Source organism: Embiotoca jacksoni, unplaced genomic scaffold (genome assembly GCF_022577435.1).
Source record: "Embiotoca jacksoni isolate LCO1_2020_lvr unplaced genomic scaffold, fEmbJac1.0.p SCAF_8, whole genome shotgun sequence".
NCBI lineage: Eukaryota > Metazoa > Chordata > Actinopteri > Embiotocidae > Embiotoca > Embiotoca jacksoni.
In genome coordinates this window covers 9,148,778-9,255,699 of record NW_027185436.1, presented here as the reverse complement: position 1 = coordinate 9,255,699, position 106,922 = coordinate 9,148,778, and the positions used below count along the sequence as shown (strand labels likewise).

General features: G+C 44.3%; 5 protein-coding genes across 10 annotated transcripts; 2 read left to right on the top strand and 3 right to left on the bottom strand.

The window, feature by feature from the left end:
* Positions 1-15,947: 15,947 nt before the first annotated feature.
* elovl7a (ELOVL fatty acid elongase 7a) lies at positions 15,948-21,718 on the bottom strand. The gene is made up of 8 exons (XM_069138486.1): positions 21,539-21,718; positions 19,392-19,473; positions 18,990-19,180; positions 18,389-18,469; positions 18,224-18,280; positions 18,001-18,106; positions 17,760-17,896; positions 15,948-17,612 (listed from the first exon to the last, which is right to left on the bottom strand). Exons 1-8 carry the CDS (start codon positions 21,551-21,553, stop codon positions 17,364-17,366), a joined length of 918 nt encoding a protein of 305 aa, XP_068994587.1. The 5' UTR covers positions 21,554-21,718; the 3' UTR covers positions 15,948-17,363.
* Positions 21,719-22,015: 297 nt separating this feature from the next.
* ercc8 (excision repair cross-complementation group 8) lies at positions 22,016-34,634 on the bottom strand. The gene is made up of 12 exons (XM_069138485.1): positions 34,221-34,634; positions 33,570-33,665; positions 33,010-33,111; positions 32,569-32,692; positions 31,384-31,465; positions 29,366-29,434; positions 29,194-29,260; positions 28,412-28,515; positions 27,010-27,134; positions 24,853-25,050; positions 23,664-23,759; positions 22,016-23,142 (listed from the first exon to the last, which is right to left on the bottom strand). Exons 1-12 carry the CDS (start codon positions 34,295-34,297, stop codon positions 23,077-23,079), a joined length of 1,206 nt encoding a protein of 401 aa, XP_068994586.1. The 5' UTR covers positions 34,298-34,634; the 3' UTR covers positions 22,016-23,076.
* Positions 34,635-34,673: 39 nt separating this feature from the next.
* Positions 34,674-50,723, top strand: ndufaf2 (NADH:ubiquinone oxidoreductase complex assembly factor 2). Of its 4 annotated transcripts, none has more exons than XM_069138488.1 (5): positions 34,781-34,865; positions 41,564-41,664; positions 44,592-44,681; positions 45,702-45,742; positions 47,678-50,723. In XM_069138488.1, exons 2-5 carry the CDS (start codon positions 41,631-41,633, stop codon positions 47,918-47,920), a joined length of 408 nt encoding a protein of 135 aa, XP_068994589.1. In that variant the 5' UTR covers positions 34,781-34,865; positions 41,564-41,630; the 3' UTR covers positions 47,921-50,723. The 4 variants fall into 4 exon arrangements, with proteins under 4 accessions (XP_068994588.1, XP_068994589.1, XP_068994591.1 ...); XM_069138490.1 differs by lacking the exon at positions 34,781-34,865 and adding an exon at positions 40,337-40,562; XM_069138487.1 differs by lacking the exon at positions 41,564-41,664 and having other exon boundaries at positions 34,674-34,865.
* On the bottom strand, positions 48,097-53,555 carry smim15 (small integral membrane protein 15). Of its 3 annotated transcripts, none has more exons than XM_069138493.1 (3): positions 53,459-53,555; positions 51,179-51,445; positions 48,097-51,102 (listed from the first exon to the last, which is right to left on the bottom strand). In XM_069138493.1, the coding sequence occupies exon 2, from the start codon at positions 51,412-51,414 to the stop codon at positions 51,190-51,192; it is 225 nt and encodes a 74-aa protein (XP_068994594.1). In that variant the 5' UTR covers positions 51,415-51,445; positions 53,459-53,555; the 3' UTR covers positions 48,097-51,102; positions 51,179-51,189. The 3 variants fall into 3 exon arrangements, with proteins under 3 accessions (XP_068994594.1, XP_068994593.1, XP_068994592.1); XM_069138492.1 differs by having other exon boundaries at positions 51,186-51,445; XM_069138491.1 differs by having other exon boundaries at positions 48,097-51,445.
* Positions 53,556-56,640: 3,085 nt separating this feature from the next.
* Positions 56,641-106,661, top strand: LOC138215781 (zinc finger SWIM domain-containing protein 6). The gene is made up of 14 exons (XM_069178162.1): positions 56,641-57,185; positions 82,085-82,441; positions 83,949-84,097; positions 86,281-86,431; positions 88,185-88,364; positions 88,982-89,152; positions 89,274-89,420; positions 90,487-90,633; positions 91,251-91,511; positions 92,742-92,877; positions 101,060-101,217; positions 101,336-101,499; positions 102,604-102,685; positions 102,791-106,661. Exons 1-14 carry the CDS (start codon positions 56,753-56,755, stop codon positions 103,654-103,656), a joined length of 3,402 nt encoding a protein of 1,133 aa, XP_069034263.1. The 5' UTR covers positions 56,641-56,752; the 3' UTR covers positions 103,657-106,661.
* The last annotated feature ends 261 nt before the right edge of the window (positions 106,662-106,922 follow it).

Sequence of the window (106,922 nt, the reverse complement as noted above, 5' to 3'; positions counted from 1 at the left end):
AATTCCTGTTATTTTATTTCGTCAATTATTTAGTCATTTAGTCAATTTGTACATCAAAACCAGCAAAAAAGAAGGCCAACATTTTAGCATGATAATTACACCAAGCAATACCATTCGTCCATAGCCAAATGTTGTAAGAGAAAAGCTGCGAAAACATTTAACACCTGTAAGGTTTTAATTTTCTTTATCTTGCTTTCTTTTTTTCTGCCTTTACAATGTTAGCTCCCCTACTTGACGTATTCAGTGCAGTGACAGCTTGTTTGGAGCGGCGGGACATTTCCTGAACTCAGGCTAGTTTCAGCCTGCACTGCTCTGACTGCTCGTCCGTACTTTTGTGAGTCCAATTTTTTTGTTATGGTATTAACTCATTTTTATTTTTTGAGTTCCGGCATCCCAGCTTTCAATGATCACTATGATTGGTTTGTTGCGTGATGCTGTCTTCAACCTTTAAAGCAAGTGTGTTTTGTTTGTTGCTGTGTACCTATTTGTGTAGTGAGGACAAAAGAGGTTGTTTTTTTCTTTCTTGTTTTTATTTTGTTGTTGTTGTTGTTGTTTTTGTGGTCAAAGACCCTCACACAATATCAATGCTACATTCAGAACCTGCTCTCTGGCTTGAGTTTTAGCAACATCCACCTATTGAAAATTTGACTCCAGCTATAAAACAACCTGCATCCGATTGCAGATGATACTCCTGCAAACTTCATTCCATGTAAATGTATTCCATCTCACAGGGTGGGTCATACTGATGCAGTTGAGCTGTCCAGAAACATACAGTTCACAGAAATTGTGGCCGGTGTAGTGAAAGGGCTTTGCAGGAGCTCCCTTCTCTGGGCAGATAGTGTGAGGGTTATAACGGGTTAAGTAAACCAGACAAACCAATCAGCTGAGAAGAGGACTGCCAAAACTCTGCTGCTCCGAGGTGATTTGTCGTTTCCGATTTCTTGTCATGTTATGTAACGGAGACCTACCCAGTGAGGCTTAGTTTGGCCTTGGATTATATGAGGAGAGACAGAAAGCTGATTACATATCTGTAATCTTATTTTTATAAAAACATTTCCAGTGGCAGAAATACAGAGCAGTGCTGATTACTCCAGTGAAACCCTGATTTGAAAGTTTGAAGCGCCACAAAAAACACAGACTAATGTTGCAAGTTGTCGATGTAATACCATACAGCCACAAAACCAACTATTTTCCAGCAATTGTGCTTACGCAACGAGAAAACGCTTCCCATTGATAATTAGAGCTGAACATGATTGTGACTTTTTGATTATTTAAAGTCAAAGTGAAATAGAACAGATTTATCACAATCTCTTGATTCCCCTTGAAAGTTTAACCCTTCGAAATGTTCTATATTTCTGCATGAATATGACCTTAACATTTTTTGGACTTTCACACAAGTCCCAAAGGTAGATAAGGAGAACCCATTTAAACAAATGCGACAAAATATGAAACTTAGTCATTTATTTATTGAGGAAAACGATACAATATTACATATCAGTGAGGGGCAAAAGTATCTGAACCTTTGCTTTTATATATTTGGTGCGACTCCCTTGTGCATCAATAACTAAAACTAAACGTATCCAGTAACCGTTGATCATTCCTGAATATCGGTTTAGAGGAATTTCAACCTCTTCCCCTGTACAGCACAGCTTCAGCTCTGGGATAGTGGTGGGTTTCCTCACATGAACTCCTCGCTTCAGGTCCTTCCACAACTTTTCTATCGGATTGAGGTCAAGACTTTGACTTTGCAATTACAAAAACGTAACTTTATACTATTGTTCCATCAATGATGACAAACTGTCTTGGTCTAGATGTAGCAAAACAGGCCCCACCCATGATACTACTACCACCACCACGTTTCACAGATGGGATAGAGTTCTTTTACTGGAATGCAGTGGCTTTCTCCTGGAAAGCCTCCATTTCTCATCATTTTTGTTAAATTAATCTGTCTGACTGTGGATAGGTGAAGTCCAAACTCTTAAAAGATGGCTCTCTAAACAATTCCAGTTTGATGAGCATCAACAAGTGTTTTCCTGAGGTCCACAGACATTTCTTTTTTGTACAATGATACACTTCCACTGACCTTTGTTGTGAAGCTGAGACTTTTATATATCCCTGTTCTTTTAATAAAACAGGCCACTAACCCCTGATTATTTTCACATGAACTGAAAACACCCAACAACAATTTCTCCTTCAAAGTAACGGCTAATGCTTGAGGTTCACATACTGTTGCCACTCACAGATATGTAACATTGGATCATTTTTCTCAATAAATAAATGACCAAGTAAAATAATTTTGTATTATTAGTTTAACTTGGTTTTCTTTATCTACATTTAGGATTTGTGTGAAAATCCAGTGAGGTTTTAGGTCATATTTATGGAAAAATATCGAAAATTCTGAAGGGTTCATTAACGTTTAAGCACCACCGTATGTGCATTTAACATATAAAGACAACCAATATTTCACTTTGTGCTTTGTCAACAAGCTAATGGTGTGGTGCAGTAGGCTTCACAAAGCTCATTTTGCGTGGGTACATCACCAACTCTGTGACAGAGCTGACCTGACTTCTGTGTGCAGCAAACCACACAGTGCACATATGCATTCAGTATAATAATGCATCCATTAAATGATATTCGGTACAACTCATTGTTCAAACTGTATAACATTGCATGACTGGTTTATTCGACATAGCCAAGTGCAAAGCCATCTTTTATGTTACAGATCAACATCTTATCTGATATTAAATTAATTTAGGTCTGCCTGAGGCTTGTGAGCCGACGACGTTCTTTGATGGTCACATGAAATTAAACCGATAGACTTTACAGAATATTCTTGCACCCGCTGTGGTGAGGCAAATAAGAATGTGGGAGTGAGAACTCAAAATCGAGAGTGACATTTGTAGTTTGAACCAGAAGACAAATGAAATCAGGCCTCAAGGTTAAACGGCTGAAAAACAATTTACCCATTTACTTTACACAAGGGTCCATGTTGTTGTAAGTATTTGAGTTCAGAGAAACATTTTGTGTTATGATATGTGGTGAGAGTGGACCCAAATGCAGCACGGACAACAGTTGGATTACAGGTAAGAAGATTTATTTCCAAACAACAGGTTATCCGGTGGGTTGACTGAATGGTTCCCTGGGAATAATTCAGCACGTCAGGGAGGGTCGACTGTGTGGCGCCCGTGGCCCGACACCGGACAGCAGACAGGATCGACTGTGTGGCACCCGTGGTCCGACACAAACAGGGGAGAGAGACAGGAACATGAGGAAAAGGAGATAGGGGAGAACAAAGGGACAGACAGGGATCCTGACACATTTAGTGTATCTGTGTGCGGTCCCATCTCGTGTATATAACTGGCTATACAACAGATAAAGGAGATTGTGAGGCCGATAAGAATGTGATGACACATGTAGATATCTGTAAGTGACCGTGTGATGTTATTGGAACTGTACCAGCCAATCATGTGGAACAGATTTATAATATGAATACACAATGCAATTAAAGCTTGATTTTTGGCATTTAGGCTCTGACCCAATGACTCACACACCCTACTCAAGATAAGATGAGCGCAGGGAGTGATGGCACCCTCGTAGGATGAAAACATCCAGATAAGAGCAGCTTGCTGCATGTCGCCATATGTCGGCGCCATCTTTAGGGTTCTCAGAACTTGTACCATAAAAAATGTCTCCCTCAAAACGTATTAAATTAGATACAGATCTGAACATGGGTGGATTCGATTAAAGTGAACAAAGCACCCCCAAACCCTGCAGAGATGCGGTGGATTGAGATGGTTTCATCTATTTCCATTAATCCATTTGATACGTACTAATATGTACCGCTGGCTAAGACGTGACTATACAGCAGATAAATGTTAATCCATGTTTAGACTCACAAAAACACACGTTCAACCACCACTTGTGACATGCAATCCTAAAATGACTATTAATACATACGGCATAGATTTGTGGATGGCAATGAGTGTACCAGCAGCATATATGAAAAAGCTCATTTGACGTCCTGATGGCGTGAAACAGAACAGAAGCCACTACGTTTTGCTTTTGCGCTAAAACGTTTGTCACATGGTTCGAGGAACGTGATGTGCTTGAAAAAAAATACGACATTGTCTGATACAAGCTATGTTGTGTTCCCCATGAAGCTGATATAACAAGAAAATGATTATGTATGTATAATTTACAGTATTATAGTGTATTAAGCGTAGTGTGGACCCTAGTCTGCAGTGACTCAACAGGAACCTCCCCCCCCAACAACAACAACAAGGAAACAGCCTCAGGAGAAAAAGGCTCCTTATTTTTGTTTGTTTGTTTATTTATTTGTGTTTTAGTCATAAGCTCCATGAAAGGCACATTATTAAGGCAATAGTATTCTATAAGCATGAAAACATTGTATTGTAACCCGCAAAATGAAGACTTAATTATCTTAGTCTTTATAATACATAAATTATGAAATGTTACTCATAACCATGCCATTATTTGGTGGATGTCAACAGTTAAGCAGAAGCTATAGCAGCCAATAGATGCAAAAGTATCAAAATAAATAACAAAAATTAAAACAATGCATGCACATATCTGAAGGGTTCCTGTTGTCTGAAGATCTTTACACAACCATTTCTGTCACTTTTAATATGAACAGTACAGTAACACTATGAATGCCTTCCAGGTCTGAAAGTGTGTGATGTTACCCTCATAGTGACACGGGCAGGCAAATATTATATAAATTAGATTTATCCTAGCATGCAAGGATGTTAATTCAGGAGATTCAAAAGCAGCAACTGTCAAGATTCACATGATCAAGGACCCGAACGCACAACTTCAGACACAAGGATTTACTGCAAACAAAGAAAACTTAACTTGCCACGAGGGCTGAGGCAAAATCCAAGACCCAGGGAAGCACGGGGGAACAGAGGAGTCCAAACACGAGGGAACACGCACAGGTACAAAAGGACGAGGCAGAGACTTTAATTTACTGAAAACTGACAACTAACAAAACGATCCAACCACCAGTTGTACATAGTGTCCGGGATGACGGGCAAGTAAATGCAGCTGGGGCTGATTGGGGAACAAGGAGCAGGTAAGGTGGGTGTGGGAGGCAAGAGATCAATCACGGAGAGGGAGTGAGAAAGAGAGAGACCCACACAGAGCCACACAGGCAACCTCTGGTGGGTCGGAAGAGATGGACAAGGAACAAAAAGGAACAACAACAAAAAAAACCTGACAGCAACAGTAAAGAATCACAGTGAACAGTAAAACTGCCCTGATGAGACATGACTGAACTGTTTTCAGGACAGTTTGGCAGAGGTAGTTTCAATTGACCCCATTAGTGAAAAAAGTTGCATTATCTATGTGTTGAAGTGAGGAGTGTTGTAATTCAAAGAAAGTGTTCCTGAACTTAATGTTAGCTTACTGGCTTCCCTCCAGTCCCAGTGTCCTGGACCAGGCGGGGTTCTTCTCAGGGCCTTGGCCTAATAAATAATATAGGACACCTGACGAAATGCTGTTGCTTCAATATAACTCGCTAGCCAGCTGGCAAGAAAGCACAGCAGATGTAATTTAGGAGAGGGTGGAGGCTTTGTGCCATTATCTGCAGTAAGCAAAAACCTTTTGGTTCAGTGACAGGACCAAAATGTCAAATACTCGGTGTGCCACCCCTGATGTTTATTCATCCCCTCCTTGCACAAACACAAGTTGTCAGAGGCACTTAACCCTACTTACTCTGCGGTTTGCGCTCCCTCCAGGCAATGCAATCAGTCCTCAGCGTGAGACGAGTTGATATGTTGCAGCGCAACTCTAGCTAGTTGTTTGACTCTTTGTTTGAGAAATTGCGGCCGGAATGATCATTAAATGCTGAATGCACTTATTTTTATTGTTAATCTTGGACGGACACTCTCTGTTTGTGTGTGCAGATTGGTGGGACCGGCGTTCAGTTTCAAGGAAAACTTTGCCCCAGTTTGCAGAAGCACAAAGCTTTTCTGGTCCTCTGTGTACATGTCGTGTTTTCAAGAGCAACATTGCAATGCCCCGGTCCAAACATGGAAAATGTCAACGGGTGTATATGGAAAGTTTTCTGTGGCGTATGAAAACAAAGTATTTTTTTTGATTTGTTAAACAAAGCGCCAGGATGTGATGCGCATGGGAAGAACATAACCTACATACCAACACTCTCTCTCTCTCTCGAGACATTATGAAGCCATCCCTCCTCCTGTACCCCCCATTAGGAAGTGAAGCTTATTTTTTTTTTATTTTAATTTTTTTAAAAGCTACCAAACACAATGACAGGACTTCCAGCGTAACAAATGCAAGAGGAAGTGCAAGAGAGCTCCCGGCCCCAGCTGTTTCTCTACTCCTCTCCCGTGTCCCTTGGAGGTCATTCTTCCTGCCTAACGTAACAAAGTCATCACGCGCAGATGCTGCTGCGGAGGTAGAGAGCCTCTCAAGGATCTGTTTCGTCAGCTCCTGCTCGTGTTTTTGTGCAGTATATGAAAGGCTAAATCAGCTCCTCTCCCGGTCATAACATTGTGGCTTCGTATTTAGATGTAATGTTGTGGTTGTCTTGATACCATCCAGCTGTGCTGAAGGTCAGTGTTTATTGGGCGCCACTGCGGAGTAAGAGCGAGACGGAGAGGGACGCATTTATCTTCTTCTATCTGTTTTCTCTGTGCTGTTTTGAACATGTCTGTGTTACTCATTATGCGTCATGGGATACTCTCAAGGCATGCCCATGGTGCAGCCTTTTACGGGTGTACGGTGGGAAAAGACTCCATTAAAGGTTCAAAAATCGCATTTGTCCTCTGATTTTTTATCTCAGACAGCACATTCTGTACTGGATTCATGACAATATTGCAAAACAGCTGGAGACAGGGAACATCTTTTCGCTCAACAACACACCATTCATGACTCTAACAACCATTGAAGGGAATAACAGATGTAAGACTAATTGATGAAAATGCTTTTGGGTGATCTCTTTAAAAGGATCAGACGAAAGAACAGGACCTGACTTTTTACAGTTAATCCACCAGCCCAGTAAAAATGACTGAAGCTGGATAGTCCCAGAACGACCTCCAAAAGCACACCGAGATTTTCCTGCTCATTATGGGAACAAAGTTTCCAATAAAAAGATACTTAAATGCCTTTGGTGTTGCGTGCTTATATGTGTTTGTGTGTGCCTGTCATGTGTGTGTGTGTATGCATATTGCAGGGCCCCTGACTGCGAGCTTTAGAGGACTTTTGCATGCTCTCCTTTGCCAGGAAAACAGAGGAAAACAAACACTGCCTTTATTACAGTAATGAATATGCTTTGGGAAGCAAATGATATAATTTTCCATTCACTCCCACACATAAAATGCCAAGAGTGGCCCAGAGAAACCTGTGACATTTGACTTTGTTGGCACCAAACACTGCAGTCCCCCCACTGTTCTTTTACCCATGACCCCTCACCTCTGGAAATTCAAGAGCTGCATCACTCACTATATAAATCATAGCTTCTCCTGGTACAAAAAAAGTCTGATAAACACTTGAGTTGACATTGTCACTTGAAGTTAAGGTCTGACCGATCAGATCAGATTCGTGAACATGCAGACATACACAAACAGCTGCAGAAATCCCGCTTTAGAAGACTGACACAAAGACATCAGCAGCAGTGCAGAGGCTTTTCATCCCTGCACACGACACAGACAGTACAGTAAGCCAAGCTCATTACTCTGCGGTCCTATTCGCTCACACTGACACATAGCAACACTCAGGTCAACACAAGAAGAATAAAAATTCCATGTGTGCTCCATAAGCATTTTCCCTGATGCTGTGAGGTTTTACAGCAGTCTTTGTTGAGTCAGCACAACTATTCATCATTCAGCCTCATCTGACTGGGTCTGATCTCTGCACAGTGGGGGAGGTGAGCACCAGCACTCCTGTCACATAGGTCAGAGTCTCAGCCTGCAGCTACAGCCTCTATCTCAGCACTCAGGTGACGCACAGGTGAAACAATGGGCTTAGTGTGTCGCTCGCATCTGATTCAACCACGTGGAGCAGGAGAGCAGCACTGTCTGGTAGACTGCTGGCATATATTTGCATTGTAGAGGTCAGGTACATTACAAGGCTCCCTGTGTTCTACACTGCAATAATAGAGCTGTGGCTGACGGACAGGTAGATATTAAAGACTGCAGGCTAGAAGCGTACACATAAGTGTGTAATGTTGTGTGTGCATGATGTAACTTTTTAAACTCACTCCTCATGTGTTCTTGTAAGTGAGTACACATCATCCCAAGACAAAAGCCCTGCGCCTTGTGTGGGCTCCAACATTTGCAAAGACATCCACTTCACCTTAAAGCGAGCTGCTTTAACTTCACATCGATGGAAATCAAGCGAGCAGAGGTAATAACAATCTTAACGGGGGACTGTTGCTCTGTCACATGTGGCCACATGTGACAGTTTAACAAGACACACTGTTGACACTTGGAAACACTTTTCGCACCCACGTACATCTGCACGTACAGCACATCCTGACAAAAACACACACACTGACAGACACATGCTACAACTTCTGTCTCCATCTGTTGTTTCTGCCTTTCTCACTCCAACCCTTCTCTTGTTATGGCTGTTACTGTTACATATGATATGAAAGCCAAACGGAGTCTTAAGTTATTCTCTAATTTGTCTGAAAAATAGAAAGCGAAGAGGATCAAAGTGTTCCCAACTCTCATATAAACAATGACTGTGTCATTCCTTGTTCCCTGTGAATTTATGTGTGACTGCAGCACAATTTGGAGCTGGACTATTTATAGCCGACTACTGCCACCGCCGTCGCTGCCTCCGCTACCCTGCAGCCTGAAAGTCACACCAGGAGATTTTGGGAGGGGAGTCCTTGAGCTCCTCTGTCAATGCTAAGCATTGCAGTGACAGGTTTGCTGATGAGTTTGGTCACTGTGAAGTCGCACTGCACCGGTCCCTCCCTTGAAGCACAAGGCCGCTTTCTATGCATTTTTCAAACACGCACAATGCAAGTGGATCTACTACAGGGCGTGCACAGCGTTGCACATGCATGTGCACAACTTATAATTTCTAAAATACAAACTGTGATGAAGAGTTGATGATGGTGATGATGCACCTCTGTGTGTGCGCATCTGTTTTCACATTATATCAGTTTTTGTGCCGTAGTCATGTCACAAGTACACAGTGTCACTTTTGCTCCACCAGCATAGAAAGAAACGCTACTGTACTACTGCTATCAATATGGTGACACACAGCAAAACAGTGTCTGTACTTACTTTATGTCCTGGTCAGAAAGTTCCAGAAAGAGATTATTTATCCACTTTGGGCTATTGTACAGTGTCTTCTGTCTGCTCTGTGAAAGTCCCAATCAAAGAAAAGAAAAAAAAACAAAAGTATCTGGTGTGCATCTCAGACGCAGCAAGTCCCACTCCGCCGCTCACTGATGCTCTCTGAAATGAAGAGGGAACTCTGCTTGCAGCTCCCAGGCTCACAGCCAATCATGTTAGAGTGCTCTCTGCCTCTTGGCCAATTACTAATCTGTCATACTCCAGCCTCTCTCCCGCTCCTCCTCCTGCTTAAAGTTCTCATGGTTGTGGACAAACTCCTGCTTGTGGAGTATGACAGAGTGGGAGGAATCGCTGTTGTATTTACAGTCTGAGGGAACAAGAATAGAGCAGTTGTGGAAACATTTCCATGACAAAAGAACAGCGGACGGAGGAAGAGTAGGAAGCTGTTGTTTAATCTGCCAAAGATTAATTGTACTGGTAAGGATTTACTGTGTCAAGATGCTTTTTAAAAAGATCATTTATCAGATCGGCTTAACTTAAAGTACTAAAATGCTGCTCTGCTTACGCAGAGGTGCTGACATATCCCTGTTGACCGTGCTTTACCACTGTCTGGATCAGTCAAATTAATATCGGATTATATACTCAAGGAAGCATGATGGAGGTTTACTTCGGGAGACACTGGAGATGAATAACAGTTCATTGAATCCTCCAACATTTTAGGGTCTTTTAATGAGGAAATAACTTATATATAACTATATAAATAAAGACTGTGACATATTTTACTACGTAGCTCGCCTATTGATGCACTAGCATTTCCCAGAGGTGATGTGACTCTCTTGCTTCAGCGACCACAGGAAACCCAGCATGCCCTGAAAGACATTAGCTGCAAATGCTCGTAATGACACGTTGACAGATATAGCTTGTGTTTCAGAATAGATGAGCAGCTGCTCTGCTTGTATACATCTGAAACAAGCTCTGTCATATTTACTTAACCTCCAGAGCTGTCAATTTGCACCAATAACAGCACAGATGCTTGCATGCGCACTCAAGACATTTTTTTCTTTTTCCCCTTGAGAAACTGGAGTGTTTGATCAAGAGAGATTCTCACCTCAGTCAAGAGGTGAATTTGGTGAGACGGGACATTAAGTTGCCTTTTTTATGACAAGTCTTTGCGCAAGTTGCAGTATATTATTGTTGGCTGATCCCTTTAAACTGATCAGTAAGCGCAGCATGTGGATCTCTGCAGGTAATAAGGACATAACGGTTATAGTACCTCTGCACTTAAAAATGTGAGCATATGTGCCACAATAAGATACATGAAAAATGTAAGTGTGCACCTTACGTGAGGCCGCCCTGGACGACTGTTGCCATTTCTGCCTGCCTGCCGTCCTTACTTTTATGTCTGGAACACGTTCGGCTTAGGGCTGACCGCTCGCATACTTTTTGTACTCAACACTGCGTCCGTGTCCAAATTGTTGATCTGAAAATGATTGTCAACAACAACTATGACAACAAAATTGAACAAGGCACAGAGAGTCCATAAACCTCACGGGAACATACGCCCAGGTCAGATTAGATTGCATGGTAACTAAGTTATTGATACTCTGAGAAAGCATTTTAAGGTAATGTTCCCTCCACTCCCCGGGGGGAAGAGAGCCTTTCACATAAATACGCATTGAAGTTATTTGCTGCGAAAACAGACTGGGAGCTTGGACAGCTGTAAGAGCCAGCCGTTTTTCACACAGCAGATAATAGTGATGATATCTCAATCAGATTACCTTTTCAGCGGGTCTCATATAACTCCGGCTCAAGTTAGAAGTGCAGTTTTATATATAAAACTTAAATCGACCTACTAGCACCATTAAAGCTTGACGATAAACACATTTGTTTATGTGATTTCGTTGAAGACGTTTTAACCAGGAACAGTGACTTCCTGGAGTTCTGTGAAATAGAAATAGTCCCACGAAAAAACGACATCGCATCGAAACAAACACATCGAAACAAACTGCATCGCAACTTGTCAGTTTTACTCTTTAGTTTTTGTATTGCTTAAAAAAAAACAAGAATATTTTGGTTTGTCAAGTTTAAAGATGCAGGTAGAAGGATTTTCCTTTACCTGAGGATGGAGACTTGCTCTTTCTCCCATTTGTCATTAGACAGATATCCACGTTTTCATCTAACACTCAGAAAGAGAGGAAATAATAATAAGCTATTCCTTTGAGGTGCAACTTAACAATGAATATCGAACTTCAGTTTCATGACAGGAAAACATGCAAGGAAGGAGCAAAACAGGCAGACAGGGATACAGGCCTCAGAGTTGGCAGGCCCTCAGGGAACAGCCAGGCACAGGCATGCAGGCTGGGCTCAAGCAAAGCAAGCAAGCAGACTGCTACGATACAAAGCTGCCTGGCCCCAAGGTTCGTCAAACTCACGAGAGTGGAAGGGTTATGCTAATACTATGCAAAGGGTGCACACTTTGTTTCTCTCCCGTTATGTTGCTTCAAAACATCGTACACATGGATAAACACCAGGATACGAAGTCAAATTTACATCTGTGATTTGTCAGAGCAAAGTCTTTCATCTGAAGGACCCTAAAGGATCTAATGGTCAAAATTCCTGAAAGAAAGGAAAACTGGCTACACAAATAGCTTCTCTGCTGCCTTTCCCTAAGCAGATTTGACAGGTTAGAGCCACAGAGGCAGCAGCTGACACACACACACACACGCACACACACACGCACACACACACACGCACACACATACACACACACACATGCGAAGGCTGTTGGCTGCAAAGAGGTGTTCTTCACGGTGTGAGGTGTAGGGACTCGGTACTCTGTTTGCCCAAAGGGCAGCAGAAGTTATGCAATAAGAGCTGTAAAAGTGCAGCTGATCAGAAAATGCACTTAGCCTGTAGTGTTGAGTCCAACCTAAATGCAACTGCCCATTAATGACAAACAACTATGTTTAACGTGTTAAGGAAAAGCCCCCCCCCCCCCCCCCCCCCCCCCCAGATTTGTTTTCCTAAATCGGCCTTAATTGATTGACAAAGTTGATATTCTTTTAAAAAAATTCCCAAAATAAGCTGAACATTGACAGAATGTGAAGAACACCTTGCACCGTGGCCTTATACTTTGACCGTTTTGACAAATATGGATTTGCGCTTTAAGTATTGTAAAGAGAATTATAAAATTCCGCTGTGGATATTAATTTGATGAGAGGATTTGCTGCTTTAAGCTGACGTATCTTTTAGGTTTGTACCGTAGGCCACACACAACAACAAAAAAAGAGCGTCTCAAATAACACGTCACAGCACATTATCTGTGTGGTGACTGACATTAAAAACAGAAACATGATCACAAGTTGCACATTCAGAAAATCATGTCTCCCTGTAGAGCAGTACCTCTGCCAGCTGTATTATTAACAAACAAAAAAAAATAGACAGAAAGCTTTGCTTTTAATGAGCATATCAAAGTCGATTTCACAAAGCGACAAATCTTCTATTTGAAGGCATTACAAATGAAAGCAGACTCTGTTTGGGACGAACAATGACAGCAGCACGCTGGCAGAACATTACTATCTGTTACTTAAATTTTAATGAGTCAAATCATCATTATCTTTACTTTCTACATAGAGGAGACGTCAAGAGGAAGTAAGAAACAGACATAGACAGGGACAGAGGGAGATTAGGTTATTATTAGGGCAACCAAATACAGCAATTATCTAAAACACCTATAATTACAGAGAACCATCTGCTCTCTGCTGACAGCAGTAGACACACAAATGTCTCTTGGTGACATTTTAGTTTAATTTGCCCTCATTAAATGAGTCACTACACATAAACTGATATCACAGAAGTATACGTCAAAGATATAGAGTTTTTGTCTCCTCTTTTGTTTACTTTTTTGTGGACTCCTTGTCCCCACCAGCAGCCTCCTTTTCTCTCAGTACCTGTCATTGCTGTCCTTGACTGGAAAGTTTCCAGGGTCCTGTCACCTCTCCTCAAGATAGAGGATCAGGAGAAAACACTGCTAACCTTGCTAAACTTTCTCTCCTCCTCTCTACACTGACTCTGCTTTTTTTTTTTTTTTTTTTTAAAGTCCCTCGAGTTTGCCCGACACGGTAGTGGACAAAGACCACCCTTTGTGATCTAGATTACGTCATATATGATTATGTCAAAGTGCTATATCTTCCCATCTCAGCCCTGTGGAGTTTTCCATCATTTTTTAAAGCTCTTTGTTTTAATTTTACAATGTGCAGCTTCACTGTTTTAATTCAATCTCACAGCCCTCGTAGTGTCTTGCAGGCTGTCAAGCTCTAAAGGTCAACTGCACACTCCCGGCTCAGCACCAAACCGCAGGCAAGCAAACCTCGAAGGAAAAAGAATATCAGACTTTCATCCACCAGGTGGACAGAAGCACAACTCCAGTACTGATATTGCTCTGAGATGAAAGGCCACAGTACGTTTGCCATATTGGCTTTACAGGTGGTTTCTGCTGCCCCCAAGTGGTCAAAGGCCAGTTGTTGCGGCTTTAAATAGTCATGACTGACCTTAAGAATGAATTATTAATGTTAAGAATCAGCACTTTATGGGTGTGGTTTTACATTAACAGGAGCACATCGCTTGTGGTTTTCTGTTGCCCTTAAGATAGAGTTGATGCAAGAATTTATAGTGTGTTTTATAGTATTTCTTCATTTAAATCATTTCATTTTTATCCATCAGGACTACATAGTTAGTTGATAATTATGTATTTCTTCTCGGTGCCTAACATGGAAATGAATTGCAACACAGTGACTGCATCGCCACATCCAATGATCCGTTTAAAATCTAAAACAATTACAAAGAAATGTCACTGAGCAAATACAATTAGAGCTTGTAAAACTTATTTATGGCATCAGTCTGACAGACACAGAAAATAATGTCGGGATAATGTGTGTATTTCCGCTATGAGACCTAATTAAGACTCAGTTAATGATTCACATGTTATTGGACAATTTCTTTCAAACACAAGGCTCTAAAATATGGGGAATGCGTAAGTTGACACTTAGTCTGCTTCTCATTTTGAAATTTGAGTAATATGTTCTTTGTAACACAAAAGCGATTAAATGATCAAATTGAAATGTTTCTCACAACTATATTGTCGCGTTTCTTGTGGTGAAAGGCAGGAACAAATCGGGCCCACTGACTCACTTCATTTGTGTTACACATATTTGAAATGATGAGTCGTCTCACACATTCAGCCTGATAGTGACCTAGTTACCGCAGCCTCTCCCACCCCGAGACCAGGGGAGGACCTGCGAGGGTGGCTCGGAGACAGACAGGGGTCGTTGGAACTCATCATGGCGTAGAGCGATCGTCCGTGCCCTCCGAGAGCCGGGCGGTCCTGCTGCAAGTCCTCATCTCTCCGTTCAACACAGTCAGCTTCAGCACTCATATGTTACACGTTGATGCATATTTATATGGGGAACAAAACTTTGAATAATCTTCTAAATGATTTCTGTAGAGCGTTGCTGTATCGTGATGTCAATTTCCTTGGTGCTAGAAAAGCTCTTGTGTTTGTCATTTGGTGGTCGGCAGCAGTCACTTGCATCATTATGTACCCCTCAAGTTAAGATGGAGACTGATATCTAATAGACAAGTTCGTGTGCTGTGTGTGTGTGTGTGTGTGTGCGCGCATATGCAGTAGGTACAGGCAGAAAGAAGGGTTGAATTATTTCTCCAGTGGATATACAGTTAGAAATATTCACTCAAACCAAAATGTTTTCATGTTTGACATGGACACTGACCAAAAAAAAAGAAGATTAAATAAATTAAATTAAATTAAATAAAACTGCAACACCGATCAAAACTTTTGAAAATACCGATTTATGTTCTTTGTCCTTCCCAAGTCAGCGTAGAAGTACAGCCTGTGGGAATTGTTCTTATCTTTGCACATCTGGATTTTCTCCATTCTTCTCTGAAAACAATACTCAACCTCTGTCAGGTTGGAAGCAGACACAGTGAACGGTCTCTTTCAAGTGCCGCGCCATCTCAGCTGAAACCTTTTGATCATGAATGTGTCCGTTTTCAAGGCATTCCTGTGTGGATTTGGCTCCATGCCAAATTACATTTGACTCCTTTAAATAAACTAAACAATGCATGTTGGATAAAATTTTTTTTTTTTTTATTCCTTTCACCCTACAACGCAATGCAATTCTTCATTATCCTGCAGATGACGAACTACACGGAGGTACAGTCAACAGGAGATTAAAACGGATTTTGGCTCAACATCGAACCATTCTTCTTCGTGAATGTGAAAATGATTTTATCTACATTGTGGTGATCTATTTTTACCATAATGCACTGAGAACAGTCTCTAGTCGCGGGTCAACAGCACTTCCTCCTGGTAAAAACAGATCATTACAGTCAGATGTAACCAAAACCTAAAGCAAATGGAACGTCACTAAGCCAGCATGGAGTCTAGATGGGACCGTGTCCTTACAACCACATTTCCTAGAGAGCTCCACGTTATTGCGAACATAATGAACAACTACAAGCAACACCCGCCTTAGTTTCAGTCTACCGATTAGCGATGTGAAGCCCTGCTATGAAGTCGTATTTTACATCTTGCGTCAGTCATTTTCTGTCAAGTAGACAAAAGCCAAGGCCTTTTTGGAGTACGGCGATCATTTATTTTTTTTATATAAATACATATAAAATACAGTATAAACATTTTCACAGATATTTTACAGATTTATCCATTAGTACGAGAAGGGATTGGACAAAAAGAAAAAGTTCACTCACATTTGTATACGTTAAAAAAAAACCAACATGTAAATCTTTAGCGTAGGTTTGCACCTGGATAAAAAAAAAAAAGGTGGAACTCTTTCCACGCAAAGCTCGATCCTGTGTCCTCACTCACCAGAGGAGCAGCGTTACGTTCACTTCTCATTTTAAAAAGATCATCATAACGAGATACAAAACTACTCGATAGAGCCGAGTCCAAAGGCACTGCCTCCCCACCACGTGAAGACCCTCGTTAGCCGCAGTGCTTCAACACATTAAGCAAAATACTTCAAAAGCAGGCAAGCAATCTGCTCATGTTCCGCCTGACTGGCTAAATTGTTAAATACATGCAAGTGTGGGTACAGTTTCCTGAAAATGTTATTTTTGCAATATGCCTCAGTAAGGAAGTAGTAAGACTGTAGCTAAAACTCTGCATCCTACAAGAACGACAGCGGCTTCCTCCGTCACAACAATCGCTTCATAGGACAACTTTCAAAAGTCAGGAGAGGAAATAATGCTTTTCCCCTAAAATGTCTGTACCATCAGCAGCAGTTGTGACTCGAACCATATAGAAGTGGGCGTGAATGTGTGCTCAAAACTAAACTCAAAGCCCTGTTTAGCGTGCATGGTGGAACCATTTAACGAGGACTTGAACAACAGGACATGTGTGGCCTAAACGCAGTCTTAAAAACTGTCAACTCAGAACAGTAAACACTATGTCCGGCCAAGTGAAATAAACAACCCTTAACTTTTCAGTGCACAACTTTAAAAAAACAAACAAAAAAAAAAACTAAACTCAGCTTCCTAAAAATCTTGTAATTAAGATCAAGCTGCAAAAAAGGTAAAAAAAAAAAAAAAAAAAAAAAAAAAAGATCTCGGCATTAGAAGATTTTTGAGGAGGCCCGGTGTGACTGTGCAGCTGAGGGCCCTGCAGTCGTTCCGTCGGTGAAGCCCTGCAGTCAGTGTGAACGCTGGAGTCAATTTCTGAGGCTTAAAATTGCATCAGAAAAAGGATGAATATTTAGAAATCCACTTGGCAAAACCTGGGTTTTACCTTCAGTATAAAAAAAAACAAAACAAACAACAAAAAAAACTCATCAGTTTGGTTCAATAATAAAGATTTGGTCAATATGTTTAGATTGTCTTTGCAGTTGCAAGTGGAAAAGACAAGAAATTGAAAATAAATACAGTCAAAAAAACAAGTTGGGGTGGAATCTCAAGACTACCACAGTGGTTTGCTTGCGTAAAAAAAGGTGGTCAACCCTGAATTCCCCCTCCCCTCCCTCGATAAGCCAGAGTCCGTCGTCACTCGTCTTTTTCATGATTGGCGTTCCCGTTCATAACGCCGTTGGTGTGGTGCGCCCACGTCCGAGCCTGCAGCACTTTCGGCAGCCTCTTGCCCTTGGTGTAGGCGTGGTACCAGAAGTTGAGGAAGAGAAACAGGAAAATCAGGCCGTACAGGCCAATGATGTAGACGAAGATAGGGAACTGGTAGGCGCAGTCCTTGATGAAGAAATACTGGGAGATGTGGCTGGTCACCATAACAAACTGGATCTAGGGAGCAACAGACAAACAAAAAAGGAAGGGTTGACTTCTGCTGCTAAAAGTGTCAACGCGGGTCTTTCCGAGGAACACTTTGAACAACACAAGATGCAAAAACAAAAAGGCAAGCAGGGTCGCAACGGACTACTTCAAATATACCAGCTGAATGGTTGTGAGGTATTTCTTCCACCACAGGTACTTCTGGTAGTTGGGGCCCAAGGCAGTCAGCCCGTAGTACGAGTACATGATGACGTGAACGACACAGTTCAGCAGGGCGTGGAATGTCCCCAGTCCGCCTGAAATGGAGAGTGCAGCAGCGACAGCGTCGGAAAATGAAAAAACACCCCGAAATTAAGGCAAACGCTGCTTGCACGTTGCGGAGGAGCGGGGGGAGTTTTACCTGCAGCAAAACGAACACCGAACCACCAGGTGAAGGGCATGATGGAGTGGTGGTAGACATGAAGGAAGGTCACCTGGCTGTTTTTTTTCCTCAGCACAAAGAAAATCTGGAAAGGGACAGGTTTTTTTTTTTTTTTTTTTTTTTGGGGGGGGGGGGGGGGGTATAACTCAGTAACACATAAATGTAATTAAATCTGCACCACAAGACAGATTCTGTCACTTACCGTGTCCAACATCTCAATGAATTTTGAAAAGTAGTAAAGCCAGCATGTTGCCGCCATCTAGAGAAAGGGGGGAAAAAAAAAATACAAAACTTCTATCACGTGTTCAGTGCAAAAATTCAGATGATACAACAGAGCCCCATCTGCAAAAAAAAAAGAGCAGCTTACCCTCAAAGCCTGCGGTGAATCAGAGTAGTCAATCGGGTCACAGCGAAAAGAGTATCCCGTTCCCCATCCCGACATCACAAACTGAGAGAGACAGTGAAAATGAAAGTTACACGAGAAAACGAGGTTGTGAAGTAAAAAAAAAAAAAATGAAACCCAAAAACTAAAATCTGGCATAACAGGTTTAACAGCGTAATTTACAAAGAAGAAAAAAAAAAAAAAAAAATGCTGTGATTTTGATTTACGACATGGGAACGCAATGCTTAGACGAAAGGAAGTGCGTCCCAACAACGCAGAGGTGAGATACAAGTCTGGAGGCAGCAGTCGAAGGTTCCAGTGAACAGGAAGCAGAAATCACACCTGCTGATCTGGTTTTAACCTTAGATCAATAGTCCACGGAGGGGGAAACAACAAAAAACAACAACAAAAAGTGGGTATTTCACAAGCATATCTAAAAGGTATGAGTCACAGCTCTGAAACAATGCAAGTAATACAGATGTTCGCTCCCTCGGGGCCTCGCGGTGGGAAATCGTGCGTTAAAAAGAACGAGTGTCGGCTCCGCTCTCGCTGAAGCGGAAGGGGGGGGGGAGAGAGGACAGCTCACCTCGTAGCACATGTAGAGCGAGAGCGCCACCACGCTGAAGTTGTAGACGATGAGAACCCCTCTGAGGTCGAAGGCCTTGCGGTTCTCCATTAGTCGAGGCCCCAGCGACGTGACGAAGTAAATGTACGCTACGATCATGATCGTTTGGGGGAGAGGGGACGACATGAGCAGCCAATTCTCCGTCCGCAAGTCTGCAGCAGAAGGACGGGGGGGGAGGAGGGGGGGGGGGAGGGGGTTTGCGAGACCAACAAATGTTCAGGTGCAAAGGAAAGCGTAGAATCGTGCACGGAAACCGAAGCGGAAGTGACATCGTGGAGGGTTTTTAAATTACAAGCGTGACCATTGAAGCGTTTAAAAAAAAAAAAAAAAAAAAGATGATGACCCCGATGGCAAAAGACTCACCTGCTCTTTGGATGAACTCGTCATAAATGAGAGCAGCGGAGGACTTGATTTGATCAAACTCCATTTTGTGACCTTGTAATTCCTGAGAAGCGAAAGGCAGCGGTTAGGATGTCGGTTAGATACGAGTTCACTGGCGTTTGGATAAAAAAAAAAAAAAAAAAAAAAAAAAAAAGTCCAACACAGAATTAAGAGTCATTGATATTTGTGTTCACGAATGGAAAGCCTCTGTATTTTAGGAGCTAAACACTTTCGTCGACTCAAACTCAGAAATCTAAACATAAAGCCTCTATTAAAAGGCGAGGTATTGTAGCAGATCCTCAAAGTTCATTACAAATGCCAAACAGGAAGTAAATCACACCAAAGAACTGGTGCACAGGTTAGGGGGAGGGAGGGGGGGGGGGGGGACAAAAAAAAAAACAAGTTGGACCCGAGCTGTTCACTGAAACAGGTCAGTACACACTGTAATTTCCTCTATATACAAATAGCGTTTCATCTCAGGATGTAATAAGATCTGAACCGTGTTACAGCAACCGGCTGAATATGGCCCCCCCCCCCAAAACACTGGGACGGTCTAAAAGACTCGACTATACGAGGGGGGGGCGGGGGGGGGGGGCACCGAGCCATTCTGAGGAGGACAAAGCCAAGAGTGTGACGAGAGTACAAAGAGTAGCAGCCTGTGTCTCCCTCTTATCAGACAAGGAACACCAGTGTGATCAGAATATATTCAGGAAGAATTGAAAACCAGTTAGAGTTGTCAATGTTTTAAAAAAAAAAAAAAAAAGGACCAATGTGCCTCGAGAAAACCAGGATTCTTGTCAGGCATCTTTCACGATCATAGAAACATTAGTACAAAAAAAAAAAGTGGCCTTGATGGCTCGTGAACGAGAAACGCTTTTCAGAACTAACAGTGTGGACGAGGACGGACGGGACGCTGGAGAATGTGGCAACTGTGGGAGGGGGAATTGAAGTAAGCCTTCACAATGACTGGCCCGACTGGTTTACAAAAACATGTCAAGGGACACCTCTCAAAACACACTTCGCCAATCCAGAAAGTCAAACAAAAATCACAACGATGTGTCATGTTATTTTTTTTTTTTTTTTTTTTTTCACCCCACCAAGAAAACCTTTGTGCAATTTGGGTAAATAACTGGAAAGACTAAAACACCTCCCGTGTAGTAGGTGTACATGGGACTTAATCCGACATGACAGGTTTTCAAGGTGTGTCTACCCGCAAAAAAAAAAAAAAAAAAAAAAGGAACTTGACCGGTGAACAGACTAAAAAAAAAAAAAAAAAGAAATAAAAAAAAAAAAAGGCAAGGCTGTCCTGGAGTCTCTTCCCTAATGAAGACAAACAAGCCTCGACACGCCAATTAACGCGATAAAACGAGGGATCGTGACGTAAAAGGCTGCTCACTCCCGCGGCGCACCTCCTCGCAGCGCGTCAAAAACGTCTGAAATGTCTCCTTTCCACAGTTTATAGAAACAAAAACAAACAAAAAAACCCCCCCGCACGTTCGTGTGTAAATGTGGCTCTAAAATAGCAAAACGGGGTCACGGTTCAAATCCAAACACGGACGTGTCACCAGGAAAAATACCGACGGACCTTTTTAAACACCGGTAAGTTATTCACGTTACCAGACACGAAGAGAAATGACCATTTATCGTCCAGACGAACTGATTCATTTTGTCAGCAACCAATAATTTAGAAAAAAAATAATAATAATAATAAAAAAAAAATGTATAGACTACTTAATTAACCACACCTAATATACAACCTTTTTTTTTTTTAAATTTAATTGTGAATGGAGGGCTTTTTAAAAAAAAAAAAAAAAAAAGTTTAGGGTCGCGTTACCCTCGAAAAAGTAGCCTACATTCTTACATAATATTCAAGTACGCCACTCAGCCTGACATTCAAAGTTATCAAGTCATAATTATTTCCAGACCACCGCGCTGTAATTCTCAAATGAGGAACAGGTGATGAAAACAAGACCACCCATCTTACGCCAGGAAACGCTCGCGATAAATGACAAGGCACAGGTGCTTTTCAAGTTTTTTTTTTTTTTTTTAACTGTCCTGGTTTTTTTTTGTTTTGTTTCCCCCCCTTGACTAAAACACATGAAAAAAAAAACCAAAGTTAATTGACTAACCTTTAGTGCTGTCATTCAACGGAAAATCCCTTCGGTCCGTCCAGACTGTATCCTCACTTCTGAGCCACCTGCTACTTTCACACAGGTGCGCCTCTGGCTCTGCTGCTCACGGGCTGAAGGAAGGCACGCTCTCCTCGGATCTTATGACAGCTGGCGGGGGGGGGGGGGGGGGGGGGCTGGGCTGGGCCTGAGCTCCGGAGCCACGCCAGTTCGCCCGCTGATTGGCCACTTCCCGGTTAAACGCGACGGGACTCGATCCCAGGTCTTTTTTTTTTTTTTTTTTTTTTTGAGGGACGCCTCGTCAAAAACTATGCACATATTTGTAACAATAGAGTACATCCTGTTCAGGTGTGATTCATAAATACTTCCAGTACACAAATATTTTTACAATTAGTATTGGGTTTTTTTTTTTTGTTGTTTTTTTCCATTGCTTCCCTGTAAATCCCAGTGGGTGTTTTAAAGTAAATTAAGGTTGCATTTCCAGTGTTGTTTTTTTTTTTTTAATTATAAAACACAGTTAAACACATAAAAAAAAAAAAAAACTACAATAATGAAAGACACTTCAGGTAATTTGGGGGGGGGGGGGGGGTAGATCTCTCACATTTTAAATCAGTACATGAGGACAGAGAAACATAATCCAGAATATACAGTAAATATTCTTCATTTGAAATATTGATATGAAAGACTATATGTGCAATAACGGCCACTGTAAAACAGGACAATCGACAAGTGTTGATCAGAGTAATGTTTCACATGTTTATGTGGCAGCAGGGCCAATGTGTAAAACGGCGAGGGGGGTTGCGTCGAAGAGAAAGAGGTTCACGCCTCATTGGTAAGTTTCAACGAGGGCTGACGGCAGAACCGGGAATGACAACACGACAATCTGTGTTTTTGAATGCCCGGCTACTCCCATGTGAGGATTATAAACAAGCTTTTCCCCAACTCGGCTGCAGAAACACCCAAACCGAAAGACTTTGTGACACCACGCCTCTTCAAAAAGCTTACAAATCCCGCTGCAAGATCAGCTCGAGCCCGAAGCCTGCCATCAATATTACAAAGATGTCGTGTCGGCGTCACAACGTGTGCGCGAGCTCTGTGTGAAACGACGGCAAAGGTGCATGAAGTTTATTTCATGTTTGGAATCTGCACCAACTTTGGCAAAATATCCCTCGCGACCACCACGGATGATTTGAAATGGCAAAACTGGTTTGGAACAAGAATTAACATGAATCTCATTATGCCGACCGAGGCTTTACTTTCCAATTTAAAAAAACAAAACAAAACAAAAATTAAAATAACAATACTGTATCAAATGTACAAAAACAAACGTTATTCATAACAGTGCGCGCATTTCCAGTCAGACAAATATTTAACACTTAAGGCGCTCGTCTGTCGGTTTCCCCTGAACCCACAATTATCTTCACCGGCGTCCATCGGACCGGGTTTCCTTTTGCGACGCGGCAATTGCGAAGGAAGGAAGGCGAGCTCATTTGCACGCTCAGACACCTTCATCGGCACGCGCGTGGGAAACGCCTGCGTCAGTCTTCATCACTGCTCCACGCGTCTTGAAAGGCAGGTCGCGCCGAGGACTGGCCACCGGCAGCCTGCGAGGATGAGAGACAAAATCGGCTCAGCTTCAAGCCCGAGGAGGATGTGCAGATGTGCGCGGATGTGCCGACGCTCGCTTGTTTCCTCGAGTGTAACACCTCGTCGGCGGTTACGATTGGTGCTCGTGTGTTTTTCATTAAAAAAAAAAAAAAAAAAAATTTGGCGAGACGACAATTTGTACGCGATTGATGACGATGACGCGCCAACTGGTTTGACTGGAAAAAAAAACACCTGTAATAAAATAAAAACTGCCTTGAACCAGAAGCGGCGTCGCACGGCCGAGTAAAGGTAACTCTGGTCTCGTGAACCAGTTGACTCCTCTCGTCATAATCTACATTTCCTGGAAGTATGCGCGCTCATCTGTGATTTTATTTCTGCCACAAAGAAATTAAATCCTATTAAATCATTATTTATACATATATATTCATATAAATAAATGATGATTTAATTTCCAGGAAAACTTAAGATATGAGATATTTCCCTCTCCGGTATTGTTTCCTGTCATTACGGCCTTTACTTCGTTTGGACGGCCGGACTCTTCTTCCACATCCGAGGCACGGACGACGGGGACCCACGCCAGGATGTTGCAGTCTTTACCTCCGCTGTACAGCTCCTACGTGCAAACAACAAGGAAACCCTCACACGGTGTCACGGGATACAACTTCCTCGGCAAAGCATCCCCCCGCCCCCCCCCCAAAAAAAAAAACATCCCGCGCCCCATCCCGAAGCTCGCCAAAGAGCGACGAGCCGCCCGACCGCATTCCCGCGCGTTGTCGCACACCATAAATCGACCTGTACGTGCGAAACCGGACGCCGAAAATGGGCAAAGCGAGGAGGGCCGCGGGTCGGACGTCCCCTCTGCCTTCGGGACGCTCGCGTGCAGTTCAGGAGCCGCTCGGCTCAAAAGATGAAAAACGCTTAGAAAGATGAAGACGCTTGAAAAGCGAAGACGGAGAACTACCGCGTCGGGTTGTTATTATTAAAGGACACGCGAGTAGAAATGCACATACGAGCGTGCTTATATCTGCTTCAAAGAAAAAAAAAAAAAGCATTTAGTAGTAATCGTATACAAATCTATAAAAAGCAGTTCAATAGAGCACGTTGAAGCTCACAGCGCTCATTATTTCAAAGTAATCTCCTTAAACTTCGAGAGCTTCAGTGCCATTTTTACTTATTTACTTCAGCACGTTGCTTTTATTCATTTCTAATTTACATTTTTTTTTTTTTTTTTTTTAATCCACTATCAATGTTTATTTCATCTCAATTTGCACCTGCCCGGCCTGTGAAGCTGCCAACGGTGAACCTCGCCCGCGTGTTTGTTCTGTCGCCGTATTGCAGTAAAGCCCGTTGAAACATTAACCGCGCAGCCTCGATCAAGTCGTTTACTGTAAAGCAAGTTAAGGTTACTGAAATAGTTTCCTTTTACAACACGTCTGAAAAACAAAAACAAAACAAAACAAACAGCATTTTCAGCGATTTAACTCGTCACCAAATGAAACGGTTATCAGAAGCGCTTCTGAAAGTAACGCAGCCGGCCGTTGAGGCCCGGGGGGGGGGGGGGGCGGTAGGAGGGGGGGGGACACCCGCATTTGCATTTACGGCAGCAAATGTTGAAAAAAACCCCCAAACAAACAAACAAAAACAAAAACGAGGGCGGCGCCTGCGGAGCGACGGGGGGGGGGGGGTTCAGGGACCGTGTCTCTCACCTGGCGGTCTGGGTGGAACTCGCAGCAGTCCACGTTGTTGTAGTGACCCCTGAGCGTCGCGACCAGCTCCCCCGAGTGGAGGGCGTACACCGCCACCGAGCTGCCGCACGGCACGAACACGAACTCGGGGCTGCAGCCGCGCGACACGCTGAACTGCAGCCTTTTACGGCTCTCGTTGCAGACCTTCCCGTAGTTTACCTGAGGGGGGAAAAGGCCGCGGGACACGGGGTGGGGAGGGGGGGGGGTTTCAGAGGACGTGCGTATACGTCCCAGTGTAAACTGCATAATTGTACTGCACTGGTGGGCCTGATTTTACTAAAAGGTTAAACTCCACATCACACGCTAAAAAAAAAAAAAAAAAAAAAAAACATGTCCAGCAGATCTGAACTGAATGATGATTGACAGCCAACAACAAGGAGGAGGAGCCACGAAATACCAGCAATTTAAAAAAAAAAGCTTCTTACGACTCGGCATTTGTCCCGCCTCCGGGTCGTTCCGGCGTTATCTCTGCTCGGATGTCCCGCCCAGTCTCGATATTCAGGTGAGCCGTCACGGGTACCGAATGCGTCCCGCAGGATTCGCGGGACGAAAAGTCACCTGCTCATCAAAGATGCCGATCGGTGTTCGTTAAAGGGATCTCATCCACCGTCCCTCCTTGTTTTATTTGCCGACCTTTTACTTTTTTTTTTTTTCCTCGCCTTTTTGTTTTTACCACAGTATTGACTTTATTGCTAATAATACCCTATACAGCGTTTTGTTCTTGTTACATTTACATTTATTCATTTCAATGGGATCAGATTTCCTTTTGCGGTCGCATTCAACATGGGAGCAATATAGCAAAAGACTAATATTTTAAGGTTTTATAACGATGCATTTTAAAGGCATTCCAAACCATTAAAGGCTCTTTAATTGATATAGTATCATTTGAGACATCGTAATTGATTTTTTTTTTTTTCCTGGACTTGCAGAGCCCCTGAAATCAAGACTGGCAAATAGCACTCAGGATATTACCTCACCTCGGAGGTACATCATCACCAGGCGTGACTCCTGCGCGTGAAACAAGTTGTAATTGTGTCATGCGGTCCTTTCACATCTCCCTAATGTTCACCAGAAATACCCACCACATCATCATAATCCCAGTCTGATTTTTTTTTTTTTTTTTTTTTTTTGCTCATCAGAGTAAGTGATCTACCCTTGAAGTAACTGGTAGTCTCGGCTGGACTACAGCCTGAACATGGAAAATGCCTCCCGTGGCAATTTGTCAATTGGGATCCAAAAACACCCATTTATGCTATTTTGTTGATCCTCAAACACTGAAACATTCGGTCCCAGAGGGCCTTAAAGAGCTGTGTTGTAAACGTGGTTTTCAAATTAGGTTATCGGTGGCTGATTGTTGGCTGTCAATGACGTCCAATCCTGTTTCAGCTGTTTGCATAGTGACGCTGCAATTTTATCATTTCAGGCTAAATCATTTGGTTACACACACACACACACATTCTTGACTGATTAAAATTAATTAGGACTCGGGTAAAAGCTTCTAGGATTCCAACTCCAATGGTCTGTTTACCTTCGATGTTCCTGGCTTTTGGGACAAAGACGACACAAGACTGCCCGCTAGTGCCAAGAATAATTTTCCACTAATAAGTAGATAGAAGTTCATACATTAATGTCCTCGATTCAATATACACCCATATTTGTCAATATTTTCAAAAACCTAAACGGATAATCCACAAAACAACTCGTCAAATTACAAATTCAGACACAACTGGATGGCAGCTGTATTTCAGGGATATCTGCTGAACCCACCAGAAACAGCTTCTGCGGGTTCTAACGCTGCAGTGGAAGATATCTACTGGGCTGTTTTTGGATGTATATTCACTTATTGTTCATACTTTTCTTAAGAGTCTGTTTATTAAATGACTCGGCCCAGTGTCTTTTTTTTTTTTTTTTGGCTCAGTTAAAGTTGATTTTATTTAAGTTTTGAATGCATCTTCATGGGTATTTTTTTTTGGGGGGGGGGTTTCAAGACTTGTGCAGTTGTATACGAGTGGGATGTTCAGCGGGTTGTACAATTACTTTTTGCGTAGTGCGACTACACTACTCAAAGTGTTCGTTTCGGTTGGCTACGAGGACAGAGCCTTCAATCAAACAACTGACCAGTGTGTTTTCCCCTGTGGCGCTGTTCCATAGCCTCATACGGTCATCAGTTCCAGTCGTGAGGAGGTAGAGGCCGTCACCGGTGAAGCACAGGCCGTTCACTCTGCCATTATGAGCTGTGTTTACTGGTTTAGAGACAGGTAAGACATGGCAACAGTGCATTTGGCATCTATTTCCTCCATCAGAGCACCGGTGTAACAAAACACATTTTTTTTCTGCCTAATGAGCTGTCATACTTAGCCATCAATCTCAGGCTCTAGGTGTGTTTGTTGTTAAAACTACTTATCTCAACCGTTTACAGAGTCTTGATGAGATTCAGTTACAAACTGGTTCCTTTTCAGTAACTAGACCCTTCAGTAGAACACCAAGAGAACGGCAGAAAAAAAAAAAAAACCAGATACTGTATGTGCAGAATGTTGGCTTTCCTCCAGAGAAACAAACTTTGAGAAAATATTTACCCTGAATAATCTGAACATCATTAGACATCCCAGCTGAGAGAAAACAATGTTGTTGGGGGTACACATAACGTTCAAATAGATAATCAGTAAGTATCAGTTAATCGGGAAGCTCAATTCTGTGGCTCTACAGTAATGGGTTGCCCCCACAATTTATCCCTTGTTACTTATTTGGGGGTTTGCATGCACCTCAGCTCCTATTATATCAACCGGATACAGTAGGTCTGCGCGGCACCATAGCAGTTTACAACTTGTCTCAGGACCCACATTTTCCTTATTCATTAAGTCTTGACCCCTTTTTTTTTTTTTTTTTTTTTTTTTTTTTTACATTTCAGAGGCAGATTCAAATTCATTTCACAGAAAAATAGGACAGTAATACAACATGCCTTTGTGCAATGTTAAAAACGTGAAAAAAAAACCCAACAAAAATGCAACTAGGGCTAAAAATCTGATGAAATCTAAATACTTTTTTTTGAATTAAATAAGAAGTCAGATGTGTGTGTTATCCTAAGCCTGTTTACAAATGCTCAAATGAGAGAAAACTTCTGATGTGACAACGCTGTTAGCAAACAGCTACTGCATGCGCTGCGTCATTGGAAACATATGTCCTTCACATTAAAAGTCCAACATCAAAAATTTTAACTTTGACTTTTTTCCCCTCGACACCCACACATCCCTCTAACTGGTCCTGTGACCCACCAGTTGAGAACCTGAATTGTAACTTTTATCGTGGTGGTTAAAGGTACAATTTGGTCACTAAACGGAAGTTGAAGTTGATTTTTTTTTTTTACCCAGCGAACCACACGGCATGACAAAAAAAAAAAAAAAAAAAAAAAATCCTGTCCCAATGTCCTTCAATGTCTGTGCTCCCATTTTTAACGTCAAACTAAGTAAGTAAAAGAAGATGCAGGAAAAGAAAGAAAGAAGTAGTAGATAGGTAACGGTACCTGCCTCAGCGGAGGCTTTCGACTTGTCTCCATTGTGCTGGTCCAGAGTGAAGAGACTGCCTGAAGCACGACGAACATCCCATACCTTCACCTTGCTGTCTGCACTAGAGGGGGCGAATATGGAGGTATTATTTGTTTGTTTTATTTTCTCCTGGTTAACGAATAAAAGGCAGAGTCCTATAAACTATCCAAAAAAAAAGCTTCGTGTTTAATTCTTCCACCGGCAAGTGCAATACATAGTATACGTTCAGCCCGATGTGTTTCATATACAGCTGTGTGTGTGTGTGTGTGTGTGTGTGTGTGTGTGTGTGTGTGTGTGTAACCTAGTGTTTGTTTCTAAAGCATGTTAATTCCCAATAGAAAATTGGGAATTAACATGCTGGTCCATAATAGAATATCATATACATTTCTCTGCTTGCCTCACTGTGCCAGTTGTTTTCAAAATCACTTACAGTCCAAAGGGACGGGAGTGCACCGATCCCAATGGGTTAATTAGCAGGTCTAATGTGGCATAAAACAGGTGGGGACTGTATCTACCATATGCCAGACTGACAGGGCTACTCAAGTGCCACAGCGCCTATCTAGTAGCGATGTGGCGCCATTATCCTTGACTCGGGGTTGCAATGTGGCCAGATGGCTGGGAAGTGAGATGACAAGAACAACTGGGACAACACATGGTGGGAATTGTCCTGTACCTGGATTTCACGTGGCTCTGAGGGCAAACCGGGTTACGGTTTCAGAGGCTGAATCTCCCCGGAAAAGAATGGCAGCTAACAGCTTACCTGGCAGAGGCTAGGATATGCTCATATTTGGGCGACCACCGCACAGACAGGACCTCAGCTATGTGACCTGGAATGGCAAATAAGTTCTTGATTATCACTTCGGTATGTGTGTGCAACCATAATTACGTGTATTTGGAGAAAAACAGCAGGAAAAGCACTGTAGACCATTAACCTTGTAGAACATGAATCCGTGAACCAGACTTCAAGTCACAAAGTTGGATTTTGGGGGTTTTGGTGCCAACTGGAAACAGAGATACAGAGAAAAGTCAGATAGTAAGACTTCCTTTCTTGGTTGAAAACACTGAAAACAAAGAACTATGAGGATCATTTAAAGCTGGAGTATACAGTTATCAAGGGGGCGGCAAAAACAATTGCCAGAATTTGAAAATTGGGAACTCCTCCTGCAGCTCTCCCCTCACCCCTCTGTGCCCTGAGCCTCTCCTACCAGACGACCACCGACATATGCACACGCTCCATGTGCACAACACAATGGTTGCCCGCCTTCTCGGGCCTAGTGAAGCAGCTGTGCGCTCCTCTGTCCGTCTCCAGATCGCCAAGGGTCTTTTGCTTGGCCGGCTTTTGGCCACATAACTGTTGGCCCCAACATCGGGGTCGGGGAGGGGGGCTTGGCCCTTCACCCTCCCTGTGGCACACAACATCCGCTGCTGCCAAGACCTCTTGTCGCCTGCAGAGGTACCCCTGGTAAAGGCTGCAAGCCCGCTGCTGGGGCTGATGGACTTGACGTCAGTATGTGTAAAGAGGCCGGTGTGGGGTCCCCCCTCTGGCGAGACCCGGTTCTGGCTAGCCACCAAAGAGTCGTTGGTGGTTCTATGTCTCCTAGTTGTTGACTAAGCTGGAATTATCTCTAGGATTTTCTCCCACTGATCCGGACTTAGTATCTGATGGGACGTGCACTAGATTCGTAAAAGAGCCAACAGGAACGCCGGGATTGGTCTGAAGTCTCCATCACGGGCTAGATTTTCTAAAGCCTGAATACACAGGAGTTGCGGAAGACTAATTTCCTCTCGGACTACTTGAATTACAATATGTTGAAAGGTTATTATGGAATTATCACCAAGGATGCCAAAAAAAAAACAAAAAAAAACTGCCTACCCTGGCTTTGAACACTGAATATTACCATCCCAGTCAACTATACAATTTCAATGTGGCATGCCTACTGATCAATATTGTCACATTTTACATTTATCTTAATAAATGTGTGAGTATAATCTGCTACAATAAAGGAATGGTAAAAAACTGGAAACCTGCGTTCCCACAGATAAGGTGTGTTAAATATGAAAACGCACTGATACAAACTTCTGATAAACATGAGCTAAGACACCTGACATGATTACAGGGGAGGAGGCCAAGGTAGTTGGTGAAAATGAAAAAAAACATAGAAGATGATTAGACAGCTGTTAAAATCTAAACAACCCAAATTATCCAGAATTAATAAGATAATTGTAAAGTCTTGCTGTAAGGACTTTAATGTGTTAAGTGCCATGAAATAACCTACGTTGCGATTTGGCGCTATATAAATAAAGTTGAATTGAATTGAATAATGGTGCATTTTAGGAACAGAGTCCTTAAAAGCGCCTTCCCAGATAAAAGAGAAGACACCGGGGACGTTTTCGACCTGTTTGTCCTTATCTTCACTCCTCTGAGAGGGAAGGACGTGTTAAGAGAAAACAAAATAGACAGAGACTGTGACTGTCTCCGGCTTGGGAAGAGGCGTGTCAAATGGGCTGGCTTGTGTGACAGAGAGCAGTAGTCAGCACAACACTCAGTCAGTAACCTGTTGGTCCTGCTTAGTGACATGAGGAGATTCCTTGGATGTTTCCCCACAGAAATCTGCCCATGTGTAAACAGCTTCTGGCCCACTTCTGTCCCCTCCAGGTGCACGTCACTTTACATCCCGGGGTACAACGCACTGACACTGTGGAGGAACAAACTACTAACTAATTAACTAATCCGATTTTTGTCTTAAGTTCAATGCTTTTCACCGGACAAAGAGAGAAACGCGAGCAGCTGGTTTGTTCTGCTTCTTCGACATCAGCATAAATTGTGACGACATTCTCACTCTCACCCACACACACACACACACACACACACACACACACACACACACACACACAGACAGACAGACAGACAGACAGACACACAGACAGACACACAGACACACACACATACCTGCAATGAGACTGTGCTTCCTGGCGATGGGGGACAGGTGGTGACTGTAGACATTGCCTTCGAACTCAAACACTTCAGCAGGCTGAGTGATCACCAAGTGAGATAAGGAGAGGGAGAGACATGGAGGGTCAGTTTGGGGAGGAATTCTGATAATATTTAGGTCATATTTTTGTACGTACGCTGAAGGAAAAATATAATCTTATAATAACATATAAAAACATGGCCAAAGATAAAGCCACGGCCTTACAGTTTAACGTTGGTTAAACAGAGTTCAGTGACACAGTTCACAGAATGAATTTAGATGAAAAACAAACAAAAAAAAGAGTAGAGAGGGAGGTCACAGCAGCTCAGAGCTCAGAAGGCAGCTCACCGGAGCAGCAGTGGCAGTTACAATGCAAATTCTTCAGCAAACATAAAAAGCCTCTCTGTGCTCCATCTGTCACTGTGTGCCAGCACCAGCATGGACTTAGCCAATGGGTGCATACACACCCACACACACCCACACACCCACACACACACACACACACACACACAGAGGAGGCTCTGTTTGCATAAAAATGTCCCACATAGCCATACACTAAGTGCAAAACAATGCAAAACACACACTGAGGCAAATACACAACCACAATAAATAATTTAGTAGGTAGGAGTGTGGGACAGAACGGCACAGAGTAAACCAATTGAAAGGTCCGTGGGTTCTTTTCTGTCCTTTCCCTGACCTTTTGAGGTAACCGTGGTGCAAGTGTAACTCTAGCACAGCTCTGGGCCGGCCATATGGGACCGTGTGGCATAGAAAGGTAGAAAGCATGAAGCAGAAAATAAGAAAGAGAGGGGAAGACAAAGTGAAAACAGCTCCACATTTTGCTTAAAAGTGTGGACCCATATACTAGAATTAGATAAAGTACTGCAATGCAATCCCTGCGCTCTATTTTAAATTCTATCTTTGTGAAATTTATATCACAACAGTGAATATTTGTTGACACTGTGTCAGAGGTGACGATTTAGCTCTGCATTAACTAAGCTTATACTAAACTGCATTAATATTAGTGTACTTTCAATGTTGCCCATACCACTTTACCTACAGCACAGTGGGAACTAATTGTACAGACGTCCCAAATAAAACTCAACGGATGCATATAATATGGAATAAACCTGGTAATTAAGTGTCCAGGTGACATGCCTTACCTTTAATGTCTCAGTGTCCCAGACTTTCATGGTCTTGTCAAAAGAACTGGAGACAAACATCCCTGTGTCATAAGGATACCACTGAACTGTCTCTACACTGAATTTGTGGACATACCGGCTAGACCTAAAAAAAAAAAAAAAAAAGAGAAAAAAGACAACGCTGCATAAAGCAAGAGCAAATATATGTATAGATATTACTTTTTAGACTAAAGCTATATTGCCACAAATCAAATACACTTCTGATTTATATTTTAATGTTGACAAAACCAGATTTAATAGGGTACTCTCTGTTTACACTGAAACAAATGAGAGAAGAAAAACAATCATTCAGATCACCTTATTTGTTCAAGCTTTATAGCACGTTGAGAGCGACATAATACTGAGATAATAATAGAATGCTGCCATCAAGTGGATGAAATGAGTAACTGGAGAAACACTTACCTGCCGACTGTGCAGACTGCCTTGCAGGTGTACTGTAATTTTCCACTGTAGTTCTCCAGGTCATAGATGACTATGACTCCATCTGCACCTGCAGACAACATGCTAAACAAGGAAAAATGTTAACTTCAAATGTTGCTTTACTTTGTCCTACACACTTTATGAATCCTACAGAGAATCACCGAGCCCACAATCGATTCCTACAATTATGTACTGTTTTTAGGGGGTCGAATAGTGCCCGATTTAAAATAAATTATTGTCTGCCTGTTTGTCAGAAGACAGCTCACATTTTAACACCAGTAAAGACTTTTGTAAAAAAAAAAAAAAAATCAAAAAAAAATCTCTGTGGAAGAACACAGCTAGGAAAAAAAACATTTTGATGTCCGCATTAAAACTCTGATATAACACTGTATTGGTATCAACATATTTTGAACAATTCCCAGCTGCAGGCCAAACTCGCTTATTTGACTATTTGCAATAACCCAATCACTGCAAAACTAAATTTAACAGTATTACAAATCCATAAGGTAAAGTAATGCAAAATCAAGCCTGAGTGGACTTACTATCTTCCATCGATAGATTCAATGTCAATGGAGTTAATGCCATTTCCATGGATTCGATCCACATCTCTGTCAGGATTTAACTTCAGACCGAGGACCCTGTGGAGATACAGAAAGGTGAACCTCTACGTCACTGGACTTCTGAAGTGACTCACACAGTTGTTAAAATATTGGATAATATTTTAGTTTTTTAATGCCTCTGAGGAGACGGGAGTGTCCTGACAGGAAGCAGAAAGTAGTTCACACGTTTTAATGCAAAATCTGGTCAGGTCAAGTTTCTAAGAGCTAAAGTTTGGCTTTGTGTTCTCTTTATTTGGAGAATAAAGAATAATTGCGGCGATTCCTCAAACAAAATAGGCAATCTTACTCGACAGACTCGATTAAAATAAGGAGGATAAAACGTGGGCTCCATTGAAAGGTCTCCAGAAAGCTTTATACGCAATGGAGTTCGTTTGCTTGTAACATAAAAATGTAACTTCCGATATTTAAGATAAAAAGCAGGTATGTTAACGTGAACTATACCGCATGCTGTTAACTTACATAACTTTCATATAATACAGGCTATGATTTAAGTGATATAGTTTACTAGGTCAACAAACCACACAACATGAATGAGATCACATTTGTTTTGACTCGTTATGAAACGCTTCTCACCTTCTCGTTGACTCCGCACGCCTCAACCGCAGAGGGTCATCCAGACCGGCCTGCCTTGCTGCCAGAAACCCCAACATCGCTTCAACCGGAAGATAAACTGCTTTTAATGTTGAAGCAGAGTTTTAGTATTTAACCTGCGCTGCCATTATCTAACCGAGCTGTAAACCTAACATGTTACAGTGAAGTGGGTTTTTTTTTTTAATCCAGATTGAATCTCCGGGTGTCCGACCAAGCATTATGTTGTACCCGCAGCTCCGCAACACTGAACTACGCTTTTTAAATCTCACCAGGGTGCCGTTTATCATGATGTATTGTTTATTTTTATTTTGCTTTATTTTCGCCTAGCTCTGTAGTATCTCCAGACGACGAGACGCCATGTTGGATTATAACGCTCGTTCTATTACAACCGCGCTGATTGGCTGGTCGCGTACCAGCCGTCCAATCACAAAAGGGTTTATTAATTCTTCTTCCGGTCCCACGAACACTTCCATAAACAACCAAGTGACGAGGAGCGGGGAGACACCGCGGAGATGAGCAGGATTTCTGGCGTTCTTCGGCGTACCTTCGGGATAGTACGCGAGCACGTTGGTACCGATCATCTGGGCAATAAATACTACTTAATCCCAGAGCAGAAGTCATGGACAGGTAAATAAAGACGGTGGACAGTCGTAAACATCCGTTTAGCGGCGAAGATGACGACAAAGAGCGGCTATTAAACATGACGTCATAGTGAGACACTTATTGGGTCTTTGACGACATTTCTTCGGGTTGTGGCTGTATTCACGACCACAAACTAATCTGTTGCAGCCTCTTTTTTTTTTTTTTTTTTTTTTTTTAGCATCTGATACCGAGTTCTGTAACACTTCACAATACGGCTTTTCTAGTAATTATTTTTGCATCGATGTGCCACCGCTTTTCTTCCTACAACATGCTGCTCTGTATACGACTTTACCTTTCAACCCTTTCACCCTTGTAGTGTTATAAAATTGCCAGTAGATGGAGCATCAGTCTCAATAACAACACTTTAAGGAGTTTAAAAAAAAAAAAAAGATTTCTTCGCATACATGCAAGTCACTGCTTTGAGGTTTCAGTGATTTTTAGGAGGCAGAAGGCGGTTATGACATCTCCACTGTCCCAGACTGTCAATGACAAGAGTCATTGACAGTCTCCTGTTGGAGATGAAATGATTTCTTGTCCGTGATGAGGATTAGTAAGGAGGTCATACCTACTGAGACGTGGCGGTGCTACAGTACGTAATGCTCAAGCCAAGCAGTCGAACTGTGTCAGGCTAATCCACGGTGGGATGCCAGTCACACCGTCTCTGGTTTAGAAGGCCAAGGACGTGCTTGTTGGCTTGGGAGACTCAAATGGACAGGCTTACCTACTGCGAGTCCTTCAGTTGTCCTGTCTTTCTAACAGTAAATTAGAGGTGCACCTTGAACAGGAGGAAGGCGGAGGCCGTGATAATGACTACTATCATGGAGGCTTTTCATACTTGATTTTTGTGAGAGGGGGAAATTCTGCAAAATTGACTTTCACTTTTACCAAATGACAACAAAAGTGCATTGTGGAAGTTTCTAGATATTGTGTGATACCTGCACATTAGATAGATGCATGCATAGATGGATGGATGGCTACTTTTATTAATCCAAAGGGAAATGTTTTCACTACAGCATTACATTGTTTTTTTTAGGTAAAATATGTTGATAAATTAAGTGTGCAGAAGGCCTGTTTTTCCCTCGCCTAACACATTCGCTGTTCCAGGCTACGAATCCCACGTTCCCCTCTCTTTACCGCCTTAAATCATCATCTGCAGACGATAGGTCACAGGTCAGGGATCACAGGTCAAAGAGCAAGACCTTTGTCTGCGTAAGACAGGATACTGCTGCTTAACAGCCTCGGCCGTTTGGGTTTTGCTAGAATTACTGTACCCCCCCCCCCCCTTTCCAGATATTGTGTGTCTGTAATCTACAGAAATCTGTCGACGGCAGTGCTTTGGGAATCCTTTTATCCCATGCTTGTGTTTGTCTCCCTCTCTTGGTCCCACATTATACAAGCTGGATCAAGTTTATCTTTCACTAGCATAGGGTGAATAGATATCATACAGTGAATACACCCAGTGCTACTTTTCTCAGCGAGTGCAACCAAGCTGTTGAGTTTTTTTTTTCTGTTTTGCTGAAGAGGGACCGACCTCTGGCAGGTTGCAAGCCGGCTTTCTTCCTGACTGAACTTGACTTTGTGCTTCACCTTTTCTCAGCAGTTTGTGTGGAAACTCGCACCCACCTCGTATTTATAATTCATTACAAGGCTGCTCCTCCACCCCCTGGCTGTCAGACTATTCAAATGAGACATCACAGAAGCCCATTTTCTCGCACGCTACAGGCTACCGTATTCACTTTCTCGTCACAATGACTGACAATGCAGAGAGGCTAGTTTGCTTGTGGAGGAACTGGTTCCAAACAAACACAGTTATGACCGCCAGAAAGGCACGTACATAGACTCACATATGCATACATAACAAACATGAAGAAATACATGGGGCACAAATTTGCGTCTACCGCTCACCTCGTCCAGCCTTGTGGAAATAAAGCAGATGCATTATTCAGTCCATATGTCTTGCTAAAGCGAGTTCTTTTTGATCTTAAACTGATAGGCCAAGCGTGGGCTCCGGGCCTTAAGGCATGGACCGCAGGGCTTTCCACTGCAGCAGGAGTAGTGGTTGAAGTGGATGAGGAGTCTCTCTCTCTCTGCCTACTTCATCTATTCATTTGTCCATCCCCAGCACTCAGTCCATCCCTCTCTACCTTTATCCATGCTTTGCTGCTCCCATTTTCTACCTCTCTCAATCTGTTAACTCTAGAAAACTGGGGCGTGAGCAATTCTGACAGCCCGTGGTAGGCTGCATACAATATAGGATGTTAATGGTGGCTCTGACAGAAAACTAAAAAGGAAATAACTTTTTTGCTTTATGTGGATCTGTCCTATCAGATTCCCACAACCGCTTCTTACCCTTTTTTATTTGCCTTCGCATACTCCTAGCCCTCCCTCGCCCCTCCCCTTTATTGCCGCCTCTGGATTTTCCTCCTTTTGATGTAACTCCAGTGAAGATTTCTATTCAAAACACTGGAGTATTTCAGCAGTGTGGAGGGCGAGACCCAGCAGAGAGCTTTCGAACCCCCCTCTCCTCCGATGCTGCTCCTCATCAAAATGAAAAGGCCTGGGTCTGAAGTACAAGCCTAGAGAGAGAGAGAGAGACACACACAGACAGACAGAGAGAGGGAGAGAATCTCTGTCTCTGTCTTTACAAAAGGTCCAGCAATAAAGGCCTACCGTGAGCTGCGGCCTCATAGAGAGAACTGTGCTATAGGCTGAGGAGGCCCAGCGATTGTTGTCTGTGGCAGGGCTACAAGAGAGCCACTGGCAATCTGGCCACTGGTCTTAGAAGGTCTTTGCCTTGGTGTTGTCTCCATAGAGCTGAATAGAGAATCTATATTCTCCTCTCCTTCTATGTCCCCGAGGCCCAGCTCTGCCTCACACTGCATGGGGCGCCGTGTCATGCTGCCCAGATGAAAGCAAAGCATTCTGTGGATGGGCCCATTCGTCTTCAGCAGCGGGCCCGCAGCTTTGACGCCTGCCTTCCCTCCCTTTATTTAGGAAGAGAGGCGCGCTGACATTATCGGCCGCTGCAGGCACATTTGAAAATAATTGCCTGTATGATTGCTATTTTTCTTACCTCTTTGAGGAGGTGTAGCCTTTGTCTTGGAATCAATGGCTGCTCAATACTGGACAGGGGAAAGGCAGTTTCCTTTCATGTCTCGGTGAAAAGGATGTATTTTTAGCGCTATTCATTTTAGCAGTGTGTGCCATGCAGTTTTAATCTATTGGTCCTCTCCACTGTGTGGAGAATGGAAGAGATTCAGAGGTTCTTCAGAGGTGTGCCACGCTGTTGCAGAGAAAAGACGCATTGACTTGTCGTCCTATCACTATCCCTCTCTCTTTGTCTATTATTTATTTGATTCCCCAGCTCTGTTCTATGAAGTGAAAAACTGAAAAGGCCTCAGTTCTGCTATTTCAGGATGGGCGACTCTGGGGACCGAGTGAGGGATGTGTGTGTGCTTTTGCATTAGTGTGTGCATCTGTGATTGCGTACATGTGTTTATGTGGCATGACAACGACACACTCTTGTGTGTTTGCGTGCACATTTGTATCTGCTTTCTTTTTTCTTTTTCTTTTTTAAGAAAAAAAAAAATCTGCAGTTGTGTGTTTTCTCTCCACTTCATGCCCTAACACACTTAACACAACAACAGATGGCTGTGTGTCATCAGAGCGTTGATTCAAGCCGCATATTTCCACAGAAAAGAGTCGCAGTGGAGAGCGACGAGGGTCCAAATGGCTGTTTATTCTGTCACAAGTCATCCCCAGGGTGTGATGAAGGAAGGTCTATCCTACAGTAGGACACCAAGTTGGTGTTTACCATGGAACGGCTATGTCCAGAGCCGCTACAGTAAATCATGCTAATAGATCAGCAGCTTTGCAATGCATGGGGGTTTAAATGAAGGATTCATTCTAGAATCATTATAGGATTTTGCTCATATTGCTGTTTGCTGGATGCCAAGTGCGTATTTGTATGTGTATCTGCCGGTACATCACGGAGTGCCTTAACTACTTCATTAAAAAGGCATTTGAAAAGATAGATGCTGAAAATGAGAGATGGGCACATTTATTTTCAATGGCAGAAAATTTCAAATGGGCCTGGATCCAATGTCAGTGGTTAGAGCAGTTTGCAGGTCCATTAAACACTGGCTATCCACAGTAGACCCGTGTATACGTTCAGTCTGAATATTAATTTTTGTTGTTTGTTGTTTGACTAGCAATGGTGCACAGTTGATGACGCTAACAGAAGGAAGGAAGACAACAAGTTAATCAAATCCATTTTCCAGTTGGCCTGAGATGTGATTCACGTCCAAGGCGTTTTCTGTTTGGTCAGATAGCAAGAGAGATGTTTTGACACCTCTGGGCTCTTTGTCGGTCAGAAACTGAACCCTGGAAGACTGACAGACAGGCCCAGCACAGGAGCAGACATCTCCTGGAGCCTGCCGCTGCTTATTCAATTCAGAATATTTTAATAAAGCAGACAGGCAGAGAGAAATAAGGCAAGGAATAAGGAAGGATGTGATAAGGCCGAGGGAGACTCACAGAGGGTGGAGAAGAAGGTGGGGTACAGAAAGTGAGTGACAAAGAACAAAGGGGATGCTGACATATGGGGTGAAATTATAGAGTGGGGTGTGTGTGGGGGGGGGGGGGGATAGTAAAAGTGAAAGGAGGGTTTCTGACAGAAAGAGGGTGAAATGAGTGGGTGGATCAGGCAGACAGATAGAGGGGGAGAGAGAGAGAAGGTGGAGATAGGTTAATGGAGAGAGGGGGGGGCTCAAGGTGCAATGGAGGGAAAAGGAAGGGGGTTGTATGGGAGTGATGGAGGTGAATAGAAAGGGGTGGACAGCAAGGTGTATGGTCATCAGATGCGTGGGCCTCAGAGGAGTCTGCTGCTCCACACTGTTCCACAGCCTTATAAAGGACAGTAACTTCCTGGATTACCATGGTCCTCTTCTGAGGGCAGGGTGGAGACTTCAAGATAATGGGTGGTCGTAGGCTCAGGGGGCTGAAGTATCTCCTCCACCCTTAAGTATGCCTGAGTTTTGTTAAAAGTAGCACACTGGAGAAATCAAAGTGTTCATTTCAGCGTGTTATTACTCCGATATGAATTATTCTCCTCTGTTCTGCCGTGAGTCGCTCAAGCCTCAGCGGGATCGACAGCAACAGGGACAAACAGAATGAGGGCTGAATAAAACCGAACAGCAGCAGAAGCAGCAGGCCTACTTTATGCCGAAGCCCCTCCTCTCACCAGAACTGATGCAAAACAACGACTGGCCTTTTCCCTCTAAACCTCATCCTGCATCACCAGGCTCTTGGCTAATGGGTAACCATGGTTACATAGGCCTCACACATCCCCTCCATTTTTTTTTATTTTTTTTTCTCATCTAGGAAAAGAGATTGGAGGGAGAGAGAGGGGGTGGCTGGAGGGAGTGTCCATATCGGTACCTGTTTGCCCTTGTATCACTGATGCTTATCGGATCACTCCATCTTCATAAAGCCGTCCATTACGATGTACGGCATTGGTCCCTCATCCCTCTCCAGCACACAGCTCAGCTGGAGAGGAATAAACCAGGCTCAGTCCAGGCTGATGGACTCGCTGCTTTTCGTTCCACCACCGTGTCGGGCCTAAATCTTGCTGCTTCACCTCGCACAAACATGAAGACGGAGAAGGCTGCTCTCTGCTGAGAGGTGAATGTCATGCTGTTGCAGTTTGGTCTACTTTGCAATCTGTTCAGAGACAAGTGAACATGGGGGGTTTTCTTTTCCTAGACGTCCGTGTTGATGGTCTGAAGCATGAGACCAACAGCTGAGGGTCAGATGCAGAGGGCTCATTCAGTTTGTGTCCTGTCTTGAGTTTTGAGGACTCTCCTTTTCTGGGATGTTGCTAATCAAAGTGTGTTTCCCTCTGACATCTGTGTCGACAAGAAAAAACAGAGTGCAGGAGGAAAATCACACGGAGAAAGAGACGGCACAAGATGCCCGGAATGACATTGTGGAGGTGAAAAACCTCTCAGGTCGCTCTCAGCAGTACTCACCTGGGAGCTGATGTGTGAAGTTGGGGGTTTTGTGAGAGTGTGTGTGTGTGTGCGCGTGTGTGTGTGCGTGTGTGTGTGTGTGTTGAAGCAGGTGATGGAGTTTAGCGGGGTGTGTTCAGGGTTCAAAGAGCAGCCCTTGGAGCGCATCATGTCTTATTTTAACGAATGGTAAGGATTGAAGCGCTGCTGCCACGGGAACCCCTCACCCATCCCTGCTTCTCTGTCTCCTCCCTTCCTTCCTTTCCTCTCCTCACCCCTCCTCTCCCCTCGCCTCCCCAGCCCCCCGCCCCTGGTTCCACAGCTAGGCTCACAGATGAGTCGCGCTCAGACAGGTGAGATGGCTCATGAATATTTATGCACTGGGATTTCATTCCTCCTGCCGCTGGCCCCTCCCCCTCCCCAACGCAGTGCTGCGTTTGTCCTTCACGGTAAGAGGCAGTGTCCTCGCTCCTGTCCCTCAGGTTAATCTGCCTGCTCTCTAGCCAGTTGTGTGTGTGTGTGTGTGTGTGTGTGTGTGTGTGTGTGTGTGTGTGTGTGTGTGTGGTAAGTAGGTTTCCCCTAGTGAGTGATGAGAAGGCCGACCTGTCACAAGGGGGCCCGCTGAGATCGAGAGCTCCCAACACCCTTCATACCTCTCTTTCTCTCTCTCTCAAGGTGGGGGAGAATGAGGGTGCACATCTGAACTGTGAAGTCGAAGGACAGCTTACACCCTGAAGTGTATATGAAGCTACCATTAAGGCCGTATGATTCAGTGAGTGAGTAACTGCAGTGATAATCAGCTTTGTGGCTGAACTTTTTCAAGAAAAATACAAAACATTTGCAGGTTAAATCTTCCCTAATGTGAAGATGTTATTGCATTCCTACATTTCAATTGGAAGCAAACAATTGGGAAGTGAATACTTGTGGCTTTTGACATTTTTAGGTATACAAAGAAACTAACTTTGTTGCACGTTGACTCAAATTTGTGTTTTTCAAGGTACATATAGTAAATAACAAATAAATGAAGTCTGACTTCACTGGACTTTTAAGATGTTGGGATGGACCCCAGTAATGTGCGATAGACCGTTTCATCAACTTTCTTGTTTTGACTTTTGAACATCTGTAATATTTACTTGCAACAGCTGTTACATTTGAAATGCTTATTAGTTTTCCACATTCTATACTGTTGTAGCAAATTACTTTGGATTTATAAATACATGTTAAGGCATCATTATAGGTCTGATAACTTCTGACAGACCTTTGTTATTATTTGTTGTCATTTTAAAGATTAATCAGTTCATTAAAAAATAATCTGTCGGTGCTCTAATGCCTGTCTTTGTGTGCATTTTCTGTGTTTGTGCTCCGTTAGGTTGCTTGTTGATGTGAAAAGTAAGGAACACTTAATTCATACAGTATATATCTATAGATTAACTGGTAATTATGGTAATTGTTAGTTGCAGGCAGCCCCTTGAGGTGAGAAATCACTATGCAAAAAAAATGTGCTTGGCCAGCCAATTCTGTTATGCTACATTAAGTGTAGAGTCGGCCTATGTGGAGTAATTTCATTCTTTAATAAACCCAATTCTTACACTGCCAAGTCTTCCATCAGCTCGTGTGAGGAGATAATTAGCTGCTTTTAGAGAACTTCTGTGTTTCCTTTGTGCTTTTGTTGTAAAAGTATAGCCTTGGCCTGTAGGTTTGTTTTATCCATAGTTGTCCCACATCAGAGATTACCCAGAGAGCCAGATTCACCCCAGTCAGACTGACAAGCCTCCTCCCAATGTGTATGTGGTGGGAGGATCAGTCGTGTTTCATAAATATATGTACATACTGTAGTCGTTATTCAAATCCAAGGATAAAAGCTGTTGTGGAAGGGGTTTAGTCATGCTGCAAAAGCAACAAGACAAGAGGAGAGCCACGTTGGAGTGTGACAGAGAGCAGAAATGCAACCCGAGCAGAGAGAGATGGAGAGAAAAAGTAGGTGCCTCTCTTTATGCTTATTAGCCAGCCATTAGCTGTAGCTAAGCACATTGCTTGTGGGGACTGTAATATAATTGTGCCATTTTAGTCTGCTGCCACCCACACCCAATGCAAATATGGATGTGATCTACTTATAATTAGCATACCTGTTAAATGTATTTGTTAGTATTGCCTAGAGAACGCAGCCTGTTGTTTGCTGGCAGCTGTTTTTGTTGTGCTATCACGAGGGGGGCGGGGGGGTTTCTAGGAAACAATTTCTCTGAAGACATTTTTAAGGCATGGACGCAAACAAATGCGAGGATCATGTCATGTGTTGTACACGTTGATAAGCTGAGAGAATGCGGTGTTTTGTCAGACCTGGATATCGCAAAACTAAAGCTGCAGAGCTGCAGCCTGTGAGGCCCTATAGTGACAATCTAGTGGGAACCAAAGCAGAACCAAAGCAATACTAGCCTAATTAGCTGACCTGATTACTATATAGGCTGGATAAAGTATGGAAAGGAGTCATCCTCACAAGACATAATTACAGAACAGCACATGTATGAAAAATGCTCTTCATTGAAATTAAAAACCCAAACAAATACATTTTCAGTTGGGGGAAACGCGAGCGGAGCAACTGCACAGCCCACACTGAAGCCATTTTTCCAAGTGCCATCACTCATCCATCCCAGTGCCATGCCTATCTGTTATGGCTGAAGTAAACATTAAGGCCATGAGTCTGCAGCGTGCATGGAGGTGGTTGCCTCCATTTGTCCATGTCCAGTCAGCTGCGGCGAAACTGTGATGGAATCCTGACAGATTGTCTGTGTTTTGGAGCGTGTTGTTTTCCTTGCCCATCTATTTCTCTCCTAGCCATGTTTGCCATGCATCATCACTCTCTCTCTCTCTCTCTCTCTCTCTCCCTCTCCCTCTCCCTCCTTGCCTCATCATTTCTCAGAGGGATGGAGGCGATGGATAGACATCCGGCTACCTGTGAGGAGAAACTATGGAAACACAGCACTCGTTATTACTGTATGCAGCTCTGTAGCACCACACAAAGACGCAATTCAACTGGGTCTTTTTTGTTGTTGTTGTTGCTCTCTCTTATTCTGTCTATATCGTCCTCAATCACCCCCCCCCCCTCCCTCTTCTGCCTTGGTCTCCATGTCATTGTGTGCCAGCCAAACTTGTCTAATCAGCAGATTTGACCAAAATAATTGGCGGTGGCCTTGCTGCTAGCGAGCGTCGTGCTGTATACAGATAGGGAAAGGAGCACTTAATATTCCACGCAGCTCGTGCCTCTCCTGTTCTCTGTGATATCTGACCTCTTTTGTCTCCTGCTCGGCTTGATGTTGATTTTGGTGGGCATTGTTAGCCGGAGCACTGTGATTGGAAGAGGTTGTCGGTGAGGGGGGGCTGTGGTTGGTTGGGTTAAAGGGAGCCTGATTTGCATAAAGGCTTAGCCCAGATTTGGAGCCACTCAGCGAGATCTGAGGAGAAGGGCCCGAGGGCCACGAGGTAATCATCCATGGCCTGTCACCGCACTGTCATCCCTCTGTGTATTTGTGTGTCTGTGCGTCTGTCTGTGTCTGTGCGAGCTGGAGACACAGAGCATTGTGTCTGCGCCTCTTTGTGTTTGTTTGTATTCCTTCGAATTTTATATGCATCATTGTTGAGCATCTCTATCTTACTCTCGCTTCCACTTGCTGTCTTTTTTTTTTTTTTTTTTTTTTCCTTTCCCCAGGAAGGCCTGTCCGTGCCAAGCGGATGGTAGTGGCAGCCAATCCGACCGAATACGAATACATGGAAGGCAGCATTCCGATGGAGTGGGATGGTAAGTCTGGGCTGCAGCATCACTGTTACATACTTTAACTATCACTAACATGGATAAATGTCTGTGTAAACAAAAGAGCTATCCAGCAGAGTACACAAAGTGCTGCACAAATAAAATGGAATGACAAATTCACGGCTGTATCTTTTGGGGCCTTGGCTAATCCATCCTTCTTTTTTTTTTTTTTTTTTTTTCATACTGCAAGATGGGATGGGGGCTGGGAAAAGCGTATTCATGAGTTTATCAAAGATGCCTTCTGCTGGTGTTATACAACCGTACCATAAAATAGTGTTTCAAAATTCTTACAACTGGATACAAACTGTTCCCTCTGTCTCAGACCGGCTTTATCCACCTTAAACCCCTCATCCTGCTTCGCCCCATCCCTCATGCATTTTCATCAGGATGCAAATAAGAAGGGGATAAAAGAGGCCCAGAATCCCTGTGCTAGCTGGAGGAAGAGTTAGAAAATCTCTCTCTCTCTCTCTTTCTCTGGCTCCCTTTAACCTGCTCTGCTGTGCAGCCAGCTGAGCCAAAATAGAGCTTCTTAAAAAGAGTTAAAAAAAAAGAAAAAAAGATGACAGACAGATACAGTTCTACTCAGGAGGAAAAAGAAGGACAGAGGTATTGATGAAGAATGATAGAGTGTGTACTTTCAAATTCAAAGATCAGAGCACATCCACACTCTTGTCTTCTGAGACGCAGCACTCGGTGGCACTGCTCTACCTCGACTAAAGCAGTATTAATGTTCCGAGTTTACCGTGTGTATTGCTCTGCATGTTTTCCCTATAGTTTGCTAAGTGAAATGAATCAAAACAACAACAACAACAAAAAAACCTGGATATGCTCCCCTAGCTATCTTGGTTACTCAGTAGTTACACTGAGCTACCGTAGTGCCCTAAAACTCAGTGATGCCATAGCTGCAGCCTTTAAATATGACTGCAGGTTTTGTTTGTGCTGCGTATGTTTGTGTGGGTGTTCTCACTCTTCTTCTTTTTTTTTTTTTTTCCCTCCTCTCTCCTCCAGCTTGGATCCGAGGCAGACGGAAGAAGCCCCCCTCCGTCGAGGTAGGCCCCACCCCCCCGCCCCCCCTCCTCAAACCTCCCTGCTGTGCTGATGGTTGGACTCTGGGGGGCTGGTTACAAGGGAGGGAAAGAAGCAAAGATGGAAAGGCTTTGATTTGTTTTATCTTACAGTTTCGAACTGAATCCAGGAACTTTGGGGGACAGGTGTTAAAATAAACAGCAGCTGAAGCGCATTGATGGCGAGACTGAGAGCAAAAACAGCCTCCGAACAAGGGGGCTCACTGACACCATGTCCTAGTTTACTTTCTTTTTTTTTTTTTTCCAGCAGAAGCCTGCATCTCGGCTTTTTGTGTTTTATTTCTGGCAGTCTCTAAGATGGGAAATGGTGAAGGAGTGCAGTCCCCCCCCCTCCCCGTGTACCTCTCACTGGGTTTATTGCTCTTTAAATGTGAGAATGCTGGAAATTATTTGGCCGGTGAAATTTGGGTCTATAGGAAATCCCTTGGAAGGCCGATACCCAGGCACTCTTTCTATCTCTCTGTCCTCGCTCCCTGCCAGTAGCCAATGCCATCCCCTACCTCCAGTGCCAGAACATTCTCTTCCAATTTTCTGCCTTGCGTCTGCCCAATAGCTGCCATCGACAGCTGGACAGTGTTGATGTGGCCAAGGCTTCACTCCCAGCACATTACCCTACCCCTTGTCACGCTCCCTCTCTTCCTGGTCCAAGCCGACATAAATTGATTGGATTAAATCCTGTCATTAACAGGCTGGAAAAGCAGCTCAGTATGTTTGTCTCCCTCCCCAAAGCAGGGCTTTTTGGCCACTGCTCTCCCCTCTCTTTTCCAGTCCTTCAGTTTTGCCAGCACACAACAGCATTATGCCCAGTCCTCCCTTCCTTTTTGGCTCCCAGTGCGAGGGAGAGGCTAACATCACTGGACACTTGCTGTGGCTCAAGTGGGTAACTGTTCCACCAGTGGACTGAGTTCAGTTTAGAATAGTTTTCACCAGTTGGAACGGTTGTTGATGTTGTGAATGCCTCCTGTCATGTTAGCTTACCAATCTCTTCCAAGTGCTACATTTTTAAACATTGGACCAATATAGGTGAATTGAACACGTTTGTTGTTTTTTCTGGTGAATGCCCTACTTCATACTCGCCAGGTCCACACATTTGTTCCTGGAAGCTCCCCAGCCTCACTTCTTTTCTCCTCTGCTTTTGACTAGTGAGCAGCTGATGCTCGAAGACAAAACAGAGGAGTGGAAATTATCACGGCTTCAGTTTTGCAGCACAGTTTGGAGGTTCAAGCAAGTAATCTTGTGGTCACACTCCATTTTCAAACATTTTCAGGAAACTGCCGCGTTGACCACGCGCCTCAGCAGATGAGCTGAAGTCCAGCAGGGGTGGACATGACTGTGCTGTACTGGCTATACTGTGGTAGTAGTGCCTTTAATATAACCAAGAAGCCATAATGGGAAGTGTTGGAAACTAACAAGCTCATTGAATATCATTGACCGTGAAGATCGTTGAATATTTTATAGGATTTTTACATCTATGTGAATTTGGATTTGTCTGGTATTTACTATAATTGAAAAAAAAAAGTTTTTTTTTTTTTTTTTAAATGCAGAAAAAAATTATCCTTGTTTAAACATCAGGAATGATTTAAAATTATATTTGAGCATGTACAGGACTTCTTTTTTTTTTCATATTACCCGCCCACAATGCTCAATGTTTATATAGATGGTATCACAGACTACAACGTAATATCAGAGTATCTGCAAAAATATTGTTATATATAGCTGAGAAGTAAGAATATGATATGAATGTCCAATACATTAATGTACTTGGAGGCCTTATGGGTTTTCCATCATTCAGTGACAGTAAAAGAAAAGAGTATTGAATTGCGTTCTGTGAGGTCTTGGAAAAACTGCCGAGTTCACTGCAGAAACCCTGAATTGCACGTTTGTCTGTGTATTTTACAGGAGCTGCTGAAGAATGAGGTCAACAGGGACCAGATCAAGGTGAAGGCCAAAGAGCTGGAGGAGAAAGATCTGTCTCTACAGGCTAAGGAGTACGCGGAAGGTCTGGTGGCAACTCCTGCAAAGACTGTGGCCAAAGGCCATGCAGCCACCACCAGCTTCGGCAAGCAGGAGGTCAGCGAAGAGCCGAGCAGCACGGCAAACACGTTCCAGCCTGGCTCCTGGATGCCCACTTCCAAGAAATAGACCGGCACATCCACATAGACTGAGACTGTGGTATAATGTAATACAATCCTCAAGAAAGGCCCTGCAATAGCAACAAAAAAAAAACGGTGTTTGTGAAATGATATCTACCTTTACCTGAAATTTAATATCAGAAACTCCATGTCAACAACTCTATAAACTATGACCTCAGAAATGACTAGTTTGATCCACTCATCTGCAGAGGATGTGTTTATTTCAAGGCTGTTTTATTGGACTTCATCACATTATAAAAAGGTTCCTACTTTCCCTGTCTGTGTATATGATATAAAAATTATATACACAAGACAACATCCATCAGTCATCTTGAAGCTGACTTCTAGCGACGACAATAATCTCATGAGGCTGAAAGGTCCGTTAATGAAGACAAACTGAAATTGTGAATGGTTGTCAGTCAGTACAACTCCACATTTAAAGGATACTGTTTGAAATTGTTTTTTTATTAAATGTAATAAAATGTAACTGTAGTTACATTAATTACTGCGTTAATGCTTTTGTTTATCAGGGAGATGGTGGCCACTATGATTGCTGTTACAGTGAATTGATCCCCAGTAAGAAATCCTTCTTTTGCCAGAGTGCATGATGGTCAGAGTTACTGAAATAAGTTATCAGGCCAGAAACTTGCTAAAAAAGCAGCGTGACCTGGAGTTGAATATACAGTGCATCCGGAAAGTATTCGCGGCACTTCAGTTTTTCCACATTTTGTTGTTACAGCATTATTCCAAAATGGATTAAATTCATTTTTTTTCCTCAAAATTCTACACACAATACCCCATAATGATAATGTGAAAAAAGCTTTTTAGAATTTTTTGCAAATCTATTAAAAATAAAAAATGAAAGAAATCACATGTATATAAGTATTCAGTCTTTGCCATGACACTCAAAATTGAGCTCACGTGCATCCTGTTTCCACTGATCATCCTTGAGATGTTTCTACAACTTGATTGGAGTCCACCTGTGGGAAATTCAGTTGATTGGACATGATTTGGAAAGACACACACCGTCTATATAAGGTCCCAATGAGCACAGTGGCCTCCATCATCTGTAAATGGAAGAAGTTTGGAACCACCAGGACTCTTCCTAGAGTTGGCCGCCCAGCCAGACTGAGCGATCGGGGTAGAAGGGCCTCAGTCAGGGAGGTGACCAAGAACCCGATGGTCACTCTGACAGAGCTCCAACGTTGCTCTGAGAAGAGAGGAGAACCTTCCAGAAGGACAACCATCTCTGCAGCACTCCGCCAAGCAGGCCTGTATGGTAGAGTGACCAGACGGAAGCCACTCCTCAGTAAAAGGCACATGACAGTCCGCCTGGAGTTTGACAAAAGGCACCTGAAGGACTCTCAGACCACGAGAAACAAAATTCTCTGGTCTGATGAAACAAAGATTGAACTCTTTGGCCTCAATGCCAAGCGTCATGTCTGGAGGAAACCAGGCACCGCTCATCACCTGGCCAATACCATCCCTACAGTGAAGCATGGTGGTGGCAGCATCATGCTGTGGGGATGTTTTTCAGCGGCAGGAACTGGAAGACTAGTCAGGATGGAGAGAAAGATGAATGCAGCAATGTACAGAGACATCCTTGATGAAAACCTGCTCCAGAGCGCTCTGGACCTCAGACTGGGGCGAAGGTTCATCTTCCAACAGGACAATGACCCGAAGCACACAGCCAAGATAACAAAGGAGTGGCTTCGGGACAACTCTGTGAATGTCCTTGAGTGGCCCAGCCAGAGCCCAGACTTGAACCTGATTAAACATCTCTGGAGAGATCTGAAAATGGCTGTGCACCGACGCTCCCCATCCGACCTGATGGAGCTTGAGAGGTCCTGCAAAGAAGAATGGGAGAAACTGTCCAAAAATAGGTGCCAAGCTTGTAGCATCATACTCAAAAAGACTTGAGGCTGTAATTGCTGCCAAAGGTGCTTCAACAAAGTATTGAGCAAAGGCTGTGAATACTTATGTACGTGTTATATTTTCGTTCTGTATTTTTAATAGATTTGAAATAAAATTTAACAATTTTTTTTCACTTTGTCATTATGGGGTATTGTGTGTAGAATTTTGAGGAAAAAAATGAATTTAATTAATTTTGGAATAAAGCTGTAACATAACAAAATGTGGAAAAAGTGAAGCGCTGTGAATATTTTCCGGATGCACTGTACATTTTAAAAAATGTTCTCAAGAAATGACAAATCTCAGACCATAGGGTTGAATAAAACTGCATGACAAAGAGAAGGAGAGACAGATATACTAAAGTATTTGTTCACTTTTCACTGTTTCTTTACGGGCTCATAATGTACCTTCACTACCTACCTCAAAGTATTTTTTTAATACTAATAAACAGATAAGACTATTAAACTGAACAAAAATCTTTGCAAATGTATCTAAATAAAGAAAAAATTATGTAAAACCCAATTTAAATATTTGCATAAAATTAAACTGCGACAAATAACCCTGCTTCACGCACTTCAAGTCAATATTTTTCTGTTTTTTATGATTGACCTTCCTCTACTGCAAAGATTACTCTATCATGTTCTTTCATCATTCTGACTTGTTTGGATGTTATTTTGTCTTCATCCTGCATTTTGTTTTCTTAGAAACTGACAGACAAGTGTTTAACCCCAAGTGTTAAATCCACTTGTTGCATCTGCAATTTTGATTTATATGTAGATATTTACGTTACATTAAAGTCTTTTCTGTTGATTAGTACGTAGGAGCCTAATTACAAAGACTGCGGTTCAGTGTTGGTGGGGTGAATACTCTGTGCGTAAATTCAATTAAAAGCACTTGTTATACTTTGTCTAACGGTCTGGTATCAAATGCATGAAGAGAAAGTTTTCTTATCAACCATGAAAACTTTATTGACCAGAAAATAATAATTTGGTTAGCTCGCAAGTGACTGAAAGTTCCATTACGCTCATTACATCGTCACTTCAGCAGAACAGGGATGCTACCAATGGAATGCAAGGTGTTGAAACAGCTGCACAATATAACAGCAGGTCTCTGTATAAAATCATCCTACAGAGGACCACTGTGCTCCTGCTGACCAACGTCCCACTGGGACAAGCCTCCTCCGGGCAGTACTGTCCATCTCAGCACTGTTAGGTCTGCGGGGCCAGCGTCCCTCCTCCTACCCCGGACACGAGGCGTGGTGGCCCTGTGCTGACGGTCGGGCTGGGACAAGGAAGGGCACCGTGTCATTATTTGGAATACGGAGGGCTGTGAGCGTGATGTTAAATCCTCATCCTACCCCTCACAGGCTCAGTCTTTCTTGGTCCTCTTGGCCTTGGCTATGTTCTCCTGACGTTTCTGCTTTTTCTTCTGTTCGCGGTCTCGTGCCTCGATCATCTTGGCCAGTTTCCAGGACAGCAGTGCACTGGCAATGAAGAGAGGAGTGAGAGCCAGGATGACAGTGGTGAGGAAACCGTAGGGGTCTTTGGCAGCCCACTCCACCACATACTCCGCCCATCCCCGAACGTCAATCATCCTGTTCAGCAACGATGGCGCTTAACTGAACCTAAAAGAGTACCACAGAGAAAGCTGTAAATAGCAAGAACTGTACATGTAAAGAAAAAGAAAAAAATCCTAGTACCTTCTACCTATAATTAGAAGAGAAGTAATCTTGATGGATCTACTTTACCAGTGTATGCCATTTCAGAAACGTGTTGTCAATGATGCACAATTGAAAAAGTACATTTACTGGAAAAATGAATGAGAAATAGTTAATAAAATAAACAACCAGACCAGTGATCGAAAAAGCCAAATGCCAGATAATGTATAATCAACAGTTTAAGGAAAAATACTTAAACAATAAAAACAATAACAAACACTGCTTCAAGCTTCTAAGATGTAAGGCTTGGTTGGTCTTTTATATCTTTCTATAGTCTTTGGTTGTTGTTTTTTTTATCTTAAAAAATAAATGGATAGATTATTAGTTGTGACCTCAAACAAGATGTACATAACATTTGTGGCTAATCAGCCATTTTAAATGCCTGACAAGATGAGGTACTTCCTCGCAACGATGCAAGAAGAAAAATCCAGTACTGCCATAAAGCTAACGTCCTCAATGATTTTCAACATTTATGACACTTTGTAAACAGCTTTAGAGTTTGGTCAAATGTTTGACATGATACATTTATGTCCTTTCTAGGTATATATATATAATTTTATGTCTAATTAAAAATCATACCCACAAGAAATTCCTTTTGAGTAAAACCCCTTTATTAAAACTCAGTGCCAGTGCAGGAAATCTAGCAGGGCAAAGGTCGTAAATGCCTCACGTAATCTCAGACTGCGATCGAGGGGCGAAAACTGCCCTCAAAATTATGAAAAATGAATTATATTTACAAGCTAAGGCCACTGTCTTAATCCTACATTAAACCATCATTCAATTTCTATTTCTGTCTCGGTCTCACACACACACACTCACAAACAGCACTGTTGTTTACACTACGTATGCATGTAACTCTGTAATAATACCGGGCAAGAGACCAGAGATTCCTGCACCTGCAGTGATGACGTTTTTAATGTATCTATTAATTTATGCATTACACTCATAAGAAGGTTTTTTTTTTTGAGAGCCTTAATAAAAATGCAAAGAGTTAGAAAAGTTAGAAAACACTTGTCGGTGCTTATTATTTACTCCATGGTGGTGGTCACTGTATGCATTTTAAATCCGGGCTCATTTCACATTAAAAAAACAGCAACAGTATACATTAATTAATTTTACTCTGATCTGCTTGAATAATAATAAAAAAAAAACATCGTCAAAGCCAAGACTAAGGAAAGTCCAACTGTGTGTTTGATACGACTGAAATATAACTGGAGCCATCCGAGGCGATGTTCAAGGTGTACCTCTCAATTATCTCCGACTGGGAAAATACAAATCTGACTCACCAGCTGGTTAATAAAGGTCACAACAACAACACAACAACAACAACAACAACACCGAAAACAAACAACAGTGACAGGATCCATTATACACGTTCAGTCTGGTTAGTTCACTCCAATTGAACTTGCTGAAGTGAACCAAGATATTACATTTCGAAAGGTTTTGACGCGCATTTTAACGTGAGTTATTGTTTGTTTGTTTGTTTGTTTGTTTGTTTGTCTGTCCGTCCATCTGTCCGACCAACGTAAACCGCCAGTGACCACTGGCTAACTAGCATCAGCTCGCTAGCGCACGCTAAACGTTTCCACGGATATATAAATCCTCCTTTATTCGCGCCGCCGCCATTCAACGTAAACCATTTCAGGGAACAACTTGAGCTCGTATTAACATTTGATTGCCGAGATGAAAAGATTTTAGTTATATTTCTGGTAACGCTATAAAAAAAAAAAAAAAAAACCCGCCCATCCATAACGGCCTAACTTTCAGGAGCGGGGAACAAGGACTCTTCGGCTAAACAGGCCGACAACAACCACAGCTGTGAACGCGATCACAACAAAAACAACGAATTTATGTTTTCAAATTAGTTAGTGGTGGTAAAAAAAACAAAAAAACCGCGCTATGAATCGTGATTAATCTTACCACAGTGCAGGTATTTGTGTTTGTATCCGCGATGATAACCAGCAGCTCCTCCCTGTTCCGGGAAGTGTAACTGGTGTGGTCCTAAACAATGACGCATTCAAGTGGAATCGACAAAATGGGAAAAAATAAAATAAAACGCTTTATTTTTTTAAATTTATTTATTTTTATTTTTTTTTAGATTTGGCAGGATTCGTGCGCTCTTCCGAAGCAATTCCCCCCTTAGCACTAATATTTTAGCCAGACTCACGACGCACAAAGAGCCTAAGTTTAGCTGCCTTTGTTGTGTTGTGTATCTGTAGCTGTTCGCTGCCAAATGAAACCGGATATACACAAATTTGAGCTCCTGTAAAATTAGTTGAATCGCTTTCATGCGTATTTGGAGCCATTTTGCCAACAGTGTGTTGACATATCTAAAGTTATTTTTTTTTTTACCAAGTGAAGGTATCGCCGGTGTCGGAAATTCATGAACGTTCTTCCCATTGTAGATGTTCGAAATTACTGTTAGTTCGATGTAACTTGAACGCTGCATAAGTACTTGCGCGTGATTGGATATGACGTATACCTCAACCTACGGGAGATGTAGTCCTTCAGTATTGGACCTTTTTTTTTTTTTAAACCATTGAAATACGGGTGAAAATCAAAAAGCACTGAAAATGATATAAAGTCACACGAGTTTTCCTCTTCGGTGAGTTTCGAAGTACCATTAGTCTTTCTTTTTTTTTTTTTAATGTCAGGTTAATGTGATTGACTTTGTTTTAAAGTAACTGCCTGGATGCTTAAAATTGTGAGGCTCACACAATTTAGGGGTTTTAGCAATGTGACAAATAACCTGCAAGAAAACTTCAAATTACGTAATAGTTCATGTATTTTGATAGTAACCCTAAGGAAGTCCTGTGCGCATCAGTATAACTTTAAACATATTGACAGGAACTGACCAGAGAGTTTTAAAAAAACATCCAAATAATGTTGTAAACATTATACATGCAAAAAAAAACAGTGGTTGAAAGCAGCAGTAATAGGAAACACAAAAGTCTGTGTTTATTGTTGTTGATATTATACTTATTTTATTCTTCTTAGTAGCCCATACGTATGCCTATTATTAAGGGACATGAACATGTGGCAAGGTGAGCTGAAAAACAAATGTAAAATGTGAGTCATACTCTAAATTATTCTGGAGTCAAAGCCAAAGCCCAAAGTTAAAATCCAGTGAAATTAAATAAAACACTTGGTATTTGTAAGTGAAACCATGTGCTTGATAAATGATACAAATTTTTACAAAAGACATGTGACGACATTCCTGCTGGAACAATGAATGACAGATATTGATTGAAGTCAAAGATTGAGTTTATAAGTGAAGAATTAAAGAACACATTGTAGTCTACTTTGTTACTGGATACAGAATCGGATGACATCTAGCTGCAGCTGAAACTTCTGATCATATGTGGAACTGCTCTGTCTGAAGAATAAAGCAAATAATCAGGCAATAACTGTGCAAAAAAAAAAAAAGAAGAAGCACAAGGCTCTTCTGGCCCTCTGAGAAAGATGACTAACATAACAAAGGAGGACCTGCTGGCTTTGTGAACTTCCTGTGGGGAAGTATTGAAACCAAATCAGGTTAGACCACATCTGCTCTGTCCATACGGCATGGATCACTTTCAGAGTAGTTCAAAGGCCAGCCTTTTAGACCTACTCACAGAGGAAGGAGCGGGGCAGCTGGGAACACATGCAGCGGACAAACACATTGCAAACACACACACTCTGGTTTACCAGCATAGTTTTGTTTAACTTGTATAGACAATTTAGAAAAAACATCCACAACCTGATGGTTTTCCTTTTTATGACATGCTTATAATTATTAACTTCTGCTGTGTCTCATCGGGCAGGGAGATCCAGGGGGGTGCATGGGCAAGGCAGCCACACCCTAACCCCTGATGAGTATTTTACTCCTACAGAAGTGGGCCCCCTTCTCATGACACAGCTATGGAACTATCAACAGACAGGGTGGGGGACCATAAAATGACTGCACCACAATTTATAGTTAACCAGCTCCACTGGTTTATGTGTCATAATTGTTATAAGAAAAAAAAAAAAAAAGACTAGGTCTGGCCAGACCATGAGGAATTTCCAACATCTTTTTTCTGTTGCAAATTGATAGAGTCAACTGCTGGAGTGAGTAAAGAGAAGAAAACATGGTGGCATGCAGAGCCCTTAAAGGAGTATTGCAGCCTTTAGGATTCACACTTTCATTAAGACGGAAGCCTAAAAAAAACAAAACTGGACAAACTCAAAGGATCAGGTCTACATATGTGGATTGAAAGTCTAAAGTATGGGTCAAACTACAAAAGCACTAGTCTACATATATGCTCACCCTACACTTTACATAAAGCAACTTTATAGGGACATCAAGCTTTCTAATGAAAAACTGAATGTCTCAATCAAGGCTCCTGTCAGGGTTATTTTCTCATTCATCCCGGAGCTCCCCCCCAAAAGCCACAGAACTGTTTTCCAGGCTGAGTGCCCCACACAATTTCAGCTGACTTGATCTTCATTGTACAAAATCTGCGGCAGGCTCCTTTAAAAAAAAATAAAGAGAGCGAGCTTGTCTGTCAAGACTGTTTTGATTAATCGTCCATAGGCTGTAAGCATCGACAGCCAAACAGCTGACCGAAAATGACTGATGTTGACTACAGAGGACAAGGGTGTCCAGCTTCATATCTTCATATTCCTCCTCCCACGGCCTTTCTCTCTCTTTGACAGCCGAGCGAGTCCTTTTGGACATAAGCAGCGAAAACAACCATCAAGTTGTTATTGAAGAAGCTAGAGCCCGGGGTGGTAGCTCAGGCTCCAAAGGAAGAAAAAAAAAAAAAAGAAAAAAAAAAAAGTCAGTTTTCTTGCCCCCTTTTACCCCTGTGGGAAACTGCGAGGCCGCCCCTGGATTAAGTCCCCGCCTTTAAACTCAAATAAGAAGGAAACTTCAAAGGCCGTCGGCCGCCGGGGCTCCGCCCTCGCGCTCCCGAACGGCTTCACAAAGGATTTGCCGACGTTCGGGAATTCCGCCTCCAGTTCCTTTTATAGCGCCACTCGTGCGCTGGCAGCGCTCCAGAATCCCGCCCATCCCGGTTACTTTGACAACACAAAGGACTTCACGGAACTCGCAGGCGCCGCCTACCTTCCCAAATAAGGGCAGTCTCTCCATGTACGGCAAACAATCGGTGCGAGATTGCCCTTTTCTCTTCCTTATCCCGTTTATATGATCGGAGAGGAACTGCGCTTCAGGTTGGAAGCGGTGCGATCATGGCCGAGCGAGTCCAGCAGCCCCCAGCCAAGCGGCTCTGCTGCCGGCCCGGCTACAACCCGGCGTGCAGGCAGGGGCAGCGGGCTGGAGGAGTCCTGTGTGGCGGTGCGGGGTCCGCTCCGGGAGGGTCGGGGAGTGGGAAAACGCACAACCCGGAGTCGCTGCTCGACATCGCGGCACGCAGAGTCGCGGAGAAGTGGCCGTTCCAGAGGGTGGAGGAGCGGTTCGAGAGGATCCCGGAGCCCGTCCAGCGGAGGATCGTATATTGGTCATTCCCGAGAAGCGAGAAGGAGATCTGTATGTATTCCTCTTTCAACGCCGGGGGAGAGGAAAGTGGAACTAGCGGGGACAATAATGACGAGACCCAGCTGCCTTTCCTACGGGGTGTCACTCTGCTGGAGGGTGGCTGGGTGGACAACGTATTGCAAGTCGGTGAGTGGACTATAAACGTTACAATAATGCAGGAAAAGCAGCCTGTAATCAACAAAACCTCTCGCTCGCTCTGTGGAACCGTGCCAGACTTTTTTAAAGGGCTTGCGCTAGCCGTCCACAGCCCGGTCTATTATAAACAATGCAGGGTATTTCCACACCAGACTACCCTATAGCTGTGTGAGAATAGCCTATTTTCAGATAAGCCCGTAATAGTAGCCCACTTCTCCTTGTTTTTACCCACTGAGCTGCGCGCATTGAATGGCCCACAGCCATCCCAAATGGAAGCTTAGCACTTTGTTCCTATTTTTGTGTCTTTCCAGCTCTCTGTGCCCCCACCAATGGGTACGCAGACAAAAGCCCCCTATATCTTTTCACCGCTGGCTAAATAGACGATATTTAGAAGGGGTGGGAGGGACGGTGATTTAAAGCCACAGTGCTTCTATTTTGTTTGCCAAACACCTTTGTGACACGGACTGAAGCTTTTCTCCTGCCTTCCCAATATTCACTTAAAGCCCAAGCTGTATGCACATTGTAAAGGCGAAGATGTATTCCCTCCCCCCACCCCCCCCATCAGCTGCATTATTTGTGGTAAAGCTTGGAGTAAACAGAGGTGCTGTAGGCTCAGCAACCCCCTGCCTGCCTGCCTGCCTGCTTCCCTGCCTGCCTGCCTGCCTGGCTGGCTGGCTGCCTTTGCCAGAGCCACAATATTTCGCTGCATTCGTCAGTGCAATAGACTCAGCTGTCAATCCGACTCCCCACCCTTGGAAACGGTTCAGGATTCTAATCCCATTACCCTCCCCAGTTCATCTGAATCTTAATGCATTCTGCAAACAAGATTTTATGCATGATCTTCCTCCTCCTCCTCCTCCTCCCTCCCTCCCTCACCCTCTCTCTATTTCTCTCCCTTGTTCCCTCTTCCTCTCTCTCACTTCTTGGCTTACTATCCTTCCAAAGAATCTGTGTGGAGAGATGGCTTCAGCTCTTGTGGGCTCAGAGAATGTGCAGTGCACAATAGTAGCCATGGAGCAGGCAGACAGGCAGGCAGCTCTCCCTCCCTCTCTGGCCTGTTTACCAGATTCCCCAGCATTAGGCTCATTTATGTGCACTCTCTTTTGGGGCTTCAGGAAGCTAAACATTCAGCTCGAGGTAAAATACAAATAAAGTGCGAGGCATCTGTGAGGAAATGTGCGTGTGCTTTGGAAAATAGTCAGAAATAGCGACAAATGGGGGTAAAAGGGTCATTTTCTGTGCCCATGCTTCTGTGTGTGTGAAAGAGATAGAATGTGTGTCAGTGTGTGTGTGTGTGGGGGGGGGGGGGAGGGTGATAAACACAGAGGGGGATTGTACATGGGTCTGAGTATGTGTGCGTGTCTTCGTCGGCATGGGCTGTCAGTCTCATCCTGCATGCTCACAGAGAGTGGGGAATGACAGGCGAGTACACAGCAGGAGGACGGCATGTTATGCTGATTGCAATTTTCGCCCCAGAATTTTTTTTTTTTTTTTTTTTTTTCTAGCTGGAGAAGATAAAGCCAAGGAAGAGAAAATGATAAATAAAAGATGCAATCTACTCCAGGGGACAGGCAGCCACTAGAGGATGAGGGCTTAAAAGCAGGGCAGCATGGGAGGGGGCTGTCAGCCACATCACACACCACATGTGTTGGCCCATCAAACACATACAGTGGGTCTGGCCTGGAAAAAAAAAAAAAAGTGCAGGGTGGCTCGTGAGGGTGTGTGTGCACACAAGCATGCATGCATGGCTTTGTGTCGCTTCTTGCGCATGTGTGTGTCTGCTGTCAGTGGGATGGGATTCAGTGTTGATGATGAAAGACAGTAGTGCAATAGAATAGATGCTGAGGTTATTGTGTATGGGGGGGGGAAAAGCTAATATACTTGAATGGATCTGCTGTCGCTTTATTCCTCTCCTTCCCCTCCCTCCTCCTCCTCCACCTCCCTATCTCTCCCAAGTGAGAAGCTATAAAACTCTCCATATTTACTCCCCTAAGGCCAACTACCAGCCCCCAGTCTCCTGTGATTATTTATCTTTTTCTCAAAGACATTAATCACACGCTTTTTCATTTTTTTCTCCTTCTTCTTCTTCTTCTTCTTCCTCCATCACTTTCCATACATCAGTGCTACGGAGGGAATGGATAGGGGGGACGGCGTTTAAGGGGAAGAGCAATAGATCGGCCGATATCAAGAAAAAGAGGGGAAGCCTTGAGGGAAAATGTGGGTGGAAAATGCAAAAGAGGAAAGAAGCATTGAAATGGTGATTGCAAGAGAAGGAGGATGTACGAAAGTAAAGAATGAAGCGCAGAAAACGGCAGAGAGTGAGATGGATGGGTTGTTCTCTCTCCCATGCGAGCTCATCTGTTCCACTGCCAGACTTCCAGATAAATATTCAGATATGAATGCAAGGATCATCTAGCAGTCCACTGCTCCTCGGGTATGGCGGTGTTATAACCATCCAGCTTCAGCCCTCTTGGACTCTATTTTTCCACTGTCGAATCACAGATGAATTTGTCAGCCGCTGAACACATACCTCACCTCAACCTGCATGAAAAGGTCCTGTGTGTAACAATACATTAAAACCCGCAAATGAAGAAGATTAAATACGCATGCTGATTTGAAAATCAGTCCCATAACAGCAGCTGTCTGTCATAAAAATTACATTGTCACGAGCCGATCACAGAAATATCAGTAAATCTCACCGCCGTGCCAAGTTTCAGTTTTCTTTAGCTTGTCAATCAGACTAGACTATGCAGTGTGGTAATTGAGCATCATTTACTGGTTTCGAAAACTTCCAGACCTGCCTGTCCTGATCACAGCATCTGTTCCCCGGTCCCCTTGTGTAATTTAGACTCTAGCAGCTCATCGTGCTGAAAGAAAGGCTAGTATTATGGTGCCCCGTCCTCTAATTATAGAATTCTAATCCTATGGCTCTAACATGGCATGACAAAGCATGTTTGCACTTCATTACCCTCCTTCCTGTTTTAGTCCTCCAGTCTGGGTCAAGTTCATCCCCTCCTCTCTCATTTATTCATAACATACACTGTCCCACTCCTCCTACTTTTGACCCCCTTGTACTTATATTTCTAAACTTCCCCCACCCTACCACCCTGTCTACCTCCTGGGCTTTGTGCTAGGAGGTAAAAAAAACAACAACAAAAAAAACCAACATAACCACAACACAAACACACACAAACACACACACCACCTCACCTCACTCTTTTACTATCCTGTTACCGTAAGCCCCATGTCCCCAAGGAGTGACATACTGATGCCTGGCATATGTCGCTCTCTGCAATGTCATTAGCATACATGCTACAGCCTATTTATCCAGCTCTCCTTGTTAGGCAAATTTTTCACATGTCATTGTATCATGCTGCTGCTCCAAATCTGAGTGATGAGGCGGACACACTTGAAATTGGACTTGAATGAAAGCAGATACCCAGGAGACTATTTTTGGTGTATTTTCCGTGGTAGTGTCGTTGGACTTGATAGCCTGTAATATTTTGCCTTTCCCCGGCCTAAAATATCACTGAATGTCCGTGGCAGTCATGCCTGTTTGAGTGTGAATGTCATCCTCCTCTGCTCCACCTATTTCAGAGACAAATTGGTGTGTGTTTGCTTGTGCATATGTGTGTGTCTGTCTTTTGCTTCTGCATGCTCATAACTCAGGTTAATTTGTTCACGCTCTGGAGAATCTTAATTAGGTTTCTGCGTCATCTACTCTCTCTCACCCACTTTTTATCATGATGTCAATGAAACGGTGAAACAACAACCAGGCGGGTGGTTCCCTGCTTCTTTTTTTTTGTATTTATTTTTTTTTACCTTTTTGTAACACAGATGGAGAAAATCATAACACAGACTCCTCTAATTCTTATGTATAGCTCCTTAAAGGCTCACTTTGGGTGTGTTAATAGAGTCGCTGTAGAACCACATGTTGTTTCTTAGCGTTTAGGTAGAACTACAGCAATATCAGTCATAATTTACAACAATATACCAACAAAACAAAGGGGCTGGCTGATGGAACAAAAACTGTTTGCGCACAGTAGTGCCAAGGAGAAATCTGTGCCACTTACAAAGTTGAAGTAACCGTGAGCTTGTTTGTGCAAGAACATACTCGTGCATGCACAAATTTGTTCCTCTTCACTTTTTTTTTTTTGAACTGAGAGCTCACAAGGCCTTTCAAAGGGCTTCTTGAGGACCCACATCGACATTTCAAGCATTTAGTCCGTGAAGGTGCAGAATTTAAGATGCGAAACGTAAATCTTGCATGAGCATGTCGTCTGCAAAGACGGCGTCAGACTGAGCTCAGTGTTTTTCAGTGGGTGAGGGCTGATTCTTTCTGCTTGTGTGTGGGCTGTTTCTTTTCATGTGGGTGGCTCTGGTTTTATTTTCCTGTTAGGTTAGAGAGTTCCTTTATCTTTTTACAATGCCCGTCGAGAATGAGCCCACATGCTTACCGCCAAAGACGGAGAGACAGGACGCTTCCGAGTAAGCTGGGAAACCGAGGTGTCGTAAAGAGGCTCAGCTTGTGACTTTGGACTTAAAGAAATGCTGACAAATTACAAATAGTACCCACAAATGTTTCATGTTAGTCCAAATAATTAGCCAAGGAGAACCTGTGACGGTAATTTTTGAGAGGAATCTGTGACGGTAAATCTTAAAGTCAGGTGATCAGGTGTCGTCTTTGCACCAAGCTCCAAGGTGAGAGTGTTGATGGCGCCATGATCCTGGATCCAGTGCCTCGGGTCTACCCCTAGGCATGTGACTAACCCTGGGCTTATATCGTCATGGAAACATGGCTGAGCCTAGAGCTAGTGTAAACATCTGGCTGTCCATGAGGGAGAGAGCGAGAGAACGGGGCAGCGACTGCATCCATGTGAAGAGACATGGAGGCTCTCTGACTGTGTGTATCTGAGAGACTGGGAGAAGCAGATTCCAGGCCTTTGTCCCATTATGTTGGCTGAATGGAAAGACGATAGGATACCTTTCAGCTGGTGTGTAATGGAAACACAGTAGCTTAGTCTCGCTTTGTGTGCGAGTGTGTCCGTGCATATGTGTCGGTGAAAGTGGGATGGTGTAAATGTTTGTATGGAAAAAGGTCGTCTCCTTTAATATTCCCAGTTCATTATTAGTATTTTTATTGCGTAATATTGCTTCTGCGTTGCAAAGAATCGAGAAAAATGATGCTCATTTCTAGTAAAATTGACTGTTCCCCATCTAAAGTGAAAGCCTGTAGCATCCACTGTAAATCTGAAAAGGGTTTACGTGGTAATTACTTTCATTCTGCTCATAATGAGTTTCAGCTTAAGCATTTCCGCCTATGATCACTTGCAAACAGTCGGAGACAGTTTTCAGTCTGGGTGGCCTCATCGAGGACGGGACCCATAAAGTAAACCCTCACAATGCAATGCAGCACCCATTGAGTGATAGATGACCACTGGTTCTTCTGCTAGTTCTGTCGTGTTCCCAGCGCGTCAGATTTTTCCACAAGGTCCCAAAGCTTGACTCGACTCCAAACTCGAACCAACCCCATTCCCAGACGCACATGTGCCTCTAGATAGATTATTCCCACCACAGACCATAACTTCCTGTATCCAGCCATGTTCCATCCTCTACACCAAGCTATAACGGTCCCCTGCTCTTCACATTTCCAGTACTAAACCCAAGATCTGTGTGCCTTATTTCCAGTCCCTCCTCCTCACTGGAGCCAGCTTCTGTCCGAGTCCCACTGCTGGTCCCAGACATAGCTGTCTCCTCCCTGTCCCCCTTAAACCACTACTGCCAGTCCCAGCCTTGCGCCTGCCACACTGCCAGGCCTATCACCAGACAGACCCAAAGACCTCTCTTCAAAATTACCCTGCACACCATGCACACCAGCGCTGGCACATTTTCAGAGAGGTCTCAATGCACGAGATCAGCGTGCATTGGTCCTTGTTAAAATAAACCAGCTAAAGTAATAAAGTTCCAGCATGAGCTCCGTAACGTCTGCCCCAGTCCCCGTTCCAGCCTGACTTGTCTCCTGTCCCAGACTGTGGCTGCTGGGTGTGCGTCAGCACAGCTCCTCGGCTGGCTGACTCTGTCTAGGAATCCAGTCCTCTGTCCACAGAGCTTCTGCCCCTCTCTCCTCTCCGTCAGTACAGGGAATGAAGCACAGGATGCAGGCGATAGAAGGGCTACTAAATCCACAATGACAAGGCCCTATTAAAAGACATTTTTTCTATTTCATTTAATGACTTTTATTACCAGCCGCCCTTCTCTCTTCGATTTGGCAATAATAACAACAGGGGAATGCAGCACTCAGCGTTCTCCTATCTGATTCTCCCTTTCACTTTTTTTTTTTTTTTTTTTTTTTTTAATGAATTCCTCTTTGCACCAATGGGCTGCTGAAATAAGCACAAAGCAGTCCAAGACTCTGCTTACTGCAGTGGAGTGTTCAGTGTATACAAATATATGTATGTGTGTGTGCCTTGTATGTATACACATGAACACAGTATGATAATGTGTGTTATAGACTGCACACATGCTTTCAGTGTTGCCACAGAACAGAGCCTCTCTGTGCAGTTTGGTCAACAGCTGTTTTCCCCCAGAAGCCAAACAGCTTTGGATCAGCCCAGGGGCTACAAACGATTTTTGTGTGTGTGCATGTGCACATTTGTATGTGTAATCACTGTATACTTTGTGTAGAGAGTAGAAGGTTACCTGCTGTTGTCCCAGATTAAGGACAATCGTTTTGGCCTCTCCCAAGCGAAAGCAGTTTATAGCTGAGAATATCTTGACTTTTGCTGGCAGCGCTTGTGTGTTTCATCACAATATGTTGATCAATATTAAACTAACTAGCCGCAGCTTGCTGATCAAACAGACACCGTGGATAATCTTTTGTTTTGACGAACCAACTTTGACTCGGTGCGACTGTGAAAGACTGTTGGGTGGGTTTACCTCGTCAAGCTGCTTCCTGAACATACGCTCCTCCAAATACTTTCACAGCTTTGTGTGTAAAGGCAGATTCTTTTAGCTCGTTTTTATCTGTGTGTGAATGTGAGCTTGTGTGTTTGTGACATTGTGTGTTAATGGCTCGGTGTGAGTGTGTTTATGGCCCTGTGTGTCAGGCTGAATAAAGGTGAGGCATGTTAATGATAAGAGGGTGGATGACATTCCAGTCTGTCATCATTTCCACCCTATCTCATTGCCGCTCTTGCACGCACACACACTTGTACGTATGCTTGAAGACACACACTCGCTTCACAGCGCCGGGGCGCCAGTGACTGAGGCGCCTTAGAATAAACAATGGCAGAAGATGAGGGTTTACCTGCCCCTGACCCCTGCTGCGCAAACACACACTGACAAGAGGTGTTCACTCATTGACTGGTCCCTCCCCCATCATTGAGCTGTCCCAACGCTGACCTCTTTACTTGACCCCTAGGGATTTACGTAAAGTCAGAGGTCAATCTGGTCGGACTGTCCCTCCAGTGGCTGATTGCTCTGCATGAAAGACAGGCTCATGCTCACATTATTGTTTTCCGATAAATAGCACCTGACCAAAGGAAAAGATTGCCTGCTTGATTGAATGAGTGCGTGTGTCCTTTGCACTTCCCAATAAGCAATTTCTCACCTGAGAGATCAGCCTGAGAGAGGACAAAGAATATGCCCAGGCTTGTTGTCCTTTTGTGGAACAATCGGGAATTGGAGCCAGATTGAGAGGGAGGCGGAGGTGAGCCCTCTTCTCCCTTCTTGCCCGTCAGGCTCAAGTGCCATGTGAGCTATGTGGAGGAGGAGGTCCTGAGAGTGCAAGGTGCCTTTGGCTGTGCCCGGCCCAACGATGTCGTGGCTGTGTGGCATGTGAGACATGCATTCATTGCTCTGTGGCAGAGCAGGGCTGAATAGCTCAAGAAAGGCTCTCCAGGCATGAGAGACAGAGACAAACAAAGAGAGAGAATGAGAGAGATTCAAAGGGAAGCAGAGGAAGGCTTTCAACTGACTGTGGAATTTAGTTTGCCCTTCTAAAGAGTGTCGTCTTGAAGGACTTCTTTCGTTCTCTTCCTTGCTCATTTCTTTGCTTGCTTGGTTATTTTCTTGCCTCACTTCTGCCCTTCATCTTTTTGTCATCTTATTTTCTTCACTCCTTGCCCCTGCTTATCCTCTTTCTGTTTCATCCATTCCCTCCTTGTGTTTATTAGCTCTTATGGTCTCTGTCCCCCCCCCCCCTTCTCGATTTTCCAGTTTTATTTCCCAAGCAATAGAAACTCATGCTGTATTTACTCTGCTCCTATCTAGATAGAGCATGTTTCCACGGTGCTTCCTGTGTCCAGACTCCCAAAAGAAGGCTAGCTGGCTACGGCTAACTTCTGCTCCCCGTGTTGTGCTCGGTGCTATAGCAGTCTGCATCCAGACCTCAGGGGCTATCACTGTTTCTACATTTAGAAGCTCTCTATTTATCACTGCCTGGAATAATGAGAGAAACAGGACTTGGCGTATTTGCTGCAGTGTCTTTCTCTCTAATGATCCTCATTTTGATATTTTCCATATAGAGTAACATCCTGAAAAAAATTTTTAGGGTTTGAAATTTCCTCTGCTTTTCAGATATTCACGTGGTATCGTTAGCTTTTATTTATAAGCCACTGATCTCAATTGAGTGCATCAAATATCTTGAACAATGTTCTTTTGGCATGTTTACTACACCGGTGAAGTCACTGGACTGTTTTCCAGTGTTGTACTTGCTGGGTTTCAATTTCAATTTATACTAAATTTGTATTTTTGGGTACTTCATTGTAAGGCCTTCGCTGTAAAAGGTAGTAACCATTTTTTATCGTTAGTGGCGAAAGTGGAAATTACTACCATAAATCAATTGTGTCAGCACCGTGCTCTGCTCACACAGGGCTCGTGTGTATACGCGAACCTACCGTTGTTGTTATTTGTCATTTTTGAGGTTGACCGTCCGCCACTTTCTGTTACTGCCTCCCCTGTCTGTCTGCATTGTCACCCAAAACCCTGCTATCTGTCTCCCTGGCTAGCTCTTAGCTGAGTCGCTGTCCCTGCTGGGTGGCTACATCACCTCACCCCGTCTACCCCCCACCCCCCTCACAGCCAGTGACAGCCCAGCCCAGGGAGACACGGGTAATGGTCCTCTCTGATGTACACCCTGACTCAATTGAACCGGATGGCAGACACACGCCTAAAATAACAAAAGAGGAGAGAGTAAGATAGGGGATGGAGAGGGAGGAAGGGGAGGGAAGGAGCGAAGAGATCGATAAAGCAGGGACACATTGCCTAATAAAGATTTATTCCTTTTTCCCCCCCCCTCGCCGTCCGCCTTGGCAGGGCAGAGAGGGGGAGGAGAGAATGTGATTAGTGGACTTCTTCTCCCAGGCTGCCTCTGATCGTATGTGCGTGTTCATGGCTGTATGTTTGCCCCGGCACGTTGTGTGTATTTTTTTTTTGCATCTCTTGTGTGTTTATCTCACGTGTCTGTCTCTCTGTCTCTCTCTCTCTCCCAGAAGCAAAGGGGGTTAAAAACGGTCTCTGTCGTTTGTTCTGCCGGCAGTGGCACTAGCAGCTGCAGCTGTGTCCCTGCCTCTCTCTCTTCCTGTCAGCTAATATTTAGTTAATCTTTGGTCTGGGACCTACGGGACTGGCCGGAGCTCCTGGTGCCCCATCCATCTCACACTGATCTATATTCCACGCTGGATCCCTGTGCCATTAACCACTACCGAGGGGAGGAGAGGAAGGGGATGGAGCGGCGCGGCGCGGAGGTAGACCGGAGAGGAAAGGGCAAATGGGTGGAGGTGGAGCTGTGGAGAGACAGGAGAGTGATGGAAAGGATGCAAAAGAAGGAGGAGGGGGAAGAGCGGGTGCTGTCTACCATGTCAACACTAAATGAGAGGAAAAGGAAGGAGTGGAGGTGGGACGGCTTTTGCAGCCACGGCAGATGTGCCTCCCTATAATTTTGAGCAAAAGTCACAAAAGAAAATGCAGTCCAAAAAAATGTGCACGGTGATGTATTTGTTAGACTTTTTGTTTATTTTTGAAGCACGCCACTCCCATTCATTCCCCCCCCCCGCCCCTCCTCTTATTTCCTGCTTTATCGGACGCTGTCCCAATCAAGTCACTTCTGTCGGAGAGCAGGTGGAATTAGTTCACTCCAACAATAAACAGCAGAGAGTGTTTCCATAAGGAGGTGGGAAAGGTTGAGGAGGAAAAAGGTGGCGTAGGTGGAGGAGGATGAGGATGAGGAGGAAAAAAAAAAAGAGGCAGAGGCGTGGGAGTGAGTGGGCCACTTCATTGATATGCATTGTGTAGTTATGGGGGGGGTCCACCTGAGAAGGTTTCAAGTGCTGAGTCACTCACTAAGGCACAGACTAAATGCTTTCATCCCAGACGCCTGGTCCATCTGAATGGAATATAATAGGCTGTAAAGTGCTTCGCTAGCAGCGGCGGCTTGCCCCATGGCAAACCCTTGCCCCACGTTCTCAATCACCCGACTCCAAATCTCATTTCGCCTCTTTTATGAAAACAAAGCGTGTACGCGCTCTGCTTTAATTACATCGTTGTTTGTCCTGCTTTCGGTGTTTTCTTTCGTTCCTTGTTGTTCCTCCTGCAGTGCTTCTCGGGCAGCCACAGAGAGCTCTCTCTTCTCACTTCAGCCCTTCTGTCTACACTCCCTGTGTATCCTCCCCCTCCAGTTATGTGCGATCCCTCTGCTGCTGCTGCTGCTGCTGTGTGTGCGTGTGCGTGTGTGTGCGCGTGTGTGTGTGTGTGTGTGTGTGCGTGTGTGTGTGCGTGTGTGTGCGGGGCACCTGTTTGGGATCTCGGTGCGTGTTTAGGGTCATGCCTGCAGGTCGTGCGTAATGAATAGCAGGGCTGTTGGTGAAGCACAAAGTGGTTGAGAAGGAGGTAGCCAGCGAATAGCAAACTAGTGACGGAAGGAGGAGGAGGAGGATGGACGGATGGACGGATGGATGGAGGAAGGGAAGGAGGGAGGGGAGAAAGAAACGAGGGAGCAGGAGGACCAGTAAGGGAGGAAGAGAAGAGTGGTTGCGAAGCCAGTGAGCCATAACCACCTTCTGTCAGTGTGTCTGCTCTCAGCGCTGTTTTCTCTCTCATAGGAATCTAATGGCTTTTCCACTGTCCTCTTTCCAAACCACCACCCTCTCCCCCTTCGCTCTTCTTTCTCCTTTACCTCTCTATCGCTGTGCTGTTTTTTTCCTCTCTTATTCCTCTCCATCTCCTCTCACTTTCCGCTTCCCAGTTCAAATTCTCCCATGAAGTCTCCGTGCTGTCTTCCCTTGCTACGTCCCCTCCCTTTCTCTCTCTGCATCCTTCCAGCTGCTGGCCAGGGGAACAGCTGACTAAATCTAAAGCTGGGGCCCCTGGCTCTGGCCGCGGCCCCGGCCCCGGCTCTGCCACAGCCTCCTCCTATTCTCAGCCCCCACATCTCTCCGTCCCTCCCTCCCTCCCTCCCTCCCTCCCTCCTCTGGCCTCTAGCCCTGGCTCCTCTCTCAGCAGCCCCAGCTCAGCCCTGGCCCTGCCTCTGAGCCTCGGCTCCAGCCCTGCCTGACTCTCAGCGGTTCCCTCCAACCATCCCCCTCCATCCCACTTTGGAGTTGAAAAGCCTCAAAACCCTTCTTTCTCTCTCTGTCCTTCTGTTTTGCCTGCAAGCCTGCCCTCTATCTTTCTCATTTTCTGTTTTTTCACTCTGTATTTCTTGCTAATTCACATTGCTCCCCCCTCCTCCCTGCTCTGACAGGCTGTAGTGGGGCCCCTGGTACTGTCCCAACGTATCTGGACTGAGGCCTCATCCAGGTTGGCTGCAGTTCAGTTCTCTGGCTCCTATACCCAGCCTCTGTAGCCAGGCGTCTCTCTCTCTCTGGCTAGTAACGCTAGTCACTGTAACTCATTGTGGCTCGCTTTACTCCGAGCCACGCTCGGCTCGTACATTCGGCCGTTTCTGGCTCGACACCTGCGACGCTCTCTGACTTCCCGTGTGTCTCTTTGTCTCCTCCACTCCCATTTCTGTGCATCTCTTTAACTTGTGTCGACAGGCTCAGCCTCAGCGCCGACACATAAGCTTGGCACACCAAAGCGTGCGTCGTGCGAGAGTGTGAAGCATATGACACATGATTGGCAGCAGCGGGAGGATGGGGTGGAGGGAAGCAGCGAAAGAGGAAGTGGGCCTTGTCACATCTCCAGGCAAGCCGGGGGCTGGAGTTTGATCGCTGCCCAGGGAAGGGAGACTTTGTCGTCGTCCCCCCCCCCCCCCGCCCAACCCTCCTCCCCTCCCTCTCTGCGGCTGTCAGAGCGAGGATGCATGCTTGTGTGATTTAGGTGCAGGCCCAGGTTCCGCCAGCGCTCTGAACAGACGTTGCCCACAGAAGACACATGTCAGTGCGCTTCCTCCTATCTGACACCCAACGGCTCTGAAAAGAGTGACTGAGGGCTGACAGAGTAAGGTTCAGAGTGCACAGTGGGATGCATATTCCCTTTGAATGGAAGTGGGCCAATGAAGCCGAGGCAGGAAGGAACAGAGTCAGTGTGCACTAGCTGAAACAATCGTCAGAATCGTCTGTGGAGAACCTTGCAACTTTCTATTCACGGATTATTATTCAGCTCATTCCTGCCTGTCTAATGCCCATTACAACCTTTTTCATTCTTGCTTTCTTTGTTGTCATTTTTTTTTGTTGCTGTGTTTTGATTTTGTGTGTATGCGTGAGGAAATTGGGGGGAGTGGGAAGCAGCAAAAGTTTCCTTTAGAGTCACGTTTTCTCTTGTTGACTGACAGATGCGCGACGATGAAAGCGAATCGCAATGTGCCGCAGACTTCAAAGGTCCCTGTGTTCCGCCATTTATCGGCAACAACCCCTTCTCCCGATGTGGGAATCATCAAAATAGGGAGGGGAAAAAAAGCTTGAAGAAACAGAGGCATCTGACAAAGAAGCTACCATCCAAACAGCTAGAGGGGGTAGAGTGCAGGGGAGGAGGGGTGCTAAAATAATCAGACCTAAGCACTGTAACCGAATCGGACTGCTTTTCAGAAACGTTTTCAATCAAAACGGGCTTTTGATGCGCACTGATTCTGATACCAGGGGTGTTTGAGGAGAGAAATAGTGACGGGTTGAAGTTGTAAAGAACTCTCTCATGCTTTTGGGGTAGCTTTGGCTCCTCACTCTGAGGCTCTCTTTTTTTTTTTTTTTTTTTCCCCTCCTATGTGTGTGTTTTGTATGGACCAGCACAGCAGTAATTAACTAAGTGTAAAAGCTAAGAGGAAGTAAGCCGCTTGGTTCTGCTCTCCTGACCTTATAGCCTCTCTCTCTCTCTCTCTCTCACTCTCTCTCCCTCTCTCTTTCTCTGTCCCCCTTTCATTCTTCCTCTTGTTCAGGATGGCACCCATTGACTGCCACTGACCTAATTTGGGCAAATTTCACTGACCTACTTTATGGGTGAATGCTGACTTGCCCACGGGAGGGGATTCTCTCACACATGCACACATATTCTTTTCTATCCTTATGATTAATATTCAGACCCTCAACCTCCTGTGTCCTCACTGTGGTGATGGGCAAGTGCCCCCCTCAGTTGATCCCAACACACCCCCATCCATCCCCAATCAAACCCACCCCCCACCCCATGTCCTTCACCTCCTTCAGCGGCCTGGCATCCCAAATGAACCTAATGAGGATCTTAAAGTGCAAAGACACAGTAAAATATAAACAAAGAAGTTGGCCTTTGTTTCATGCGGTCTCAGAGGTGACATAGTCCTTCAGTTCACAAGTCTCTGAAGAGACATAATCAGCATAATTGCACACGGATATGATTGTTCTTCTGTCATCTATGAAAATGCTAATTTGAGCAAATTTGATCAAACAGTCTGGAGATGCTTAGAGTGGACAGACAATCACAGTAATTCCTTTACAAAGTTAGAGGATGGAGACTGCTGTCTGTGGAGCCATAGTGATCCCATTGGAGGATTGCGTTCCCCCCCCTTACTTAAAATGAATTCAAGCATCGCTGCATTCCTCTAGCAGATTAATTCCCTGTCGACTGGACACATGCGATCCTCTGGAGGTTTTTTTTTGGAAAAGGTGTTGTCACAGTCGTTTTTTCCCTTTTTAATGTGATTAGTAATAAACTTCTCTGCCTGCAGCCTCCCACAAAGACCTGGTTTAGATGGAGGCAGGTCTCCCCCCCGAATCTGTGTTTTGGTCATGCTCGTGTGTTATTTTTTTTGTGAACTTTTTGTGCAGCCGTTGCTTGTTTTTTTTTGTGTGTTTGACAAAGAACGAGAGAGGTGTTTGTGTTTTTGTTTCTGTGTGCCGACCTGCCCGCTTTTTGCTCTCGTGCTCGTGTTTGCCCACATGTATGCACGGTGTGTGTGCCCCCACAAACACAAGCCCTGAATGCAAACACACACACACACACACACACACACACACACACACACACACACACACACACACACACACACACACACGTAGATACAGACTCATGCTGGGTCAGACATGTGTTGTCATGGCAACGCATGCAGATGTCAACAAAAGAGGCTCTAAGGGTGAATATTGTCTCCCTCTTGTCCAGCAGGGTGCAATTTATCTCAATGTAGCCATGAAAGGCAGCTATTTACATGAAACGAGAGCCGTTTCTGGGAAATAGGGGTTTCTCTGAAGGTTTTGATGTCAGCTGCCTTCTTTTAGCTTGAGAGTGAAAACCTTAACCATCTAGCGAGGGAGAGGAGGGAGCTGTAAACCTACCGGGAGAGCTCGGTGCCCTCATGTGGTTGCAGCTCTTCACCCTGAAAGTTTCTCATCGTTTCCCCTCAGCACACTCGGAGAAGGCCAGGCGTAGCGTGTGATTTCAGATGCTTACAGTTTGCACAGAGTAAATCTAACCCCCTTGCTTTATAGCTTATCCTTAAGAGAGTGGTGCTAACATCAACGTCAATATTTACAGGAATAGCCCGCAGGCAGGCGAATCGACCACCTCGATTCAGCAGAGACATAGTCAACCTTTCTCTTGCTCCCCCTCCTTCCCTGTCTCCTCTTTGCCTCACTTGCCTTCATCCCGGTTGTTCCCGTTCTCGGCAACAGCCCGTCGATCACAGTGCCAGGTGGCTGAAGTATTTGTCTTTGGGGTGCCTTTGTTTTGTGTGTGTGTGTGTGTGTGTGTGTGTGTGTGTGTGTGTGTGTGCGCGCGCGCGCGCGTGTGTGTACACAAGGTGCGTCCTGTACACGTGTGCGCAGCATCTTCGACAGGGCTGCGGCTTTGACACAGGCTCAGCGGCTGTTTGAGAGATGCTGGATGACGCGTGTCAAGTGATATTAAATGTGAGAACCTTCCCTCCTCCCTCGTCCAACTCCCACACACCCCCACTCTGCCCATCCCGCCACGGTGGACTGTGTCCGCTGTGGTTAGTGTGAGCTATGACACTTTTTACTGGGGTTATTAGAGGGGCGGGGGGGTAAACATCTGATGTACAAGGCCTCACATCTCTGCGCGTAGAGTGGACACTTTGGCCTACATACGCTCCTAGAGGTCGACAATTATACCGCTGAATACTATACCTGTGCCACATTACACAAGCTTTGCTCTTTGTACTATCATCATCCAAAGAAATCTGTGTTAAGAGCGGTTGCTCGGTCAGCTACATATTTGCTTGTGGCAATGATAATTGTTCTGTAATGGCCAGTTAATGGGTGTGGATCTCAGTGGTTGGATTGCCTTTGTCTTCAAATAGAGATGCTGCTCAGCCACTACAATGAAAAAAAAAAAAAAAAAAAGGTGTGATTTAGAAGGTTGTGGTTGTACATGTGTGTGTATCTGCTTCAATCTGTGTCAGGTAATACTGTAGAAGTATGAGTAGTGGGCCAGTATGCTCAGTGCTATAACGGGACAGCATGAGCCGGAGGATGTTGGGGGATGTTAGGGGATGCTGGGCAGGAGGAGGCTTTACGCCAGGAAGTAGCATGCACCGGCAAACAGAGAACAGCGAGTGTGACCTCAGTGACTCCAGGAAGGAAGGGGTTAAACACCAGCCAGCACGGCTGCATGGGCTGCGTTACGCAAACTGGCGGCTGGCTGGAGCTGAAAGGGGAAGTGCTGAGCTCAGAGGAACACTGGCTCAGAGCCATCGCTCCCTCCTCCCTCCTCCGAAACTCCCCTCTTTGCCTCCCCACAACGTCCTCTCCTCCTCCCCGCCTCCCTGCTACAGCTGAGCGCTCCCCATGCTTCCCACCGCCAGGCGTGGTGATGTGTGTTTGTGTGTCTGTGTGCCTGTGCTGGAATGCAGCTTCCCCCTCTGCTGGGGCCTGTGTGTGTGTGTGTGTGTGTGTGTGTGTGTGTGTGTGTGTGTGTGTGTGTGTGTGTGTGTGTGTGTGTGTGTGTGTGTGTGTGTGTGTGTGTGTCTGTCTGGAATGATGCCTCCCCTTGTCTAGTGTGTGACGTCAGTACACACAACGGGTCAGCTTAGGGCTAGGCAACATTCTGTGTGTGTGTGTGTGTGTGTGTGTGTGTGTGTGTGTGTGTGTGTGTGTGTGTGTGTGTGTGTGTGTGTGTGTCATGGGAGGGGGGAACTGGGGAGGAGTCAGTTATTGGAGAGAGAAAAAGGAAAAAGGAGGGGCTGTTTGTGAGCAGAAGGAGGTTGACTGCAGGGAGTCACTGAAGCCAGTATGCATGCATGCATGAAGGCATCATGAGTGTGTGTCAAAGGGTGGGGTAGTGTGTGTGTGTGTGGTGTGTGTGTGTGTGTGTGTGTGTGTGTGTGTGTGTGTGTGTCCCCGTGTCTGGTGGAGTGTGTCGGGTGACTTTCCAAATGAAATGGGAAGGGTAAAGAGTGTAAGGTTATTTCCTGGCGTGGAGAAGTGAACCTAAAAACACACACGTGTGCACACAGTCATTCTGTAGTTTTCAGTCCAGTGCTGTTCGTGCCCAGTTTTTTCACATGCAAATAAATTCTGTTCACTTTCAGCCACATTAACTTTCACAGTGGCTTTTTGTCTGTGCTCTGCTGGCTTTATAGCCTTTTTGCTACATTTTGCACTGTTTTTACATTTTTTTAAATGTCTTTTTTTTAATATATATTTGAGCTTTCATGTCAGAACAGTTTTAATGCAGCTTTATAAAAAAGATTCATCACTAAAGGATTTATGGGTCAAAGTTAAACACATTTAAGAAACACATTTGTAATCAGTTTTGACAGGCGCAGCAAATGTCTTTTAACATGTTTTGCATGCAACTTAAGTGTAAGATCCATGAAACACACATTCCCAAACAAGTGAAAATTGTGTATTGCCATATTCTTTGTTTCTTATATTTACACTCATTTTGGCCCAGACTCCCCTCCTTTTCAGGTAGAAGGACGCTAGGGCTATAACATCTCCACTGTATAGCTCAGAAGCTCAGAATCAGCTTCATTGGCCAGGTATGTTTACACATACAGGGAATTTGACTCCGGTTGTAGCTTCTCTGTCAGTGTGCAAAAAGCAATAACAGACAGACATAAATAGACATATAAAACATAAATGGACATATATACAGCTAAGAAACAAATATATACATGTATAAACAATGGTGCAATTGCACGTAGTGCAAATGGTGCTGATGCGGTTGGTTGTAGTGCAAAACGTCCAGTGATGTTGAAGATGTTATGTGTTGAGCAGAGTGATGGCCAGCAGGTAAAAACGTTTTTTTGTTTCTAGGGGTTTTGGCGCGCAGTGCTCTGTAGCGCCTCCCAGAGTGGAGGAGCTGAAACAGAGGGTGTCCAGGGTGGGATGGATCTGCAGAGATGCTACCGGCCCATTTCCTGACCCTGGATGTGTATAACTCCTGAATGGAGGGCAAGTCGGCACCGATGATTTTCTCTGCCGTCCTGACTGTCCGTTGTAGTCTGTTCCGGTGCCGTTTGTTGGCCGAGCCAAACCAGACGATGATGGTGGTGCAGAGAACGGACTGTATTATGGTGCTGTAGAACTGGGTCAGCAGCTCCTGGGGCAGGTTGAGCTTCCTGAGCTGCCGCAGGAAGTTAATTTGCTGCTGGGCCTTCTTGATGATGGAGTTGATGTTGGACTCCCATTTAAGGTCCTGGGAGATTGGGGATCCCAGAAATCTGGAGGTTTCCACAGCAGACCATGCTGGTCCATGACCATGTTGTTTCCATGGTGTTGGGGGGGGCAGTGTTGGGTGGCTCCTTCTGAAGACCACAGTCTTGAGCGGGTTCAGCTCCAGTATAGGTTTGTCATTAGAAAGACACTCAAGCGCTGTAGGAGCAGACAATGGCTTTTCGATGGATCCCATTACCTCCATCTATAGCTTGCGTGGCTCTACAGGGACAGACCTCCGCTAATTACACACATTAATTTCCAGCCAGCTGTAATTTCATTCACACTAATGAACCTTACACATGGATTGGGATAATGTATAGTTAATGTACAGATGGGAGACGGAATTAGCACGCTACTGGCTTCTCCAGTGACAGGAATTTGTTGAATAGCAACTACAGGGGGCTGTTCACCCAATACCACACAGTAGCCATTTGTAAATTACACCTTATAGTAATTTTAGATTAAAGTATTAAATAGTTAATGAAATGAATGTTATGTTATGAAAAACATAGTCTGCTTTGTTAGAAATGTCATTTTAAGCAACCAATAATCCATGTTTTTCTTTCTTTTAAACTCGCAGTCACTGTAGAAGGCAAAAATAGTATCCTTTTATGTTGTGTTTTGAAAATAGTAATAGATTCAAAATGCAAAGAGTGACATGAGGAAATTGATACCACTTGTGTTTGTACAGTAAATATGAAGCTACTGCCAGCAGCCTCTTTACCATGACTTAGCATTGATGTTAGAAACGGGGGAAACAGCTGGCCTGGCTCAGTCTGCAGGTAACAAAATCCACCTACCAGCAGGGAGACCTGGAATTGCTGTTCCCAGGCAATTTGTCATTTCTGCACTTTGGGTTTTGTACAGATGACAAACAAATGGCAATATGATGTGTTACAGGGCTGGCAGAGTTATTTATTTATTTTTAAACAGTCAGGCTAGCTCTTTCTCCCTGCGCCCAGTCTTTGTGCTAAGCTACGTTAACTAGCCAGCTTTGTATTTACTGTTAAGAAAAACAAACACAATGTTGCCACAGATAATTTTTGTAAAATGTGGTGTCGGTCCTATCCACGGACTGATTTTTTTTTTTATTGTTTTTTTTGTGCTGGTCAGCTTTCTGAACACCAACCTTTGAGATCAGTCGGCAGAGCGGTAACACCAGCTCTGCTTGACAGGCCCAAACCAGCGAAATTAGAATCCATTTTCAAAGTGATAGTTAGAAAATTGCAAGTCATTCCTGATGTACGGCGTGGCAACTAAGTGGCAGCAGCCCAGTAGTCAACTGTCATTTCAACCGCCAGCTGATGACAACTCCAATCACCCACACAGCCGTCAGTGCGCCCACACACACACACACACATAAAAACACACATGCACATATTCTTTCTCTCCCGTCTCTATGATTAGCATTCAGATTTTGCTGTCAGAATCTCAAGCGGAAGTAAAAGCATTGAAATTCATAGAATATCTCAAAACATTAATTTATGCTCGTTTGTGTCTGTCGGGATAGGCATTCAAACCGTGAGAGTGTGTGATGGTGCACATAAATACGTGTGTGTGCGTGTGTGTGAATGTGCAAGCGATGAAAACACACTCGGGGTGAAAAAGGCTTTTTGCTCCATCGTTGGGTTTAAGGGAGAGAATACGGCTGCCCCTGGAGCTCCGTTGTGTTATTCCAGCCTGTCCCACACCTAGGACACACACACACACACACACACACACACACACACACACACACACACACACACACACACACACACACACACACACACACACGCCTTGAGCAAGGTCTCCTGCAGAATACCACCGATCTTTGTTTACAGTCTCTGTATGGGTTCTTCCTTATAGGACCACACACGCATGCACTCATTGTTACTCACGGTCCTACCCTCCAAGATGCTGAAAGGCCTTGAGTTTGTCTTTGTAGTCTTATTAATTGGGCCAGTTCAAGGAGCCGATATGTAGGAAATGCTCCTTTTAGCTGTGGATGGGACGGGACGTCAGAGGTGGGGGTTGCCCAACAGTTCCCGACCCTTCCTCGACCTCCATCGCAGCCGGGCTTTTCTTTAGTTGTGGTTTGGATCCCCTTTCAGCCGGGCCTCTCGGTTCAATCCAACCAAACGGATTGGATTCCCGTCCAAAAGCCTTTTCTCTGGGAGGTTTTAGCTGGCTATCTTTGGTCAACATGGAGTGAGATCCCATGTTGAAGCTCAAACTACTGCAGGTGGTCCACTGTGGATCAGAGAAGCTCGAGCAGGGCAGAGTCGGATTTAGGTGCTACTCTGTCTGTCTACAGCTCATGAGGTAATTTGATTAATGTGCAAGGCTGAAGTGAATCCGTGCAGGCGAATGGACCTTAAATATCTATTTGCTCTCCCTAGTTCTCCCTCTTTGCTTCTGTTGACTTGCTTTCACACCAGCCCATTTGTTTCGTCTTGTTTCTTCCACTGAAATCCATCATGTATTCAGGATCTCACACACACACACACACACACACACACACACACACACACACACACACACACACACACACACACACACACACACACACACACACACACACAAATACAACGGATGAGTGCTGTCTGAGCTGCATGGTGCCATATTAGATTTAGGTGACAGTCACTCATGAACCAATTCAGCCAATAAACCTAATGACCTTCCCACTGCCGGGCCTGAATTTTCTCCATTGACTTGGAATCTTAATTTGATTGCGGAAATATATGTATGTTGCTCAATCTAATTTGGCTCAGTGATTTTTGGAACACTGAGCACTTTTGTGTTTGGGCAAGCAAACCTTTCAGGCCCAGCCCCGATCCCTGCCGACTGCCTTCATGTAGGAAGCTAAATCCTGTTTTATAAGGGAGCATATAAAGGCGGCATTCTTCCATCACAGCAGATGTATGTTGAAGGAGTTGCAGGTCTTAGTCCAGGTCCTTTCCTCCCTGAAATAAGAGCAGGAGCCCGGTATGTCTGGGGCCCCTTGTTGTTGAATAGACAGAAGTGGTCCTAGCTGGTCAAGAGAGCGCACGCTGGCTTATCGGCACTTATACAATTTCAAAACGAAAGATAGAACGACGGGCAATTTGGAGGAATGCTTTGATGTGGGTCCCCCAAAGAGTGTGGGTGGTCTGCAGGCGTTTAAGGGATTTGAACATACACATATAGTATACACATAGTATATATGTATATGTATGTGTGTATGTGTGTGTGTGTGTGTGTGTGTGTGTGTGTGTATATATGTACACACATATATATATATGTGTGTGTATATATACATATATACATATGTATATATACACATATATATATATATGTATATATATATATGTGTGTATATACAGTATATATATATATATATTTTCTCTCTCTCTCTCTCTTTCACACACTGTTCTCGCTGCATTGCACAGTGCTTTGGGCCAAGTGTGATTTCACCAGGGCGGTCAGAAGGGGTTTCTAGGGCAACCTCACAGAGGCCTTGTTCTAAAAATGGCCGCCATGGTTACTTTGAAAGCCAACCCTGGCCTCTTGAACATGCACAGAAAAGAGCCCTGAGCACCACTCGAGGAGGGGAGCTGGGTAGACTGGGTGAGGGGGAAACCAGGCTCTTTAATAGCTAGCACATGAGACATTGAAGGTTTCATACCCGCCCAACCAGGAGTCATGGGAAGTGTGTGTCTGTGCGTGCATGTGTGTGTGTATCTAAACAGTAATATCCCTGTACTCAGCGCTTGGCTAAATTAAAAGGGCATTTTTGGCGCGGGGGGTAGTTTTTGGTGCCCAGACGATTGGACGGGGAAAGGCGAAACTCATTACCTACCCATCTGTCAGAGTGAGAGAGAGAGAGAGAAAGGGCTGTGGGAATGTGGACGGACGGAGGGAGGGAGGGACAAATGAAAAGGGCTTGGACTTCGAGAGAGCGTGAGTGTCCTTTACAGCAAAGGGAGACATGACAGAATTCTGCTTTTTGACCACGGAAGTCTTTTATCACTGTTTAGTCTTCTTTATACTCCATGTGTTTAGAATTACAAAAAAAAGTATCCCTGATCATTTCCCCTATGGCAAAGGAAAACATTTGCAAAAGAAAGTGCAGCTGCTTTTACAACCATCTGATAAGTGTGTGTGTGTGTGTGTGTGTGTGTGTGTGTGTGTGTGTGTGTGTGTGTGTGTGTGTGTGTGTGTAAGAGAGTGTTTCTTTGTATCAGAGGTTGATTTTTCTTTGAGCACTCTCCGCCCCACATGTTTTTGATGTTCTCCGTTTCTCTCCCCTCTCCGGACCAGGGGCCACCTTTCAAACACAAGCTCCGCTCGCGCACACAAACACACACATAAACACACTAGATGTATCAGCAAGTATTAAAAGCCTTTGCTCATTTGTATATTGTTACACAGCTAAATAAGTTAGCTCTCCATTCTACGAGCAGCTGCACCATGTAAACCTTTTTGTCTCGTTTAAGTTCGCCTCTGTATGTCTCTCTCCCTGTGTCTCTGTCTCCCACAGCTGTAGACATATAGGCTTTGATCACTACAGATGCAAGTGGCTGCCATATTTGCTCCACACCCCTCTTCTGTGGATATTGTTAACGAACATGTGCTTCCTCTGCCAGCTGGCTTTCAGGATGGAAACTCATATCTCCATGGCAATGTTTTGCAGTTCTGCTCTGGTAGATATTTACTGCCAACACTTCTCTAGTTCTGTAGATAATGCTGAGCAAAAGGGCACATAAAACAAGCCTTTGGTATCTCCACTTTGATGCTTTTGAATATTTGCATTTGCGAAACATTTGTGCCAATGGAACTTTTAGAATTTCTGATTGATAAAACTAGTCCAGGCCTAAATCTATCTAATCTAAAGGGCGTTTTTCTCCGAGCTGCTTTAGTGAGAATACAGAGGAGAAATATAGTGTGAGGTCTTTTATTTTAAATGCATCCTGAGGGTATTCCTACACTAAAGGCAATGGTTAAGACCCTGTTTTCTTCATATTCACCTGCATCCTTACTGCACCTCTTTGCCACAAAGGAGAAAAGACAGCTACTTTGGCCTGACCTCTGTTTAGCTTGCTTGTATAACCCCTAACCCATTTCCGTCTACATCCTATGAAATATTCAACTCCTGCCCGTCCCTTCTTACCTAATGCAGAGGCCCAGAAAACACTTTTGATATATGCGTTAATACAGGCAGCGATGTGTGCCCCTTTGATAAACATATTAAAGATATGTATTTCTTTGCCTGGTCTGCATGAATTTCAGAGATCTCTCCCAAGCATATAAATGCATTCATACGCTACTCTCTGTCTCTCTTAACCACTCCCATTATTAATAAATGCATGATCCCCTGCTGTGCCTCGGCGTGTGCGCACGCGCGTGTCTCTTTCATATGCTCATGAGTGTGTGTTTTAGGCCACTGCCGGAGACCCCACCTGGCTCATTCATATTCATTCGCACATAATGACTAGCCACGCCTCCGGATAGTGCAGTCATGATGAGATCAAACATTAGACTCAAACAAGAGGCTATATAATGTATACTGGAACAGTTGTCGCTCACTGCTCACTTCCTCATCGTTCTCTCAATTCCTCTTGCTGTGGATCGGCAGTTTCCTGCATCTGGATCTCTATCGGGCTCATTTACTCTCACTCAGAGTCACAGCAGTGGACTGCAGCTGGTCCTGATCATATCTCATGATAAGAGAAGGTGGGGGGGGGGGTTCTTTGGCAGGTGACTTTGGCCGACTGAGTCTGTTTAACAGAACTCCATCCTGACTTTCACTCAGTAATGTCATTTACTAAAGGGCACTTTTAATGAGTTGATCAAGTGACCCAATTCTCATTTAATAGATGTTTAGGCCAAACTTCCAGCTGTTACCTCTGTGTCTGTCTGATTAGATGCCCGATGGTATCGCTGTCCGATTTACTCATGAATGGTTCAAACTCAGATTTTGCCTTAACAATCAAAGTTGTTTTGGGGGAAAATGTAGTAAAAATGACCACAACAAAGGGATTTTATTAAGCAGGGCTGCCCCCCTCAAATACAGAGAGCACTTTTCATGTTTACATGGAGCCTAACAGTCCAATTCAAACTGATTGAAAAAAAACTTTCAAACCGTTCCATATAAACACCTCAATCAGGATAAACTGGCTCAACCTAATTGAAATTTCGATTGGTCACAGAGGGGTGGTTTAAACCTTCTCATAAACCCATCAAAAGATAATTTGTACCATGTAAATGATGAAACTTATTATTTTCTGGCTGTGTTGTTTCTGCACAAGTCCTCCGCCTTGACATAAATGCAAGTAGACATACGTTTCTCCCTCCACTTCCAAAAAAAAAATGCAGCTTCCAAGCTGATGTAAGCGGTCCAGAACTCCTGAATTGATCCAAACTCTGGACATTATTGGAAGTCTAGCAAATGTCGTGTCATTCTGCGAAGGCCCTCCTCTACTGTGCCTCTGAAATTCCCAACTTCTGATCAGTGTTCTGGTGGTCCATCTGAAAATAATTCCAACATTAAATAGATATTAGGCCTTAAAGAGCGCGATGGGTGCTTGCCAGGTTTGATTGACATACCTGGGGCGCAGTCAGTTTTCTGGTATAGGTTAAGTGTCATATAATGCAAAGAAACGGTAATTATATGAATAACTGCAGCAAGTAACCTTTTGCCTTTTGGTTGAGAAATTATTTAAACCGAATATCCATTAAGTTTCTATCGATCAACTAATCATTTCAGTTCTAAAGTAGAAGAGAATAACTGTACATGTGATTAAAACTGATTAAAAATGTAATCTTCTCTTTTCTGTCTCACTGTTTCAGGTTTCCATCTGAGCGGCACTGTGACAGACCCCGCCACACCATCGTCCCCGGAGCTCGTGTGCAGCGTCAGTGTCAGTTTCGACCGCTGCAAGATCACAGCGGTAACATGCACTTGCGGAAACAAAGACATCTTCTATTGCGCCCATGTAGTGGCGCTGTCGCTTTACAGAGTACGGAAACCCGAGCAGGTCAAACTGCACCTGCCCATCTCGGAAACGCTGTTCCAGATGAGCAGAGACCAGCTGCAGAAGTTTGTCCAGTACCTTATATCAGTCCATCACACGGAGGTCCTGCCCACCGCGCAGAAACTGGCCGACGAGATTCTGTCACAGAACTCGGAGATCAACCAGGTCCACGGTGAGGAAATGTGTGTGTCAGTGTGTGTGTAGAAGGTTGCAGGTATGTTTAAGATTACGCAATCATGAGAATTGTGTCTTCCTGCCTCTACATGCAAACATATTGACTGTGTGATGAAGGTAAAGTGTGGCAGGATCAATATTTCTCATTAATAAGATCCAGACTGTGAAGGAGAGACTCTGTGCCTCTAATCAACACTATAGACCCGTTGTTTACCTCTGAGAGCGAGAGAGAACAATACAGTGACAGAGATGAAGAGGTTAGCAGAGAGATAGAAAAAGGTGCATATCTCTTGTTATCGATACTGTACTTGCTGCTTGCCTACAAAAGATGAAACCATAAGGGCAAACAACACAGAAAGAGAAACCAGTGGAAACAGACGAAGGTCCTGGATGTGTTTTCGTCAGAGTTTCTGTTTTCTGAAGAGGTGATAAAAGCCAAAAAGAGGTGATGAAGAGATGTCCAAAATAAAGGCATACAGGAAACGGACTCGGAGGCAGGAAACATGTGAGGGAACTGAGACAGAGGGCTGAAACGATGTGAGAGAGACAGAAACAACAGCAGAGACGGAGACGTCTGAGAATGAGGAGATCTGCCGCCCTTCCATCGATAACTCTGGAAATGTAAGCTAAACCGTGTTGGCTGAATGAAGCATCTTCTGTTACTCAGTTTGAGGGTTAGCTTAGCTGCATGTTTGTATCAGAAATATTAAGGACAAGGTCACAGAAACTACAAAGTTACTTTTCAAATACAATATATTAAGGCATATTTTTTGTCAAAGTTAAAGTTCAGTTGAATGTTTGAAAGGCGCTATACCTGAATGTAACTCTCTGATAATGAGTCAAGGATCATTTGTTAAATTTTTCTTTGGCTCTCAAAAATACAATTGAATAACTGAGGACAGAATAAATGGGAGAGGGTAGCACTCATGAAATTATGCGACATTAATGTTATTTCTATTAAATTGCAGTGACAGCCTATTAGTTTAATGTCATGATCAAATGACTGAGAGGCTTTGCTGATAGGTTGTCTGTATGTTGTGCGTGTTAAAACGCCCAATTTATAAATGTAACCTTGCACATTGCTGCCCCCAATACTGGTAATGCACTTGCCGGAGGTTATTGTATTTGTAAGCTTCAGAGGGCACAAATAAATGTTCACACAGGTGTAGAAAGGTGAGTTACATTGTCCGAGATTGTTTCCTGGCTATTTAAGGAGTCATGGTTGGTCTTTATCTTATAATTAGATTTTAAATTGTGGTTTTTAGGAGTAACGTGACGGCAATGAAAAGCTGAGCTCAATCATGCTCTGTCTACGTATAGTTTTGCAAAATTAATTTGATTTAAATCCATGGGTTGCTGTAGAATACACAACATTTGATTATATAGTTATACAAGTCTAATTTTTCTACAACAATAATGATACTTCAAATCAGGATAAGAGATAATAAGGAAAATTACAGTGGCTCAATGAACCTATAACAATGAGTGTATGTGTGTGTTTGTAGGGGCCCCGGACCCCACCGCAGGAGCCAGTGTGGATGATGAGAACTGCTGGCACCTGGACGAGGAGCAGGTTCAGGAGCAAGTCAAGCTCTTCCTGTCCCAGGGAGGATACCACGGCTCGGGCAAGCAGCTCAACCTGCTCTTCAGCAAGGTCAGGACCCGCGAACATTCATTCATCCACCACGTACCATACATAACAACAGGCTTATAGTACATGCCAGTCCTGTCACCTTGGTCACAAGCACACACTGCCCGAGTACGTTGTCTCTGACTTTAATAAATATTTTCTCCGTCTTTCTCTAGGGCGCTTGCATTATATTTTCTTCCTCAAAAAACAGGAATACAAAAAATTATATGTTCTGCATAATTCAAATACTTTAAAGGGCATGCTGCCTATTAGCCGGTGCTAATTGAAGGAAGGAGAGAAAGTGTGAGATAAAGGTGTGGAAAAAAGAGGGAAAGCTTCCACTATATACTGCTCTGTAGCCATGAGTAAACAATTACACGAGAGACGTGTGCTTCTCCCTGCTTCCTGTTATTCCAGTGGCAGAGCTCTTGCCCGCATTAATGCGTTGTGTGCAATGTAAAGACTGCAAGCCAAGGCCATAATCAGCCAGCCTGCCCGGCTTTCAGAAGATCTCTCAGCTTCATGCTCTTTGTTGACTGTTATATTCTTCTCTGCTAATACATACATACACAAACACACACTGTCAGTCACATACACGCTTGCATAGACAAATACACGCTCACACACACACACACACACACGCACACACACACTACACTACACTGAGAGTCATGTACACACCTGTAGTTACACAGAGCTGCCCTTAAATCATTAAAACACACTTACTGTATTTGCATTAGTCTAGTGTCTGGTTTTTCCTTTTTGTGTATAATTGTTGTCTGCTCTCTTGCTGGTGAGAGAAAAGAATGTACTTAATTTGTGTACATATGTTCATAAATGTTATAATGAGTCAGTGTAGGAAGCTTAAGACTCACTTTTTTTTTTATTGCTTTTCACATAAAAATACCCACATTTTTAAAAGTTTAGAACCAGTGTTTACCCGAATTTTATATCCCCACACACCCCAGAGTGGTTATGTTTCCTGCTACAAGGAGATGCTGACCACCGTAGTTTACAACAAACGAGTCCCTGTTGCGATTAGCTCAGCTCCAAAAATCTTCCACTGAGAGAAAGTGAAGGAGAAAGAAGAAAACTCGGCTGCTGGTTATGCACCAGCAAGACAAAAAAAACTAAATGGTTTGAATGATATTGCATAGGTTTTTCATGCAAAATCAGTTTTTGACATACTTTTGTATTCTTGATTTTTTTTTTTTTTTTTTTTTGTAGATTTGATTTTTATTCTTCCTTTTTTTTCTTTTTAATCTATAATTAATGTTGACAAATATCCATATTTTTATTCCAAACATATTGAATGAATGCTGAAAATATTTAACCTCAAGCTACAGGTATGTTGTAAGTGAATAGATTTTCTTTGTTACTGCTAGTTTTAAAGAATATTTGAACCCCTAAGTGAAACCGCAGAAGTATTTCAAGGGTGTAAAACTAGTTTCAATGGTTATCAATTTTTCAAGCAAAGATTTAAAAGAAAAAAAGAAAAAAGCAAGAGCAAGTGTAGTAAGTATTTAAAACAACATTTAAGAAAAAACATGGACAGAACGAGAGGAATTTTGTACTTGTACTTTCTCAGTGTTAATACTTCAATTCAGGCGAACCTTGATTTGATCGGGGAAGTTAAATATTATGGACCATTATTTTTCGGGGGGGGACACAGAAACTGTAAGACGGATAAAACCCTGCTGGACACGGGCCCGTCCTTTTACACCGTGTTGTCAAATTTGCGAGAACATGCCATCTGAGGTGTGTATGGAAAAGCATTCAACTCAGTTCAACAGAAGCAGTACTTGACTCCGTAGCTCCGGCACAAAATTCACACAGTCAAATCAACGTGCAGCGCACATTGGCTAAATAACAGTATCAGAGAATTAAAGAAGAAATGCAGACAAACATAATGGGGAAAAAAGGACTAATGGCCACCTATCAGTTAAACAAGTCAGGGCCGACTATTTCTCCAACATGATCTCAACTAACCATCTTAAGCCCAGATTTATTTTCAAAACCATCCAGTCCCTTATTAACCCATCTTTAACACATCCAGATCAACAGCTCACAAACGCTAAACAGTAAAATATGCGGTATGCGGTAATCCTTTCAGTAGTTTCTACTTAGCTGTGAGAGTTGTTTGGTGTTTGTGCATTCATGCAGTAGTATAAACTCCATGTGTGTGCTGGTCCCGTCTCCTCCTCTAGGTGAGGGAGATGCTGAAGATGCGTGACTCCAACGGAGCGAGGATGTTAACACTGATCACAGAGCAGTTCATGGCCGACCCTCGGCTGGCACTGTGGAGACAGCAGGGCACCACCATGACCGACAAGTACAGACAGCTCTGGGATGAACTGGGTGAGGAGGAAGCACACACACACTCGCACTTGCGCGCGCACACACACACACACACACACACACACACACACACACACACACACACACACACATACACACACACACACATGCATGTTGTCCTATAAATGTGTACCCAGACACGGATACACACATGCTGTCCTATCAATGTGTACACACACACACACACACACACACACACACACACACACACACACACACACACACACACACACACTTATTCTCCTCCAGTATGAAGAGGCACAGACAGATTAAGCAAGTTGGATGATCCAACTCAGACACTGACACAAAGGCACTCTCGCTTATTTTTTTTCCCCCCCCGTTTGTTTATTTGTCTTTTGTGTCCAAGAAAGCCCACACAGACACACACTCTCAAGACGCACACACTCGTCACTGACAGCGCGCTCTCTCTCCCTCTCGCTGAGACTGTAGGTTTGGCAGCTCAGCGGGAGTGTCTTTGTGAATTACAGCCGTTTAATGCAGCACATCGCGCCTCATCAGAACCCCAAATATTATAACCTCGGCGATGTTTTCAAACACTTCACGTTATATATTTAGTTGATGTGACAGAGTGCTGCTCACCATGCACTCGTTTGGTTTGATACAGTGTGTAGCTATTTTGACAGACGTACCTACGGCGAAACACTTCCTCACAAACCACAAAACCAACGGGCCTGTCACCAGGACAGCAGTCATGTTGTCTCCCTGTCTTTGTTGTTTGCCTCTAATGTCTTGGCTGCCGCTGTTGTTGTTGATGATGATGTTCGTTTTCTCCCTTTGGTCTTGTTCTGCACTTTGTGAGGACAGCACAGTGATCTCATCTGTTTCAATCCCACGTATTTTTGGAAGTGTGTGTACGCTCTCTTTGAAGTCCACACTTCAAACCCTTCTTCCCAAGTCCTTATCACTCCCCCTGATGTGTGGTGAATGCTGCCTCTCGGCGCCGCTCTCGCTCTCTTCTCTCTTGCTCCCTTTCCCTCTTTTGTCTTTCTCCTCTTTGAGTCGCAGCTACTCCTCTCCTCTAGACACAAAGCCATGCCTCATTCACTCGTCCTCACCCATGTCTCCTCGTCCACATCATCTCCGCTCCCGTTTCATTCTCTTTTCCCCTTTTTTCTGCCCTCCCTCTCTTCTTCACCTTTTGGTATTTTTTTTTTTTCCTCTTTCATATTCTGTCTCCGTCCTTGTCTTCGTCCTTTCTCCCAAACTCGCATGCATCTGCAGCGCACACACACACACACACACACACACACACACACACACACACACACACACACACACACACACACACACACACACACACACACACACACAGTAGAGTGTACATATATCCAGCAGTCTTGAGAGTGAAATCCCTGAATGTGCGTGTATCCCCAGAGACTTAGCCACTTTTCATATTCTGTTTGTTCCAATTTACTCCAAAATGATGTGTGTGCAGTCACCGTTGCCTCGGGACTAGTTAAGTTCTCTGTTTTCACAGAGTTTTGTATTCCAGTGCAAGATGGTGGCAGCACAGAAAATGAACAAGAAACAATGTTATGATGTTGCACATCTTGGAAAACTGCCTCAAGCTTTCAGTCTTACATGATAACTGTGTTTAGGATGTTTTCAATCTCAAAAGACACACTTTCCTGCATTGTAGGACTCTTTGCTGACATCATTATCACAAATTTGGCGGTAGAGCTGGTCACTGAAGTCTGTTTATGTGTGTGTGTGTGTGCGTGCGCATGTCCAGGTGCACTGTGGATGTGCATCGTACTGAACCCTCACTGTAAACCAGAGCAGAAATCGTCATGGCTGCGCCAGCTGCGCAGATGGAACAGCGTGGACGTCTGCCCCTGGGAGGATGGTAACCATGGCAACGAGCTGCCCAACCTCACCCACTCACTGCCTCAGGGTGCCCATGGCAACCAAGGTCAGAGATTGACAAATTTTGTATGTCTGTCAATAAAATATTTACTCCGCAGTAACTTATCTCACAGTTGTAAAGGTGAAGGTGCTGCATGTAGCGGCTGTAAGCTTCAGTAGTGAAGCCTCCGTCTGCTGTGCAGGCAAGATTAGTGAACGCCTAACCAATCATTTTGCACCCATTCATAATCATACAATCAAAATGATCCACAAATTGAAATTATAAAAAAAAAAATTCCAACGATGCAGCCCATTTACTCTCAAAGCTCTGTTGTCCGATAAAACACCCCAACAGATTTTGTGTGGTGTAGAGGCCAGATCAGGCTGCCAATCTTCTAGGTGGTGGTTATGTCTGTTTACAGTAATTATGCTAATGCATAAACATTTGGATATTAATCGATTTTTAAATGCTCTAACTTTTTAAGACAAAACAAAAGCAACTAAATGACCTTCCATGTGGGCTCTACCTGCCTTTCTCTCGCCACATGAAGAGGATCCTTTCACTCCTCCTCCTCACTTCTCCTCCTCCTCCTCCTCACTTCTCCTCTTCCTTCTCCTCCTTCTCCTCCTCCTCACTTCTCCTCCTCCTTCTCCTCCTCACTTCTCCTCCTCCTTCCTCTGCAGAGATGCGCCCCCACAGGACTGTGTTCACACGGGCCATCGAGGCCTGTGACCTGCACTGGCAGGACCGACACCTCCAGCACATTATCGCCAGTGACCTCTATGCCAACTACTGTTACCATGACAACCAGGAGGGCTCCCTCTTTGACTCGCGCGGTTGGCCCTTATGGCATGGTGAGTCTGTGCGCGTGTAGGTGGAAGTGAGTGCATGTGTTAGATTGGTTCCTACACGCTGTGTGTTGGACGGAGCAGCTGATGGAAGGATGTCGGGGTTAAAACACCGTCTTTTCCTCAGAACATGTACCAACAGCCTGCGCCCGGGTAGATGCCCTGCGCTCCCACGGTTACCCCAGAGAAGCCCTCCGACTGGCCATTGCTGTGGTGAACACGTTACGAAGGCAACAGCAGAGGCAACTGGAGCACTTTCGCCGGCACAAGAAAGGTGAATCTAGTTTTTAGTTTTTTTTTTTAATTTGCAGAATGTAAATCGGCAAAACATTCTCTCAAATTCACTAATTGCATACACAAACAGCCCCAGCCTGCATCGGACTCTGATATAATCCCCTGCAATGTCAACGGGAAACAAGAGGGAAAGAGAGAAAGAAAGAAAAGGGACATTTTCCGAAAGTCTGTTCCGTCTTGAAACTTTGAATACATTTAAAGTTGATCATTTGATGTTTTTATAGTTTATGGACACACATGAACAGCTTCCAGTTCCGGCTTTGTGTCTCACCTATCTGCCCCAGAATGAAGTATGAACCTCTGAAATTTGAGAATATGATTTCTTTATCGTATGCACAGAGAAGATTATCTTTTCTTGCAATCTTTCAATTAGGTTTAAATTGTGTTGCTGTTGAGTAACATTTGTTTTAAAATAGTATTATTATTATTTTTACTCTTTTTAATAAAAATATTATATTGTCATGTCTATGCCTGTTGTATAAAATATATAAATAAAGCTGACTTGACTTTAGGTCTGATGGCCGGAAAATAATTGTCAGTATTAAAGCAGTTTAAGCTCCTGACTTTGTCCGATGTATTGGAGAAAGTTAACCCACATTAGAAAATAATATCAGTGACTTGAAGAAGTGTTCATACCATCATTAAGATACGATCCATTTTGATTTATTTTGGTATATTATATATATATATTTTTTTTTTTTTTTTAAATGTATTTTAGTGCTGTTCTCATTGGTTTTCATACCCTTGTGAGATCATGGTGGGAGAAGGAAGGTGAGGGGTGACTTTAGTGACTGGAAGAGCAAAGAAGAGTTTGTTTGAGTATGTGTGTTTATATTAGTACGCTATTTGTTCAGAGTCTGATGATTTGCATAAGATGCAGAATGTTCTTGATATGTTCGATATACCCTTGAGAAATAAAGAAAATGATATCGCAAGAAAAACCTCAAGCTTGAGCTTTTAGAAGCTGGAGTAAATAATGACCAATAGAAAGGAGAAACGAACGTTGTGTGAATAACTGTGTCCTTATCTGCTTTCTCTTGTCTCAGAGTTGCTCCATAAAGGCCATACAGCCATCACCAACATGGAGGGCTGGGTGGGACACCCCCTGGATCCCATCGGTACCCTGTTCAACACCCTGACCGAGTCGGGACGAACGGGCGAGGAGGGCTCCAACATCTGCTTAGACCTCTCGGGTAGACAAACTGAGACTTTAACATAGCCACGAAACAAGCCAACACAAGTCCAAAAAGATCAGACTGTGTCATACTGTGTACTATTGGATTTGAATGTGATATATATAATACATATGGTGATGTTGTATATATTTCTAGGGATTGACTTTTAACATGGTATTGAAAAACACATAATTTATACTTACATCTGTGCCTTGTTAACTACTGTAGAGATATTTTTTTCGTCTGTGTGGTCCCATAATAGGAATACAGACGAAAAAGGAATAGCTAAAAAGCACAGTTTAAGTGTAGCTTCACCTTCAGTCTCTTATCTTATCATGCCTCCTCATGGTTTTTAAATTCTCCTCTCCTACGCTCTGTGATTGCTCTGTCCCTCATTGCCTCCTCTGCTTACAGAAATAGCCTTCTCCTCAGAGGCAGAGCAGTGAACAGAGGAGAGCTCCTGAGGCGCTGATCTTTATTTTTGGGTGGTCATTGGATTCCGACCTGTATTGTGTGACTGACGCAGTGGTTTCTCATAGTAGACAGTCTCATCTAATGTCCAAAACCTCAGAGATTTGCGCAGACCACCTCTTCTCATCCACCTCTCTGTCTCCTCTTCTCCTTCATTTCCACAGACTGTTCCAGTGTTGTGAGCCGAGCGGAACTCCAACGAATGCCCGTGCAGCGATTGCTGGGGGACGGCGAATCGTACATGGCGCTGGCGGTGGAGACGGCTCTGATTGGCTTAGGCCAACAGCGGGTGATGCCCGATGGGCTGTATGCTCAAGAAAAAGTGTGTCGCAATGAAGAGCAGCTGTTGGCCAAGCTGCAGGAAGTGGAACTGGACGACTCCTTGGTCAAAATCTTCCGTAAACAGGCCGTCTTTCTGCTGGAAGGTGAGGGAGCTAACACATTTCAATCTTTTTTTTCTTCTTTTTTCTTGACATTTTGGGGCTCAGATTGCGGAGCCGGTTGTTCATTAGATGCAGGATCGGTGGTTAAATCCCTGGCTACTTCCTGTCCGCATGTTGAAGTGTCCTTGGGCGAGACAAACAAGTAGCACCTCCACCACCATGAGTGTCGGAGCGAGAATGTTTTTTTGTTTTTTTTTAAAGATCTTGGAAGTTGAAACAAGTTACATAAGTGTCACCTGTTTACCACTTATTTCACTACATTTCCCAGCAGTCTCCACACATACAGATGCACACACACACACACACACACACACACACACACACACACACACACACACACACACACACATATATATACATAGACACATCTCCTCCCTGTCTCTTCTCTACCTCCCACACACCGACAGCCTACACATTCCTGCTAAAACAGGAAAAACACATTTGACTCTGTCTCACTATTTATCATCCTTTCATTTTGTGGTGCAAATAGAGGCCGAGCTGCTCTGAGCCAGACCAAAATGAGCTCTTTACACAGTAACACCAGGGGTATTGTGTCAGCACACATATGCGTGCACACACAACGGTGTACATTTACAGGACTGGAGTTGGAGCAGAATGGGGTTTGGTTATGGGAAAAGAGAGAAAGGGTGGTGGCGGTGGCACGTCCTGGAGGGGCCCAGCCCAGTCCAACTCTACTCCAGTCCCCACCCAAACCCCAGCCCTGCCTCATCCCAAGGCGCGACCACCCACCTCTGGCTCCGTTACTAATAGAGCACCAGGCTCTGAGGCCTTTGCGGGCCCCTGGAGGCTGCAGCCGCGCCACTGTGTGATGTGGTTTGTGGCTCAGAAGTCTGTTGGGGTTTAAAATAACCCACCAGAGATGAGGGGAAGTGCAGGAAGAGGGGGAGGGAGGGAAGAGAGCGCGAGGCCAAGTCTGCACACACACGACCATATGGTTTTTGACGTCACAGTCTGTTTTAATGCCGCGTGGCTTTGCCTCTTCCTGGTAGGAAGGGATAGACCAGTCACTCCTCAGTATGCTATAGGAATATCATGACTCGGTATACAACAATACAAAAATTTACATTTTATTCTGTAAATACCTTAAAATTCTGTGACTTGACGAGACCGGTAATTCTTTTAGCAGTGATATCTTCCATCTCTCACTGAAAACAGACCCACTTATTGTGTGTGTTTTTTTGTTTTGAACAGCCGGTCCGTACTCTGGCCTTGGAGAGATTGTCCACAGAGAGAGTGTACCCATGCACACCTTCGCCCGCTATCTCTTCACCTCTCTCCTACCTCATGACGCTGAACTGGCGTACAAAATTGCACTGAGAGCCATGCGGTAAGTGTCTTAATGGTTTGTGTGTGTGTGTGTGTGCTGCTGTAATCCTGTCAAAAATAATAAAAAAGTTATTGAATTTCATTTTATTTGTTCTAACTGAAACCTTTAAAAAAACATTTAATACGAGAAGGCGAGTGGATCACATTCAGATTTGTCCTGATTCTAACAGTAAAAAAAGTTTGATGTTGTGATGCCTCCAACTAAAATAGTGCACGCTCCCCTCATCGTGGCTGAATAATGATTATTATTAGCAGATTGTTAGCAGATCTACTGTGGAGCATTGTCTGTGGTTTAATGTGTTCTGTGTGTAGCCGTTCTGTTTTTGGGTCTCTACGTTGTCCATGTGATCTCTCTATATTAAGCTCCTGTGTGTATTCATCTGTGGACAATGCGTACATGTGTATGTGTGTTAATCAGTCTGCGCTGCTGTGTTTTGATGTTGTGACTAGTGGGAGCTGGATCAGTGAATATTAATTACATTAATGAGAGTGTAATTAGTGTGGCTGTAATGAGGACGAATCACACACACACACATGCACATATACACACAAACGTACACATGCCGAGCCAACAGGGAGAGGCCAGTGTGTAAAGGATGCTTGTTGTGTTTTTACAAAGCTGCGCTTCTCTGAGTCCATCACTGTAAAACTGGCAGATGATGAGAATGAATGAAAACAAGTTTTTTATTTATATAAAATTTTTTCCTGATCCATAGTGTGTCACAGTCGGACAAACAAGGAACAAAATGGCCACAAACACGTCGTTCACACCTTCCGGCGGTTTAACCATTTAGGAGGCGTCGGAAAGGGAAATAACACGCTTACAAAAACAAAACGAGATCATTTGGATTTCTCTGTGTGGTTTCAAGGTTGCACATCCAGCCGCTGTGTGTCCCCTCCTCGCCTCTGAACCCAAACCTGTTTTCCCTGACTCAGCCACTCCCTTCCCTCCCTTGCTACTTCCCTTCACCTTCTTGTTTCCTCCCCTCACCTCCTCCATCCTCACTCCTTTGGTGTGAAACCGGCGATTTAGAATAATATGGCCACTTATGGGTGCTCCTGGGAGCCAGGGGTGTCTACTCAGCACATAATGAATGTGTGTAATGTAGCGTAGTGTAATGTGATAGCATATACCTCCCCGCTCCCACGGGACAGCAGACAGTTAAATATAGAGGGGGAGGTAAAGTAACCAGGGCTATTTTAATGGACCTATTATAACACTATCATTGATACAAGGAGAGAAAGAAAGTCTATCTCTCTCTCTTTTACACACACGCACACACACACACGCACACACACACACACACACACACACACACACACACACACACACACACACACACACACACACACACACACTTTTTTTCTTTCCACTCGCTTTCTCAATTTGTCTTCTGTCACAGTTGGTCTCAAAACAGCTTTTTTGCAAATGAGAGGAAGTCAGACTGCCTCCATACACAAATGCATATCCACAAGAGTATTTTCAAGTGTATGTGTTTTTATGCGCCTTGGAAGAGGTTAATTAAAGTGTGTGTGAGAGCAGCATATGTCGTGTGATGGCTTGGTGTGAGCGGCCAACACAAAAACAGAAGAGGAGCTGCCTACTGGTTCACGCGCTGCCCAGAATTTGACTGTAGAAGAAGAAGCTTGCGGACTCTCCAGAGACTATGCTTATCTCAACTCTTTGGAAGCCAAAGAGACAAATCCCAGCCGCCTGTTATTATATGAGATTTCCATATGAGATACGAATCTTCCAATGCTAATGACTCTGGATCTTCGCTGTAATCCTCAACCTTTGATCGTCTGCATAATCCATAATACAGCACGGTATCATGACTGCAGTCTGAGGATAAGCAAAGACAGTGTTGTACCAATGACACTCGCAGGTAGCTGACATCTTTTTTTCTTGTCTGACACATTCTCATACACCCAGATAATTTATTGATTGATTTAACAGATTTTTGAATGTTTTAATCATTTCACCATTTGGCCCCAGAAATGTTTACATGGAAAAATACATTTCAAATCAAAATGCTGGAAATCCATAGTTGATTATTCATTGAAAATTAATTCATTAATTTATTTTGAGTGTAAAATAATTCAATTCAACTTTATTTATATAGCGCCAAATCACAACATGTGTTAAGTGCCATGAAATAACCTATCAAAGTCCTTACAGCAAGACTTTACAATATTATACAGAGAAACCCAACAATTCAACAATTCCCACATAAGCTAGGAGGGAAAAAACTCCTCTTTAAGGGAGGAAAAACCTCCAACAGAGGGGAAGGAAAAACTCCCTCTTAACAGGAAGAAACCTCCGACAGAACCAGGCTCAGTGGTGGGCGGCCATCTGCCTCGACCGGTTGGGGTGAGAAGACAGCATAGAGAGAAAAGGATAGCATAGAGATATAAGAGAAGAACTGTTGGTGGAGATGACAAGCGCAGGGCAGAGACATGCATCTCCATGGCGGGACATCTGCAAACGAAAGAAGAGAAACTTGTCATGTGGTGGTGTTTACCAGGACTCAAATGCAGGCTCACAGACTTGGGTATTGGTTCCAAAATACAGTCTTTATTCCAATCAACACAAAAACAAACAAACAAACCAAAAGGCGGCACCTATCGTGTCCACTTGCTTCCAGTCGGGAGGGCAACTTGACCGACATATCCGGGGAGACACAGCTGGCAGGTCAACCGGCAGACCAGTGGACAGGACCGCTGGAAGAAACGGAGTCAATAATCCTCCGAGTCGGGAGGGCAACTCCGCAGGAGGAACAGAAGCCGGAGGAACGGGAACAGGACGGACGGAGGATGGACGGGTGACTAACAAATGAACCGACCGCCAGAGGAGTGCAGGGGCAGGGTACATATAGTCCGGGGAGGTGATCAGGGAGATGCAGCATCTGCAGGTGGTGTTCAGGGGTGAGTGGCTGCATCTGCTGGGACTGGTGAGGGGCGTGGCCACGGGAGGTGAGGAGAGGAGGACACAGAACAAGCAGACAGGCGACTGAGGGGACACAGGAGGCAAGAGGATCGGGGGCAAAACAGAGGAAAACCGGACTCCTGACAGTACCCCCCCCTCAAAGGGAGCCTCTCGGCGACCAAAACTGGACCGGACCGGGTGGGAGGAGGGGGGACCGGAGGAGGGACGGAGGACCACAACAACACAAGACACGAGAAGGGAAACCTAGGTGGACAGGCACGGGGCAGGATGGCCTGGGGTGACCGCTCCGGAGGACGGCCACGGGGCAGGACAGGTTCAGGGGATCTCTCCGGAGGACGCCCACGGGGCAGGACGGGCTTGGGGGACCGCCCCGGAGGACGCCCACGGGGCAGGACGGGTTTGGGGGACCTCTCCGGAGGACGCCCACGGGGCAGGAAAGGTTCGGGGGACCTCTCCGGCGGACGCCCACGGGGCAGGACGGGCTCGGGGGACCGCCCTGGAGGACGGAGCAGGAGGCAGGGCAACGACCGCGCCGGAGGCAGGAGCTGGAGGCGGGGCATCGAACGCGCTGGAGGCAGGAGCTGGAGGCGGGGCATCGACCCACCCAGAGGCAGCAGGAGCTGGAGGAGGGGCGTCAACCGCCCCGGAGGACAGAGCAGGAGGCGGGGCGACGACCGCGCCTGAGGACGGAGCAGGAGGCGGGGCGACGACCGAGCCGGAGGACGGAGCAGGAGGTGGGGCGACGACCGCGCCGGAGGACGGAGCAGTTGGCGGGGCGTCGACCGCGCCGGAGGACGGAGCAGGAGGCGGGGCGTCGACCGTGCCGGAGGCCGGAGCTGGAGGCGGGGCGACGACCGCGCCGGAGGCAGGAGCTGGAGGCAGGGCGACGACCGCGCCAGAGGACGGAGCCGAAGGCGGGGCGTCAACCGCGCCGGAGGATGGAGCCGGAGGCGGGGCATCGACCCACCCAGAGGCAGCAGGAGCTGGACGAGGGGCGTCGACCGCGCCGGAGGACAGAGCCGGAGGATGGAGCAGGAGGCGGGGCGACGACTGCGCTGGAGGCAGGAGCTGGAGGTGGGACGACGACCGTGCTGGAGGCGGGGCGACGACCGCGCCGGAGGACGGAGCAGGAGGCGGGGCATCGACCCACCCGGAGGCAGCAGGAGCTGGACGAGGGGTGTCAACCGCCCTGGAGGACGGAGCAGGAGGCGGGGCGACGACCGCGCCTGAGGACGGAGCAAGAGGCGGGGCGACGACCGCGCCGGAGGCAGGAGCTGGAGGCGGGGCATCGACCGCGCCGGAGGACGGAGCAGGAGGCAGGGCATCGACCCACCCAGAGGCAGCAGGAGCTGGACGAGGGGTGTCGACCGCCCCAGAGGACGGAGCCGGAGGCGGGACGTCGACTGCGCCAGAGGCCGGAGCCGGAGGCGGGACGTCGACTGCGCCAGAGGCCGGAGCTGGAGGCGGGGCGACTCCAAGGTTCCTCACAGTTTTGCTGGAGGCCAAGACAACGTCATCTAGAGTAACTAAGTGATTACAGAAAGAGTTTCTGAGGTGTTTAGGACCAGGTACAATAACTTCCGTTTTGTCTGAATTTAGAAGCAGGAAGTTTTTGGTCATCCAGGCCTTTATGTCTTTCAGACATTCTTCAAGTTTTACTAACTGATTAGTTTCATCTGGTTTTATAGAAAGATGTAGTTGAATGTCATCTGCATAACAATGGAAGTTGATGCAGTGCTTCCTGATGACATCTCCTAATGGAAGCATGTACGAAGTAAAAAGTATTGGGCCGAACACTGAGCCTTGTGGAACTCCATAACTAACTCTTGTTTGTCTGGAAGATTCATTGTTGACATGGACAAACTGGAATCTATCTGATAAGTAGGATTTGAACCAGTCTAATGCAGTTCCTTTAATCCTCGTAACGTCTTCTAATCTCTGTAATAAGATCGTATGATCAATCGTATCAAAAGCAGCACTGAGGTCCAGAAGAACAAGTACAGAGATGAGTCCATTATCTGAGGCTAATAAAAGGTCGTTAGTAACTTTCACCAGAGCTGTTTCTGTGCTATGATGAACTCTAAAGCCTGACTGAAAATCTTCAAACACATCATTCCTTTGTAAATGATCAAAAAGTTGATTTGCAACAGCTTTTTCAAGGATTTTAGAAATAAACGTCAGGTTGGAAATTGGTCTGTAGTTTCCGAAAACAGCTGGATCAAGAGTCGGCTTTTTAAGTAAAGGTTTAATTACAGCCACTTTAAAAGCCTGCGGTACATAGCCGGTTACAATAAATATGTTGATCTGATCTAGTATGAATTAAAGGGAAGACTTCCTTAAAAAGTTTAGTTGGGATGGGATCTAACAGTAATAACAATCATACAATAAAAAATAACCATGCAATGTGGTACCAAAATGGCAGTGACACTGAAGTGCAAAACACAAACGCAAAAAGAAAAAAAACACACAACCATAACAAGCAGCCCTGAAGTGCAAATTGCGGCCCAAAAAGAAATACTCCATCAGCTCGTCTGTCTGCTTTAGCTCCATTTCCAGAGGATTTGAGGCAGCAGCACAGAGATGGGAAAGTGTCTCATATCATACTGAAAGTAGACATACTTAAGTCTATGCCAATCATACTGGTAGAAAACGACTTATACCTACTGGATGAGTGGTATGCTGGCATTTGGCGTATGGGGATGGGCATCTAAAGAGGTATACCTCCACAGTCCTGTATTCACAGTTTTACTTGTACAAAGTACAAAGGCCTTAGCAACTCATCATGGCCCTTGTGAATGATATGTGAAGGTACTTGTTTTGTAGAAAACAATGCTTCACCCAAAGCAAATGTAATTTTAATCGTCCTATTGGTCCTTGAGAACTGAAATTTGGGGTTACCTCTGTGGTCATGTTTGACGTGATCCCTCCTGTCAGCCATCCTGAAGATTTCACCCTGAAGGAGCTTGTGTATAGAGGAGAGGTCCTCCACCGGATGTGTTGTTTAGCTGATAGATGTGCGCTTGATAAATTATAACAGTGAAGGGTGTTTATAGTCAGAGGGGGAAAGGAGCACGAGGTAAAGAGGTCAGTAGTCATGGTGATGCAGACCAGAAACCTGGAGGGCCTCAGGATCTGGGTAAAACCTGGCTGGACTGCTTTTTATCATCATTTCCTTCCGACATCTTCTCTTGTTATACATGTTGTTCTTTCTATATGTGCATGTGAATGCATCAGGATGAAGTTATTATTCAGACTGTACCATCATTAATTCTCCCAGTCGACTAAAACTACCACCCGTCAGTTGTTTCTAAATATTCGATTACCCATCTGCATCTCCTCACCACATGAGGTCTATCTTCTGCGGCTCCTTGCTGCCTCGCTCCACCACGTCGCCTTTGCATATATTGCCGTGTCCCTTCCAGATGTTTCAGGATGCTACAGTGCCACAGGAACCATGTGACACCGGAGGTGCTCCCCCCTCCTCACTGACTCAACACGGGGATGGATTGCCTCTTACAGCTCTCTCTGTTCGTGTTTTATATATCGTTGATAATGCACATTTGTATCCAGCCATGACAGTGCTGTAAAGAAATTAGTTTAATTTGGTGTTTTAAGCACAGTTGACATTGGGTTGAGAGTTTATATCGGGTTATTGCACAAAGATGATGGTGTTTATAGCCGACATGCACTGTTCTGCAGTAGTTGCAAGGTGCTCGGTGAGAACGCGCCGGTGGCTGGGAATAAACTGTACTTGCGCTTGGGTTGAATGCTTTAGAGAAGCCCGTGAGGATTTTTTTTGTATCTTTTTTTTTTTTTTTTTGGTTTCTCATGGGACAATAGCCCAGTGCTGATTTTCTTCCCAACATTTTGAGGAGGTTATTTTTCAGCAGGCCCGGCCTCTCGAGCTCCAATCCAATGGAGGCCTCTGGCTCTCTGGTGAAAACCAAACAAAGACAGGAATGTTGATGAGGCCTCCATCTTTACCCAGAGCCCGTTTTTTTTTTTTTTTTTTTTTTTTTTTTTGCTTTGCTACACCCCAGGAATCTTCCAGAAGGCCCCAGTGTGGTAAAGGCTTTTAGCAGCTCTTTAGATGTGTGTGGAATGAACCCTGCTGTTGCTAGGGCGTCCAAACATCTCTATTTTACACCAGGTGTCAGTGTTCACACTCTGTATACACCTCGACTGGGTTTTTGTCACCTCCCCTCTCCGAGAGACGAGCCCTGCATGTGCCCTCTTGGGCAAAACCAAGCGAAGACGAGGCTGTTTTTGTGCATGCCTGCACTCAGGTGACAACGGTATCACATGCACTTTGCTCTGAAATTGAAACTGGCATTTAGCATTACATTGCTTTTACAGGGCTGCTTTGATGTGTTTTCAAAAGGGCAGGTGTGTGTGTGTGTGTGTGTGTGTGTGTGTGCGCGTGCGTGCGCACGCTGTGGGTCTTTTCATTGATGTGTGTTGGTATTTGTTTGATGTGTGTCCAGCCTTACAGGGCTGGAAGGTGAATTCCTTAATTTCCCCATGGACTCAATTAGCTTTGTGATTGGCTGAGAGAAGGCCAGGTTGTGCTGTCTTTTGAAGGAAAGAAGACCTTTGAAACTGAGGTGGGAGCAGAGGGAAGGGAAGTGAAGCAGAATAGGAGATGAGCCGGCCATAGTGGTAATCGGGTTGTGTGCATGGTGCTTGTGAAGACTTGGCCCTGTTAGCGTTATTATAATGAGAGACCCAAACTAGTGAAGCTCCTCCATCCACAAGCAGGTGTTGCATAGCTCTGACTTCATTATGACCAATTAGAGTGAAGAAAATACTAATTATACCTTGGTTTCTGGGTGATTAAATAGTAGGTTGAAAGTAAATTGCAGGGATAGACTAACTGTAATCCCCCTGTGATAACTAAAGTCATTTTCATTTTGAAGTCACTTTCAGACCATCATAATGAAGAGTTTCTGTCTGAACAGTAGTTCTGTCTGTCTGCTTGTTACAGTATGAAGAAAGAGGTGATTTTACTGTGGCGTTGATGATTTGTGTTCGTCTTTTGGTCTCTTTTTGACTGTCATCTGTCATTACTCTGTCACATATTACTTGTTTTCATCCGCTGGTTAATGTTAATTTAAAATAGATCATTGTTGAAGTAATCTAATAATAGTTATTTCTATATTGTGTATTTAATGAAGTCAATCGTTTTCTGAAGAATAGCTTGGATTCATTTTTTTTTCTCCGTGTGTTTCTCCATCAGGTTGCCGGTGTTGGAGTCAACGGCCTCGTCCGGTGACCTGTCACGACCTCACCATATCGTGTCCGTCGTGCCCAACCGCTACCCGCGCTGGTTCACCCTGAGCCACATAGAGTCTCAGCAGTGTGAGCTGGCCTCCACCATGCTCACGGCTGCCAAAGGTGCAGACATTTGCAAACACGCACCAAGAACAGGCACAATGTCACATCATTTCATATATAGGTACGGCAGCAATCGCTGTCCTGTTCTAAACTCTTCCTGTGCTTGTATTCTTCGTAGGTGACAGTCGCAGGCTGGAGACGGTCCTGGAGTCCATCCAGAAAAACATTCACTCCTCGTCTCACATCTTCAAACTGGCACAGGATGCATTCAAGATCGCCACTCTCATGGACAGCCTACCTGACATAACGCTTCTCAAAGTCTCTCTGGAGCTGGGACTGCAGGTACGCAGACGCATACTTGTTCTTTGTCGAAACGGGTTCTGCTGTGTATTTATTTGTAGGTTTTTTCCAAGCTTGTCTTACCAGGTTGTAAATCTGTATGCGTGTGTACATCGAGCCTTTTTAATCTGAAGGTTCAGTATCAACAGCAATCACCATTTTAGTCTTGAGACGAATGAACCAGAACCAAACACATTTACATAAACTCCTTCTGTTAACAGTGCAGGTACATTCAATCTGTGTGATGGGAATTTTCTACTCGAGTCCCTTTTAATCTTCTCGTAGCAAGATATTAGTTCCTTTTCCTACTGGGAAAATCGTACAGCTCGGGAGGATGAAATCTAGTGAACACATAATGTTTCAGTCATGCTGAAATCTGCTGGGTCCGTGGAAGGATTTTACCCTGGTGTTCATGAAACTGAATATTTTAAAAGGTTGTTGCGGCATTATTGTCTTGGAATATGGGACCATCATGAGGGAACAGTATGTGCACCATAGGGTGTCGTCGTTCCTGTAAAATGGCTCCATATTCCACGGCCATTATACGGCTGTGCAGAGCAATCACCTGACCTTGTGACTCCCATGAGACGTCTTCCATATCATTACACTCTGTGGATCCTTTTGCTTTGCAGAATACCTAAACATGTCTGGATGGTTGAAGGATTAGAGGTGACTTAAAGGGCCACATTACTGTTTCCTCGCTAAGGGCCTATGTATTTAGGTCGGAGTATGAGTTTCTTAGAGTTTATGTTTTCTGAATGGAAACTGTTACAGATGTGTTCCTGATTTGTCTTTACTTTTTTGCATTTTTCACTCAATAAATGTATTTTTGGAGGTATTCACTGAAGTTTTGCTTACAATTTGAAACAGAAAAAAAGATTTGAATACGTTTAATGGAAAATCAACCACGGAAAATGACGTAATACAATCTTCACCCTTCTGAATATTCAAGTCTACTGTCTAATAAGTTAAAGCAAATATTTGAAATACTCCTTAGCGGGAACGGAAGAGGTATTTCACTTTCCGTGTGCAGTTTAATTGTTGTTCGTGTTTGTTCTGCGACTCACCTGTCATTTCCCTCGCTCCGTTAATTTCCATCTTCCTCAGGTGATGAGAATAACTCTGTCCACGTTAAACTGGAGGAGGAGAGAGATGGTGCGCTGGTTAGTCACATGTGCCACTGAAGTTGGTGAGTCACCCCGGCTGCATGATTGGGTTTGTTTCAAAGAGGTGCGAGATGTGAATGTCTGTTCTCCAACTTTCCGTTCATTCTGTCCCGTCTTGTGTCTGCCAGGTGTGTACGCACTGGACAGCATTATGCAGAGCTGGTTCACCCTCTTCACCCCCACAGAGGCCACCAGTATTGTGGCCACCACCGTCATGTCCAACAGCACTATCGTCCGCCTCCACCTGGACTGCCACCAGCAGGAGAACCTGGCTTCATCCGCTCGCACCCTCGCCCTGCAGTGTGCCATGAAGGACCCCCAGAACTGCGCCCTCTCTGCTCTTACACTCTGTGAAAAGGACCACATTGCCTTCGAGACAGCCTACCAGATTGTACTGGACGCGGCGGCGACAGGAATGAGCTACACACAGCTGTTCACTATCGCCCGCTACATGGAACACCGTGGTTACCCAATGAGAGCGTATAAGCTGGCGACGTTAGCGATGGCTCATCTGAACCTCAGTTACAACCAGGACACGCACCCGGCCATCAATGACGTACTGTGGGCCTGCGCGCTCAGCCACTCGCTGGGCAAGAACGAACTGGCTGCTGTCATCCCCCTAGTGGTCAAGAGTGTGAAGTGCGCCACCGTGCTGTCTGACATTTTGCGGCGGTGCACGTTGACCACGCCGGGCATGGTGTCGGCGCTGCACAGCCGCAGGAACTCTGGGAAGCTGATGTCGCTGGACAAGGCGCCGCTCAGGCAGCTGCTGGACGCAACCATCGGGGCCTATATCAACACCACGCACTCGCGGCTCACACACATCAGCCCGCGCCACTACAGTGAGTTCATCGAGTTCCTGGGGAAAGCCCGGGAGACTTTCATGATGGCTCACGACGGACACATTCAGTTCACCCAGTTCATAGACAACCTGAAACAAATCTACAAGGGCAAAAAGAAACTAATGATGCTGGTAAGGGAGAGGTTCGGCTGAGGGGGAGGCCGGTGGTCGCCAAAAAGCTCCCTGCCCAACTCTAGTACTTTTCTATTAACTTGATTCTGCCTTTTGAACTTCTTTTGGACTTATAAAATAGACAAGTAAAAAGAGGGATGTGACTTGTAGAATGAAGCAAAAAGAGAAAGGAAAAGATGAGAAAAAAATCAACAGAGCCACATGCGGTATTATTGTTCTTGCTGTTGTTATTGTTATAAACATTATTACTATTATTATTATTATTAATAATATTATTACTACTATGTGTACAGAAGTGTTTTTATTTTTCAGAAGAGAGGAAATTTGTCACATTGTGAATGTTGTGTGTATTTCTCTACATGTGTGCGAGAGGAAAATGAAAAGTGAAATGGCTTTTTAAAAGTTTTTGGTTCCTTTTATTTTTATGATTTTAAAGCATCTTTTTTTTTCCCTTTTTCAGTGTATATTGAGTTACATGTTGTCAAGTGGCTGAAGCCCTTCTACAATAGCGCTCATGTAAAAAGAAAAAAAAAAAAGAAAAAAAAGAAGAAAGAAGCAGAAACAAAACAACAACAACAACAACAACGTCTCGGCATCCTCAAAGAGAATCTAAGGCTTTAAAACCACACAGAGCACCTCCCCTTTGTCCAGGCCCTTACTGGTTGGGCGCTGGGCAGCACTGCAAAGCTTAGCTCGGCTCGGCTCGGCTCGGCGCAACTTGGGTTAGCACTGACAGAAAGCCGCCATCAGCATTTCTCCAGACATAGCAGCAGCAGCAGCAGCAGCAGCAGCAGCACTTGAGCAGCCATTAGTTTTCTCTGGGTTCCAGACATTAGCTCCGTTACACACAACAAAGCTCTTAGCGAACTCGTGTTGTTGATATGGTTGTAATCTTACCCACCTCCATAATGAGTACCCGTTCTCCACAGAGGACAGTATGCAGGCGCTACACCGATGACACATTAGACAAAGATATTGAGTATTATTGTTACTTTACTGTAATGTGGTTTTTAACGGCCCAGATTTGACTTAGTAATGGATACAGCTGAGTTTTCTAGCTGAAGCAGAAACCCAGAGGCAGACGACTACCTCATGACGCACTATTGAACCTGCTCCCAGTTTTTGGCTGTCACGATATCTATCATCCGTGATAGCCAACAGTGTTAATTAAATAGGGGTTTCAAAGTTATGAGGAAACTTATGAGTCCGATTCCTGCGCTCGGCTCTGCTGTACGTCATTCCCCCCCCCCCCCCCCCCCCCCCAGCATCAGTTCTTCTACACACACCCCCACAAATGAATTGGCTCTTGGGCACTCAGACGATGTGTCAGTATGTCTGTCCCCTCTCATCTCTCTCCAGCCCACCGTTGTATGGTATTGTCAGACTAGGCCAGTGTCACTTCCCTCTGTGCATGTGAATCATAGGAATTAGACTTTCTACTGTTAATAGTTCATTGTGTGGAACCTTCAGTAATTGTCAACCAGAACGTTCTCAGGGATTTCTCTACACAGGAAAAAAAAAAAAAAAAAAAAAAGGTGGAACAAATGAACTACATGACTACAAGAAAAAGGCAAAAACATGACACAACATGAGCGAGCATTTATTGTACTCTGTATATATGCCATAGTATATGTCTGAATATGGAGGATCTGAAAGTATATGTTAACTAATTTATACAGAGTATTCTATGTAATGTGAAATACTTGAAGCCGCTGTAGTTTGCTCTCTCTCTCTCGCTCTCCATCTCTTTCTCTCTTTTGTCTTCTCTTTTTGTGTTATGTTCTCTCTCTCTCTCTCTCTCTCTCTCTCTCTCTCTCTCTCTCTCTCTCTCTCTCTCTCTCTCTCTCTCTCGCTCTCTTTTGTTGGAAACAGAACATATCAGAAGGACTAGGCTGACCTTGTCGACGGCTTTTTGGACTCACAAGGCCGCATGTGTTCATACTTGAGACGCTGGATCCTGTCAGAAATGCAGGTTGAGTTAAATCGGCGGTGGCAGAGCGAAACATTGTTGTTCATTCCTGCTGACGAAAGCATGGAAAGGGGAGGGAGGTAGACTACATCAGGCCATTGGTCGATAAATGTTTGAAAACACAATACAGGACTTACTTATGCATGTAAGCTGTTGTACTAGCCTAGTTTTCCATGGGGTTCTATTGGAAAAAAAAACTATAATGTGCTTTATACAGGAACTAATTGGAGATGAATCTGGTGAAAAATATGTATCATGTATTATGTGTCCAGCCTTACATGCATTTAAGGACATGTCTTGGCTGAAGTCTGCCTCATATTGCAGTTGCCAGATGAAACTCAGCAAGACTCATGTTGATAATTATGCACAGGTTCAATTCCTCAATATAATAGTTCAAGATTTAAAAAGAAACAAGTCTCCTCAGTTCTCCTTTCATTCACTGCAGAATTTCCAGTGTCTCATTGCAATGTTCAGCTGTCCTATCATTACTTGCCTTTTTACCTTCTTGTTTATTTCAGATTTTCTTTTTTAATTTTGGTTTTCCGTGCATCTTTTTCTATCTCGTGTCGATTAAAGATAAAAGCAGCCTTTCTTCTTGCCTTGTCTTAACGCTTTAAAGTAACCAAACAGAAGATCTATTCTAACAACCAAACGCGTTCTAAGAGGTAAGAGACAACCAACCTTGGTCCCAGCTTTAGTGTCCTTAATTAGTAAGTGAATGGCTGTGTAACTCATGCTTTAACAAAGCAATTCCTCACGTGTGTTTGGTGAAAAAAATACGTTGTCCAGTGTCTCTTGTTCTCTTCAGAAACAATTTCCTCTGAGTCTTTCTAGCTGTTTTTATTTTATTTTTTTGTTTGTGTAGGAATCTTCTGCTCTCCCTTTTTATTTATTACAATGACCCATGTATACATGCTTATGAAATTAAGATTTGATACACCGATATCAATTTATTTATGTAACTAAATCACTGTTTTATAATCTTGTTAATGAGTCAATAATTGATTTTTTTGTTTTTGTTTTTTTGTTTTAATAAAAGTTAGTTTTTTGAAATGTATATTTATTTCCCTTCAAAGCTGATTTCTTTGTACATTGCCAAAGGAAAAAAAAACCAGGATGTTTTATTTATTTTTTTTTTTTTTTACAGAGACACTTTTGTCTCAGAAAGTCTGTCATGGATCATTATGGGACGTGGTCTCTGAGCTCGGTGGCGTGCGTCGGTTGGGCTATCAGTGAGAGGCGATCAGTCAGGATGGTTCAGATCTCCATCAAACAGCGGTGTCAGAAAAAGGCAGAGAGGGATCACTCTCGCTGGCAG

Bases quoted from the DNA above. Each gene is read 5' to 3' on its own strand.
- smim15 (XM_069138491.1), bottom strand. From the start codon at position 51,414: ATGATTGACGTTCGGGGATGGGCGGAGTATGTGGTGGAGTGGGCTGCC.
- ercc8 (XM_069138485.1), bottom strand. From the start codon at position 34,297: ATGTTGGGGTTTCTGGCAGCAAGGCAGGCCGGTCTGGATGACCCTCTG. The intron at 28,516-29,193 runs GTAAGCTGTTAG...CGCCCCCTCTAG, and splicing joins CATATCCTAGCCTCTGCCAG to TGCAGACAGCAAGGTGAAGG. The intron at 23,760-24,852 runs GTGAGAGACACG...GTTTGCACGTAG, and splicing joins AGTTCCACCCAGACCGCCAG to GAGCTGTACAGCGGAGGTAA.
- LOC138215781 (XM_069178162.1), top strand. From the start codon at position 56,753: ATGGCCGAGCGAGTCCAGCAGCCCCCAGCCAAGCGGCTCTGCTGCCGG. The intron at 89,421-90,486 runs GTGAATCTAGTT...CTCTTGTCTCAG, and splicing joins CTTTCGCCGGCACAAGAAAG to AGTTGCTCCATAAAGGCCAT. The intron at 91,512-92,741 runs GTGAGGGAGCTA...TGTTTTGAACAG, and splicing joins GGCCGTCTTTCTGCTGGAAG to CCGGTCCGTACTCTGGCCTT.
- elovl7a (XM_069138486.1), bottom strand. The intron at 18,281-18,388 runs GTAAGCTGCTCT...CCCTTTCTCTAG, and splicing joins ATTCACCGCAGGCTTTGAGG to ATGGCGGCAACATGCTGGCT. The intron at 17,613-17,759 runs GTATATTTGAAG...GTTGCTCCCTAG, and splicing joins ACCTCACAACCATTCAGCTG to ATCCAGTTTGTTATGGTGAC.
- ndufaf2 (XM_069138487.1), top strand. From the start codon at position 34,751: ATGAGCAGGATTTCTGGCGTTCTTCGGCGTACCTTCGGGATAGTACGC. The intron at 44,682-45,701 runs GTAAGTCTGGGC...TCTCTCCTCCAG, and splicing joins CATTCCGATGGAGTGGGATG to CTTGGATCCGAGGCAGACGG. The intron at 45,743-47,677 runs GTAGGCCCCACC...TGTATTTTACAG, and splicing joins AGAAGCCCCCCTCCGTCGAG to GAGCTGCTGAAGAATGAGGT.